Source organism: Adiantum capillus-veneris, chromosome 25 (assembly GCF_014529385.1).
Source record: "Adiantum capillus-veneris isolate H3 chromosome 25, ASM1452938v2, whole genome shotgun sequence".
In the NCBI taxonomy this organism is placed as follows: Eukaryota; Viridiplantae; Streptophyta; class Polypodiopsida; order Polypodiales; family Pteridaceae; genus Adiantum; species Adiantum capillus-veneris.
The window spans coordinates 115,782,892-115,927,070 of record NC_140955.1 but is presented as its reverse complement, the minus strand read 5'-3'; positions in this window follow the sequence as shown (position 1 = coordinate 115,927,070).

Genomic DNA, 144,179 nt, shown 5'->3' with positions numbered 1-144,179 from the left:
ACAAACTGAATACCCAAGTAATAATGTAGCAAACCAAGATCATACATTTCAAAGGTTTTTCTCAAAGCATCTTTAAACGCTTCAATTTCATCTACAGTATTGCCTGTAAGAAGCATATCATCCACATAAAGTGTTAGCATAATGAGAACTCCATCTCCCTTTTTGACATACAAAGTACTTTCTCTTGGACTATTCTGAAATCCCTGGCCAATCAAATAAGTATGTATCTTCTCATACCATGCTCTTGGAGCCTGTTTGAGACCATACAAAGCTTTACGCAATCTACATACCTTTTTCTCTTGACCTTTTACAACAAAACCACTTGGTTGACTTACATAAACTTCTTCCTGCAAATCACCATTCAAAAAAGCAGTTTTGATATCCAACTGATGCACTTTCCAACCATGATGAGCAGCAATTGCAACTAGTGATCTAACTATGGACACACGAGAAGTAGGAACAAAGGTTTCATCATAATCTATGCCTTTCTGTTGCGCATAGCTTTTTGCCACAAGCCTTGCTTTGTACCTGTCAACAGTACCATCTTGTTTCCTTTTTACCTTAAAAACCCACTTTGTACCAATAGGCTTTTTACCTGTAGGCAAGTCCACTAGATCCCATGTATGATTCTTATGAATAGAATCAATTTCTTGCTGCATAGCATCTTTCCACTGAATACACTCTAAAGCTTGTTCAAATGAATCAAGCTCATCTGCATCACAAAGAGTGCTAAAGCAAGCCAAATCTACTTGCTCTCTGCCAAAAGTAGTACCAGCACGTGTTTTTCGTGGCAACGGTGCATCCAACTTGCTATCCTGCAAAGTTTTCTGAACCCATTTAGGCAAGGTTCTTTCTTCCCTGAGAACTTCTTGCTCTTCACGCACAATTTCCTCTACATCATGAGGTGTCACATGTTGATCAAAAGATTGATCAAGATTATCAACCTGTTGTGATTCTTGATTCTCCACAAAAGAAGGAAGCAAACCTTCAAATACATCATGTGTCTGCATATGAGGTACATCAAAAGCAACCATAGATTGAGCAGTAGTTTTTGCAAAAATTACATCACGACTTTCAAAAATCTTGTTTGTAGCAGGATTGTAAAGTCTATAACCTTTACTTCCACTACTGTACCCCACAAATATACATTTGATTGCCTTATCATCAAGCTTCCCACGTAACTGCTGAGGGATGTGAGCATAAGCAAGACAACCAAAAACACGAAGATAACTGACTGAAGGTTTTTTGTCATACCAAGCTTCATATGCAGTAATGGTCTTCAAGGCACGAGTAGGACACCTGTTCAAAACATGTGCTGCACAAGCAACTGCCTCCATCCATAGCTTATGAGGCAAACTCTTAGCCTTGAGCATACATCTAGCCGTCTCCATTAAAGACCTGTTCTTCCTTTCTGCAACACCATTCTGTTGTGGTGTGTATGGCATAGTGCATTGTTGTTTAATGCCTTTCTTTCCCAAAAAATCCTTAAATGCACCTGACATGTATTCACCTCCTCGATCGGTACGAAGAGTCTGTACTTTGCAACCAATTTCATTTTCAACCATGGCGACATAATGTTGAAAAACTGCAAACACATCTGACTTTGCTTTGAGTGGATACACCCAACAAAACCTAGAAAAGTCATCAATGAAGGTCACAAAATAAAGGCTGTTTCCTATAGATGGCGTCCTCATAGGACCACATACATCACTGTGTACAAGCTGCAACTTTCGTGTCGCTCTAACTGAACCATCCTGCGAAAATGCAAATCTGTGCATCTTTCCAAGAACGCAACCTTCACATACATGTCTTGGTGGCATCTCCAATAAAGAAAAATCATGCACCATATTATGACGTTGTAAAGTCATCAAACTGCCATAACCAACATGCCCAAATCTAGCATGCCACAACTCAGCATCCTGCATGGCCTGAGTCTTTGTTTCTGCAATACACACCTGAATCTGCTTTTCATAACGATCTAGCAAAAATAGTCCATTGTCCAGCATACCTATAGTGATAAGAGAATAACCATTCTCTTGATCTTGTACAACACATCTGTCATCCTCAAAAATGACCCGAAGACCATTCTTTGCAAGAGAGGATACAGACAACAAATTCTTCTTGATCCCTGGAACATATAAGACATCTGGCAAGCATAAATCTGAACCATCTGAAATGGTAATCAAAATCTTACCAACTCCTTTGATTGGATAAGAAGCATTATTTGCACATGTCACCTTCTTTCCTGCTGGAGCTGCATCCAATGAACAAAACAAATCCTTCCTTGAAGTAATATGCCTGGATGCACCACTATCAAAGTACCAAATCATTTGTGTCTTGTCAACACTGTAAGCAGAAAAATCTGAACATACTACAAAAGCATAAGAATCCTGCACAAAGTTTGCAGACTCTTCTTTAGCTGTAGAAGAATCACCAGAAGCTGAAACAACCAAACTTGACTCTTTCTTCTTTTCTTTAGCAATTCACTTTTTACACTCACTAATGTAGTGGCCAGGTTTCTTGCAGTAGTGACATTTACCTTTCTTCTTGGACTTGTCGGAATCACCTTTAGACTTCTCTGAAGACTGTCCTGCACTAGACTTGGAGTAATGAGCACTCTCTTTACCCTTGTTTTTGTTATGTACAACAAGAGCATGATCCATACCATCCACCTGTAAAGACTTGTTCTTACGTGATTGATCCTCCTGCAATAGCAAAGCCACTAACTCTTCAAAATGAAGAGGCTCAGGATTAGCTCGCAAAGACAGAGTCAAAGAAGTCTGAAAAGTCAAATAAGATGGTGGTAGTGAATTGAGTGTATTGGAAACCAAATCCTTCTCTGGAATCACTTCATCAATGCTAAGCAATTGCTCTTTAAGATCCCTGATTTTTGTAAGATGCTCGACAATATCATCACCTTCGTCCATCTGTATTTTGTCAAGTGGTTTCTTCAAAAACTCTATTCTGGCAGCGTTTCTTCCTCCAAACATAGATTGCAGAGTGTTCCAAGCATCCTCAGAAGTTCTGCAAGATCTGATATGTGGTGTGATTGTCCTCTTTATGGTTAAGGCAATCACAGCCATAGCCTGTGCATCTTTAGTATCCCATCTCTTTTGCTCTGGAGTGACTTGTGAGGGTCCTGCACCAACAGTTGCACCACGACCAGGCGTGGTAGGTGCAATGCTACCTGGACGAGCTTCATCTCCAGATACATAATCCCACAATCCTTTACCAACCAAAACATTTTTGGCCATAAAAGACCAAAGAGAATAGTTGGTACCATCCAATTTGTCTTCGGATGTAAACGCACCAAAAATCTCCTTCTCCGTAGATTGAGCCATACTGTAGATGCACACAAGAGAGCAAAAGAACCTCCAAGAGATTCACAAATCTCCTCTCCAATCCAAGCAAAACTCTACACAAAATCTCAGCACAAAGCTAAGACAAGCTGCTTCCCAAAAGAACTGTTTACCTGAAGAAAATCTGTCAAAAAGCACACCCTCTTGATCTAAACGCCTCCGAAAAGTAACTTCTGCTACGCTGCTCAGAACAAAATTCTGAGGGCTCGAACGGCTTCGAAAGGGGGGTAAAACCACAGGTCACCTACTCAGTATACTCCTGGAACGTCGAGGATGCTCCCACGAGCAAATTTTCCGAAAACTGCCTGAAAACTGCGATTGCGAGGGCGAACGCGAAAACGCAAGTAGAGGCTCTGGAAATCACCTCGCTCTGATACCAATTGTTGAAGATGATGAAACAGGAAACAGAAGGAAGACAACAACTCAGAGTAGGAAGAAGATGGAGAAGGAGAAGACACAGAGCTTGTGTACGAGATCTCTGTAGTCTGTCTCTCTGTATTAGAATAATAGAGTATACAAACTCAGAGCTACAAAGCTTATATGAAACCCTAAGAGATAAGGTGTCCTTTCACACCGGATGTCCAAGGGGAAAAACCCAGTGGGAGAAAAGTGCCCCTGGTGAAGCGCGTATACACACTAACACTACTACATGTCTACAGCTCTATCATGTTTATTTATGTCAAGTTGTAAGTTGCAATGTGTTGCTTCAAGCGAAGAGGCGTATATATTAAACGGTTCTTTGATCAAAGATTTTATTCAATTTTACCTTTTACAACGTATTATTCAAAACAAACAATGTATATTACGTCTAATTTTCATTATATGAATGTATAAATGCATCCAAATGTGTCACATTTTGCACCTCTACTATGGAAATCCCCTCTATCTGTATGCATGACTAGATAAGCTTACATTAAGTGGTATCTAAAATCTCATTGTGATGTCGTTGATTGTGCAAACACAAGCTCTCTATAGCTCTATATAAGAGCATCCATTGTTCATGACCGCTCATTCTCTTTCTACCTTGTGCTTAAACTCTAGTTAACTACATACATCAATCATAAATTGGTCTTCTAACCTAAAATCAGGATAATTTTGAGCAATAGTAATATGGTTATAAGGAGATTGGATACCCATAGTCCTCAATATGGATGCAGTAAAATAGAAGGAAGATTTTTATTTAGCACATCAACAACCTTTTCATGTTTAGCATATCCAAAAGAGAAAAGTGAAAGACATGAAGGACGTTGAGGGAATTTGTAATTAAAAAGAAAGGGAAGTAGTAATCCCCCCTCCTTACTAAGAATATATATGATTCACTTGGTCATCATCCACTACAATTCCATAAAAGCACAACAAGGGCACTTTGTAAGTAGCGAGGCCTACAAAATTTATAGGCACCATTGTGCATCGCTTAAGCGACACCTAATAATTTGCCCCAAAAAATAATAAGAGTGTCGCTAAGTGCATTGCATGTTGCAATGCTCTTAGCGACACTTAAAAATTGGAAGGCATTGTATAAGCGACATCGTCACTCACATGACGCTATAAACTTTCGAAAAAATCCCCAAACTTATCACCTGAGCCGTTTTCACTCCTGTGGAAACTGAGCAAAGACCCCTCATGCCATCGCTCTTTGGCTCTTCAGTGGCAACATAGCCCCCCATGCTATCGCTCTTTGGCTCTTCATCGGTAGTAGAGATCCCCACGCCATCACTCTTTGGCTTTTCAACAGCCCCCACCCCATCTCTCCTTTGCCAAGTACACACACACACACACACACACACACAGAGAGAAATGTCATATAAAATATATTTTGAGAGAGAGAGAGAGAGAGAGAGAGAGAGAGAGAGAGAGAGAGAGAGAAATGAAATGAAACAAACTGATATATTAACGTCTTCAAAAGGGCCAAATGACCTATGAGACTAGTCTGTTACATAGTGGTGAATCTAATACCATGTCTTAGTACAAAAAAAAGAGATGCTAAATTGAATCTAGAAGTGTTACTAGCTGGAACTCTATGGGGTTTGTGTGATCACTCATACACTGGGTGCCCAATACAAAAGAGGAATACCCATGAGAGAGATACAATGGGTGATGAATCCATCCTCATTTGTAATTTGGATGTCAAGATAGTATGGCTCAAATCCTTTGTTGTGGTCTCTGTCAATGTTGTGAAGCTCCTCTCCTCAATCGTGGGCGTCTCAATCTCCCTAGCTCCAATGCTCGGTCAATGAAAGTATCGTGGATGTGAGTTTGAGCTGAGCTTTACAATGGTGGTTGCTCCTCTAAATGTCCAGTGTCTAGTGTGAAGAAATCGGTAATTTGTCTCTGGGATTGTATTTCTCCGTATCTCCTTAGTAAACTATCTCTGTGTCTGTGTAACTCAAGTAGATGTAGTCCAAGACATCTCTAGTCCTGATAGCTCATGAATTTGGAGAAGGGTCCAAAGCCTTCTTTGAATAGATAGTGGAAGCGACCCTATATGTTGTAATACATTGTGCATTGACATATATAATGCATCTCCATCTTTGGCCCTGTATGGCATAGGTGTCATATCTTGTTAACTACTGGTATCCCTCTAAATCTACTAGTCTCAATATCAAGCTAGCGTGAATATGTCTGTATTTGACAATGGCACATTGTAACCCATGAGAAACATGTGTATCCATATAGTTGGATCGAATCACAAACCCATCCTCTGCTCATCTTCGTGTGCCCAGCTCCTGTGTGGGCTCTATCCATGTCCTCTGGTGTCCAACTAGGTCAGATCCTTGCAAATGAGTTTAGTAATCTCCACCTGTGTAAGAGACAATCATGGTGCATTAAGAGAGAAATGGAAGGGAGGCAAGTTGTCCATGCTGAAGCTATGTATCTAAAGCCATGATGACATTTGTGCATACCAACATGATGTGTCCCCCTATAAAGCTAATTGTCTGGAGGACTCAAAGGCCAATATGGCATATCTATATCTGGTAGTATCCCATAAGCTGTGTATAGAGACTAATCTGGTAAGCACCTCTATCTCCATTAGGGGGGCTACTAACTCCGCTCTATTGATCTCGTGTGGCATGGAGGCCTTAGCTTTTATCAACAGCAGCTGAGAGATCATAGATACCAAGGGCCTCTCAATACCTCTCCACACATCCTAACCCACAAAGGGTCCCCAAACCTGAACCCCATACAACAGAGGCTAAAGCTTCCAAGGTATCAAAGAGACAAAGCTTTGTTCTAGGTTCTAGGAAATGAACCTGTGAACACATCATCTCCAATTCTCCCAAGGCCACGTACGCTCTGGTCACCTATCTAGTCTTTGCTTCTCTATTGAAAGAAAACTTTGGCGAAGTGAAGACTACCCCAAGATAAGTGTATGCATTTGTGTACTCCACAGTCTCCTAATCAGAAGTGAATGTAGGTGTTGATCTCTTGATCCACTATGGTGTGGTGTTTAATAATCTCCCTCTATGAATGTCTCCCATTGTCTGATCTCCTGTAGAGACTCTCCATGTGTCTATGTAGCTCCAACAAAAACAACCGAGGCATCTCTCATCCTAATATGTCATGACTCTAGCCAATGGACCTCTCTGAATAAACAATGAAAGTGGCAGACAATGATAGATGTGATGTAACTTTGTCTCTGGCTCTATATGACATAGCTAGCATATCTTGGGTTTTCCTGGTCACTCTCCTAAATCTGCCACAAAAACATTTCTGTTGAGGCTTGTTTCGACTATTCAAGAGCTTATGAGTCATGCTGCGGTTGGCTACAAATTTATGGCAGAAATGGAGCCCTAATTTTGGTACAGGTTTCAAGACAGAAGCCCTGTCAACTTTTGAGCTCAACTAATGTTGAGAATGCTTTTTCAGCTTAAATTAGCAGTTTTTTGAATTTTGTTTGAGAACTTGTTTGGTGATATTGTTTGGAATTTGTTTAAAATGGATGATATATGTTTTAAACTTGTTTAGTGCCAATTTGAATTGTTTGACTCTGGTTTAATATTGGCTTCAATGCTTGGCGATTTACTCCTAGGTGGAGTAGTGAGAAACATTGTTTGATATTGTCTATACCTCAGAACAATGCATACGGGATGTCTCAGGATCAATCTATTGTATGCTTGAAAACCTTGAAACAATGCAGAGGGATGTTTGAGGAGCATTTTGTTGTATGCTAGAAAACCTCCAAATGACGCAAACTATCGGTCCACTGAAGACTACCCCAAGATAGATGTATGCATTTGTATACTCTACCATCTCCTCGTCATATCTAAAAGTGTTGTTGACCTCCTTAGCCACTATGGTGTGGTGTTAAATAACATAAGTGTCATGTGTGCACTTCACTTGAGATAAGTGGACATGCTTTTGCTACAATCTAGCATGAGTCATTAGCTTAAGACTATAGGCGCTTGTAGAGGCAGAAGACCTTGGGGATTGGCAGGAGCACCAAGCCACAGTAACCATCAGTTTCCTTGCATTTGCTCAGCATGAAGGTCAGTGTTTTGCTTTGGGCAACCAACATTTTCAGTCAAAGATAGGCAGAATTTTCATCTTTGAGTGCTAGTAGATTTCAATCGTTGTCATCCTCCATGATAGCTTGTCGTGGTTGCAATTTCTAGACATTGACATTGCTAGCAATATCGACACTCAACCATAGTATCATCATCATTTCTTATACAATGCTTTAATAGTTTGTAAGCATCACTATGAGCATTGCAATGTGCGATGCATTTAGCTACACTATTAGAAACGTACATAGCAACACACCTATCATTTTTGGGGAAAATTATTAGGCATAACACTTAAGTGACACCCATAAATTTTGCAGGCGTCTCTACTTACAAATAGCCATGGTTTTGGCATCCACTTAAGAATATGATTATGATTTGGGAACTTGGTTATGGTTATTCTTTTGGTATCCGCTTAAGATTATGGTTATGATTTTTCCATTTGGTTATGGCTATGGTTAAGGTTATGGTTATGAATTGAGGTTATGGTTATGGTTATGGTTACACTTAAGGTTATGGCTATGGTTTTTGTTTCAAAATTTGGTTATGGTTATGTTTTGCAATTTACATGATGGTTATGTTTGCGAGTATTGTTATGGTTGTGTTTTGTGAATCTCATTATGGTCCATATGTACTCACACATCTGTGGAGTCTTCGTGCAAAATGAAGGTGGAGTGCGGTTGCTTTTGCACTCTCTCTTTTGAGCAGAGAGGGCTGCTTTTGGTATTGCAGTACATGTAGCACTTGATGCCGGTCCTCTTTGCTCAAAATGTTTTGCAAGTTTTGGCATTGATATGAGCATCCATATAGGCATAGGTATGCTCGTTGATATGTGTGTCGATATGCACGTATTATATTTCAGTGGGTATATTGATGCTTGATATATCGATGAGCATACCGACATGATGATACTGACATGTATACCGATGGGTGAGATTTTTATAACAATTTTATTTTTGCCAGTACGGTCGTCGGTATCCGCACGACATGTTGGATTGAAAGTCTTGTGTAACTTCATACCTCAAAATAGGATGCCCTTTGTTGATGATGTGCCGATCAAAGGATGTGATGTAAGTGATATAGATGTGGGTCTAGACTTGAGGGGGTGCGGTGCCGCAAGTATGGGGAAGATCATATCAATGATTGTGATAAAATCTTGTCAAGGTTGGAAGAATTGAACCTTACCTTGTTTGGACAAAAATCGGTGTTTGGAGTAAATGAAGTTCTTATCATGGGACATATGTGCGGTCAATGTGGTAGAAAACCTTGTTTGGCGAAGATTGATGTAATTGAAAGAATGAAAGAGGAATGTATAAATGTGATTGAGGTGGTTCAAAGGTTCTTGGGTGCATATGTGTTTTATGTTATCTAAATTCCACATTATGCACATGTAGCAAAACCTTTGTATCAAATTTTGCAAAAGAACCAAAAATTTCAATGGGAGGAAATGCATACACATACCATGAGGGAATTAAAAAGTTGTTTCTTATGTCTCCAACTTTGAGGAAAGCAAACTTATATTGTGGAAGGCATGTGATTGTGACAATGGATACACAAGAATTGGATGGGCAATTGGGCAAGATGATGAAGATGGAAAGGAATATGTGGTAAGATTTGGAGCAAATGTCCTAAGTGCTCCTCAATGCAATTATCCACATGTGAAAAGAGAATTATGGGGAGTATTCAAAATGTTGAAGTATGATAAAGAGTATTTGATAGGAGAAAATACAATAATGGAGATTGATTGTCTACCCCTTCTTGGAAGTTGGAATGCTCACAAGTTGTTCAACTTTTGATATTGCTATATTGAAATGGATTGCCTACATAAAGTCCTTGAATTCAAAATTTAAGCATATTTCAAGGAAAGATAATTCAATTTCGGATATGCTTTCTAGAGAAAGATATGAAAATGAAGAATAATGGTTTTTGAGGGTGATGATGTAGGCACAAGGTTTTCTAGTAGCTCTCATGATAAGGGTGATCATTTTTGCCTATTAGATACACTTGATTCATTTACCAAGGACCTATATCAATTTGATTGGCTTCTCATTGGACACTATCTAAGCACTTTGATAAGGCAAGATGGGTGGTCTAATCAAGAGTTCAAAAGAATACATAGAAAAGCCTATGGGTACTTTTTGAAAGATAGGTACTTGTGGAAGCATCCAAAACAAAGAAATGGGATGCCATTGAGCCTATTTTGAATGATAAGGAAGCTCAAAAGGACCTCATTTCATGAGAGTCTTTATGCTAGGCACAAGGGTGTATGGGCCACATGTATTAAAATCAAAGAGAGGTATTGGTAAAAAGGTATGTATAAAGATGTATCTCACTTTGTGGAATCTTGTGAAAAGTGTCAGATGTATTTAAATGTGCATCAAAGTGATGGGTTTCACCCTACTTACCTATTGACCATGCATTATAAATGGGGTAGTAGATCTAGATATAATATAGTTCTTACATGTGAAGGCTTGACTAACCAGGTTGAAGGTCGTGTGCTAAGAAAAAAAAGCACGGAAAGGATATGTAAGTTACTCTTGGAATATGTTATTAGTTGTTATGGCTATGTTGGAAATAATAGAAGACAAGGGTGAGCTAGATGCTGACAAAGCCAAGGAATTTTTCTCTAAGCTGGGCATTAATCTTTCTCTCACTACTGCATACAACTCTAAAGGGAATGGTAAATTAGAATGTGGGCATCCTCCTATCATTAAAACTTTGGCTAAGGCTTGCAAAGATAAAGTGAGAGTGTCCTAGGTTATTTCCTTATGCTTTATGGGATGATTGTACAACTCATAGCTAAATTTCTGGCTATATGCTTTTTGAGTTGTTGTATGGTCAAGAACCTATAATGCCAATTGAGGATGTTATTCCCACATGGAATGTATTACCTTGGGAAGATGGAATGAATAGGATAGGCCTTCTTACTTTGTGTATACAACAATTATAAAGAAGGCCTCAAGATATTGAGATTGCAATAGCATGATTAAAAGATGCAAGATTAAAGAATAAGGATAGATTCGATAAGAGGCATAGGCTCAGACCTAAAGCTATTGAGGAGGTGATTGGGTGTTGGTAAATGATATGAGTCTTGAAAACCAACATGGGAATGCAACTTGACCTTGCATGAGTTTGATGGGATGGAAATGAAGATTCCCATTGCAGGGAAAAGAATCAAACTATTCAAAAGAAGAGGCGATCTTTGTTTCATAAGAAAGTCAAAATGATGGCTCTCATGAAAATGTTGTGGATGAGGATGAAGAAGGAGAGGATGATGCGTTAGACTTTCCTGAAAGTGATGATGAAATTGACATGTACATTGACATAAATAAAGAGTAAACCTACAAAGAGATATGTGCGGATGTTGTGCAAGTTTAGAGGGGGTGGATGTCATGTTGTGGCACGTTTAAAATGTCAAATCAAAATGTTCACCTCAAATTTTACGCCTTTTGCTACATAGGACTGAATGCTACAATGTACATAATGTTATATGTGTTAAAATAGTTGCCACAATTGCAATTGTGTATATTATACCTTACCGTGACAACGAGGCCTAGGACGTGGCACTATTGCATGTTTTATCTCATAAAAAACATTCAATCTAGTTTAGAAATGTACATATGTCAAGTGCATGGAGATGACACACTCGTTCACTAAGAAAGTTTAGTGTGGATGGTGTCGGCCAAAATTAACAGGTTTCATGCTCAACCATAAAGAATGTTGGGTTCAAGCCCTGTACGATTATCTATCCGTGGGAAATGCCTCTTACAGGCATGCAGATACACTTTGAATTATGCATGAAAATCTTACTCTATATGTAGTAGAGATTTTCAATCAATCAAATAGCGTTATTTTTTCAAGCAATGTCGACTTTTGCTCTCTCCCTTGTTCTCAGCACAAATAAGCTATCAAGCTTATCACTGGTATCACATCTTTTCCAAGGGCCTAAAGCTTGAAGCACTTCGCGAGAGCTGCCGCTTGTAGAGGGGAAAGCCATCGTGTCGCCGTGCAGCAATCCGCGCATAATCGGCATCAAACGAGTCACCTGGGCATGCATGTGAAAAGTCAACATATTGTTGCCTGCTACTACGCACTCCTCAGTCCGCAGTGAGCAAATCTCGTTCAGTGTCACTGGCCTGCATCGCCTGTATTTGTTGCCACAGCGAGCTTGTTTGTTTTTTGTTTGTGTTCACACTTTCTTTACTTAAAGATTTCCAACCTAATTTAACCTTTCAAGCAACACGATTTTCACACCCTATAATCCGATGCTCGTTGACTAGCAAGTGATCTTGGAAGCTGTCTGTAAAGCTCAACTAATTGTGAATTTCTAGATTGGCAGCATATTGGCAAGCTGCTGCTCAGAATTTACAAGCTACAATCCAAACAAAATTAAAATAAAACGATATCTTAAAACAACTCGCAATTTTGAAAAGTGAAGAGTGTGACAAACTTCTACCGGTTCATGAACATCTTGAGATGCTTCAATCAGCTTGGCAATGCTGATTGTACCCAACAAAAGGCGTTTCAATATGGCATCGAAGGTCAATAATTTTAATGGATCTGGCTTCCACACATGGAAAATCAAAGTGAAGGGATATTTGATGTGAAAGAATCTTTGAAGCGTGGTCAAACCTCTGTCAATTGATGAAGGTGTAACATTGATTGCAGTTACTAGAGTGTTATTTGCCAAGTAACAATGCAAGGACGATCAAGCATTAGGTATTATTCTGACATCTCTCAAAGATTATTTTATTCATTATGTGGATGACATGCAATTTGTAAACGCTGCCTGTATGCAGCAAGAGAAGGTTTTTGGTGCTAAAGCTAAGTATTCAATGATGAGTATAAAGATGGAATTGTACTCTCTTGCTATGCGTTCTAATGAAAATATTACATCTTTAGTTAACCGACTGAAGAGTATTAAAACTCAACTTGTTTATGTCGAAGCCCCAGTACCAGAATAAGATCTCATAGCTGTTTTGTTAAAAAGTTTGTCTGATAAATTCCATCAGATTGTTACCGTTTTCAAGGAAAAAAGATATGCTACCCTCCTTGGATCGTATCATTAATTCATTATATAAAGAAGAAAGAAGGATATCTCGTACCAATTCTCCTATTATCCCTAGTGCATATACAGTCTCCAATGCAGTATCTCCCATCAATCCTTCTGATACCTCCAGTGCCTATGCAGTCACTAACTATGCTTCTACCTTAGCTTCATCTTGACCATCCATTGGTACTAGATCTTGTGCCATTTGTGGGCACAACAATCATCAAACAAAGATTGTTTCAAGAAGAATCATTGTGTTCACTGTGGTAAAACAAATCATCCTTCAAATAGATGCTTTCAAAAGGGTAAAAGTCAAATTCATGTGATTGAGGGAGACACCAAATCTCCAATATATTCTGTTGACAATGAAGCTTTTTAGATCGACTCCTTTCATGTTTTTTCTAGTCAAAATAATTTTTACGGCCTATAGACACTGCCACACATGAGTGGTAAGACCTCCCAAATTATCAAATCTTTTTGTTCTCAGTCCTATTTTGTTCTGCTTCTCATGAGGTTACTGGGTACACTTAAACTCAAGGTTTGGTAGTGAACCAAAAACTCCATTTATTGGTAGAGTTTATTTTTTGACCTACACCCTATCTGTTTAAGGGGGGGTTTTATCATAGCACCAGGTTATGGATACACCAAAAATCCTTGCTTGTGAGAGAACCTAAAACTGACGGTTCACGAGTACACCAAAAAACTCAAGGTATCATGAGTGGTCTGTCTAGTTTGGGCTTGAGGGGGGGATTCTTGGGTTCAAGCCATGTACAATTATCTATTCGTGGGAAATGCCTCTTACAGGCATGCAAATACACTTTGAGTTTTGCATGAAAAGCTTACTCTATATGTAGTAGAGATTTTCAATCAATCAAATAGCATTATTTTTGCAAGCCGTGTTGACTCCTGCTCTCTGCCTCGTTCTCTGCACGTCTCCTCGCCATGGTTGCACGCTAAAAATAGCAGGTTTCATGCTCAAACACCATATTAAAGAGTTTGAGACTTTAGAGCCAATTTGGGAATCACCAATGTCTTGAATATTTGGCCATATGGACAAATCTCAAACTATTTCTTAAGACCAAAGCCTTCCAAAAGGTACTACTTGAAAATGTCTTCCAAGCCATGCTCTCAAAACTTAGGCTAAGATTTGACTCAAATCTTAAGCTCTCGTTGAAAGTGAGAACTGAGAAATTCCCATATTCACTAATATGGTGTTCTCAACCATAAACAATGCATCTAAAGTGATTTCCAAGTGAAAAAAATGAGTTTCAGCATGTAATTTGAGCCCAATGGGATCCTTTTCACCAATTTAGGGATCTTTACTTACCTCATTTGGGATTTTTACGGGCATTTTTGTGCTAAAAATGAAAAAAAAAGTTAAAAATGACCCCCAAATTGTAAAAAATGACTCGGAATTCCACAACACTCATGGTGCCGTGACTATAAGGAAAGTGAGGAACCATTTTGAAGAAGATGTCAGCAGCTTGATCCTCTCTATGAAGAGATATGAAGAGATACACAATAGGCTTCTTCCATGGTGTGCTAGTGTAGTCCCCCGTTGTTCCTACCCCATATTCGAGTGTGTGAGGGATCCAATTAGGGTTTTATCTCTTTGAAAAAGGTGTGTGTTCTTGTCTGAGGAAGTGTTAAAGCTTCCATGAAATGGCCTTGAGGAAGATTTAAAGAAGGAAGAAAGGGTTTTTGATAGGGCAAACAAGCATTGTACGTGTGCAATTGGGAGCATGGCTACAGCAAATCATCACAAACACAAGATTTTTGAGTTAATCTTGGTTTGTTTTTAGAGTGAAGCTTTTTTTATTGGAGTCTTGTTCATTTTATGTGTGTCTTTTGCTTCAAATATTCTACAACGTGCTTGATTTTATTGCAAATTCTCACATTCACAGGCTCAACACTTTCGTAGCCGCATTGCAAACTTCATGACAAAGCAGTGACATTTAAACCCCCTTTAAAAGGTGTTTGTGCCCTCAATAATGCGTTTTGAGCTATTTAGAGAAAAGTACTCTACGGATGCCTCAAGGTCTACCAGGTGTATCTTTCCTTGTTTTTGCTTATCATAAGAGATTCTTTCATGGATATACACATCCAATATCATTTGTAGATTTCATATGGTGTGTGTTCCTCTGTGCTGAATTTTGTACTCTTGCTTATAAGTTGTGAATTCAATAACTTTTGTGTTGAGACTTTTTATTATGCATGTACGTTTTCTTTGCACTCTTGTGATTTGTTAGTTTGTAAGCATAAGAATTCTTTATTGTTTTCATGAGACTATATGTGCTTGAATATTCTTCTTTCGCGGAGAGTTTTTGTAAAGCTAGACGCTCATGCATCGCATGCACACAGTTTGCTTACGATTTCCTAAGTTTCATGGAAACTTGGAAGAGACTGAGCATAAATTTGTGTGTCAAAGTACGTAAGTTTTGATTTGTACCATTTTATGTATGCATGGCATGCTCTTTGTGTGCATAGAAACAATGCTTTTTACATATCTCAATCTGTATGATGCATCCATGCAAAGTTGAAGCAATAAAGTACTCTCAGCATTGTCCAATCTTCAGGATATGTCTTCAAGGTTATGTAGTGAATATCCTATGTATCTACTCTTAGCATTGTCCAATCATAGATATAGTGCTAAGGCATTTACAATATAAGAATTTTTCTATTTTGATTGAGATGGTATGGTCAATGTCAAACCTTTATTTCTGACACTAGCACAAAAATTTAGCATCCTCAATCACGCACTCCTCTCTACTTTAAGCTAGGAACATAACTTTAAGTTAATGTTTTTATGGCCTTGGAGTAGCTACAAAACTGTGCTATATAGACTTTGCCCGAGTTGCATGTTTTTGAATGGAAAGTTTGTTGAAACATGCAACACCTATCCCTTGAACATGGGTGAGAGAATTCACAAAGGGATTTCTAGGCAGGGTAGAATGCTTTCCAATGATTTGCCAATGATTTGCTAGATACCAAATGTGTTTTCTCACAAAAACATGAAATGTCTTGAATGGAGCCCTCTTTAAAATGTCATCATTCAGAAAGCATAGAGTGTTGACCAACATAATTATGGCCATGAAGCTCAAGTTTACCTCACCTATCATGGGTTTCCTAATGTGGCCAACACACATGATGTAGATTCACTCTTTTACAACCATGAATTACCATCTCGATCTAGCTCTTGATTGCTTCTTGACTCCTACATGCCCTGTCAATCTTACTCTCCTTATCTCATACATTCCTTGAGCTAACCTAACCTATAAACAATCATTGGGCATGCTCATTGAAAGTGCGAGAAATCGTGTAATCCAAAAAAGATAATAGCAAAATTCACAAGAAAGAATGGTTTTGCAAGCCATTTCATGTAGGTCAAAGATGGCAGAGGCATACAAGGAGATATGGCACAATTGAACCATAGTTGCCATCTGGATTAGTGTCATTAATTTGGACCATTCATTTTGGCATGCACTTTGCCTCCAAGCACGAACAAGATCCACAAGCTCAACCTAGATGCTTGGGGGGTTCACTATGTGTAAAACTACCATATCATGTGCGTTCAAAACATGTTTGTAAAACCCCTTATCTGTGAATTTTGTTAGGAATATAATGTACCCTTTTCTTTTAAAATATATAAGTTTTTTTCAAATTTTAAAAAATAATGCCCTCTGTAAAGTTTCAAGAATTTTAAATACCCTTTTGTTGAACTCGCGTCATAGGTTACATTTTGACTAGGTGACCTCCCTGGGCCTAGATGTCTAATCCTTGTCTCCTTCATACTGGTGTACTGCTATAAACTCTTTTCATTTCAAACTAGTGTACCTTGTTATTTCCATCCAAGCTTTTGTTCTCTCTGCCAGTCAAGGCTAGTCATGACAGTCTTTTCTATGTAATCAAAGTGCAATTTTTCATTTCACAATTTCATACGACTGATGTATAGGCCCTATCTAAAAAAATATGTTTCTCCCTTTTAATTATTTGAGTCACTAAACAATTGAAGCTTGGTTCTTGAGTTTTTCATTTGTGGTTCTAGTTGTTTTTGTGTGTTAAGTCAGAATTGATATGTTTTTACTCACGTTAAGTATGCTCATAGTTAAGTTCCTATAGGGTTAGGGATGCTTCTTGTTTGTGAGAGCACGCAATTTTCTTTATTAATTTTTTTGTTCTATTCAAGTGTCATAATTGCACATTGGTCCTAATGACAATATTTTGTTAGGATTTGTATCATTCGTTACTTGAGTCTAAGCCTTACTACTAGCACACTTTGTCACTAGGGAAGATTTTTTGCATCACATAAGCGACAAAAATTAGTGTTGCTATAGAACCGTCGCATAAGTGACGCTTATAGCAATGCAAGAGCATCATATAAGCATAAAAAAATGGCATCACATGACCATTGCTTATTTGATGCAAATAATAACCATTTTTTGGCGTTGTTTAAGCGACATACTATTAAATGCGTCGCTTAAGCTATGCTTTTTTGTTTTTTTAGCACATATTTGTCAGGCTCTTGGGAGCCCAACCATATGTGTGCTTAATTACCAAGGCTCTCTCTCTCTCTCTCTCTCTCTCTCTCTCTCTCTCTCTCTCACACACACACACACACTCACACACACACACACACACACACACACACACACACACACACAAGGATTTTGTTGGGATCCCCGACCATATATATTCTTAATTACCAAGGCTCGCTCTCTCTCTCTCTCTCTCTCTCTCTCTCTCTCTCTCTCTCTCTCTCTCTCACACACACACACACACACACACACACACACACAAGGCTTTCATTGTATAGATATTTAAGGTCTCTTGGGTTAGTTTCCTACGATATTAAAATTATATTCTTATTCTTATTCTTCTCTCTCTCTCTCTCTCTCTCTCTCTCTCTCTCTCTCTCTCTCTCTCTCTCTCTCTCTCTCTCTCACACACACACACACACACACACACACAGCCGTTTTTTGACCTAGTAGGCAGCAGTTCACTCTTTTGACCATAACTTGCTCATCCGAACTCCGATTTAGGTTATCTATAGCCTCAATCGAAGAGCACGAAGCCCTCTACGCATTGATGTAAAGACAGAATTTTTCTGTGTAATGAAAGGCTTTGCTGTAACAGCATCTCAGAACTAAAAAAACTGTCAAAACTTTGCGTTTTTGTTGCCGACTTGAAGGCAATGTCAGACAAAACTCGCAAGGGTGGAAAAGCCACACTCGCCATGGAGAATGATGCAAAATCTCCAAGGAATTTGGATGCTAATCCAACCACATCGTCTACAACAACGGAAGCAATGATCATGGCTTACTTGATCTCGTTACAAGAAACCGTCAACAAGCAAGGTGAAGAGTTGCGCGCACTTGCAATGGAGAATGGTACTTTAAGAGTTCTCGTTGTGGAGAATGAGCACCTCAAGAAGGTTCTTGAAATGCAAACAACACGCTTGATGCATCTTGAGAATGAAGTTCAAGAATGTAAACGCTCTCTTGTGGACATGAATGTAGTGAAAGAGCGCTTGAGCAAAGTTGAGAGTGATCATGTATTGAAAGAGGAAACGATAGATACAATACGACATGATGTATGTGAGATGAGAAATGCATCCAAATCATGGACTGATATATGTAAGGATAATGTGGTTTCTACATCTCCTATCACGCAAGCCGTTGTCCAAGCAAAGAATGTAGAGAATGTGGACACTCAAGAATTGCAAGAACGACAAAAACGCTCAAAGAACATCGTCATTCGTGGAATCAAGGAGGAAAGCATGGAAACACCCCAATCTCTTGCGGTTGCTATTGAAGAGTTTTTTGCTACACACTTTGGCATGTCAGGAATCATGGCTTATGGTGCACATCGAGTTGGAAAACAAGGAGTCCCTCGCTCGGGAGAAAGACCTATTGTATGTACCATGGCTGATGAGGTAAAGAGAAAGATCATCCTTGACAATGGTTGGATCTACCTCAAAGGAACGGGTTGTAATGTATATGAGGATCGCACTCTTATGCAACAAAATGTACGTCGCAAAGCATACGAGGAAAGAAGCAAGAAGGTTAAGGTATCATCTCAAGAAGAAAAGTCACTTGAGGAGGATGCAAGTCCACCCAACAAATAGGGACACATGATCTATGAGACCAACTCACGCTTGCGAATAAGCTTTTGGAATTGTAACGGGTATCCATGGAATGCGGGAATTGGCATTGATGAGCTTACCAATGACTCCGATGTGATACTTCTTGTCGAAACATGGGAGCATGATGCGCAACGAATTCTTGGATTTGACAAATACGATGTACATTCTTTGATGTGGGCCAAAAATGCAAAGCAACGAAGAGGCCAAGGAGGCGTAGCATGTATGACCAAAAAGGGTTTGAAAGATGTTTCCATTGTCAAAGAAGATAAGTATAAACGCTACTTATGGCTGAAAATCAGCCCACCAAATGGTCAAGTCATGTTTGTGGCCGGCTGCTACATTCCTCACTATGACTCCAACTTTTATGCTCGCTTGAATATGGATAGAGATCAGCCCGTTGTTGAACTAGAGGAAGACATTGCTCATTACAAGGATCAAGGTGAAGTCATTGTTTTTGGAGACATGAATGCTCGCACAAATATGTTACAACACGACACACAACAAGTCGACATGCCGCATGTATCAAGAAGAGTGGATGACTCATACATGTATAATCGAAGTTCTAATGATGCAAAAGAAGTGGATCACTATGGAAAGTCACTTCTACATATGTGCAATAGTACCGGAATGCTCATTGCAAATGGTGTATCTCTATGGCAAGGCACCAATGACTTTACATGTAGAAAGCACAATGGTGCTAGCGTGATTGACTATATGTTGTTCTCAGAAGCCACTCTAGAATGCATACAAAGCTTTACACTTGGTGAATGGAATCCGGAATCGGATCATAGGATGTTATGTATTGACCTCAAGTGTGGTAAACGGCCCGAGCATGTAGCCTCCAATCATGATGTGAATCATTTGTACCTACGTCTAGACTTCAAACGAGCACTTATATATGCTGATATGGTGGACCAAATGTTAAGCATGATAGAGCATCAAGGGAGCCCAACATTAGAATGCAAGTGGAAAGTTTTCAAAGAAGTAATTTTCTCTTATGCGAAGGAATGCTTTTCGGTGAAACACATGTCTTGCAAAAGGTCTAAGAAGGGTAGCACCAAGAAGAAATGGTTTGACATGGAATGTAGTCAAGCCCGAAAACACTTGCTAAGATTGGATGCAATCAAAGACAAGGAAATTTACTTGGAATGTTCACACACATACAAAGCACTTGTTCAAAAGAAGAGGAGAAGGTGGGAAGTCGAAAAACAACTTCTTTTAGCACAAGAGAAAGCACATGCATGTGGCAAGTTTTGGCAAAATCTAAAAGGCAAGCGCGTTGAGAGCTTTGGTGACTTGACTCTTGAGGATATGTATATGCATTGTAAGAACCTCTATGAGCAACCCAATGTTGATAAGATGGAGGGTTGTAGCTCCCTTCCATTTATGTCTCCCTTCTTTACCATTGAAGATGTATGCCGTGCGCTTGAGAAACTTGCTACTCGCAAGGCAGGTGACCTTCAAGGTGTCAAGGCTGAAATGATTAAATGGACAAGCAAGAAAACACGATATTGGATATGCGATATGTTTAACCTTGCACTTCAGTATGGCATGCCTCATGATTGGAGTGCAAATTGGATCAAACCTTTGCACAAAGGAGGAGATGTAAACAATGTGAACAACTATCGCACTATAATGGTTGGTTCTTTGATGGCAAAGTTATTTGGATGTATCATGGAGATGAAGATAAGTGAATGGGCTGAAAAGAATGGCAAACGTGCGCTTGGCCAAGCAGGTTTTCGAAAGCATCATAGCACTATTGATCACCTTGTCACTCTTCGAGTTCTTATGGAAGCGTCTCGATTGAAAGGAAAAAAGTTGTATTGTTGCTTTGTGGATTTCAAGAAAGCTTTTGACATGGTACCGCGAGGAAATCTTTGGAGACGTATGCAAAGCCTTCAAGTGCCGAGAGAATTTATGCATGCAGTCTTTCGCATCTACCAAAAAGTGATATGTCGATTACGTATGGGAGATGGAATTTCAGAATTTTTTGCAAGCACTATTGGTGTCAAACAAGGATGCCCACTTTCCCCAACCCTCTTTGGGCTACTCATTGATGAATTGGAATACATGGTTCTTGATTTTATGGAGCAAGAAGGCATAGAAGAGGTTAAGATTGGAAATGCGGTGATCATGCTTTTGCTTTATGCCGATGATGTAGTGCTCTTGGCACATACCTTAGAAGATGCACAAAAGCTTATGAGTGTCTTGGAACGCTTTTGCCTACATAGCGGGCTGATCATGAATGGATCCAAAACCAAGGTTATGCTTGTAAAGACCCTCAATGACGAAAATCCATGCATTGTATACAACAATGAGAAACTTGAAGTGGTAGATCACTTCAAGTACCTTGGCCTTGAGGTTCCATCCAATCATAAATGGAAGGATTGTGCAATGCGTCGCTTGGAAGCCGGAAAGAGGGCTTATTATGCATTTGAGAACATGTGCAATGCAGGAGAGATCAAGTGTTGGGCTCTCAAAAAGTACCTCTTTGAAACATTGGTGACACCGGTGCTTCTTTATGGAGTGGAGGTGTGGGGTGGAAGCATCGGGAAGTCTACTTGGAAAGAGTTTGAGAATGTCCAAAAGCGTTTTCTCACCAACTTTCTCCAAGTCAAGACACAAACACCCTACATGCTCTTACTTCTTGAGTCCGGATCGCTTCCCATTGAGGTCTTGGGCATGGAAAGGGTTGTGGAGTACATGCGTAAGACACAACGTAGCCCTTTGCATCGACTTCCTAGAATCGCATATGAAGCAAGTCAAAAGGTTCAAAAGACATGCAAGAGCAAAATACTAAGTTCGGGGTGGATGCTTGATATCAAGAAATGGTTTGGAAGATGGGATGCATGTCACTTGGTCAAGGATGCGTCGATCGACTCCCAAGTTAATGAGGCCTTCTTACAACGCCAATGTATCATGGCTTGGGAGAAATCCGGAGGTTCTCGCTTCAGCCATTACACCACACACGTTGCCCCAAACTACAAATCTCTCTTCTTCTCGGAACGAGGTAACCGAACCCATTCCTACATCCTTGAGCCCATCCCGTTGAGTGCGATCCGCACCATTGCCTCCATTCGTCTTAGCTCCCATTCTCTACGCTGCGAGACAGGACGTTGGGTCACTGGCGAGGAGTGTCATCGACTTTGCACCTTATGCCCTCGTCAAGTGCGAGAGAGTGAGTACCACACACTACTTGAGTGCTCAGCTTTTAACCACATTAGGTCCTCTTTTCCCCATATATTCAGCCATGAGCTCTCCCTACATACCTTCCTCTCCCAACCACGATGTGGACTCTCTATTGCGACGCTCATTTCAGCCATTTTTGAGCATCGAGAGTCACTTATGAACTCCACTCACACCACGTGACATGTTCATTTGGTCCCATAGGTCATATTTGACCTCCCAGGACGATAATAGAACTATCTATCTATCTATCTCTCTCTCTCTCTCTCTCCAATAAGATTTGAAGTGGAAGGCACACACTTGGGAGTGTTTTACATACACTACAACACAAATACAGCCGGTGAATTTATACGAACACAAAATTGAAAGTATGAATGATGACGGTATGGTCTTAACTTCCTTGATACTATGCGATTACACAAACACAATTGAAATAAACTTAAAATGAATGAAAAACCTTAATAATATAAACAAAAACGATTGAAACAAATTGAATGTTAATGAAAAAACTTAGCAGTACTATACTGCAAATAGATAGAATTGACTAAAGTAGATTGAATATATAGATCATCAATGTATGTATATACACAATGTATATATATCTATGTGTGTGTGTGTGTGTGTGTGTGTGTGTGTGTGTGTGTGTGTGTGTGTGTGTGTGTGTGTGTGTGTGTGTGTGTGTGTGTATTTATATACACACACACACACATATATATATGTATGTACATAATATGTATGCATGTATATATGTTTGTAAAAATATTCTTGTAAATGCCATTAGATCATTACGTGTCAATGATGAATTATTAGTGAATTACGGATTTCGTATGTCAAAAAGAGCACCTACAATTCTAGATTGAATATGTAAATTTGTATATAGGAAATGTGTACTTGTGGATTATGTATCAATTTTTTAAAATTTACACGTCTATATTTGATACTAGTTGGTTTTTTCTTAATCAATTTGTTTCTTCCATAAATGCTAAGTATGTCTATAAAATATGAAGTTTGATTTTTGTATGTAGAATTCTTACAATTGTAGGTATGTGATAGGTTCTTTCTAGAGTATGATGTTCAAAATGATATGCATCTACCTTCTCATGTCATTTCAAGAAAGTCAATTGAGTGCATAAAACTCCTTTGTAAGAGTGATCCAAACATCTATGAGAGATTAAAAAAACTATATGGTTCGCATTTTGACAAAGACAATGATGTTTTCAATGACAATGATGGCATGGATGATTTTATTCACGATTGGTACGAAGATGCTGAAGCGTGTAATAACCAAAGTTTTCTTAGAGCGGAAGCACTTTGGTAAAATGTACGAAGGCACAAATTTGTCATGATTAAGTGCGAGGTTGCTTATTCTCAACCTCCAAAATTGTTATTCTTGGAGTAATGCATCTGTTTTGGCACTATTGAAGTAAATGTCTTCTCCATTGTCAATGTTTATTGTATTATTTTTGAATATTTTAATACTTAATTTGTAAGTTGTATTTGCTCAAAATGTTGTAGGCTACTATTTCGAAAGTTCTTACTCTCAAATAACATCCTTCATACATCAAGAGATGAAGTGAAAAAGATGTTGAGCCAGCTTAGACTCGATTACAACACCATATACGCATGTCCCAATGATTTATTTTGTATAGAGACAAATACAAAAATGAAAGGCATGTCCAGAATATAGAATATCTTGTTATAAAGATACAAGCAAACGAATCCCTTGTAATGTGCTTCAACAATTTCCATTGGCACCCCGTATACAATACATATTTCAAACCCCAGATTTAGCAAGACATATGGATTAGGGAGCAAAGAATCCAATTACAAAAGGGATTATGAGAATTCCCTCAAATTACCCTGCTTTTAAACATATCAATACAAAATGGCTTGAGTTTGAAGCAAAGTGACGACACATTAAGATGGGTGTTGGCTTGGATGGTGTGAATCCACTCTCCATGTGCTCAAGTAAATAGCCTACTTGACCAGTAGTTCTAGCTAACTACAATCTGCCACCCTTTATTTGCTTTAAAAAAGAGCATTTACTTTTGTCTCTCATAATTACAATAAATAATCAAGTTAAAAACATTAACGTATACTTGACACCTCTAATTCACGACCTCCAAGAATTGTGGAGAGGCATAGACATGCTTGATATGTCAAAACTGAAAAATGGAAGGAGATTCAAAGTTCAAGGAGTTTTGAATTTTGGCATAGTCTATACATGCCTTTCTCGGCTACAAATTCTGTGGGTACTAGTTTGTGTTTAAGAATATATGCATACACTTTTCATTTCATTATTATTTTTATCATCATACTAAATATTTTATTATGGATGTAGGGTGCTCAATCAAAGGTTATATGGTTGTCCCTCATGCGGTGATTGGTTAAAAGCTACGTATAGTAGGCACTAAGTAGGCATCTGAATATAAATATATACCTTTGACACAAACGATTCTTACCCAAAGATCATTTGCTACACCAAAGAACACAAACTAAAAATTTCAATGGAAAGCTCAAGAGCAGACAATGTCCAAAATGGACGGCACCTACAGATATATACCTAAAGTGGGCCGAAGGTCCCATAATCAATCCAGAGTACCCCATAATCAATCCAAAGTCAAAGCTTACAAGCGATGGAGATGATGACCAATCTGGAGGACAACCCTCTCTAACTCCCTCTATCTCCGTACGGTTTTCTTTGGAGTATTGGAACAATTTTAAGATCACTCGTCTTCTTAATCCTATGCACATATCAAAAATATAGGCCACTCTTTGTGGAAACACGTTGTTGGTTTGAAAGACACGGAAGCAGCTCCAAATGACTTAAAAGATCAAAATTGCAAACACAACTTGTGGCCCCATGTTGATGAAGAGACGGGTCAAAAAACATATGCACCTGCACCATGGGTTCTTACCTCCAAAGAGATTAACACGATTAATCAAATAATACGATCTATCCACATACCCACGGGATATGGTGCCTCATTGAAGGATATATTCACTACGGATGAGACTCGTGTCACATGATTGGCATAATTCATCAAGGTAACCTAATATTTTTTAAATTATAACAACTCTATCCTCCAACCAAGAGATACTAATTTGACTGTAACTTAATACCTGTAGCATGTTCTCCCCCTTGTTATTGATGGTTGCTTAATGAGTGGTATCCAAGATGTTATCTATTGTTTAGGGAAGCTAGCAAGGTATGTGTATAGCTTGCGGATTTTTGTATATGTACTTTCAATAATCAACTTTTTCTTCTATTTTTTTTATAGGTGGACCACATCTAATGAGATTGATACAAGGTCAATACCACAAGAGAGAAGGGAATGCATTGAACTCCTTTGTTTGGTAGAGAAAGAGTTACCGACATCCTTTTTTGATATCCAAGTCCATGTACTCATTCATATTGTGGATGAGTCGATAGATATTGCAAGCATTGTTAGCACTCATTGGGTGTTTTGGGTCGAAAGATTTATGGGAGTTCTAATGGGGCTTGTTCACCAAAGAGCACGACCAGAGGGTTCAATGGCCGAGGGATGGGTTCTTGGAGAATGCATGTATTATCTTTTAGAGTACCATGAGCATGTTGACATAGATGCTCCTTGGCGATGGACAATGGAAGAGTATCTTACATTGTCAGATGAGGTGTTATGTGGCAAGGGCATGCCTTGCAATCTCGCACCAGTGATAGAACGCTTGAACACATCCACGCTTGTTATTTACAACTCACAATGTATGGAAAGATTTGTCAAGGAGTATGAGGAATCTTGCAACCCACAAAGAAGGCAAAGAGCTAGAAAATCTACCAAGACTGAACCTCGATCCATTCTTTCATGGTTATCAAAATATATCAGAGATGGAATTCTGGAGGGAGAAGACATCACTGATGAGCTGAGAGAGATTGAATTTGGCTCTATAGAGAAGTAGTAATTCTTCTATGAATGTATATTTACGAAGTTATTTGAATTTCTCTATGAATGTATATTATGAAGCTGTTTAAATTTCTAATATTCTTACTTGGAGTTTATGTACTTGACCCGCTACTTTTAAGTATCCATGTATAGCAATATGTGGGCCTATGGACAACACCTTTGAGGTGACAAAATTGATCAACGATGCATTACTCAAGACTCTTGAATCGTTTCATCTTTTAGGCAAAAATCACCTACAAGTGCAAGAGACACAAACCCTATCGATGAGGAGCTTGGCTATGTGGGAACCGTAGTTCTATTTATGAACTCAAATTCTATGTTTTCAAGCAGGTAATAAGATGTTTTAGACATACACAAATATGGATGCTATTAACTTTGAAGTTTTTTCTAAAGCCACATCTTGAATATCTTAAGTTTCAAAAAATTGTATTAGAGACTGATTGGTTACGTGCTAAGTATAAAGGGGCTAGAGCCACAATGAGACAAAATCCATCTGGTTTTTGGGCAATTGAATCTCCAAAACCATTACGGACAACACAAGAACCATATATTTTGCTAGCACTTTGTGAGCAGGCCTTCTTCTATGGTTCTAAGATTCTCTTAGTCCATGGAGGCAAGTTGTGTGTCTATCAATCCTTGAGGACATGGGATATTTGACACCACAAACGCAGATGGAATGTCAGATGATGTAACTTAAGAGAGCAACATGAATTCTACACATTCTTATCTCCTAACAACATTACCACATGACAACTACTCTAATGAAGAAGAGAGTGACAATGATGCAATGGATGATGAAATGGAAGATCTGGCCTTAGAGTTAGACATTGAGCCTTCATGCGAGCCTAATCCATCCTTGATTGGTTTTCCAGACACTATCTCTCTTGATGCAACTTGACAACTAAAAGCTTCTCAAAGCAATGAAGGACAATGAAAAGGCCCAATTGATCATTGACCTCTTCTTGAGTTTACCACAGAAGTGAATGAGCACTCTAATCCATTCAAAACAATAAGTACTTGAACCAAAAATCGGTAAGAAGAAACACCCCTAATTTACTTTTTTAATTGAATAAAATTTGGTACTACATATTTTTATTTTACTGCAAGCCCTCAGGCTCGAGGGTGAGCCCATATTGGCTCTATGGTTGGGAGGTGAGCATGATGTCCGCCCGTTACATGTCTAGGAGTGCGTCTCATTTGCGATCGCCTTGTGTGATCACCACACTTGGACTCTACACTAATGGAAACTCTTCTCGCACACCCGTGCTTGTGTGGGCTCATTGGTATGGTACACCGGCTCTTGGGATAGATCCTAGCCCACTGGCTATAGGCCCTCAGGCTTTGGGGTGAGTCCATATTGGTTCTATGGTTGGGAGTTGAGCTTGATGTCCGTCCATTATATGTCTAGTACTTTACACTAACAACGACTCTGTCCACACACTCGTACTGGTGTGGGCTCGTTGATATGGGACATGGGCTCTTGCGATAGAACCTAGCCCACTGGCTGCAAGCCCTCATGTTGGGGGGTGAGCCGATATTGGATCTATGGTTGGGAGGTGAGCTTGATGTCTTCCCATTATGTATCTAGGAGTGAATTTGACTTGCAGCATGCCATGTGTGCATATTTATTAGTGTTTGGGGAATTTCTCTCTCTCTAGCATTTTTAGTTGTGCTAGCATTTTGCATGCTCTAGCATTTTTCCTCTCTATTGACCTTGATGACAAGGGGATCCATCACAAATTTTCACAATGAAAAGAGGTGATTTGATTGTTTTTTTACATTTTTCACTCGTGGATAGATTTGTAGTCGGAGGGATACCGACTCCATGGAATGGTGATGACAATGATGCTATGCACTGGCAGAAAAGGAACCGGCCTTTCATGGGCACAACGTGCCCGTCCACATTAATGTTGCAGGTGACACCCTATGAGTCGATAGACGTCCAAAACCATCCGTGGTGGTCAGAATTAGGTCTTGGTGAGGGCGTGGTAGATGAATGAGACCCTAACCAAGAGGGTCTCGACTACGTCAGCATCGGGATCGGAGAAGGTCCTGAGACCATAGAGGTACACCATCAGACTCATTGAGAAGGGACACTATGTGCATACATTAACAAAATGATAATTTGATCAATGTTTATGGAAATATGATACTTATATGGTTAAACACCAAACTAATATCATGTGTCATGGTCAAGTTGTGTGACCTCGCGGTCCGGTGGCCGCTGAGTAGTTTGATCGGCGGCTTAGCAATGGTAGCTTCTTTGGAAGAGGGGTCCTGCTATTATCAAGATGTATCAAGTTTGGTGAGACAAAATGTGTATATATATGCACACTATATATATGTATATATATATATATATATATATATATCTATACACACACACAGACATACATACACACATACATACATACTTTATATAAATTAAAGAGATTCAACCTATGTGCTACTCTTGCTAGAGGGTCTCGAGAAGAGCCCTCGTCTGGGCATACAGACCTCCTGTAGTTGGCATATGGTCGCCTCCAACTCCTCGTCGGGGAGTTTCTTGTACTCCAAAAACTTCAAAAAAAAACCCCAAATTTATCACGGGAGCCATTTTAGCTCCCACAGTCCAACTGAGTAGAGTTCTCCATCATGTTTGCGGTGGAGCGACCCCACATCATCACTCTTCAACGAGACCCATCTCTCCTTGGTCCCCACCCCGTCTCTCCTTTGCCAGTTAACACGCGCACGCACACACACACACACACATATGAAATTAAATGGTATATTAACATCTTCAAAAGGCCAAAATGACCTATCAGACCAAGAGACTACAACCATGTCTGACTATGTTCTTCCAACCACTCACCTTCAATGGGTGCATGTATTTGGTCCACGTAGCCCATGATCTTCAAGCAAAAATTATCCATGCTCCTCATAAACTATTTTGCCCAAATAATCATATCAATGGAAACCAAGTCAAGGACCACATAGTGGAAATCCATGGTTTCCCAAGTAGCTCAAACCTTTAGACCAAAAAGAAAGAACAAAAAAAGATCAAGCATTGAGCTAGCACCACCTATAAAATGCAAATAGATATGGGTTTCAAGGTACTAACCTGAATACTCGTCAAAGCCAGGCCAATCATGCATGGTCCACATGAGAATGCCTTGCACATGGGCATGTCATTGACCAAATGATTGGGACATGTCAACTACATAAATCCATGTCCACAAGATTTGAAGCTCTTAAATATAAGTGGTGCCAAATAAATATCCATATTCTTTACCTTGTACTTCCCTGGAACAATCAGTGACAATGGCAGAAGGCCCTTCTTGATGACCAACCATGGGGAAGATTATAGCTCACCAAGAAAATAGACCATGTGCTCCATGAGGAACTCCAAACTCCAAATGGGTTCACTCCATCCATTGCCAAACCAAAATAGACACAACAAGATTCTTCTCTAAATGTAGGCCATAGTTTCTCTATGTGATTCCATGCAAGAGAATCAACATGCAACATGCATCACATCATCTGTAGATCTAGTGTTTTGATTCCATGTCATCAAAGCTGCTATAAACTTGCACTTGAACATACTCTTTATCCTTGGAATGATTAACAAGTGTCATAGAATCTTTGCAGGGACAAATTTCCCTTGTGTGTCCTCTCTATACCTATTTGATCCACATTTGGGACATTGTTCCAAATACTTGTACTGATTCTGAAAGATAACAATCATTAATAGGACATACATGGATTTTATTATAATCCATCGCTTAGTTCATAAGGAGCTGTTTGGCACCAAGTCAAGTAGGGGGTATGTGATTGCCTTTAGGAAAATTTTCTCATTGAGGAATCTGTCAAAACCATTTGAACAATTTAAACAAGAACTTTATCTTTTTAGGTAAATTAGTATGACATATGTATATATACCCAAAAATATTTGTAACACTCGTGTCGGACCATTCATAAATACATTGTAGTTTAAACATTGCCAAAGTTGTACGAAGAAAAAAACATTTGCATTGTTGTAAAGCAACATGCAGGCAAGTATTTTCATCATCTCCCCTTCCTCTTCATCTTCTCATGTCATTGTTGTGGATGGGATGATTGAGGTTGAGAGGTAGTGTTGCCTTGACTGCTAGTGCTTTCTCCACCTTGTCTTTCAATGATGGGGTCCATGTCGAAGAATACATCCAACATTCATTCCATCTCAACTTCTTGAAAAGTAGCAGTGATGGTTGATGGGGTAGACTCCACCAGTAGTGCTTCATTTGATATTCTCCTCCTCTGTTGAGTCTATGTTGGGATTTGGCAATATCAATATCCAAGGTTTAACATATTCTCTCTTGACCATGAGATTGATAATGCAGATCTTGTAGATGCATTATGGGAAAAAGGCCGTTGTTGAGAATATGCCGATCATAGATCTTTTGTTTTCAAAAGGCTTGATGCTTACATAGCATACCATCATATTGTCCATAATTAAGATTGTAAAAAAAAATAACAAGTAATACTGAGTGCATATAGCTTGATTGTTATTAGAGCGTATAACATGAGCTAACAGATAAATTTGAGCAAATGGATAGCTAGCCCTAAGAGGATTAACAACCAACCATAAACGTATTGGCATAGCTAACCATAATGGCCAAACCAAAAGTCGCTAGCCCTACTCAGCCACACCATAAGAATCTTCATACAGCTAACCCTAATAGGCCAAACCATTTGTTGCTAGCCCTAATCAACCAAACGAACAACATGTTTGCATGACGAGCCCTAATTAGCCAATCCAAAAGAAGATAACAAATGTAACTTAATTACTTCATATTCTCTAGCCATGTCCGATCCCTATACACCTTGCTCTAGAGGTGCACGGAGATGAGGACCATCGAGTAATAATTTTTCCTTTATTAGTCAATGCCTATGTTCATGGGTGCGACATAAGGACACACCCATATCTACATGACAGTGCATTAGATCGAGGACAAACCCTAATGCATAATAGTCTATCCTAAAACTTCTATTGGTCAAACTAAGACTCTAACCCTTAACTAAAACCTAAGCAGGTTAAATGTCCAAATGGTGCCCTAATTCAATTTGGAGTGGCTTAGCCTAAGCGGCTTTACACAGTGTACCCTAACCGTCTGAACATGGCCACCTATTAGCGTCCAAACCAAAAGTTGCTAGCCTTAATCAGCTAAACCATAAGCATCTTTAGCAGATTGAAATGGCCAAATGCTACACTAATCCAATTTATAGTGATCAAACCTAAGCGGCTTTACATGACCTACCCTAACGCTCCAAATACGGCCATCTATTAGCGGCCAAACCAAAGCAGCTTTACATGGCATACCCTAACCATCCAAACGTTGCCATCTATTAGCGACCAAACCAAAAGCCGCTATCCCTAAGCCACTAACCCTAAGTGGCTAGCCCTAAGTAGATTGAAATGGTCAAACGCTACTCTAATCCAATTTGGAGCAGCCAACAAACCTAAGCAGCTTTACAGGGCCTACCCTAACCGATTAAACACGGCCTTCTATTAGAGGCCAAACCAAAAGCTGTTAACCCTAAGTAGCTATCCCTAAGCAGATTGAAATAGTTAAATGTTGCCTTTATTGGATTTGGAGCGACCTAACCTAAGTGCCAATACACAACCTACCTTAATTGTCTAAATGTTTTCATCTAGTTAGTGGCCAAACAGTAAGCCACTAACCCTAAGCAACTAGCCCTAAGCATACTAAAATGGCCAAATGCTACCCTAACCCAATTTGGAGCGGCCAAACCTACGTAGCTTTACACAGCCTACACTACCGTTCAAACACAGTCATCTATTAGCGGTCAAACCAGAAGCCGCTAACCTCAAGCCATCAACCCTAAGCGGCTACCCCAACACCGCTCTAAATGGCCAAACATTGCCCTAATCCGATTTAGAACGGCCTAACCTAAGCGGATTTACACAATCCACCCTAACCGTTCGCACACTACCATATTCTAGTAATCAAATCCTAAGTAGCTTACCTTAAGCGACTGGCCCTAAGCAGATTGGAATGACTAAATTCTACCCTAATCCAATTTGGAGCGGCCAAACTTAAGCGGCTTTACTCGGCCTACCCTAACCGTCCAAACACGGTCATCTATTAACGACCAAACCAAAATCCACTAACCCTAAGCCGCTAGCCCTAAGAGAATTCAAATGGCTAGACATTCTCTTAGTGCAATTTAGAGCAGTCTAACCTGAGTGGATTTACAAAGCCTACCCTAATCGTCCAAACACGCCCATCTATTAGCAACCAAACCAAAAGCCGTGAACCCTAAGCAGCTAGCCTTAAGCAGACTGAAATGGCCAAATGCTACCATAACCCGATTTAAGGTGGCCAAATCTAAGCGGCTTTATGTGACGTATTCTAACAATCCAAACACGACGATCTATTAGCGGCCAAACTAAAAGTTGATAACCATAAGCGGCTAGCTCTAAGCGGAGTGAATGGTCCTAAATGGATTGAAACAGTCAAATGTTAAGTTTAAGCCGACTAAAATATATAGCTAGCCAATCCTAAGCGGTAAGTTATAAATTAATTAAAATGGACAAACCCTAACACTTTAACCTAAGTGCTAGGTCTAAACAGACTAGAATGATCAAACGTACTAATCCAACTAAGTTTTACTTTAAACATAAATAAATTAGCAAGTGTTTTGGTTTAAGTATAAATAGATCTAAACCAAATCAAAATAACTCGATGATTTTTTTCAAAGTTATTTTATTACCAAATTTTACTATGTTTATTTTTGAATGATAATATTTAATCAAAATTTGAAAATAACAAATTTAATATAATTTTGTGTGTGCATGCATAGTGTGTTAAATTATGTGTAAATTTATGCGCATCTTTATTTATTTATGTGTTTATGTGCAAGTGTGTGTGTTCCAATAACAATATAACATATACACCAAAGAATCCTTTCAAATTACAAAAGACACGAGAAACTATGTCAATGAAAAGGTATAATTCCCATTCATAGTACAAAACATTCTTTATACACAAGTACTAAAATCAAGACACAAGTACAGTGCTGAAGATGAAAGTCCGCCATCTTCAAGCCAAGGAACTTTGAAAACCATAGTTCAGAAGGTAAACCTCACCTGCACCCATGGAAACAACACAACATATAGTTAGCATTGGCACCGTATGTAGGTGATGCATGGTTAGCCCACTTGTTATAGATGTCACCCAACTAGATTGCTTTCAAAGACAAATAGTAAAACACCATAACATATATCTAGATATGGTTTCATTTAAAAGGGGTTGCAGGGAAACCAAATGGAGCCCCTTTTGCTTTGCAAGTTCTCATGAGATAAGGTCGGAGACGAGTTTTATGAGGTTTTTTAGCCCCAAAGTGGGCCACATATGCATGTTTCTTAACTTTAGAAAGTTTGTCCTTAATTGCCACTATTGTTTTTGGGATAGTATTAGTGCTCATACATGCATTCAATAAATACTTTGGATTTTCCTGTAACACAAAGAAATGTTAGTAAGTGTGTACTATTCCTACCTAGATGGAGTCAAAAAAACCATATGAAAGATAGTAAGTATGAATGCTCAATTCCCTCTAACCATAAACCCATAACGGTGAGACATTCTCGAGTCCCTTATTTGTTCCATAAGCCAAGGGAGTGTATCATCAATGCCCATTACATAATATTAAAATGATGCAATAAGCAACCATATTGGGCCATATGAGCAACCATAAGGTACCATGCACAACCATACTTGGCAACGATATTCGCAACCATATTCGGCCACAACCCTTCTTAACCATATTCACAACCACTTAGCCATATGAGCAGCCATATCCAGATGTAGCAACCATTCAGCCACATGGGCAGCCATAATGTACCATGCATAACCATATTCAGCCACATTTCACACCCTTCACAACCATAATTATAACCATATTCGGCCACAACCATTTTTAACCATATTCTCAACCAATCATTCACAACTATATTTAGCCACATGAGTAGCTTTGCCAATGATCTACATAGAACGATCAACAAGTATAGACAGTACCTGAGTAAGATAGGTAAGCTTAATACCAAACCCTAGAGGCACCACATCAGAGAAGTATAATTGCACTAGCTACCCCCAAAAAAACATTAGGAGGCCACTTGACTTAAACCCCCAAGGTAAGCCAATACCTACCATAAAATAGGGTCATCTACCTATTTGTAAGAGAAACCATCAGTCATTACTTTTTTAGTTTAAACAAAACACAAGGCAACCATTAACTTGCATTGAGAAAGACCTTTCAATGTATTTCATTACTCATATACATCCCTATGACAGTTTAGTAGACAAATATTGAAACTTTTAATTGAACTCAAAAGAGTTAAAAAAAAAACAATGCCGCGGTTACCCAAGGGTTAGAAGAAGTAGCCAACTATTCCCATAACAATCATACATTGACTTAGTATAGTCAAGAACATGTATGCATTCTACTACTATATCAAAGATGAATCACAACACAACCAAGCAGCTTGGACAGTAGTCCATATTGGAGACAAATTCACATGAGATTGAGTCAGAGCAGCTAGCTCACCTATAGATTTCTTGTCTTTGCCTTTTGCCATAGAGCCAACAACACACACCCTTGCGAGTTAAATCCTCACAATCTCAAGGTATAGACAACATTTCACTAGTACCTCCCCCCCCCCCAGATGCACACATGTACCAATGCTAAGTGAGCATGGAAGCTCACCTTTTATAGGCTTTGGTGCCAGTAGCCACATTCCATTCATAGCAGCAAGGCATGTCCGTCTTCAAGAGGGGGAAGAACCAACAACGCCGCCTCGTACACACACACACATAGAGAGAGAGAGAGAGAGAGAGAGAGAGAGAGAGAGAGAGAGAGCAAGAGAGAGAGAGAGAGAGAGAGAGAGAGAGAGAGATGCATTGTAGAGCAGATGCCACCAAGAGGAAGCCAATGCTTCATCAAGCATATGAGGACACATCATACAGAGTCAGGTCAGGTTGTCTAAAACCCATTATGTTCCTTAACTCACTAGGTGTTAAGCACAATATATTTAACAACCACCCACAAATTTTCTATTAAGAATTTCACCTCATAAATACAAACCCCTTTTTTTTACAAGAGATTTCCTAGGTCAATACAAGATATTGAGGCTAATCCCTAGTTAACTACACCAAAGGCCATGGCAACAAGCCACTCCTATATCCAGAAGGAGTTTAATCCTTGTACTAACAACATCATGTGTGTGTGTGTGTGTGTGTGTGTGTGTGTGTGTGTGTGTGTGTGTGTGTGTGTGTGTGTGTGTGTGTGTGTGTGTGTGTGTGTGTGTGTGTGTGTGTGTGTGCACGCGTGCATGTGCAAGAAAAGAAAGGGATAGTTCACTCTGAGGATGCCACCAAATCTGCAGAAACACACACACACACACACACAAACCAAAAAATCCACCATAAATCTACAAAACAATCTCACCTTCTTGTTGTTGACGAGTGTATGAGTGGCGATTTTAGCCCGGTAAGTTCCACAACAACACATTTTGAAGGAAGGGAGAGGAGGAGAGCAAGAGAGATCTTCAAAAAATGGAGCAAAATAGTAGAAGAGAACCTGCGGTTCCATTTTTTCAATTGGGGTCGATACATGTGTTGATATACGCATTGATATGTGCATCGATATACATGTCGATAATTCAAAACTTATTTTTTAAAAAAATTGGATCTCCTTGCAGGTTTAGCAATGCATATGCCGACGCCCTCCAATGACAACGGTAATTTGGCATCGATAATAAATTCATCTCTTATAGTGTTTGTTCATACCATTCATCATATGCACAACTAAATTAGTTTCTCTCTAAGGTAAGGTGCACATCCTTCCCAAACCCAAATTTGTCCTCATGGTAGTCAGGTCCCAGCTTTCTATAGCTAGTTGGAGTTGATCATACCCTGAGTACAAATTCCCCATAAATTATATCACCCTATTTACAAATGCCTCTACAAACTCATCTACAATTGGCCCTATACTCACATCTCTAATTGTAACCTTATTCAAAGGTTGCCTATCCTAGATAAAGCATTAAGAACTATTTTTCTTGGAACTATTAATCATCTAGTTGAACATGGAGTACAAGAAGACTCTAAATATCCATCTTGATCTTTTCATTAAGCAACTTGTTAATGGGTCGCTATGATGGATGTATGTAGCATAGCTATCTCGCACTAACACAATGTCAATACTTAGGGAAGAGACTCAGATGGGGCATAGAGACTCTTTGAGGGTGTCAACCTCAAGAAGTGAACCTACGAAACGAAGCCATCTAACACACTAGCAATCTATCACTCTCAAACCTGGCAAACTGCCTATGTAAATGCAGTAGGTCGTCACTCCATTTCAGCACTCAAACAAAGTCGGAATGCTACAAAACTTTAGGAGGAGGGCTAAGACACCTAAGGGTGAAATCCTATCAAGTTTGGTTGCAATTTGATGAGGTGCCAAAATCATGATTCATCATTATTAAGGTTGTGAAAAATCCAACAAAACATACCAAAAAGGTTGCCCTATGGTCTAGGAACACTCTACTATGGTCAAAACGTCAAAAAACGACCATTAACATGCTCAAAATAGCAGATTTATCTTGTTAATGCATAGTCGCAAACCACATTAGAATTGACAATGATTATACTTAAATGAAAGAACAATAGACGAGGAATACAATGCAAGTTTTGAAATCAAAATCAAATTATCAAAGCTCAAGAAAGATTGATTACAAAGCATGTGAGAGTAGTTGCTCTCATTCATACGCTCCAAAATTCAAAGCCTCTTAATAATACTAAGTGTCCTTTAAATGAGCTTTATACCTAGGGCTTTTTGGCCAATGGTCGGCTTTATAAGGCTCGGACTCATTTATAGAGTTTACAATTCAAAGTTGGCTCAAACTGGCTTAGAAGTTATCTGATTAAATCAAAGGGTCTCTTATAATTACAAGGCTTTTCAAAACAATAATGAGACATCAAAATTAATTTAGGACTGTTGAAGAAGGGGTTCAACTAGGAGGACACACATCTGGTCCAACTTCCAACATTCCCCCCTTCCTAGGCTTTGCACATCCTTGTGCAAACTTGGTTCTTTGCCTTTTGCTTTGGCTCTGGTAGCAACTGATCTTCTCTTGATTTGTGGTCTTCAGTAATCAAATGCGTGTCCCTCCAATATCTTGGTGAGGTGATTGAACTTCTTTGCTCTTGCTTCAATCTCTGACTTTTTTTCCAATTCTCTAAAGGGATTGTTCATCAATGTGCTTTGGTAGGTGACACGGTGGGCAAGTAGATATTTGGTCATGGAGTTGAAGATAGTGGAGTCGATAGTGGAGTCCACTTCAAAGAACCTAGTCATGAACGCCTCCTCAAATGTCTGCATATACTGGGAGGACAAAAACATGATGCAAGCATACAACCCCACGATCATGTTTTGGCTTGGAATTTTTGTTTTCGATTCTAGCATAAGCCTTTGGTACCCTCCAAAAACACCTGCCACCACGGGTGTTCTGCTTCCTTGATGTCCTCAAAATCTATGATGCAGGTTATAAGCATTTTTGCAATTTTAATCAGCATCATGCAAGTGAAGTTCGGGACATCTCTCATCTGTGTGATTACCCCTTGTAACGAATTCACCATATGCCTCTTTGATGGTGGGAAGTTGTTGGCCGGTTTGGATAAGATAGGGTAGTTTAGCAATATCGTCCTTCGACTTTCCCAATTGTAGAATCTATCCCAAGATCGCCTTCTACTGAGATAAGATAGGATGTAGGGTCGAACCTAAGATGTTGTGGTGAATTTTTGTAGAATTTCTCATCCTATGGGTGCTTTTCAAACTATTTCTTCCACAAAAGGGGTTGAATTTCTAGTATTGTCAATACTTGGTCCACTTTCACAGGTTCATCTTTGTAGTCTCCCTTGTGATTTGTCTCAAGAGTAGGTAGTAACTTCTTTTCCATAGGACGGCTTCTTGCTTCATGAAGGGAAGTGGAATCATTTTATGGCCAAATTTCTTAACTACCTCATTTGGCGTGATCATCAAAAGGGGCACTGAGTCTAGAACCTTAAGTTCATATTGCATGTACACACAGTAAGAGGGATCATGCACCTCTAAAATCCATCTCTTGATCTTGTCCTGAGCACCTATAATGTCCTCTATTGCTTCAAAATCATGTAAACCTTCCTTAGTAGAGGTGCTTGGCACCTCTACTGATAGGTCCACCATTGTGTGCTCACTTTTTGTTGCAAGTGGTGGTTGATCTGGCACGGCTGCTTTGGATTTGATGGCACTAAGTGCCATGTCTTTCTTTTGTAGTTCCAAGGCATGTTCAGCTTTTTGGGCAGCTAAATTAGCATGTGCTTTGGCCAACTTCTCCTTGAGCTGCCTGATCTCTTTATCTTTTTTAGCTTGGATAGCTCTATGCCCTATTGTGAGGATTTGCATGTCATACTTCTCTTGAGCTAAGTCTTCTATAACATTCTTCAACTCTTCTAAAATAGCCATTGTTGGAGTGGATGATGTTGAAGCCAGGGTGATTGTGTCTTGTGTTTCTAGTATTTTGTGAGAGTGTATTCTTCACCACACCATAAGACTCCCCAAGCTTCACATTCTTTTGTTGTTCTTTTTCTAGATCCTCTTCTAGCTTTTACGGATCCACTTGCAATAAATTGTTCACCTGATTGTAAGCTTTGGCTTCCTTATAGTATTAAGTGGCATCTATCTTTTCTTTTGTCATCTCTTCCTTAGGTTGTGCTCATCTATCTTGGAGCTCTTCCACTTGTTGTTGGAGCTTCTATCTTCAGCTTGTTGTTGGAGCTTCTAATTGTCTTATTTTAATGTCAGCACTATAGCTCGGGCATCTTTCAAATCAAGCTCTCTCAGGTTGGTGACAGCTCTTTGGCACTTCATCTGTAACTTGATGTATTCAAAGTGCTCATCAATGTTGAAATCTTGGAAGAGCCAGGCTCCATCTTTGATGATAGCTCTTCACCACGTAGATATTGGCCCTCTTTTTTATGTAATTTATTGTTGAGAGATGCCAATCTCCGGCTCTTCCACTTTTGTTGTCTCTTTCTTCTCTTGCTTTTGATCAGCAGGGGAAGCCTTCTCCCCCTTTCATGTTCCTTCATCTTGTGAGCTTCTTGATACTTTTCAAAATCTTGCCATAATGGAGTATGTTGCAGTTGTCTACTCTTTCTCTTTGTCTTTAAGATTCTATTTCTCTAGAGATTGTTGCTTGTGAGTTGGGTCTTGTTTTTTAGCTTCATCCATTGTCTCTTGAGCATAAGGAGAGGTGGCGGACTTTTGAGAGAGAGGTGAAATAGATTTTGTGTGGATCTCTATTGGCTCCACACCCATCTCCTCCCTTGGCGGTTCCTTGACGTCCTTATCAATTCCTTTTGAGTTCTTTTCCAAAGATTCAAGGGCATCTGTCTTTTGCTTCTTGGACTCCTTTTGAGCTCTCTACTCTGCTTTGCACTTGGGGACCTTGTGAATGTGTTGCCGCATGGTGCCGACAAGATAAACTTTGTCAGATGATTTCCTCCTCATGTACTGCTTTATCTTTTCCAATATTTTTAGTTCATTTGTTCTAAGGTTTTTTCATGGTCCTCTCCCTCTTCATCATTTGCATCATCTACCTCAGTTTCCACCCTTTTCTTTTCCTTAGCAATCTTTTGCCTTCTTTCCTCCCTCATTTTTGGTGCTTCTTCCATAGATTTATGAGCCTGGGAGAATTGAATTTTTGTCCTTTGGCTCAGTTGATTGCCATTTGATCCTCACAAGTGGAATTGTAGAATCTTCTTCTTCATATTCATCTTCTTCATCCATCGTGGTATGGAATTCCAATGGTGTGTCTCTATTTCTAGGTTTGATCTTGTCGTTGAGCTCAATGTCAGTTTTCGTTTTTTCACCTTTGAAGGCCTTCCTTTTGGAACTCTATCCTCTTGTTTGCTTTGTACTAGGTGTCAATGATGGCCCACCTACCATTTGGATAGCATGTTTTGACTTGTGTAAAATATCCATTTGGAAACTGGCCGATGGTAGTTGGTCGATCATCACAAGTGCCTGGTATACTATCCTGATAAGCATCAATCCTCCATTCATGTAAGTCTTATTTCTCTCACTGCTCTTGAGGTTGTCCTTGACAACCAAATTTTCCAAGGTATAGTTTCCCAAGTCGCAGCCACCACTCTTTGCTTAGAAATCCCCAATGCCATAACTACTGTGATGTGTAGATTTGGCTCTATGTACCTTTGCGGCTTCTATACCTTGATGTGTTGGGAGATCAACCAGAAAGGAAATTTTTTTTTCTTAATAGGCCAAGTCTTTTCTAAGTGAATTTGTACCCTTGGTGCTTGACAAATGCTTTTTCATTGTCTATTATCTTTGTCTTGAGCAGCAAGTTGTGGCTCTCAAGAGGTAGATGTAATGCTTGGGTGATAAGATCGGTTGTATCTCCATCTTTGTTTGTCAATGTGGCCTGGCCATTGTATTGAATCAAGCTCATCAGCTCATGGGATCTTTGAAAATCATCTCCCCATGGTGGTAGTCTAAAGAAGGTGTGCATTTATAGACATCTAGACCCTTCTATGACTTCTTGTTGTTGGTGCAATGTCTAGAGTTCTTTTGAGAATATGTTAGTCTTTACTTTAGTACCATCTGCTGCATGAAATCTCCCAATAAAGATATTCCTCCTAACTTTTCCAGCTCATCCTCCAAGATGTGAGCCCCTTATCATTTGATAAGATCTCCACCACTTGGTAGGGTGGATCTTCCCACTACTTCCTTGGTCATCTGTGAGGCATTTGTCATCAAAAAATCATGTAATTAGCTCCAAAATTGGTTGAAAGGTTGCTGATAAAGTTAGAAAAACTCAAACTTGACCATAAAATAAAAACGAGCATAACTTGATCAAAACAAGTCCAAACTTAACCCAACTACAGGCACTAGGTCATGTGGCTACAGGTCAATTTTGGTTGAGGGGGTCATGGATCGCGATCCATGTTGAAACACATATTGAACTTTGTGATACCATCTGGTAAATCATGCTTTGGGGCTCGGGGCTGTTTTGGGTACCAAAACAAGAAAGGCTTGTTTTTGCTCAGCTCAAACATGGAAAAAACAAATGAAGCTTCTTGTTCTTCATGTAGTTCATATACAAAAATAGAAGCTTCAACACAACCTCCACCTACCATTGTAAATATCCATACAAACAGCAAAGAATTTTCACCTCCCATTGTAAGTTCACCACCTACAACAACGTTGCAAGTAAAATCATAGGAGATTACCTTACCACCCTTGCAACTATATTAAATACCTAGGGTGATGAAAAACTATTGGTCAAAGTCTTCACCCATGACAACTTGGAGCAATTGGTTTCAAAAGGTGACGACATCATTCCAAAAGGTCTGATCTATCCAAGGTATGATGGTCCAAAAAATGGGTAGATCATACCTTTTGGAATGATGTCGTCACCTTTTGAAACCAATTGTTCCAAGTTGTCACGGGTGAAGACTTTGAACAAGGTATGATGGTCCAAAAAATGAAAAATGAATAGACTTTGAAGAACCTAGAAAGGACGCAAGACCGGTCAACATAGCAACGGATTTGAGCACAGAAGAAGAGGAGCTCCTCATCCAACTCCTCAAGGAGTATAGAGATGTTTTTGCATGGTCATATAAAGACCTCAAGGGAGTGTAACCATTGATATGTCAACACACGATTCCCTTGAAGCTTGATGCTAAACCCTGCATACAACATCCCTATACCTGTAATAACACATTTGCCAAATTGATTAAAGAGGAGAGTGATAAGGTCAAGGAGGTGGAATTCATTTATGAGATTGAACACACTGATTGGTGTCACCCATTGTGGTTGTCCCCAAGAAAAATGGAAAATTGCGCGTTTGTGTAAACCTAAAAAGTGAATGTTGCAACAATAAGGGATAATTATTTTCTACCAACATTTCTAGACGAATTCTTAGGGTACAACCAATTGTATATCACATTAGAAGACCAATACAAAATGGCATTCACCACGGAATGGAGAATATATGCTTATAGGGCAATGCCTTTCGGCTTAACCAATGCACCTGCCACATTTCAAAGGTTAATGACACGCGCCTTAAAGAGTACTTGTGGATGTTCTTAGAAATTTACATGGATGACCTTTGTGTTCACTCTATCCTTAGGGCTGAACACATCTTTGAAGGTATTCAAGAAGTGTAGGACTTATAGAATCTGCTTAAATCATGAAAAATGTGTCTTCATTGGTAAGACAAGGCAGAATCTTGGGGCATATTTTCTATGAGAATGGTATGTCTATGGATCTTGACAAGATCAAGGTAATTGGGAAAATGCCAATGCCAAGTATGTACAATCCTTCATGGGACATTGTGGATATTATTGATGGTTCATATACATGTATGTAGTCATTGCACAGATTGATACTTGTCTTTGATTGGATGAAAGAGTGTGAGGAGTCATTTGCAAAACTTAAGGATGTGCTTATAGTAGCATCGGTACTCAAAGCACCAAATTGGGATAGAATATTTTAACATTGATGCCTTGACATTTGCAATAGGTTGTATCTTGGCTCAACTAGGAGAAGGAACAATGGATTTCCCAGTCTGCTATGCTAGTCGATAATTAAACAATGTGGAAACAAATTACACAACCATGGAATGAGAAAGGTTAGGTATGATATATGTCGTGAAGAAATTTAGGCATTATCTTTTGTCTAACAAAATCGTCTTCTTCACAGACCACGAAGATCTCTTGTATCTGGTAATTGAGACCTTGCAATACAGGAAAATTTGTTCTATGGTTCATCATATTGCTCGAGTTTGATTTTATGGTAGTGGTAAAGAAAGGCAAAACACACCTCACAATAGATCATTTCTCTAGGTTACCCAACAGAGAAGCACCCAAAGGAGTGGATGATGATATACCAGATGATTACCTCTTCAACATCGAGATTGTTCCTAAACAGTCTCAAGAAATAGTCACTCTTTTGACCTACCGGTGACAAGTTCGATAAGATTGAACAAACCCATAAGCAACAAACCATTAGATAAGCGAAGACCTTTTAGCTTATAGGAGGATGCATGTACCATCTAGGCTCCAAAGGAATACTGCGACTATGCGTTAGTCCAGGAGAATATGAATTCTATCTCATCAAAGCCCATGTACATGACATCACCTTCCATTGTTCCCAAAAGAAGACACACCAGTGCCTAAAGAATCTTGGAATGTATTGGCATGATATGCATGCGGATGTACATAGACATGTTTTAAATTTTGCTACGTGCAAGAACAATCCACTGGTAGAATATGCCACATTGTTCCAGATAACAATAACACCTCAATGGAGTGAATATATGGTTGATTACCTAACAACGAAGACATTCCTTGAAAATGTAACATGAGCTAGACAAAGAGCCATCGAATTGGAATCTAGAGACTTAAAGTTAATTTGAAAATCAACTTTACAAGAGAAGGAAGGATAACCAACTCAGAATATATGCAACAAAAAATGAATATCTAGCTATCTTAGAGCAAGCACATGAAGGAATTAGCGGGGGTGATTTTTGAGGAGATTAAACAACTAAGATTTTCTTAATGCGGGAATATGGTGGCCTCCAGTGTGCCTAGGTACCTATACAGAGAGATGAGATGCCATTACGGCCGATGATACGAGTAAGGGCATTTTCTAAGTGGGGCTTTGATTTTGTGAGATTGAGGGAATTTTCGTGAAGTTTCATCCGCCTTGCCACCCTTTATATAGGCCCTTGGCCATCCATATTTAGAAACCCCTGTCTACACCTAGGAGTCGGCCCTTGGGCTAGGTCTAGGACCCCCCTGGGTTTTCCCTTGTCCTTACATTACTCCCCCCTTGGAGATGCGTTTTTGTCCTCAAAAACAAAATTGGTTGTATCTTCATAAGAACACTAATGTTTTCCATAGTGGCATCCCTTAGGGATCCAACTATTTGTTTGTCCAGAACATGGTTCAGAAGGAGGTTCAATGAAACCAAGACTAATGTATGATTTTCCACATTGTTGTCTCTTTTGCAACCATCTTGTGTAACTGGCCCGTAACCAACATAGTGTGTAAACTCCATTTAGAACCCACATGAACCTGCTAAATGAGTTATCACAACAAAGATGTACCACAAAAAGTACCTCTTTTCACTTTTCATGAAACTAACTAGCTGACGTAACTCATCAGTAAACTTAAGTCCTTGACTTCTTATCTTATCACCTCAGTAAACTATCCCACCATAACTAGTGTTCTAGGTTGAGAACCTAGCTTAAACATAAAGAGACTAAACCTAGTCGCAAACATGCTTTACCTTATGGTTAGCGAAGTCCAACTAGAGTGATACATGGTTTCTAATTGGGTTTCTTGGTGCTAACATACGCGCTTTGCATATCCTTTAGCACACGATTACTCTTGTAATCTTCCTATCCTCTTTGGATATATGACAGGTGCAAGGTGTGTTTCCCCACTGTTTACAGACATCCATCCAAAATGACTGATAAACAAGGATTATAATGCCTTACAACATGGCTAAGGAATCAACAATTTTATGAATAACCATCTTGGTTAACTTGAAAGATCCACAAGCACTCAAACCAAGCCATGACCTCTATTGGTGATTGTTAGATCTATGTCATGAATGTGCATGTCACTCCAAATCAACCTTTGCTATACACTAGGGCCATAGCACCTAGTGTGCATGCATTTAGCAAAAAAAGATCCAAATCTGCATATCCATAAAGATCAAAAGTCTACCAACCGGTCTCAAATCTTCATAGACAGAGTAATTGATGGTATTGCAAAAGTGTATACAATAATGGGATGGCTATACTACCATGGTATTCATATGCCATGCATGCATATTAGAAAATTGGATTGGTAAGCCCATGGCTTCAATAATAGTCTCAACCTTGTGAGTTACTATTATACGTGCCTTGCACAATTACGTTGGAATGGATACATCATAGTGCGTTGTTGCCAGACTCAAATAGTGAGCTTGTATCCACTTAATGCCAAATATATGTGCCATTATCCTTGATCTAAAGTCAAGTGATAGTTCCTCGGCACATAAGAGAAGCTTTGCTTCGCATGAAGTCTGGCAAAGCACTTTGCATTGCACAATAGAGAAATCTTTTCGAAATGGAAGGTTAAATTGCAAAAAAAACAAGCATAACTTGAAATTTACTAACTTGTTGCCCCTTTAAAAGGAGCGGCTGTCGCTTGAATCTGGCTCATAGCCCTACATATCGAAAAATTTAGAGCTACCGGAGGTACCCTACATGCCATCGTGGCTTGGGTCGTACCAACCTCCAAAAATTATATAGACATGGAACCAAGTTCCCCAAAGTCGGTATGCTAATAGCATATTCCAAACTTTGGAAACTTCTATGCAGGATGCCCTGAAGTGAAACCTTGCTTTGCATAAGTTCATCAAAAAGACGAGACAAAATGGAACCGGAGTGTTCAAAGCTAACAGGTACTTTTGTTGACACACATATGTCAAAGCAAAAAAGAATTGACCTTGTCAAAATTTCATAGAGAATCGGCCTTGCCAAATCATGCAGCTTATTGAGAATCATGAGATTGCACAATATTGATAGAGGTAGCATCAACAACTTAGCTATCAAGTGTCAGTTGTTGCCAAACAATGCTTGATTGAAGCAACATTTGCTTAACAAGTTGGCATTGTAGAAATTCTTGCAGAAGTGAATAAGTTCAAAAGTGAAACTTAAAGTTAACATACTTACCGACTGCCCTTGGCATTGAAAGTTTTAGCATCCTGTATGTGTAGTGGTTGACATTGGATTCATGTCATAGTTATGGACGTCAATGTGATTTCCAATGTGCTTCGTGTACGTATGTTGCCTGCTCCCTGGCAAGCTACAATGGCTTTGAAGTGATTATGCATCCAATGCATGGAGCCATGCTCCTAAAAGCCTTGTTTTTTCCCTTCAAAAGAAATATTGTCCAACAAAATCTATGGCCGCCAAAAATACAAGACTTGCTCCTTAATCGGGACATAATGACATGCCTTGCATGTATCATAACCTAATTCATATAGTGTTTTTGCAAAATGAACTCTAGATCAAATTGACATATAAATAAACCAAAACATTCCTGACCTTGTTCTAGCCTCTTGGTCTACACGAGAGGTCTACACAAGCCTTGCTCATGTCTAGGAGCCATACCCTAGCATGCATGATCAAAACTAGCAAAAACCTTGCCTTTGTATCAAAGTTTTAACTTGCCCATTTTCTTCTAGAGGTTCCTGGCCAATCACCTTTCAAAGTTCTGTGGTCAATGTGTATCATGGGTAGAAGTCGCGCTTCATATCAAGATCAAATCAATCCTTGCTTGACGATTTTTTGCTCACCATTCTTTGGTGTCTGCTAGTACTTAAACAATAACAAAAAAACTGGTATGGTAGCGCACATGTCCGTTGCATGCCATAGCTATAAGTACATGCTCAATATTAAAGAAAAAATCAATTGCATACCTCATTAAGTTTGCGTGCCGACTGGCCTTGCCATTGTAATAATTTAGTGAAACGGCCTCCTAGAAGAAGACCAAACAATTCTGCTATTTGCATGCCTTGCACATGAGTGCCGATGGCCTTGATTCAAGTCTCCTTCAATTGATTAGCCCCTCCCAGAGAAGCCAAGGCAGCCTGTGTTCAATGAACTATGAATATGTTGTCCCTCGTAGCAGCCCATGGTTATTTCAAATCATGTTGCATGCATGCAGTTCTAAGGGTTTGCACCGTCCTTGCATGGTCGTACTTGAAATCCTTGATCTGGAAGATCGTTCCTAGCTGAACCTGGCACACCTATGGAGCTTCGCCTTGAATATATTCCTGTTGGAGTTGAACCCACAACCCGTTGACTGCTATGGGGCCATCTCCATAGGATAACCACCTTGGGTGGAAAAATCTGATTTAAAAAAAAGAATAAAGTATGGCTTATTTAGCCATGGCAGGAGCTGAGGTGCACAACAAATGAGTGCATGCCCTAGCAATGGTGTTGTTTCTCTATATGAGCAGTTGTAGTGACAAATTTTTCCACCCTTGATATGGCAATCATGTGTATTTGGGAAGGTGCTTCTCCTGCGTCCCTATCCTCTGTCAAGTCCCCAAAACTCCATCTCCCGTGCTACTTCACGACTCCTTCTTTGTCATGAGATCCCTCAAAGGGAGAGCAAGCAAGAGAGACTTCATGAACCGAGAAATCCATAGCACACCCAGAGATCATGCAGCTTTGCATGAGCCTTGCAATGCCTTCTTCCCCTCCTCCATAGCTCTCCCCTCCCTTGAGTTTTGATACCAGTGTGAGACTGAGGGAACTTTTGTGAGGTTTCATCCACCCTACCACCCTTTATATAGGCCCCTGGGCATCCATATTTAGAAACATATGTCCACACCTTGCAGTCAGCCCTTGGCCTGGGTCTATGACTCCCCTGAGTTTTCCCTTGACCTTACAGATTTTGTGGGACCTATCTCACCATTCGTTTACAAATCCCATGCCAATATATCATAATTATAGTTGCCACAGACTATCTCTCAAAATGGTGTGAACCAAAAGCCACACAAAAAGCTAATGTTAAAACCACCGCACAATTTTTATTCAAAAATATATTTGTAAGATATGTATCACCAATAGAAATTGTCAGTGCTAGACTAATTTTTCCAAAAGAATTGTTTTGTTCTTTCTCAATTTATAAAGGTAAATTATGAATTGTAATTTGAATAATTCTTTTATAATTTTCAAAGGTTTTGTGTAGGTAAAAAATAAAGATTCTCATTTGGGCCACCCAATTTGTTACAATATACATGTGGTAGTGATGTATGTGATCACACTTAGGACCGCCGTGGCATTTTTTCCCTCACTAGGAGGTTTCCCCCCCGTGTATTTTATATACGCCCATCACTCTAGGGCTATCTTATCTTTCTATTGCACACTAAGTAATATACTCTCAGTCAAGCTGTGTGCATTTCCCTACAACCCTATTTCCAACAATTAGTATCAAAGCACGTTGCATCCTCCCGAGCTTAGTCGTCAATGTTGCAAGCACATGCCTTCTCACTTTCTTAGATTTTTATGAGCTTTGGTGAGCACAAGGAGGTCGATTCAAGCTCATTTCAGCCTTTGTTTCCGCTACAAGCAGTGCTGCGCAAGCAATTTTACCATTTTGTGCAGAATTTTAATCAGTGCCGTTTTTTTGTAAAACATGTCCCTTACAATCTTCTACAAGTTGTGCTATATAGGAGTTGTTGGTATCACTTTATTTCTCCTCATTTTGAGTAGTTTTCACATTAGGTGTATACATTTGACATGGTGACAACAACACATATGTGTTCAAGATGTTCTGCTACCGAGGACATATTAGATGGGGACAATTACCCTTTTTGGACTTACATGATGCAACATGTTCTTGTGTCAAGGGAGTTTGCAAAATTGTGATGGGCATTGATGTACATCCTGGTTCTGTGGATACATGCGATGTTGAGGATGCTGTAGGTTTTTTTGGCAAGATTGCTGTTGTTAGAACTATTTTGTCTATGACCGAGCAAGCTCGTTGGAATGTAAGAAATGCGCAAACTCATGCATTGATTGCATTGTCTGTGAAGTTCACTATAACACCTCACATTTGTTTAATTAAATATGCAAAACAGGCTTGGGATATTTTGGCAGGTCTTTATGCAAGTCGCCATGAGGCTCAAATTGCATTTCTATGTAAAGACCTGGAGTCAAATATTATGCATGAGGAAGATGAAATGGACACTTTCCTTGTTGGAGTCAAGGATATAAATGAGCAACTTATTTCTGTAGGTGCTCATTTATGATAGTTTTCTTGTGCAGATTGTTTTTGATGCTTTGCCAGATTCTTACCAGACTTTTACTAGTACTTGGAGACTTATGACCCAAGGAAATCTTGAAGTTGTCAAGTTTGATGCATTATACACGTTGCTTTTGCAAGAGTCACGTTTTTAAAAAAAACAAGTCTAAATAGCGTGCACTTGATCATGCCTTTATTGTTGGTCAAAGAAAAAGTGGTAACAATTACGCAACCACTGTTGATGGTTCTTCTATGAGTGGAAAGGCACAAGCTCCTAATGCTTCTGTGAACAACACTCTGTCTAGAAATTCTAGTGAAAAGGGCAAAAAAGAAGATGTGTTACCATTATTGTAAAACTAATGATCACTTGATAAAACAATGTCCAAAATTTAAGGCAAAAAAGACTAAGAAGAAAGAGAATACCATATTAGTGAATTTGGGAGTCTCCCAATTCTCACTTTCAAAAAGAGCTTAAGATTAGACCACATGGTCAAATCTTAGTCAAAGTTTTGAGTGCATGGCTCAAAAGACCTTTTCAAGTACTACCTTGTGAAAGGCTTTGGTCTTGAAAAACAATTTGAGATTTTTCAATATGGCCAAATCTTCAAGACATTGGTGATTCCCAAATTGGCACTAAAGTCTCAAACTCACCAATTTGGTGTTAGAGGCTGGTTCCACTACAAGTGCATCTATTGCTGAGTTTTACGTGAAAGGATATTTTGATGTTGATGTTGATGCAGAATGGGCTTTTAGTGCAAAGTGTACTTATGATCCTTCTATCCATGATGCATGTATGTCAGTTGCTACAAATGCTCATGTGTGATACTTTGACACTGGTGCTACAAAGCACATTACTTCTCATCGTGACTTGTTTACCTCTCTCTCAAATGTCCCTCCATGGGAATATAGTACCTTGTGCCAACAATGTCTCCTATCTGATTAAGGGAGTTGGAAAGATTGTGTTGACTGCTGCAAATGGCAGTTCTTTTACAGTTGCTGATGAATTGTATGTACCTGGGACCTAGAAGAATCTTTTGTCTGTATCTGCACTTGCTAGACTTGGTCTTGTAGTCAAATTTATGGATGACAAATGTGTAGTACATGATCTCAATTTTGTTGATGAAATTGTTGTATCTGGAATTTTATGCCATGGGTTGATAAGCTCACTTTGTATGACAAGTGTGAGAAGAATTTTGCAAATGTTTTTGTGGATTCAAAGGACATTTTAGATGCAAAACTTTGGAATGCATTTTTTGGGCATCTGAATTTTACCAGTTTGTTGCGTTTGTAAAAGTTTGATATGGTTACTTCTCTGCCACCTCTTGAAGGACCTATCAAACAGGCTGTATTTTGGGTAAGATGCAACATTGAAGTTTCCAAAGGATGGTTCAATTAGGGCCACATGCGAGTTGCAACTTGTTCATAGCAGTGTTTGTGGGCCCATGCAAACTCCGTCCTTGGGCAATTATCTTTACTTTGTGACTTTATTAATGATTACTCTAGGGTGTATCCGCTTAAAGCAAAATCCAAAGCATTTATGTGCTTTAAACAGTTTTTGGCTATGGCTACATATGTCTCAAGATGTACTTTGGTGGGAATACATGACTCATGAATTTAATGCATTTTTGGCTAGCCATGGGATAAAACACCAATGTATAGTGCCATATAGACCTCAACAAAATGGCCTTACTGAGAGGAAAATTAGGTCTCTCACAAAAATGGTACGATGTATGGTCAAAAGTCAAGCTTTGCGGCATTTGTTTTGGCTTGAGACTACCATGTGTGCCACTTATGTACTAAAAAGGTGTCCTATGAAAGCTTTGCAGTCTATGACTTATTATGAAGCATGACATGATAGAAAGCCTTCTATTGAGCACATGCTCGTTTTCGGCTATTTGGCTTATGCTTGTGTGCCACAAATGCAACACAAAAAATTGAATGATAAGGCTTTCAAATGCATTTTTGTTGGTTATAGTGATGAAAGAAAAGGTTATAGGTTGTACCATCTACAAACAAAGTGTTTCTTGGTTTCTTAGGATGTTGTGTTTGCGGAAGATTCTATTTAGCCTTTGTTGTCATGTACTAGAGATAGTAATGTAAGATCATATGACATTTATGATAGTTTTGTTGCCTTTTTTCAGCTGTGGAATTTTGAATGTAAATTCAAATGAGGCAAATGTACAACCTATGGGGACTTTTGAAAATGTTATTGATCAGTCTATTATTGATGCACATGTACATGATGTACTTGATGAGGAAAGGACTGAGAATGAGCAGGCTAGAGGTATGCCAAAATTGTTGATGCATACTTTGCATGAAATTAAATTGGATGCACCTTTGTCTAGTCATACTTGTTTAGGTTCTTGCCATGAATATTATGCATCAAGTTGTCATGGGTTGACTGTGTCTATTGTATGTGATTTTGAGGAACCTTTGTCTTTTGTTGAAGCATAGAATTCAAAAAAGGAAAGGCTGCCGTGCAATATGAATATGATGCACTAATAGAAAATGACACATGGACTTTATGTGATTTGCCTCCTAGCAAAAAGGCTGTTGGTACAAAGTGGGTTTACAAATTAAACGCAAGACAGATGGTGAGATTGATTGATATAAGGCTTGACTTGTTGCAAAGGGTTATGCACAACAAAAAGGCATAGATTATGAACAGACTTTTGCTCCCACTTTTTGTATGACTACTGTGCATTTTCTAGGTGCATTGGCAGCTCATTTTGGTTGGAATGTTGGAAGTTGGGATGTACATCAGTCAGACATTGTTACTGCTTTCTTGAATGGTGATATATTTGAGGAAGTTTTAGTTTGCAGTCTCACAGGTCAACAAATTTATGCATAGCCAAGAGTCTAAGAATTAGTAGGCTGTCAAGAGGATTTTTTGCTCCTTGAGTGGCACTTTACATCTTGGCTTGTTTTATCCCAAGGCGGATCATTGCCACCAAGTTTACATGCTTTTTCAGACTCAAATTGGGTTGATTGTTTTGTCACACTAAGGCAGTTTGGAGCAAGCAACAAGAGAAGTGGCCTCTAGACACCGCTCAAGGCTCCCGTGTTGTTTGAAGGTCTAACACAAACACAACACACAAAACCCAAACACAACAACACATCCAAATACACACAAAAAATTTGGAAAATATAGGGGCACCACCTAGTTTTCTGTATCACAAACTAGGATGTGTGTGTGTGTGTGTGTGTGTGTGTGTGTGTGTGTGTGTGTGTGTGTGTGTGTGTGTGTGTGTGTGTGTGAGAGAGAGAGAGAGAGAGAGCATGTTTCTTAGCCAAGACCATGAAAACCTTCAAGCATACATACTCAAAGATTCAAGAAAACGGATAAGTGATATGAACACCTAAGCTAAAACCAAAATGCAACACATAGGCTAAACAAAACTGAGACCACAACGGTTAGAATTTCAAGTCCCATTCAACACAAACACACAATTAAAACCTAACAACCCCATGCATTGTCTTAAGGCCAAGGGAGCCCTCCCCACCTTGCAACCCTCTTACAATGGCTTACTTGAGGCAAGGGTTACATACACAAAACATCAACAGACAACCAACAAAACAATAGGACACTTGAAACACTTACACTTGTGTAGATTTCATGATGTTTAGCAAACACAAGACAAAGCAAAATAATCAAGACGCCAAGCCCAAAACTACCTCTTATTTGATGATACCACCAAAATGAGCATACAATTGTAGAGGCAACCTCCAATTCCTCTCCTCTCTTCTCTTTGGCATACACTATGTAAAGCACTTTGCATTTGCGGATTTAGCAGGCATAGACAAGGTTAAGGCTATTTGCACTCACAAAGTTAGCATATCATAATGCAACACTTCTTGCACAAATCTTGAAGCCTCTCTCACACTTACTCTCTCACTCTTCTTCTCTACACTTCTCACTTCTTCTTCTCATGTATTTTTCAGTACAAAGAGAGGCCCTCCTTTTATATGTTTTTGGAAGGATTAGAATTTTCATGATCACTTTTAATTACACATAATAAAGCTTTTCTTAGGAGTAATCTGATGTAGTTGAGGAAATAGGTGGTAGGGCTAGATTTGAGGTTTGTAGGTTAGAACTTTAGTTACTATTTATATGTAGGTGAGGAGATAGGTGGTAGGGTGAGAATTGAGGTTAGTAAGTTAGAGCTTTACTTAGTATTTTTACATAATAGAAAATGGAAATGTACAATGGTAGGTTGTATAAAATGAGATATTAGTGAGAAATCGGTTAGGATTACACTCTCTCTTGTCCATCGATATCGAAGAAATGACAATCATCTTTCACATCCGGTGCTTAAAATCTAGTTGAATCGGTTGCTGTCCCGCTTATTGCAGCCTTTTGTAACTTTATCGTAGGTGGAATAACTTAGAAGATTTTGGAGCATTTGAGACGTGTGCATGAGAAGGAGAAAAGGAAAAAAGATGACTAAAGGTAGAAAGTTGCAAAATATGAAGGTATATACAATGGTAGCCATGGATAATTCTAACGATCTTCCTTATGCTAGATTTTTTCCCATGCTACTAATGGTGGTGTGTGTGTGTGTGTGTGTGTGTGTGTGTGTGTGTGTGTGTGTACAGAGAGTGTGTAAGAAAAGGAACATACATAAAAAAGAATGGGCTATTTGGAAGTGCATAAATGTATTTTAGGGCCCTAGAGTGGCCCGAATAAGCCCCTGTGGTCATGGTCATTGGTCCTTGGGTCCTTTTTTGATGTGCAAGAGGTGTGAGAGATAAAAATATGGCTCAAAAATGAGGAGAGATGTAAGTTCTTTGCCACCCTTGGAGAAGGGATTCCCATGCAAAGGACTATATGTCAAGCCATTCTAGTCATAAACAAAAAGTTACTAGTTTTAACAGTTTTTCTACCTCTGATGAGCCAATGATAAATATATTGTTGTACGATTTTTCAAAAATAAAATTTTTACTTTTTTATTGTTTTTGTCCAAAATAGAAAGTTTTGAGGTGCTTACACCCACCTAAACATGATGGTCTCATCAAAATCTACCCCGTCTTGAATTTCCATAAAAATAGTTGCCTGCTCTAAAAACTGTTAAATATAGCAAGTGTGTGCATCCGACAACTTAGATTGTCATCCTCAAGCTTGTCTTTTAATAGCAACTTTTAGAATTAAATTCTGATAAGCCAAGGTCACTCTAGACAATTAATTTTTATCTTAGTGTTTAATAAATTAATTCCTAAGTCTAAGGTATGCATACGTATGCATGTGCATGGGCATGTATGTGCATGTGTATGTATGTCCATCTATGCCCGTAAATGACCCATATCCATGGACCCATCTCTTATAGAATAATTGACTATGAGCATGGGGACACTACATGAGGTGTATCACCCAAAAGGGTAAAGAGGGACACTGCTAATGGCTAAGTAGGAGCTTGTGACACCTCTACTCATTCTTTTAGCAAGAGGGGGAAAGCTCGGGAGGTATGGGGATGATTTGGGCAACAAGGAACCTCCAAACTCTATATAAAGGGCATTCACACTCAATTTTAGACACACTTGAACACACATTATAGATAGGGAGACACTGCTGGTGTGCCTACTCTACTCTATTATCGAATGCTATTCTCTTGTTTACCTATCATCAATTGGAATCAACAATCATTATACCTATTTTATGGTAATTTCTCTACATTACAAAGTAATGAAGGTCTCACTACTCCATTGCCTAAACAATTGTGGTGACTGCATTTACAATTCTTCATCAATGTAACCTAAATGCTTGCATGAATTAGCTAATCATATTCAAGAATTTTGTCTGACTAAAATGATGGATTGTTCTTGCAAGTAGATATAAGTGATCAATCATGTGATTAGTGTATGTGTTATAACGCATGTTTATCTAAAGATTATGGCAAGATTAAGCAGGCATGTGTTTTTGGTTTGATGTGTGGAATACCCTATGGGTGAAAGCATGTTAACCTGTCATGCTTTTTCATGTCCCGGACAATGCTAACTAGCACAATTTTGGCATATGCTAACTAGTACAATAATTTGAGCTACATCTCCAAGATCTATGACATATGATATATCAATAAAAAGCACTTGAAACAAGGAATCCAAATGTACAACCTCCGACAAATTTTGATATTATTTGTAAAAGAATTTCCGGACGCCCAACTTTTTGAAGATGTGCTAACTTGAAACTGCTAACTAGCACAAAAAGCACGACAGGTTAACATGCTTTCACCCCTATATGTTTTGGAATGAAAACACTTATAACCATTTATCCTACTTCCATTGGATCATTATACTTTAGTTTATAACTTCTCAAGTTAAGTATCTAGTAGTGGGAATGGCACCCAAGAGAAATCGCTATGGTGGATCACACGATCACGAAGCCAAAACCAGTGATGGTAAAGGTAAAGGAAATGCCCCAATGAATGAGGATGCGCCACTTATCCCACAAAGTGATGTTATTGCTCAAGAACAGGTAGGAAATTTCTTTTTGTTCCTTGCATCACGAGTAAATAATAAGGGAAAAACTACATAAACATTGGGTCATTCCCAATTCAAAACCGCATCAATTGAACTTGTTAATTCTTTAAGTTGTATTAATATGGAAGGATTGTTTGAGGATATACTATCTGAAGAAGGAAAGAATGTTTGCCTAGTAGGGAAACTCTTGAACCTTCTTTATTAAAAATTATATATTGATAACGTCAAAACTCCCTTTGATATCCAAGGAGGAGGGCTTAATGGAGTGAACGCTAAAGCAGTGCATATGGTTGCACATATATTGTGGGTTTGTGCCCAGATTGTAAGATATTACTTGTGGGTTTGTGCCCAGGTTGCAAGTTAGTCACTGCAAGTTTGTGCCCAGATTGTAGGACAATCTAGTTGTATGGCAACCAAAGACACCGGGAGCAATAAACTCTCACCAAGGGGAGTGAACTCTTGGGGTTGGGATATTTTAATGAAGAAAGGTTGTATGTTGTTTTTCTTCTAGAAAAAATTGTTTTGGTAATGCCTTTATCAGGCTTGAAGGTCTGTCTTAATGAACTTGTGATGGAAACCATAAAAAAGAACCTTGTGTATGAACAATCATGTTGTAGTAATTAGAAAACAAGCAAGAAAGTGTGAGTGTGGGGACCGAATCAGGTTTCCAGTCAAGGATGGGTGGTCTTGATTAGTCAAGAAACTCTCCGCTTCCCATTGATTGAAGAAGCGAAACTACAGACTCATTGTGCCAAGAGTCAAGAAATCCCAATTATACGTGCCTCTGAAAATTATGGGGAAAAAGACATTTGGGGTTTCTCTCTTTTGAAAGGTGAGAATTAGGAACATTAGATTATTGTGTTAAGTTCATGCTTTCCCCATGAGACAAGGCTAAGAAACCCTTTCAATGGCTCAGATTCTAGTTACTTGGTAACTAGAGTCTATCCATTAGAAATCTTGTCTATCTGACTATGATTTTCTCAATCGTTTAGGGCCTAGCAACCTGTCAGGTACCCTCCTATTGCCAATTGGATATGGTAACGGCGGGGAGGAAACCTCACAAGAGAGAGTGAATTCGAGCTAGATTTTTGTGAAAAAGTGTAGAAGCTGCACACATGTCACCAAGCTCTTGAAAGTTCTTATATGTCCAATTTTTTATGTGTGCCTTTGTCCACATGTAGACCATGACTTTGCTTTAACCTAAAGCACCAAAAAAATATCATTTTGTATAGGCTTGTAGGTCTTTGAAATGTATAACTCCTCCTTTTAAATCAAATGTGGAGCCAATCACCTCATGTCCTTTGCATTCAAGTCTCCTTACTTCCTAGAAATGTACATGTCCTCTTGGAAAAAGTCCTCTCAAAGCGATTTTCCCATGTGAAGATATTACCAACCTCACTTATTACTCTATGGATATATACAAGGAGTAACATAGAAAGCTATATTGGTAAGCTTGAAGTAAAAAAGTATAGGTGAATATATTTTTATTTATTTATAAAAACATTTTATTTATTTATAAAGATATTACCAACCTTCTATATTACTCTATAGGTATATACAAGGAGTAGCATAGAAAGCTATATGGGTAAGCTTAAAGTAAAAAAGTAAAGGTGAAGATATTTTTATTTATTTAAAAAAACCCTCAACTACAATATACATATGCAAACTTACACTTATTAATAACGCACACTAAAAGTTAATATAAAGCAAAAGGTGGGGTTCCCTTGAGAAAGATTGATGATGGATATTTATACCACCATTTTATCTATGCATAGATAGCTTATAGAATTATGTACATACATACATATTCGATTTATTCTGGCTATGATTGTTATTTTTGCTATTTCTTTACATATGATAGCTGGAGCAAAAAACAACTATCAACAGGAGTGTCCATGAGTGGTTTTTGTTTCATGCTCGAACCTTCATGCATATCATGGTTGAGCAAGAAGCAACCAATTGTGGCCACTTCCAGTTGTGAGGCTGAGTACAAGGCAACCTTCACAGCTATGACTGAGTGTCTATGGCCTAGATGCCATTAGAAAAAATATGAACCCCAAAAGGGCCCTTTAGCTTAAGGGGTGATAAAGCATGGACCAATAGGAAGAGGGTGGTGGCCACAGCTATAGCCTCAAAAAAGTAGGGTGGGAGGGGACTATTTGTTCCCCTCATTATAGCTTTGTTCCCTAGAAAGAGAGAGAAAAGGGGGGATGGGGGGGTGGTTTTCCCACCATTTTCATGGGCATCCATAAAGTAACCCTAAAATTTCAAAAATTTCAAAAATCTCTAAATCTCACTTTTCACTCCGTAAAAGCTCCTGTAACCAAATACATAGTCAAAAATCTATTTTCTTTCACCAAAATCTGCATTTCTTAGCATTACCCTCCATTCTACCTTCTTCTCCTCCTCTCTCTCTCTCTCTCTCTCTCTCTCTCTCTCTCTCTCTCTCTCTCTCTCTCTCTCTCTCCAAGCTTTCCATAGCTACAATACGCATGGAAGCTTTCCGTAGCTGCAACACATATGGAAGCTTTTCAAAGCTACTCACAATCTAAAAACACACATTCTCTCTACATGCTTTCCCATTTTCATCTACACCTCCACCGTCCTCTCTCCCCAAGATCTCCATGGCACCAACACTTGTGGAGACTTTACCAAGCACCTCTTCTACCATTTCTTCTACCACTTCATAGCCCATCATCTACAAGCTATCCATGGATATGGCTACATCACATATAGAATCTTTCCATAACTGCAACACATATGGAAGCTTTCCACAGCTACTCATGATCTAAACACACACTCTCTCTCTACGTGCTTTCCCATTTTCATCTACACCTCCATTGTCTAGAGAGAGTGTGTGTTTAGAGAGAGTGTGTGTGTTTAGATCGTGGCAACTTGGATCAACATTGGAAAGGGAGGCTTCTTGGATTGAAAGACCATAGGATCAATGGGACGGTGGTTTTTGTTCAGCATGTGTATTCAATGCCTAATATGCATTTGGGGCACACCAATCCAAGACTTATTCCACGTAACTGTAAGTTGATTCTCTTTGTTGTTGTTGCAATATACATATGCATTGAGTTGACCTATGTGTTCAAGTATGCTAGTAAGTAGCTTGTGGGCCATTTGATGTCTATGTAGACATATTTCCATCAAACTTGGTGAGCAACAACAATTAAGAAGTCTATCTGCAACCTTTCAAGATTTTCATGTTGACATTGGTGCCATGATCCTTCCCAGTGTGCAACCATCGATGCTACTGCAAAGAAGAATCTTCTTCTACACACACACAATAGTTCCCACCTCTGAGCATTGTTATGGTAAGATCAACAAAATTGACATGTGATCACTTCTTAGCATGGAGTGGCTGCAGCCTGATGTTTGTCATCCATATTATCCATATATAAGAAGATGGTTTCTGACAGTTGACAGCCTTCAAGACCGAAAAATTTCCATCAAGGGAGAAGTCCTTGTGGATAATGCAGATGTCGCCCATGGGTAGTTGGCCAATGAAGTTTGCAAGTGTTGCTTTTGGGCCAAAAACATTGCTCTCTCCCACCTTGCGAGCTGCCCACACCTCCATGTCCAAAAGATCCTGCAAAATTTCATGTTAGAAAAATACATTGGGATGGCCAATTACACAAGGAAGACAATTACCACATGCTTCCTATTGTCGTCGTCCATAGTGGGTGTGAGGTAAAGGTTGAGGGGACGATATCCTCTCATCAACAATGTTTGGGGCATCAAAGTCAAGTGACTCAACAGGAAGAGTTTGTTGATTTTCCACAAGCTTGGCTTAGGTTGCCAAGAACTCCTCCTCCATGACGTTCATCTCTCTGCAAACTACAATATTTGAAGTGACCAAGGCAACTGTGTCAACAATTGCAATCACTTACTTGCATAGTTTTAGAGACGTCATTTGGAATTGTAATATGAATGTCAAATGCCACAAGATTCTCTTCAAGGCTTCGTAGAGGTATCCATTTCCTAGTCTTACACATCCACCACTCATAGTGGAAGCGTATATACAAAGTTGTCAAAACTAAGTACCATATCCAAAGCCCCTAGCTTGTGCAATCACTATCTTGCACGCTTTTAGAGACATCATTTGGCATTGTAATATGAATGTCAAATGTCACAAGATTCTCTTCAGGCTTTGTAGAGGTATCCATTTCCGAGTCTTACACATCCACAGCTCTAGGTGGAAGCGTATATACAAAGTTGTGCAAACTTTTTAAGTACTATATCCCAATACTTGAAGCCCCTAGCTTGCATTGATATCTATTTCCCTTATGCATACCCTCTATAAATCCCCAATTCTCTCTTAACAAGGTTATAATGCTTCAAAAGACATATTCTTGCATATAAACATAGTGTGTGTGACGTTGAATGGCAGGGCCTTGTGCTTGTCTACTATACCTCAGACTGAGCAAGCAATTTTTCTTGTAAACAAATCCTTTGCAATGGCCACTTTTGGCATAGGTTTTAGTGACGAGGTCTTAGACCTTGTAGCTATCAATCAAGACTTAGGAGTGGAAGACCCACAAGCCATAGTGGCCTCAGTCCTAACTTCCATCCTACCTAATACCGAAGCAAGACGCAAGGAAGTTGCACAGTGCCTCCTAGTAGAAAACCTGCAATGAGCCCCTTTTGTAATTTCATATATCAGTATAATATCAGTTCCACATGTACTTTCCTATCTTGACTTACAATTTGGTGTAAATACATGGATTTTAGTAAAATTTAATTTTCTAATTCTGAATGGGCAAGTTTATTGTGAGTTTTATTAGCTGCCTTGAATCTTTATTTGGTATAGAGACACGGTGTTCATTAGATCAATTTAAAAGTTATGATTGTGCAAGTGCTATGTGGGTCAGTCTCTATCTACTGTGATGATGTCGGGGCCCCTAACTTGCCAGAAGGAGGGGTCAGTGTACAAGTAAGTAATTGTCACAGGATGTGTCATTAGCTTTCAAATGGTATTCTTTATGCAATGTTGTGCTGAATTTGTCCCAGAAACTGCAAAAAAACCCTATTCACAAGGCACCAATTTTGGGAAAACCAAGTGCACTTCTTTTGCCCAAATTGATGTCTTGTGGACAGGGGTTTTTAATAGTGTTTGGGCCAAAACAAGCATATATGGTGCCTTGCAGATGTCAATCAAAGGCATTTTGGTTGTCTCTCAGTCTTCCACAGGTACAGAAGGTTGGGAAGGCACTGGTAGCAAAATGTTTTGTCAATGATTACTTTGTTGGGTCTTATTTTTTAGTTGAAATGCACACATCATATCCGTTTTGGCTCTGGTGGTGCAGAAGGCCCCTATCCACAAGGCAGCAAATTTGGGCCAGATAGGGCTCCTGTCTGGCCCAAATTCGCTACCTTGTGGACAGGGGCCTTCTGCACCACCAAGGCCAAAAAGGATTTTCAACTAATGGCACTTGAATCTTGTTGTGAAGGTTTTCTAGCACTAGCCAACAAAATACTCATCCATAACTCCCCGTCTCCCTCTCCGTGTTCAATGGCATGGTGTGCAAGAACCACCCAATAATGTACAAAAGACTTATAAAAAATTACTGAACGCAAATTAAATACAAAGAGCTTAAATGACATAAGAAGCAACACATTCCGAAATGAGTAAGCATCATTTCATTTCCAAATTTGAAGTCATTACATATCCATTGCAAAAAGGTGTTGTGGTACATATTACTAGCTACAAGTTTGCTCATATTTGACAGGCTAGTGCCAAATCTTTTTGCATTATAGTTACATTCTTGGCATGGATGGCACACAAGTTGGTATTCTCAAACAAACCCACCAAGTATGCCTCTACCGCTTCTTGAGTCCTTCGAGATCGATGGGCCGCATGCGTAACTCAGTGTTGTAGCTCTACACAATTTTGCCGCATATCCGTGTGCAAAAGGAACCCTTCAAATGAGAAGTTCCACACTTTTAATAATGTCAAATATCAGCAAAGGCTCTGCTAAAATGGAGCACTCTACGAGGTTGCCTATGTAGTGCCAGTTGCCCATCTTACTATAAAACTTTATTTTGTGGCATCACTTGGGGGGTGGGGCTGCATTCTCTAGGACAAATTTTTTGTTGCTAGACTCGTCTTCTTTAGGTCTTAACAATAAAAATAGGACACTCATCCTCTCTAGCCTTCATTGATTCACAATTTGGCACTTGTCAAGCTTGAAAACAAACACCAACTTAGTTCCAAATAGTGCAATAAAAGAAAGGCAATAAGTGAAGGTCATACAACAACAAATGAGGGGAAATGTCACATGATTCTTTCCTCACCATTAGAAAAAGACAACCATTGCTTGTTGAAGCCTCTTCAAATCGGCAAAAATATTATTTGACATAGAGTAAGGAAACCCCTTGTCATATTATCAGCACGATTCCTTGTAGTGGTAGCTTTCTTAGCACTTTGTGGAGATTGTACAAAGATAGATGAGGGCATTGTCTCCTTGATGTAGAAATAGTGACCTAGACGTGAGAAAACATCTTCATTGGAGGTCCCTCTAGCAAGTTTCACCTTGCGTGGCACTGGGAATACATTCTCAATAACTCCTCGTTCCCTCAAAGCGTTCTTGAAGAGGCCATGTAGTGTAGTGTAACCCTTTGTACTAATGCTAGCTTCATCACATTCCTTCTACACATCAACATCACTCATGAGATTAGAAACTTACACATCACCTCCTTGGTTACAACATTATTGATATGTTTTCCTTTTGGTGTTTTAGGAGCGCTATGACATCTGCCTTCTTAAGGAAACTAGTAAGCAAATGAATGGGACCTCTTGGCTTTGGCTACCACATGTCTCTTGGATGAAATTCCTACAATAAGAATAAAAAACAAAACAATTATCACAAAAACGACTTCATACATGTAGGAAATATGATAGGGTATTACAAAATGCACCTTGTAGTTGTAACTCTTCTTTTTTCGAGCACCACCTTTGGGAGCAATGGTCTCTTTGGATGAGAAGCTCCTCTTATGCTCCCTTGCACCTAAAGGTGTCTCTTTCAAACTCAATATGATACCCTCAAGCTTTGCAATCTTACTATCATTCTCTTCCACATGTTGTTGAAGATTTTTTGCTTCTTTCTCCATATGAATGGTCCTCTGTTGTAGACTAGCAGTGTTATGAATGATAACTTGGTGTTGATGCATCCACCATTGCACTCTGATAGTGGACAACCGCTTGTAGTATCCAAGCAGACCTGGATCCCCTCTACCTACATATTGCAAGAAGGTAGGGAGACTATTGAATGTTGGATACACATTAACCAAAGGGTCATTGGGGTAGAGGCAACCAATCACCCAAAGGTCCACATCTGTGTGACCTACACTGCGGCATTGTTGTGTTGTATGTAAGTCATAACGCTCGGAGGGTGCAAGCTCTTTTGACAACCAGATATGTACGCATTTTGATTTTTACCGTGACAATCGTGTTGTGGATGGGAGATTTGGATTTTCATTTGTATCATGGAGAGACGGACTTGTATAGCATAGAATGAAGGAGATAGAGAGGGGCCAAGGCAGAGATTATAGGCTATATATTATGGGCTGTAAAAACCATTGTATGGTATCAGCTCCAATAATCATTTGCAATATCCAAGAAGACTGTGTTGCCCTCTATCTACATATTGTAAGAATGAAGCAAGGCTATTGAATGTTGGATACACATTGATGTATAGATCATTAGGGTAGAGGCAACCATGCATCCAAAGGTCCACATTGGTGTGACTTGCACCACGACGTTGTTGTGAAGTTTGCAAGTAATAATGCTTTGAGGGTGCAAAGTCCTTTGGCAGCCAAACATGTAGAGGAATCATTTTGAACTTGACGATCTTATTGTGGATGGGAAGCTTGTAATTTCATCTAGCTCCATGGAAAGGGGAATAAAGATGGCCTTGAGCAAGAGTGGAGAGCTGCAACAGAGCGACGAAGGGGAGATGTGAGCTATGGAGTGAAGAGCTATGGGATGGAGAGCTGCAAGAGAGCTACAGAGTGGAGAGGAAAGCTATGGATTGGAGAGCTATGGGATGGAAAGTTGCAGGAGAGCTAGGAGTGGAGATCTATGGGATGGAGAGTTGCAGGAGAACTATGGAGTGAAGAAGAGGGCTATGGAGTGGAGATCTATGGGGGGGAGAGTTGCAACAAAGCTATGGAGTGGACCGGCAACAAGGAGAGGGAAGGAGGAAGAGTGTGTGCTAAAAAGTAGGAGAGAGAAGAGAGAGGGACAGGAGTGAGAGAGAGGGGAGTGATTTTGGAGGGAAATAAAGAAAGGTGGAAAGTTTGATATTTTGTAGGTCTAGCAGTGAGATTTGAGAGAGAAAATTGATTTTTGGGTATACATATAGGTTGGGGAGAAGTTTTGAGAGTAAAAGTTAGATTTTTCTTGATTTTTTTGAAAAAAGTGCTTTTTTGGGCTAAGGCTATGGATGCCCTTGATGATGTGGCAAAAAAAGAGGTGGAGGGTAGTTATTGTCATAAGGACCACCACTCTTTTGGATAGAGAGAGAATGTACCTATCCTCTCTCCCTAGCCTCTATTTCAACCTACAAAAAGCCTATGACAGCCTAAAAAAAAAGCCTATGAGAATACCCTCATTCAATGGCCTTGTCTCCTAAAATCACACATTTTTTCAGTCTTAATCACTTAAAATTAGGGATCCTTACAAGGTCCTTTTGGGGTTCATATTTTTCCTAATGGCCTTATGGGGCTGATCTAGATATTGGATAGGACACTGTCAACACTATCTACATTAACAGTCAGAGTACATTCGTAGTTGCTGGGAACCCAATTTTACATGCTCGCACAAAGCCCATTGAGGTGTATTACGACTATGTCAGGGAGAGGCTCTCAATAGGAGAGATCAGCTTGGCTTATGTACCAACATAGGACAACTTGCAGATCTTTTCATAAAAGCATTGTCTCATGAGAAGCTTGAAGCTTTTCACAAAGCTTTGGGCTTACTCCCCTTTGTGGAATGATCATGTCCTCAAGGAATGGCACTTTCCTATACTCTATGTGCCAGCTCTCGCTCATCGCATGACTCCCAGAGCGGACTTGTTACCATATACATGTAGTAGTGATGTGTGTGAACACACTTAGGATGATCGTGGCATTTTTTTCCTCACTAGGAGGTTTTTTCCTTTGTGCATTGTATATACGTCCATGACCCTATGGCTATCTTATCTTTCCATTGCACACTAAGTAATATACTCTGTGTTGTGTGCCTTGAGCTTCCTTCATATTCTCCAAGCTGTGTGCATTTCCCTGCAACCCTATTTCCAACACAATTTTGGGTCACCCAAATGAGCATCTTTGTTAGCGGGTCACCGCGACGGACGTCTACAGCATAGCTTTTTGTACTAATATAATGTCAATATGCAAGGAAGCAACTTAAAATGGGGAACGAAGACTTAATGAGAGTGTCAATCTCACCAAAGTGAACTCAGAGGGATCTTCATACTACAACAAAAGCAAATCAACCACTTCCTAGTTAGAAAATCAGCTTATGTCTGATCTCACCGCTCTATGTCATCACACCTTTTCGGCATCCAAACAAATTCAAAATGCAATGAAACTTAAGGAGAGATATTACAACACCTAAGGGTACAATGCTACCAAGTTTTGTAGTCATCTGGGAAGGTACATAAATCACATTCATCACAAATAATGCACAAAAAACCAAAAAAGAACTACACGGAAAGCTCCCCCTTAAGCATAGAAACACTTATCCAAGGTCAAACCTTAAAAAAACAACCATTTAAGACCTCAAATCAATGCATTTAGCTCGCAAGCAAGACATCGCGAACCACAACAGAATCGAGAATGATTACACTTAGATTGTAGAGCAAGAGACAAGGTACACAATGTGCTATTCGGAATTGAATTTTGATTACCAGACAGGGAGAAAAGTGGATTAGAAATTGTAGCAGCAAGAATCTCTCACAATACTTCTTCAAGATAATGATAATGTGTTAGTCCAAACTAAGGGTTTTGGGTTAAGAGCTGAGGGGACTTTCCCATGGCCATTTGGTCACTTACAAGGGTGTAGACTCAGAGAGGCTAAGAGGGCATGACAAAAATATATTACAATTGGGAATCCTTATTAGCAAAATTACACCGCTTCTTTTGAAAAAATGAGCGAGTACAACAAGGTTTGGTGTACATACGCCTTTTATGTGTCAGTCCACTGTGTCCACCAGACATTCCCCCCTTCCTATTCATTGCACGTCCTCGTGCAATCTATCTTTGACTGTCTTCTAGTAATTGACCAGTCTCTTTTCTAGCATCCCAGTGAGGTGGCTGAACTTTTGTGCCCTTGCCTCGATCTCCACTTTTGTCGCCGGCTCTCTAAAAGAATTATTGTTGAGAGTGCTTTGCTAGGCTATATGTCGGGCTGGCAAATCTTTGGTCATGGGATTAAATATGGAGGACTCTACCTCAAAGAATCCAGTCATGAATGCCTCCTCGAAGGTTTGCATGTAGTGGGAGGGTAGAACATGACTCGAGAATGAAATCCCATGATGACATTTTTGCTTGGGATTTCTATCTCCATATTCCAACAAAGCCCTCTTGTGCCTTCCACAAAAACCTGCCAGGGATGCTCCACTGCTTCTATACCATTGAATGCCGTTATGCAGGTGATTAGCATCTTGGCAATTTTCATAAGAATCTAGCACGCGAGATTTGGTATCTCCTTCATCATGTTGATGACCCCTCTGAGCATCTGAACCATATACTTTTCTGACAGGGGGTTGTTACTACTTGGCTTTGTTATGACGGGGTAGTTCAACATTGTTGGTCTTTTTCTTTGCCACGAGTAAAAGTTCTCCCAAAATTGTCATCTGTTGATGGAGCAGTAATTTGGGTCAATCCTGAGATGATGCGGAACATTCCTATAGTATGTTTCATCTGTTGGTCGCTGCTCAAACCATTTCTTTTGCCAGAGGGGTTGATTGTCAATGATAGTCTGAATTTGTAGCGCAATGACAGGAACATCCTTGTAATCCCCTTTGTTGTTTGGCAGGTGGCACTTTTTGTTTCCATAATCTGGCCTCTTGTTGCATCAGTGGCAAGGCAATCATCTCATGCCCAAGGCTTTTCACTACTTCATCTAGAGTGATCATGAGCATGGCAGCTCACTCCAACACTTTTAGCTCATACTATAGGTACTCCTTGTATGAGGGGTCTTTGACTTTTGAGATCCAGCACTAAATTTCTTCTTTTGCCGAATCCGAGATGGATGTTGTGGCTGGATCTTCAGATTCTTGCATTGCTTTTCGTGTGCTTGTACTTGGTAAATCTGTTTGGTGAGCTTCAAAGGTGAAATGCTCAATTCGTCCTGTCTGTTCAAATTCCAATGAGGCTGTTTGTTTGGGCTTTGCTTGTGTTGCCCTTAAAGCCTCCAAATCTCTGTGTGCCTCTGCCAACTACTTTCTGAAATCTTCAATCTCTTCGTCTTTGGCTTTTTGCAGTGCTCTATGCCCCCCTGTCATGATTTGTCTGTCGTGTTTTTCTTGAGCAAGGGCCTTGTTTAGATCTTGGACCTCTTTGTTCAACAAGCTTGATCTAGCTCGGCATCTCCTGCAAGGCTAAAAGCTGGGTCAAAGTCTTGCTCACCATCGCGTACGACTCTTGCAACCTTTCACTCTGCTCTCTTTCTCTGACCAGCTCTTCCTCTAGTTGTTGTTGCTCAACTTGCAGAGTCATGTTGGCCTCATTAACTGCTAGAACTCTTGTAGTAATAGGACACGTTCTCTTGTTCCCTTTGCAACTCTGATTGGAGTTGCAGCTGGACCTTTTGAAACTCCTCTTTTTTGTTTTGTAGTTGCAGTGTGTTTTCAGCTACTCTAGTTGCCTCTTTCCTAGTGTCTTCCAGCTGTAGCTAGTGCAAGTTGTAGAGAGCTCTTTGACATTGAAATTGGAGCTTGATTTGGTCTAAATGTGCATCAATGTTGAATGACATTATCATTTTAGTTCCTCCCCCTATGACCGCAATCTTGGCTTTCTTTGACTTGTTTGGCCCTGATTCAATGATTCAAGGTTCCAGCCTCATCCGTCGTTCCTTCCTTTGTTTTCAGTACTTCAAGAGTAGCTGGAACTGTAGTAGTTTTGGTGGTGCTCTCTCTTTTGCTTGATCAGCCTTCTTTTGTGACAACACTTTATCCGCCACTTGCTCTGGAAGATCTACATATTCTTCTCTTTTTTCTGTTTGAACATCTGAAGGTAACTCTTTGTCTTTTGGTGATTCAAAATCATATTCTTGCTGGTCCTGTGTGCCTTGCTCACCCTTCTTTTCTTGGCTTTCATCTTCTCTCTTGGCCTTGGTAGATTCGATGGATGATTCAAGATCATTGATGCATGGCGGCTTTGCATCCTCTCTTTCTCTTTGCTCCATCTTTCATTTGAGGTCATTCTAAATCCATTGCCGCATTTCACTGGCAATGTTCAAATCCTCCTCCGCTTCCTGTCTTTTGCATTGTTTCATCTGTTCTAGAGCTGTTGATTGCCTGCATAGTAAAGGGACGTCTTCTTCTTCTTCTTCTTCTTCTTCTTCTTCTTCTTCTTCTTCTTTTTCATCGTCCGCTTTTGTCCCCTTACTTCTTTTCTCCTCGTGCTTCTATTGGCGGAGTCTTTCCCTTTGTGCCTGCGCTTCTTCCATTGTTCTTCTGGCTTGGGTAACTAAGATGGCCTCTGTTGCCCGGGCTGTTCTTTTCTTCAATCTTGTATATCTCATGGAAAACTCACTTGCATGCTCGTCATTTGAAGACTGGTATTCAGAAGGGTATCTCTTTCTTTAGACCCATCTTTCTTGCTATTCGGTGCATCCGACTCCGTCTTCTCACTGTCAATGTCAGTTCTCGTTGCGCTCTGCCTTGTTTTTTTGACTTCTCGTTTTGGCCTTGTGAATGGTCCTGCTACTAATTTTACTGCTCTTTTGGATTTGTTGATCAAATCTATTTGTGCTTCTGCAGGTGGTAGATCAGCAATTATTCCCAACGCTTGGTAGGCAATTCAAGTCAGCACTAGTCCATCGTTCATGTAGGTCTTGCTCTTTTGGCTACCCTTAAGATTTGCTTCCACTATGTTGTCGAGGAATGTAGGTCTTGCTCTTTTGGCTACCCTTAAGATTTGCTTCCACTATGTTGTCGAGGAGGTAGTTGCCAAAGTCACAGCTGACCACTCTTCGTTCTTCTAACCCCATTGCTATTACCACTACCATGTGCAAAAACAACTCAATGTACTCGGTGGCTTCTGTACTTTGAAGTGTTGCAATATGAGGCGCAAGGCAATTTTGTTTTTGAGTAGATCAAATCTTGATATGTCAGTTTGTGTCCTCTTTGTTTTAGAAAGGCTTTGTCATTATCTATTGCTTTCATTTTTTGAAATAGGTTGTGTGTTCCTTGCTGTAGATAGATAGCTTCATCGATTATTTTTGCAATGATTTTAACTTTGGCTGTCGCTCCATCTTTGTCAGTCAGGGTAGCTTCCCCAATGTATTGAATTGAGCTTATGGTGGAGGTAATGCCACTATTATTACTTTCTTTGCCGCATACTTTGTCTCCACTTGTACTTCAACATCTTCAGCATTTTGAGAATCCTCAATTACTTTGTACATTATAGAGCATACCTTCACAACCTCATTGAAGGGAGTGGAGGCTCCTACAAACAAGAACTTGAAGCCTACACACTCACACACAGACATTGAGCAAGGAGAGAGGAGATGAAGAGAGATCAAGAGAGAGAGAGAGAGAGAGAGTTTGTTGTTGTAAACAAAAAAGAGAGATTTTATTAATATGTGCAATGTATTATAAATATGGACTTACAAAGAAGATATTTATGGGATTTGGTCGACTTAGGAATATATATTTTCCTTTGGCTTGCATTATATATTACATAGAGGAGCATATTTTATCAAAGAGGGATTCATACCAAGAGGGAAAGTTGGGCTTACCCAGCAAACACCCCATAAGCCTGACTTGGGGCATTTCATGCCAATCACTCAATATTGCAAATCTATATTTTAGTTGATGGAATCTCTTGGATGCATCGTGGTGGTTCTTCTAGTTTAACACATCACAATTCCATAGGATACATCGTGGAGATTCTCAAAGCACACACATGGTTCTCTTGGATTCATCCATCACACTAGTAGGCCAATGAAGAGCATTGGGGGAAGGTCTTATCGTTGATGTTATCATGCTCGTCGAGGTAGTGTCTAATCCCATACATCATGAAATTGGCAAATCACGTGCCCAATCATCATCACACTCTGATCATATCATACCGTAGAAACACTTTTACATGTCATGAAGGTCAAGTTTGAAGCCTCGACTCTTGTTCCCAACTCACTTAATATATCACTCCACATTCTTTTGGGAACTGTGTGAACGAGTTCTTAATAGGCTAAATGACAATATAATTATAATAATAAAATCATTTCCAATTAAAAAACTCACCACTCTTGATGCGGGGATATGGTGATCAACGTCATGCATGACGTGCCCATGAGCTGCATGATGGTGCTCTAGATTGTTGCCCCCATTTTCTTTGTCTTGCTCATTACAGTTGATACCTAGAATGCCTTGCTATCGTAGGTGTTGGTTGTGAATAGGAGCTATGCAATGCCAAGAGTTTGCACCACATACATGGGTGCCCGTTGCCTCCAACTTTTAAAGTCAAGCCTTCGTTGATGTATGATGTTACTGATGTTGAGGTTGAACCACCATTGCCGCCCTTAGGGGCTATTTGTGTTGTTGCTTACCCCTCTTGTGGTCACCACAGACTACCTAGCCAGTCTATTACCTCCTAAGCCACTTCTTGACAAGTGTGTGCACCCTCAATTGCCTAATCTCTCTTGGTACTTCTAAATTTCCACCCAAGTCATTACCATGGTGCTTTGATACCACTTGAAGGGAGCGGAGGCTCCTAGAGACAAGGACTTGAAGCCCACATGCTCACGCAAAGACACTGAACAAGGAGAAAGGAGATGGAGAGAGAGAGAGAGAGAGAGAGAGAGAGTGATGTTGTACATGATCAAGAGAGATTTTATTGATATGTGCAATGCATTATAGATATGCACTTACAAACAAGATATTTATGGGATCTGACCGACTTAGACATAGATATTTTCCTTTGGCTTGCATTATAGATTACATAGAGGAGGATATTTTATCAAAGAGGGATTCACACCAAGATGGAAAGTCGCACTTACCCAACACTCATTTCCCATACACAAATCACAATCCCTTAAAGGCTTCACGTCTTGCAAGTTATTCACAAATGAGCACTCATTAAACACAAATATAATGTATTCATCATTTGCAAACAAACCATTGTTTCACAAACCTTTCTGCACACTATTTATATGCTATCTTTCACCCCGCTTAAAGTCCCCACACTTTAAAAAAGGTGATAGATCCATAGTCTGTTATCCTTTAAAAAACCTATAGAAAACATCTCCTTTGCATATACACCATGCGATAACTTTTTTTTTCTTGTACCACTGCAATCCCACTCTATAATGTACATGACCAAAACCCCTCATATCCATGTAGTCCTTGAGTTCTTTGTTTTTTTTGGAAAGGGTTGCTCTCTTAGAGTGTCACGATTCCTTTCATGATCCACACATATAGTAAGGAATTGAACCACACACCTCCCATCTACTCCTTATGGCTACCCAAGTCAATAGATTTATGCATAGCCCACGGTCTAAGCATTGGCAGGCTATCAAGAGTATTTTTTGATACCTTAGTGGCACTTTACATCTTAGCTTGTTTTATCCCAAGGGGGGATCATTGCCGCCAGACTTACATCCTTTTTCGGACTCAAATTGGGCTCGCTGTTTGAACACGCGAGTGTCCACAAGTGGTTTTTGTTTCATGCTTAGCAGTTCATGTATATCATGGTTGAGCAAGAAGCAACCTATTGTGGCCAATTTGAGTTGTGAGGCTAAGTACAGGGCAGTCTTCACAGCTACGGTTGAGTGTGTATGGCTTAGACGCCTTATGGCTGATTTGGGTGTTGAACAAGACACTTCCAACACTATCTACACTGACAGTTAGAGCACATTGGTAGTTGCAAGGAACCCAGTTTTTCATGCTCGCACAAAGCACATTGAGGTGCATTACCATTATGTCAGGGAGAGGCTCTCAGCAGGAGAGATCAGCTTGGCTTATGTGCCAACATAAGACAACCTTGCAGATCTTTTCACAAAGGCATTGTCTTGTGAGAATCTTGAAGCTTTCCGCAAAGCTTTGGGCTTCCTCCCCTTTGTGGATTGATCATGTCCTCAGGGCATGGCACTTCCCTTTACTCATGTGCCAACTCTCGTTCACCGCATCCCCGGAGACTCATTAGGGGAATTTTGAGGTCATTTTTCTGCCCTCTAAGGAAGTTTGACCAAAAGATTCTCTCAAAAGTTGGGCGTCCGGTAAATTTTTTGCAAATGAGCTCCAAATTTGGCGGACCTTGCATATTTAGATTCTACTCGTCGAGCTCTTTCCGGTGATATATGGGTTGATAGGGTTTGGAGGTCGGACGGTAACGGAACCTTTTGCTAGGCTAAAAGGTATCTTTTGCATAACTTCCTCGTCCGACCTCCAAACCCTATCAACCCATATATCACCGGAAAGAGCTCGACGAGTAGAATCTAAATATGCAAGGTTACGGAACCTTTTGCTAGGCTAAAAGGTATCTTTTGCATAACTTCCTCGTCCGACCTCCAAACCCTATCAACCCATATATCACCGGAAAGAGCTCGACGAGTAGAATCTAAATATGCAAGGTCCGCCAGATTTGGAGCTCATTTGCAAAAAATTTATCGGACGCCCAACTTTTGAGAGAATCTTTTGGTCAAACTTCCTTAGAGGGCAGAAAAATGACCTCAAAATTCCCCTAATGGGTCACCTAATAAAAATGTAACCTATCACGTGAGTTCAACAAAAGGGTATTTAAAGTTCTTGAAACCTACAAAAATATATATACAGAAGGGCATTATTTTTTCAAATTTGAAAAAACTTACAGATTTTAAAAGAAAAGGGTACATTATATTCTTAACAAAATTCACGGAAAAGGGGTTTTACAAACATGTCTTGAACGCACGTGATATGGTAGTTTTATACATAGTGAACCCCCCGAGACCGCATCACTCCAGGGGGGATTGGTTACCATATACCACTGGGGCATTTTTTCCCTCTTTAGGAGGTTTTTTCCCCCATGCACTGTATATACGCCCATCACTCTAGGGCTATCTATCTTTCACCCATTGCACACTAAGTAACACACTCTCTATTGTGTGTGAAGTAGATTCTCCTTTCAGGGAACTTCATGTTGGAAGCCATGCGGTTAAACCATGGTGCCCCAACGATAACAACCTCAGGTTTGAGAGGGGAGATGAAGAAATCCTCTTTGCCCACATAGCTTTGGACATGAAGCCTCAATTTTCTAGTTAAGGGAGTAACTAAGATATCTTGTCCCTTGATAGCTCCATCGACTTTCAATGTATCTCCTATCTCGTGGGCTTGTATGCCTAGCTTGGTGGTCAACTCCGTGGATATGATGTGAGTTGGTCCAAACAAAATAAAGGCATCATGCTCTTGCATCTTCCCCAAGCATAGGAAAGGAGAAATCCCTGGCAATGAACATCCTCTTTTGTTTGATGATGAAATTGTTGCATTTGGCCTTTTGTGTCGTGGGCTATATGAGCTCACTTTGTATGACATGTGTGTAAATTTTTTTGCAAATGCAGCTGCAGATTCAAGGGTTGTTTCAGATGCAAAACTGCGGGATGCACGTTTTAGGCATCTAAATTTTTTCAGATTGCTGTGTTTGCAAAAATCTCATATGGTTGCTTCTTCACCGCCTCTTGAAGCACCTATCAAATATTTTTTGAAGGTTGTATTTTGGGTAAAATGCAGTGTTTTAAGTTTCCAAAGGATGGTTCAGTTAGGGCCACTGGCACGTTGCAGCTTGTGCATAATGATGTTTGTGGGCCCATGCAAACTCCGTCGTTGGGAAAAACCTTTACTTCTCGTGACTTTCATTGATGATTACTCCAGGCATGCACGGGTGTTTCCACTTAAAGCAGTGTCCAAAGTTTTTATGTGCTTCAAACAATTTGTGGCTATGGCTGAAAATGTCTCGAAATGTACTATGGGCACCCTCCATTCTGATCGAGGGGGGGAGTATATGTCTCATGAATTTAATGCATTTCTATCTAGTTGTGGGATAAAACACCAATGTATAGTGCTTTATACGCCTCAGCAAAATGGTGTTGCTTAGAGGAAAAACAGATCACTTACAAAAATGGAACGACGTATGATCAAAAGTCAAGATGTGCCGCATTCTTTTTGGCTTGAGGACATCATGTGTGCCACTTATGTACTAAATAGGTGTCCTACAAAAGCTTTGAAATCTATTACTCCATATGAAGCATGGCATGATAGAAGGCCTTCTATTGAGCACATGCATGTTTTTGGTTGTTTGGCATATGCTTTGGTGCCACAAACATAGTGCAGAAAATTGGATGATAAGGGTGTCAAACGTATTTTTGTTGGTTATAGTGCTGAAATAAAAGGTTCATCCACAAACAAAGCGTATTCTAGTTTCACAAGATGTTGTGTTTGTGGAAGATTTTGTTCAGCCCTTGCTGTCATCAACTAGAGACAACAATGTAAGCTCACATGACATTTATGACACTTTGTTGCCTCTTTTCAGTGGTAGAAATGCGAATGTAAATTCCAATGAGGCAAATGTACAACCTATGGGGGTTTTTAAAAATGATATAGATCAGCCTATTACTAATATGTACATGATGTACTTGATGAGGAAAAGGTTGAAAATGAGCAGGCTAGAGGTATGTCAAAATGGTTGGTGCATACATTGTGTGATAGTAAAGGATGCACCTTTGTCTAGTCGTACTCGTTCAATCTCTTGCCATGCATCTTATGCATCAAATTGTTATGCTTTGGTTGTGTCTAGCTTACATGATGTTGAGGAACCTGTATCTTTTGATGAAGCACAGAATTCAAAAAATTGGATGGCTACCATGCAATCTGAATATGATGCACTTATAGAAAATGACACATGGACTTTATGTGATTTGCCTCCTAGAAAAAGGGTCATTGGTACAAAGTGGGTTTACAAGTTGAAACGCAAGCCGTATGGTGAGGTTGATCTCCATAAGGCTCGACTTGTTGCAAAAGTCTATGCGCACTAAAAAAGGCATAGATTAATCCAATGTTGTTATATTGCTTTCTGGTGATATTTTTTAGGAAGTCTATGTAACATAGCCTCACGGTTTTGTCAAGAAAGGACAAGAGGACAAAGTGTGCAGATGTAAGAAGGCTTTGTATGGGTTGAAGCAATCTCCTCATGCTTGGTATGAGAAATCTGACCCTCATTTGGTCAAACAAGGCTTTTGTATAACAGTCAAACAGAAAGCACATTATATGTGAAGCATGAGGGTGATGTACTTCTCATTGTTGTTCTTTATGTGGATGATTTGCTAATCACTGGTCCCAAAATGAGGCACACATTTTGGGACCAGTGATGATTTGAATTTAAGGCTGATTTGAATGCTACTTTCAAGATGAAAGATTTGCGGCTGTTGCATCATTACTTGGGTATACAGTTTAAGCAGTGTGATGGTGGTATTTCCTTGTGTCAGAAAAGTTACATAGAGACATTGCTATGTAAGTTTGGACTTGAGGATTGCAAACCATTGCCACTCCCATGGAAACCGGCTTGAAGTTGAGTCTACATGATGTTGGTGATCTTTCTGATGTCACTCTTTACCAAATGCTATTGGCTGCCTCAATTATATATGCAACACAAGGCCATATATTTAGTTTTAAATCTCACAAGTCAGCAGATTTATGCATAGCCCAGGGTCTAAGCATTGGCAGGCTGTCAAGAGGATTTTCCGCTACTTGAGTGGCACTTTATATCTTGGCTTGTTTTATCCCAAGGGGGGATCATTGCCGCCATACATGCTTTTTCAGATTCAGATTGGGCTGGTTGTTTTGACACGCGAGTGTCCACACGTGGTTTTTGTTTCATGCTTGGCAGTTCATGTATATCATTGTTGAGCAAGATGAAATCTATTGTGGCTAATTCGAGTTGTGAGGCTAAGTACATGGTAGTCTTCACAGCTACGTTTGAGTGTGTATGGCTCAGACGCCTTATGGCTAATTTGGGTGTTGGACAGGACACTTAGAGCACATTGGCAGTTGTGAGGAACCCAGTTTTTCATGCTCGCACAAAGCACATTGAGGTGCATTACCACTATGTCAGGGAGAGGCTCTCTGCAAGAGAGATCAGCTTGGCTTATGTGCCAACATAGGATAGCCTTGCAGATCTTTTCACAAAGGCATTTTCTCGTGAGAAGTTTGAAGCTTTTTGCAAATCTTTGGGCTTACTATCCTTTGTGAATTGATCATGTCCTCAGGGCATGGCACTTCCCTTTACTCATGTGCTAGCTCTCGTTCACTGCATCACTCCAGGGGGGGGATTTGTTACCATACACATGTGGTAGTGATGTGTGTGGACACCTAGGACCACCGGGGCATTTCTTTCCTCTTTAAGAGGCTTTTTCCCTCGTGCATTGTATATATGCCCATCAGTCTAGGGCTACCTATCTTTCCATTGCACACTAAGTAATACACTCTCTGTTGTGTGCCTTGAGCTTCCTTTGTCTTCTCCAAGCTGTGTGTGTTTTCCTGCAACCCTAATTCCAACAGACTTTATGTGATTTGCCTCTTGGAAAAAATTCTATTGGTACGAAGTTTAAGTTGGAAAATGCAAGCTGGATGGTCAGATTGATCGCTATAAGGATTGACCTGCAAAGGGTTATGCACAACAAAAAGGCATAGATTATGAAGAGACCTTTGCTCTCGCTTGTCGTAAGATTACTGTGCATTTTCTATGTGCATTGGTGGCTCATTTTTTGTTGCGACGTACATTAGTGATACATTGTTATTGCTTTCTTGAATGGTGACATATTTGAGGAAGTTTATGTAATGCAGCCTCGCGGTTTTGTCAAGAAAGAACAAGAGGATAAAGTGAGGAACTGTAAGAAAGCTTTGTATGGGATAAATAAATCTCCTTGTGCTTGGTATGAGAGGCTGACACTCATTTGGTCAAAGGAGGATTTTGTAACAGCCCAACAAAAAGCACATTGTATGTAAAGCGTGAGGGTAATGTACTTCTCATTGTCGTTCTCTATGTAGATGATTTGTTGATCACTGGCCCAAATGAGAAACATATTGCTGAATTTAAAGCTAATTTGAATGCTAATTTCAAGATGAAATATTTGGGGATGTTGCATCATTACTTGGGCATACAGTTTAAGCAGTGTGATGGTAGTATTGCCTTGTGTCAAACAAGCTACATAGAGACATTGTTATGTAAGTTTGGACTTGAGGATTGAAAACCTATTGCCACTCCCATGGAAACAGTTTAGAAATTGAATCTTCATGATGTTGGTGATCTTGTCAATTTCACTCTTGGCTTCATTATTTATGTATGCAACACAATATCGATTATTTATTTTGCAGTCTCACATGTTAGCGGATTCATGCATAGCCCAGGATCTAAGCATTGGCAGACTGTCAAGGGGATTTTTGCTACTTGATTGGCACTTTACATCTTGGCTTGTTTTATCCCAAGGGGGATCATTGCCACCAGACTTACATGATTTTTTGGACTCATATTGGGCTCATTGTTTTGACACGCGAGTGTCCACAAGTGGTTTTATTTCAGGCTTGTCAATTCATGTATCTCATGGTTGACCAAGAAGCAACCTACTATGGCCGCTTCTAGTTGTGGGGCTGAGTACAAGGCAATCTTCAACTACGGTTGAGTGTGTATGACTCAGATGACTTATGGTTGATTTGGGTGTTGGGTAGGACACTGCCAACATTATCTACACTAATAGTCAGCATGCATTGGAAGTTGCAAGGAACCCAATTTTTCATGCTTGTAGAAATCACATTGAGATGCATTACCACCATGTCAGGGGAGGCTCTTAGCAGGAGAGATTATCTTGTCTTATGTGGCAACCCAGGACAACCTTACAGATCTTTTCACAAAGGCATTGTCTCGTGAGAAGTTTGAAGCTTTCCACAAAGCTTTGGGGTTACTCCCCTTTGTGGACTTATCATGTACTCATAGCATGGCACTTTGCTATAACCTATGTGCCAACTCTCATTCACCGCATCACTCCCGGGGGGGTTGGTTACCATATACATGTGGTAGTGATGTGTGTAAACACACTTAGGACCGTCACGGCATTTTTCCCTCACTAGGAGTTTTTTTTCCCGTGCGTTGTATATACGCCCATCACTCTAGGGCTATCTATCTTTCCATTGCAACACTAATTAATATGCTCTCTATTGTGTGCCTTGAGCTTCCTTCATCTTCTCCAAGCTATGTGTGTTTTCTTGCAACCCTAATTCCAACAATGGCTTTTCCCAAACTAAACATTGTTCCTTTGTTAGTTTCTTTTAGTCCAATCGTGGTCAGTTCAATCATGGAGCTTGATAGTTTGAGGTATGTCAAATATATACTAGCATTAACATGTGCCCCAGTATCTACAAGTGCTCTTTCTATCGCTCTATTGGCTAGTTGGACATTGATTCATACATCCATTCCTCCAAACCAATTTTTCTTGATTTGGACTACTACAATAGGAGGAGAAGGTGCTTTAGCTTGCAATAGTGGAGCCGGATTTTCATTCCTTGCTCTTTAAGATCCACAGTTGAGCTTCCTCCTGTGCTTGTTCTTCAATTTCTTGAGCCTTTTGCTTATTTTCCTTAGCTTTGTGTATCTTGTCCAACATTTTTGTAGTGAGAGGTTGGTGATACTTCTTCAATTTGCATCCATTGATCCAACTAGACATTACCTCTCCCTCCATTGTTGCAAGTTGGATGGCACTACTTGGTTTTATGTCATTGATCATAAATGGACCGTTACCTTGATTTTTTAGTTTCTTAGAGTGTTGTTTCAAGGTGTAGACTAATACATAGTCACCCTTTTGAAACTCCTTATTTATGACATGTTGGTCATGAAATGCCTTTGTCTGTGGTTTTTTTGTGTAGATGGCTAGCTGCAACGACTTTGAGTCTCAACTCATCTAGTTGGGTTAATTGTTCTAGTCGAGTCAAAAACTTGTGTCCCACCCATCCTAATTCTTGTGCAACGGGTAGTGTAGGAATCAAGGATTCAAACACCAAATTGAAAGGTGTTGTATTTTGTGGCATTTTGTATGCTATCAGATATGCCAATAAAGAGGAATGTAGTTTTTTATCCTGATTTGCTCTTGATTTGTTTATATTTTTTTGTGAGCACTGTGCATAGAATTTTGTTTGTGCTTTCAGCTTACCCGTTTGCTTGTGAGTGATATAGTTCTGATCTAGAATGAAGCACCATACACTCTTGCAATAGATACTCAACCATATCATTGAGAAAATGAGTCTCTCGATCAGTCACTATTTCAATCAAAATCCCATATCTCATAAAAAATATTCTCATACAAGAACTACACTATTGTTTTGGCATCTGCTTTTGTGTTGCCTTGTCTTCCACCCATTTGGTTAAATAGTATGTGGCCACTATGATGTGTTGAGCATGCGTTCAATATATCGGTGTTGAGATATGTCCAACAAAGTCTATCCCCCATTTGGTAAAAGCCATTGCCCCCATCATTGGTCTCAGTGTCATTTCATCTTGTCGCATAGGTACTTTTGTTCATGGGCAATCATCACATCATGTGATGTAATGAACTACATCCATGTATAAAGTAGGCCACCAGATACCTACAAGGAGTATTGCTTTTGTGGTTTTGTCTGCTGAGAAGTGACCTCCTGTCGGTTCATCATGTGCTTGCTCAAGAATCGGTAAGTACTCGTGTTCTGCCACACAAATTCTCAAATTTTCATCCGATGAAGGTTATTCTCAATGATAACATAGTTTTGTGCTTCTATCTAGATCGAGCGTAGTCTATCTCTGCTCAAGTTTGTTGGAAAAAGTCCTTGTTCAATATAATTCACAATCTATTTTTTGCACTTCGGTGCTTCTGCTATCCTGAATAGTGTAGCATGTTTGATTGGCTTTTGAATGGCACAAGTATCACATGAACTAGCATAGTCATGGATGCTTTCTGTATATGAAGCCAATAAACCCCAAGTCTTTGGTATGTTTGCATTTTTGCATTGTGAAACCATATCATTTGTACGTGAGCTTGTCTCAAGTACAATTATTTCTCTGATGGCTCTATGCATAGCCTAAGTATCCTATCAATTCCTTGCTTATATAGTCATCCAGCTATTAGTATTAGTGAGCATGATTGCTCAATGACTGATGGTTTCCTTTCAATTTGAAGAGAACCAATAGTGAGAAATGGTATCACATGTTCGCTCCACCTTGGTACCATCTGGATGTTGAAAAGATAAGAATCTGGCAAGTCGTCATCAACCCCTAGAAGTACTTCCCTGTGTATCAATCACAATATATGGTCTGTGCTTCAATGGGTACTCCCTTTCTTGACCATTGTAGTGAAATCAAACTCTAGCAATATTATGAACCATTGAACAATACATCTAGTATTGCATGTGATATACACTATAAGTACAATAGTGCATGGTGATCTGCAAAGAATATGAGTTCGTTTGCAAAAAGGTAATGTCTAAACTTTTTGACTGTAGAGATCATTCCCAAACCTTCTCTTTCTGTGGTGCACTAATTTTATTCCACACTATTGAGATGTCTACTTTTTGATATGCTGCCACAAATCCTATGGCCATTGTTCTTCCACCTCAGGAATTGGTAGAGGTGCTTGCAAATACATTCCATTTGTCATATTGGTTGCTATCCTCGTATCCAATGGCATTTCCTTTACAAAAAAAAATTGGTCTCTATCTCTAATTTCATGTTCCGTTAACTGTTGAATTTTTTCGCGGATTAACACCTCGATTTTTGGAGCAGTCAAAACTGGTGGCTCCATAAGCGCTTGAGTGGCTTGGATGAGCTCCTTGCACATCTTTAACCTCTCTTTTTTATACCATGGGTGAGGGTATGTTAGCCACCTATCCTCCTAGGTTTGGTTAGGCTTTAACCGAGCATATAACCTTTTAAGATCGCGTCCAAGGGTTCGAAGACCTTGTCCACCAAGATAGATCCTCCCAACGGTATTGTTGATGGCTTTGCTATATTGCCTTTTTCCTTAAGGTGTCTTTCCATCCTCAATTGTTCCTCTGTTTGTAGTAATTTTCCAAAGCCGTTTTTTCTTTCTCTCTTTTGGATTTTATCTTGTCTCGTTTTGCCTTCGAGGATTTCCTAGGGGTTCAAACATACAAAGTGTCTATCTCTGTTTGGTTGGCTGGGGTGTTCCTTGCAGTCTCATGTGCTTGGGCTCTTGTTACCATGTTTATTGAAATGGTTGGTTCTATTTTTTAATCCACTTGAGCTTGGCACGATTCCGATTTTGTTCATGGTTGCTTTCCCTTTGTTATCAAGGTTTTTTGGACAATGTGGAATGAGATGGTCATTCGTACACCCCTCATAGAACCCAAAATTTTTGATATGTTCCCCTTTGTGTGGACAAATCCTTGCCCAATGATCACCACCGCATTCATAGCATGGTCCTACAGGTGGTGGAGAAGCTTGTGGAGCCCCCATTGGTTGTCCTGTTCTAGGAGGATATCCCCTAGGTTTGTAATTCTGGTTTGCCATGAACAATAGCATATTTTCATTGACCAAGTAATGGTTTTTTGTTGGTTGTGCTATGTATGAGGTCTCTAACATCTCTTTAGGAACCATCCATTGAATTTTTCCCTCCGAAGCATATGCATTCCCTTCAAACCCCCTCTCATAGTATTGTCTAAATCTTCTCGGCGTGAAACTACCTGGACCATACTCTGATTAGAAGGTGCTTCTATAGGTTGAGGAATCCTTAACATGGCCCTATTTTCCTGGGGTAAAGGAGGTTGATGCCCCAACACATAGGTTTTTCTTCCACTTGGATTGTGTTATCTGGCCCTACTTGGTATCTTGGAGGGGGTGGAATCTGTTGCCCTCCATGTGGCCCGTATTATCCCTCTCTAACATAGTTTCTATTATAGAAACATTTGGGGGTTTCATGGTTTGTCCATTTTTGTTCAGTAGCACACCACTTTGGTACATGTGGTATGTTTACTCCTAACCTCTATTGAAGGTTGCATGACTGAGGTGGATGATCTCCTCCACAAGTATCACATTTTTGGGTGGGCGGTTGTTGTGTGTTTGGGTTTGTCCTATTTCCTTGGTTCATCCTTGTAATCACTTCCTCGATCATTTGATCAATGTCCGGCACAGTTGGGTTTTGCCCACCCAGTTTCATTGTGGACTCACTAGTGGTTGAAGATGTGCTAATCATCCCTTGGTAGTGTCTTTTGTCCCCTCTCCATATGCCTTGCAATTGTCTACCAGATACAACGTCTCTTTCGTGACTTGCTCAAAAGTAACACATGCCTTTAACTGCAAGTATTTTTTGAGAGTGTCATTTTAGAATCCTTCTATGAAAAGGACTGGCAGTCTCTCATCCTGAGGTGGTTCTCTAGCAGGGCATCTTTCTATGTATTGCTTGAAACAAAGCGAGGCTTCCTTCACCTTTTCCTTCTCCTTTTATCTAAATGCATAGATCTGGGAGACAATATTATGCTTAATTCCTCTCTTTGAGAATTCCTCAGCGAATTCTCAGAGAAGTTGCTCAATACTTGGGAATTCTAGGCTGTTTAAAGGTTGAAACTAGGTCAAAGCAGTTCCTTCTAAAGTCAACCCAAAACCTTCATATTGAGTATGGAAATCAATTACCTGTTTCACCCTCAACACTTGTTTGAAGATCAAAATATGGGCATACGGATCTCCTGATCCACTATACTTTTTGGGTACACATTTTTCCACTTGAGATGGTCACATTCATCTAGACTCCGCTACCATCCTCACCACCCCTGGTCCTCCTGGTGTGGTCCCTATAGGTTCATAATCTCCCTTTGGCACTATAATTGGTATCCTATCCGCTATACGTTTATCAAGTCAATCTCGTGCAATAGTCGAAGGGATTCTAGTTGTGTAAGTTACATTAGGTGCCGCACTACCCCTATGTGTGTATATAGAAGCCCTAGACCCCGTTGATCTCATAATCCTTATGTTTGGAAATCATTCATGTTCAAAAGAATCTTCCACTCTGGTTTTGATCACTGGACTTACATGCCCAGTTTCTGGTCTCGTGTGAGTAGTCGTGGTTTTCACTTCTTCAGGATTTACATAGTATTTGTGGAGTGGTCCCCCAAAATATATATATCATTCTAACTCCTTATGATCCATAGGAGAGTATTTTCGGCCATACTTGTCCATTATGACCACCTGAGTACTTCTCCCCTCTGTGTAAGTAAGAAAGTACAGTGTTTGTTGCGGTAAGTCAATTCCTTGATGTAGGGTTCATCACATCTATAATAGAGTTTTTGTTCTCCATTATTGAATTTATATAGCCCCACATAAGTGTCGTCTGTATTAAGCCACCCTGTCTCATTGGTTCATCTGAGCACCACGTTTTGCTTATCCATTTTGGGTGGTTCATCTGCTAGTTCTTCATCTATGTTGTCCTTGGTGCCAGTCATCCCCCATTTGTCCACAATAAAGGGGTTGTAAACCACTAAGTACATCATTCCCTCTCTGTCTAAATATTTATCCCTGTCATAATCCATATCTACAAGGTCTCTGGACTCGCTTGGCTTATTTTCCAACTTAACACAGTAGCGGTCCATCCCATCCTTATAGAGTTTGGCCTTAAGCACATTTTCAAATTGAAACTTCAAGTACGACAGTTTTTCGTCAGATGTAGGTTGAGAAGGACCCGCCCCCATGGAAGTTGTTTCCTTAGGGTTCAACTTGTTGGAGTCCTCAATCATTAGGCTGTATGATCTTTCTAACGAGGTGTCAAAAAATCTTTCTCCTACAATGGGTTCTAAAGGATGCAGCGGTCTTTGATTCATGCTACCTTCAATTGAGTGATTTCTTGCTTGGTCTATGATGCTGAGATTCCTATTCTAGTACAATCTTCCTGATCACAAATTCATGCAGAATTGATATTGCCAAATCTGAACCGGGTTACCTCATTAGCTAGCCTGAATTCCCTGTCTTGATCTTACTTGTTGGGTAGTATTCTCTAGTATCTGCAATTTGTCAAAAAATGCTTGATAGCTGTGAGGTTACAACTATTTCTGTTAGTTCTAGATTTCAATCGACAAAATTTAACGAGGTTTTTCAATAGCACACAATTTTACTCACAATATCAACAATTCAGGTCCAATTTCAATTTTGAAAAAGCCTCTCTATGTGGTTAAATTTTGTTTTTATTCTGCCTCAAAGGAACATGGATCACAATCCATGTTGGAAAGCCAAATTGACTTTTCTTGGTACCATCAGATTCAACATGATTAGTAGGTACTATGGCATCAAATATTTTGGAAATGGACCTCTGGATTGAAAATTAGGTCAATTTTGATACTTTGCCAGACTTCTTGGTATTTTTGGGCTCTAGGTCTGGTTTTTTATATCCAAATTCAATTTTGAAAAGGCCGCTAGACTCCTTGTGATGTCCTTTAGCTATGGTGCAAATTTTGTATCAAATTGTGTCAGAGGAACATGGATCACGATCCATGTAGTGATAACCGTCTTTTCTCTATTTGAAATTGCCATAATGAGCTACCTCATCCTACCCAAGACCACTTAAACACTGTGGCTATCCCTACCTTTTCATTGTACATAGGCGTGTGTGAGTTAGGAGACTTTTCCTATATCTCCTTAAAACTCTCAGCTAGCTAGTCATTGAGTTAGTTGAGCCAAAAAGGTAAATAAAATCCAAAATAAAATATATTATGACTCATTTTTATGTAAATATTTCATTGTATATAGGGTCTAAATATAAGAAATTTTCATAATTATTTTGGTATTTATTTAAATATGTATACCTAGGTGTGCGTTATTTGCATATGTATGCTATGTACATTGACTCACCATTACCACAAATTTTCTTACCATTTTCCATACTCTTTATTCCATATAGAAATATTTTCGTGCAAGTTTCTTTTATTTTTGGTGTGAATCCACTCCTAAGAAAAAACCCTCAAAAATACCTTTCACCACCAGTCATTTCCTTTCAACAAATTCCTATTTCCTACAGGCATTATTTCTTACCATTTGTAAGTAAATATACATCAATAAAAACAAATGAGGAATCTCCTCATTTGATTCTCTATATTTTCATATATTTATTTATATATATATAGCTCACAATATTCTAGATTCCATAAATTGTTTATATATACTAGCCAGTCTTTTTCCATCATATCCATATATTATATTTATGCATAATCCACATCCATGCATATTTTCAAACCTCTAAGAATCAATAAGTTCATGCTCTCATGTAAGGAGGGGCTCACCTTTGTAGCCATATGCAAATTCAACAAAAGGGGGGTCACTAAAGACTTTTTTGTGAAGAAAAATAGGTATTTTTATGGGATTTTTTATATCCATTTGCACTCTGAATTTGAAATAGGAGTTAAAAGACATAATATGGACCAAGAGCTGAATAATCACCTCAAAAATTTTGATAATTTTTAGAGCTACCATTGGTGAGGTATGATTTTTTGAGTGGACCCCAGTCTCCCCACTTTTCTCACAAGTAGCCCATTGTCTTCTCTCACCTCTTCCACACTTCTACACACACACACTCATTCTTCTCAATCCCTCACTCAAACCTGCACCTTCCATGGTTTCTCTACGCCATTAACCTCCCCTCTTACTTCCATAGCTCTCATATGAGCTCTACATGTACATACACCATCTTTATGCCTCTCTCTATTACTTCCAAAGTACAATTCCATATTACCCCTTCTCTATATACATAAAATTTAGCATGTAAACCATGCTTAACCTCTGCAAATTGAGAGATCTCATCAACCAAATTTCCATTTTCATCACGATAATCAACCTTGGTAGAGGTGGCATAAAGAAGAGAAGAAGAAGAAAAGGATCGATTGTCATTTTGAGAACCTAGACAAGTCCAAAACTTCTTCAAGCTTCACCATCACAAGGATTTCCTCACTTCATTCAACCATCCACCTCATTCTACCAATTGTAAATATATCATTAACTTTCTAGTGATTACTAACACTAACCACTAACATACTAACACAAAATAGCCATTGACCTAACCATAAAAGACACCTCACCTCAAGACATGTGCATAGTAACTCTCTCTCTCTCTCTCTCTCTCTCTCTCTCTCTCTCTCTCTCTCCCCTTCCTTAAAACTCTACTTTCACCTCATCTACCATCAATAATGCTCTCCTTTGAGCCCACATCCATGACTCAAGTAGCCAAAGAAGGCCCACAATGTTTTGACATTTTAAAAAACACATCATCCTAATTTGTTAACTTGAAAAGTAGGATGTTTATTAATCTTAATGAGATGGCCTCCAAACTATAAATAGCCCCCTCTCCTTCTTGTAAATAACCGCAATATCTCAAATAGCACCCCAACACTCTATGCTTGAGGAGAGACTTAGGCATATCAATCACTTTGTAAGCTTCACTTTTGGTGTGAGAGAAGCTTTCAAGCTACACATTGCAAGTGAGAGAGCGCGAGTTCAAAATCTCAAAACTATTATTGTATATGTTCCTCCATCATCAATAAATTGAGGTTTGGTGCATCAAAAGCGTGATTTGATGTTCAAATATTCGTCCTTCCACTTGTGCAATATGGTTTGGTGAATTTAAGGTGAATTGTGTATTTTAAGTTTTTATCATTTGATCTTGTTTCAGAAAGTGTATTAGTGTGTTTTCATTGCCAATTTTGTTTCCATTGTAAGAGGTATTGTGGTGAGAGGTTTCCCACACCCTAAGACAGTGTGTGTGTGTTGGAAATGTTTAGCATTCACTAAGCATTGAGTTAGCTTTGTACAAGCTCTACGATAGCATCTTAACGAACCATCTCCATTTGCAAGTCACAAACAAGATATTACACAAGCTCCATTCATCTCCTTCTTCCCTTTGCTTTGACTCTCTCTTGCTCCATTGTGTGTGTGTGTTGGTGTGAGATTGCTTGTGTGTGTTTTGTGGCACATCTTCTTGGTTGTAATAAAATCTCTCTGGCATCCTAGTTCACCTACCATAACTAGGTGGTGCCCCTTCACTTGTTTGGTTGTGGGTTTGTTGTTGTTTCTTGCTTGTGGTTGCCCTAGCCCCAATTGAGTAGCACAGGAGATTTGAGGGGGATTTAAAGGTTACCTCTCTTGTTGCCCGCCACGGACCGCCTCAATTTTGGTGCCCCACTGAGGAGGACTTATGTATGTTTCTGTGGGTTCAACCTTTAGAATAGTCAAGTAGTATGCATGAATCACGAGAATTTGTATGATCCTTTCATTCCCATTGCAAGGCAAAAGGTACAAATAATTGCTAGTACTAAGTTTCAATTTCAACGACTAATTTGTAGAATTTTGGGCCCTCTTAGGTTGGCCGAGATAAACGCTTCAGTAAATCCTTTTATTTTTTCTTTCATTAGGTACGACCTTAGTTCGGACGTTTATATTTTTCTTTTGTTTTAAGAATTAGGTCATGCATAGACCATGGATAATGGCCCAGGAATAGAGGTTTTTCCCTTCCATTTCAGTCCACACATTAGAATAAATGTTGCAATTAGTAGAAAAATCCATTTTTAGCAACGTATGGTGTTCATGTTCTGTGCTCAAAGAGTAGGAGAAATTCTCGCATCACCAAACCCTGTCATCCTGCCTCTTGTTGACTATCATAGATCATTTGATGTGCATATTTTTATTTTGTTGTGGTATAGATTGCAATTTATAAAAAAATTAGTGTAAATCTTTTCAAGAAAGAAAAAAAGAAACAATTTTTCACCTAGAAACTGTTTCAATGGAGGCCCAACGCCAAATGTCAGGATATTCTCTCTTTTTTGGAGAGCCTAGCGAGGATACCAAGCTATTTCTAGCAAATTTCAAAATGGCTTGCCGCATAAAAAGAGTGATAGAAGATGAGGAATGCTTAGAAATATTTAAGGTAGTCCTGAGGAAGGATTCTAGCACTTGGTTTGACTCTCTATCTCAGGAGGTTAAGGGAAACTATAACAAAGTCGTTGATCATTTCAAAAGATACGTCTTTAACCCCCGAAACACTCAAAATCTATGGCAAGACATTGTTTCTCACAAGCAAAAAGACTTAGATGACTACTACATGTATACACAAGAGTTTCTACGTCTTTGGGCTGTATGGGTGAGAAATATTGCTAACCTTGGTGATGGTGCAGAGTTCCTAAAGAAGAAGAGGTTCATAGCCGGTCTCTTTCCCACACTCAAGATAAAATTTGAGGCTGGTGCACCTGCTACCATTGATGCAGCTCAAACTAGGGATGTTGAGAAGTATAGAAAACTCAAGTGCCTAAGGGGAGAGGTTCCAATAGAGGGTCCTAGACCAAAAGGGAAATTACAAGCATCAACATCCAGAGACATTCCTAAAGTAAGAGCTGAAGTGATTGAGAAGCTAAATGAATCCTTAACCTTGCATAAGATGTAGGTCCCAAGGGACAAACAAAGAAAACCCAGGAGCAAGAGCCACGACCTAGGAGAGTCTTGCAATGTTGGAATTGTGGAGAGTCTGGACATGGGATGTATAATTGTCCTTGGCCCCGTGGGGAGCCAAGGAGACCTAACTTGAATTACCCAGTGATGAATGCAGGTGAAGGAGCTAGTCAACAACCACAGCTTCTAGAAAGGCCAAATGGAGCAATACCACCTCCACGAGGAGTGGAAGGAGTTCCACCTTTTCCAAATCCAAATGTGCATGTGGTAGAGGTGAAAAATTCAAATGAGATTGACATGGAAGAAAATGGCATCAAGCTTGGCTATGGAAAAGGTAAGGAGAAAGAAGGGGTCACGTCACAAAGTGACCATGGATGAGAAAAGAAGGCAAAGGAGACCAAGGAAGCCAAGCGGACTCGACATCGTATCAAACTCCAAGACTTCTCTCTTAGACATGGTAAGGATTCATACAACTTGTTGGAAGACATGAGAGGTAAGGGTCTTGATATCTCATGGCCTCAATTTCTTGCATTATGTCCACAAGTTAGGAGGGATTTAACAAGGGAAGTTAGCACTAGGAGAAATGTAAAAGAGAGTGTGCCTGTTGTAAATATTACACAAGCTGAAATGAACGAGGACATTACACCGATGCTAGACTGTTACATCCAAGGAAGGTTAGTTAGGAAAGGTCTAGTGGATGGGGGTGCACAAATTTGCATCATGACAGAGGGATTCATGCAAAGACTAGGTATGCACATCCATGAGACACCTGAAATCAAAGTTAAGATGGCAAACAATAGCAAGGCTAGGTGTGTAGGCATTTGTAAAAATGTTTTCGTGGAGGCCTTTGGCATTAAGAAGGCCGTGGATTTTTATGCTATGTCAACCAAGGGAAGTGGCTATCCATTTATCCTAGGAAGACCGTGGCTAATGAAAATGTGAGCTTTGCAGGATTGGGAAAGTGGAAAGTTGATCTGTAGGAATGACAATCATAAGAAGGTTATCTTTAACATGAAGGAGCAACATCAAGAGGTGCTCCATGAAGAATTATCTCAAAGTGAGACGGAGGAAGATTGGACTGATAGCACTTCAAAAGAAGAAGGTAGCGGTAGCACTACGGAAGAGGAGTCTTCCATTAAAGTCATGGGGGTAAGGTTTAATCCAAGCAACCAAGATACCTCTTGCACAGGCTTGGAGGAGGTAGGTCCTCAAGAGAACCGAAATGTGGAAGATGAAGGAATGTTAGAAGGTATGTGGTCTACCACACTTACAAAGGATGAAAGAGAGGAGTTCAAATGTGTGCTAAGGAAGTTTCCTAAGCTTTTTGCTAATGACTACACCAACGTGCGAGGAGTAGATGATGTTCAACACAAGATCGAGCTAAAGCCAGAGGCCACATCTAAAGCTCAAAAGCTACAAATCCTAAGAGTCATCAAGGAGTAGGCTTTACTTAAGGAGGTAAGAAAGCTTCTAGCAGTAGGTTTCATTTATCCAGTGGACAATTCAAAGTGGGTCTCTCCCATTGTTGTCACTCCTAAGAAAAATGGCAAGTGGACGGTGTGTGTGGATTACCGTCCACTAAATAAGGCAACAAGACGAGATCACTTTTCCCTCCCATTTCTGGATGAGATACTAAATGAGGTACTGGTCATGAGAAGTACATTGTGTGTGTGATGTCTACTCAGGTTACTTTCAAATAGGTATCACATTGGAGGATTCTACAACCTTCATCACTCCTTGGGGTTGTTATGCTTTTAGAGTCATGCCATTTGGCCTGACAAATGCTCCTGCAACTATCCAACACTTCATGAACATTGTGTTTCAAGCATTCTTTGGAAATCCATTAGGGTTTTTATTGATGATTTTTGCATTTATAGTTCAAAATCATTGCATGTACAAAAGGTAGAAGAGTGTTTGAAAAAACTCTACGACATGGGAGGTCAACTCAACCCCGACAAGTGCCACATAGGTGAGGATGAAGTGATCTTGCTTGGTCACAAAGTTTCTTACAAAGGCATCGAAGTGGATCCTTCAAAGGCAAAGGATCTTATTGAGTTACCGTCCCCCAAGAGTCTTAAGGAGGTCATCTCATTCATTCAAAAGGTGAAGTATATGTCCCGCTTCATTCACTTAGCCTCGAAGTTACTTTACCCCTTGGAAAAATTGACACAACAAGTTGAGTTTGTTTGGCGTGATGAGCTTGAAGAATATTTTCATAACATCAAAGTCATTTCATCAGAACTACCAACATTTATGCCTCCTTGTTGGGAGTACACATTCTTTGTTAGCTCTAGTGTGGGGAAAGAAACAATTGGTGTTGTTTTGCTACAACAAGATCCCCACAGTGGTGCGACCCATCTAATTTTCTAGTAGGTTCATGAATCCCTTGGAGAGAGGCTACACAGAGGTAGAACTCATGATGCTTTCTCTCATGTTTGCGGTGAGAAAGTTCAGATCCTACTTGCTACCAAAACCTTTTGTAATTCTCACTGTAGAAAATTCTCTCCCTTGGGTGTCATCTCAAATGAATCTTAGTACTAGGATCTCTAAGTGGATTATGGAGTTGCAAGAGTTCCAATACTCTTTCAAGGTATAAGATAGTGTGCGTGCACAATTGGTAGCGATTCTCACTTATAGGGTACATGAGAAGGAGATTAAGGTGACTGAAGTAAAAACCCTACCATTGCTACCACCTAAAAGTATTCCTAATGCTTTTACCTTGTTCTTTGATGGAGCTTTTTGATGAACCACAGGAAAATCAGGGGGAAGGATAGTGTTGCTCAACCCAAGTGGAGAGATGGTCATGAAAGAGAAGGTCAATCTACCAGGTTCAACTAGCAACAATGAAGCAAAATACGACACACTACTCAATGGTTTGAAGATGTGCATCAGCCAAGGTATACAACATCTCATGGTAAAGGGAGATGCACTTCTCGTTATGAAGCAAATCCTAGGCATTTGGGCATGCAAGAATGAAAGATTAAGGACAAAAGTTAATTCCATTCGTAGGTTGTTTAATCAGTTTGAAGAAGTGCAACTATATCATATCCTAGGAAACAAAATGAAGATGTCGGTTTACTTGCACAACAAGCAATTACATGTGTTGAGAAAGAAGTGTAAGTCATCATGGTGGCAGCAGTCAAGCAACCAAGATACTAGGGATTGGAGTCATTCCCCATTATTGGCTACATTTTGGAGGGCGAGTTTCCACAAGACTTCACAAAAGCTCAGAAGAGGAGACTCCTGAAGAAGGCAAGTTTCTATCTCTTCCTAGAAGGATCCCTCTTAGATCAAAGAGGGAAGGATCAAGTGTGCAGAAGAGTACCAACTATCGAGGAAATTCTAGCCATTCTAAAAGGCTTGCATGAAGAGGCATGTGGTGGTCATTTTGCCCAAGAATTAACTGTGAAGAAGATTTTTCTTGCGAGGTATGTTTGGCCAAGCTTGCATGTGGATGCATTGTTGGTAGAAGTGACTGAATTCCCATGAGGAACAGACTCAAGAGAGGTGAACAATTCACGATGTGAGGTAATATGCTTTGTAGCACCAATGTTGAAATACCACACATGTGAATATGCAGCAACTGACATGCATGCACCATGGACAATAGGATTGTAAGTGCACTCTGCACTAAAGCCCATTTTGCATCAACATCAGCATCACAATCTCTTGTCATAGAAGGCTCAACAATGGCTACATTTGTGTGGAACCAGCATTTGTAGTGGAACCACCGTCTTTCTTCTTAGCCTCTTTGGCCTTCAACTTAGGACACTACTTGATCAAGTGATCATTAGCTTTACGATAATGGCAACGCACCTTCTTTTTTCCCTTATCACCATAATTTCCAGATAATTTGTTGCCGACAAAAGCATTAGGAACACGTGATTTTCCACTCACAGAAGAACCATAACAAGTGGTTGCATTGCTATTACCACCCTTTCTTTGACCAGTAATAAAAGCCTGTTCAACTACATGATGTCTAGTCTTGTTTTTTATGGAAAGTGACTCTTGCAATAGTAATGTGCATAATGCATCAAAATTGACAACTTCAAGATTTCCTTGGGTCATAAGTCTCCAAGTACTAGCAAAAGTATGATAAGAATCTCGTAAGGCATCCAGAACAGTCTCCACAAGGGAATTGTTTGAAATGACTTCACCTACAAAAATAAGTTTCTCATTGATATCCTTGACATAGAAAGGAAAGTGTCCATATCATCTTCCTCATGCATAATCTTCGACTCCAACTCTTTATGCAGCAATGCAATTTTTGCCTCATTGCAGCTTGCATAAAGACCAACCAAAATATTCCAAGTCTGTTTGGTAGATTTCATTGAACAAATGTGAGGAGTAATGGTGCGCTTCTCTGACAATGCAATTAATGCATGAACCTACGCATCCTTTACATCCCAACACGCTTGTTCTGCCGTAGGCAAAACAACTCTAACAGCAGCAATCCTTGCATCAAGACCTGCAACATGCTCAACATCGCCTACATCCTTAGAACCGGGACATACATCAATGCTCTGCACAATATTCCAGATGCCCTTTGACACAACAACATGTTGCATCATGTAAGCCCACATAGGGTAATTCTCCATCCAATCCATCCTCAACAACAAACATCTTGAACACATTTTTGTTGTTGTCAGCCATAGAAAATGCTTGCATCTGATGTGAAAACTGCCTGATATGAGGAGAAATTGAGTGAGACTAGCATGTGCTATATAGCACAACCCGCAGTAAGTGTATACATACCTAGCTATAAGTATAAACGAAGGTCAAAATGAGCTCGAATCAAAAATCTGAGAAGCTGCTAAATTTTTGTCGACCTGCAAATGCTCACCAAAGCTCACTGAAATTGGAGGAAGTGAGTAGGCATGTGTTGGAGTGGCTAGTGACTAAGTCTAGGAGGATGCAACCTACTCTAATACCAATTGTTGGAATTAGGGTTGCAAGAAAACACATACAGCTTGGAGAAGAAAAAGGAAGCTCAAGGCACACAACAAAGAGTGTATACTTAGTGTGCAATGGAAAGATAGATAGCCCTAGAGTGATGGATGTATATACAATGCACGGGGGACAAAACCTCCTAAAGAGGGAAAAAATGCCACGACGGTCCTAGTGTAATCACACACATCACTAGCACATGTATATGGTAACAAAGCCCAAGTGCCATTTTTATAAGTGCATCATATTCAAATTGCATGGCAGCCATCCAATTTTTTGAATTTTGTGCTTGATCAAAAGACAGAGGTTCCTCAACATCACATAAGGTAGACACATCCAATTTATTGTCATGTAAAGTATGTACGAGCCATTTTGGCATACCTCTAGCTTGCTCATTCTTAGCCCTTTTCTCATCAAGTACATCAGGTAAATCTGCATCAATAATAGACCGATCTATAACATTTTCAGAAACCCCCATAGGCTGAACATTTGCCTCATTGGAATTTACATTTGAACTTCCACCACTGAAAAGAGACAACAAAGTGTCACAAATGTCCTATGAGCTTACATTACTAGTACATGACAACAAGGGTTGAATTGAATCTTCCACAAACACAACATCTCGTGAGACCAAGATACACTTTGTTTGTGGTTGATACAACCTGTAACCTTTGCTTTCAACACTATAACCAACAAAAATACATTTGACAGTCTTCTCATACAATTTTCTACGCTGCATTTGTGGCACCAAAGCATTTGCCAAACAACCAATAATACGCATGTGCTCAGTAGAAGGCTTTCTATCATGCCACACTTCATATGGAGTCATAGATTGCAAAGATTTTGTAGGATACCTGTTTAGTACATAAGTAGCACATATAATAGCCTCAAGCCAAAAAGAATGTGGCAAAGCTTGACTTTTGACCATACATCGTATCATTTTTGTAAGAGACCTATTTTTCCTCTCCACAACACCATTTTGTTGAGGTGTATACAGAGTTGTAAATTGGTGTTTTATTCCACGACTAACCAGGAATTCCTTAAATTCATGAGATATATATTCCCCATCTCGATCTGAATGAAGGGTGCCCATATTACATTTCGAGACATTTTCAACCATAGCTAGAAATTGTTTGAAGCATATAAACACTTCAAACTTTGCTTTAAGAGGATACCCCCATGCATGTCTGGAGTAATCATTAATGAAATTCATGAAGTAAACGTAATTTTCCAAGGATGGAGTTTGCATGGGCCCACAAACATCACGATGCACAAGCTACAACCTGCATGTGGCCCTAACTGGACCATCCTTTGGAAACTTCGAACGTTGCATCTTACCCAAAATATAGCCTTTAGAAAAATGTTTGACAAGTGCTTCAAGAGGCAACAAAGAAGCAACCATATCATATTTTTGCAAATTCAGGAAACTAGAAAAATTTAGATTTCCAAAACGTGCATGCCAAAGTTTTGCATCTATAACAGCCTTTGAACATACTTGTCATACAAAGTGAGCTTATACAACCCACATCATAAAATGCCAGATGCAACAATTTCATCATGAAAACTGAGATCATGTACTATACATTTGTCATCCATAATTTAACTACAAGACCAAGTCTAGCAAGTGCAAATACATGCACAAGATTCTTCTTGAACCCAGATACATACAGTGCATCAACAAGTGTGAAAGAACTGCCATTTGCAGTAATAAGCACAATCTTTCCAACTCCCTTGATCGGATAACATTCATTGTTGGTAGAAGCAAGGCAAAAGGGCAGGAGTGATTGAATTCCCATGAGGGACATCCTCAAGAGAGGTAAACAAGTTACGATGAGAGGTAATGTGCTTTGTAGCACCACTGGCCAAGTACCGCACATGCACATCTGCAACAAATGACAAACATGCATCATGCATAAATGGATCATAAGTGCACTCTGCACTAAAATCCCATTCTGCATCAACATCAAATCATAGCCTTGTTTCACAAAAGACTCAATAATAGCTACATTTGTAGTGGAACCATCATTTGTAGTGAAACTAGCCTCTTTCTTCTTAGCCTCTTTGGCCTTCAACTTAGGACACTACTTGATTAAGTGATTCATTAGATTTACAATAATGGTAACACATATTCTTTAAGCCCTTTTCATGAGAATTTCCATAAAAATTGGTGCAAGAAAAAGCATTAGGAACAGGAGATTTACCACTTGTAGAAGACCCATGAGAAGTGGCTACATTGTTGTTACCACCTTTTCTTAGAGTAGCAATACAGGCCTATTCAACTGCATGCTGTCTAGTCCTGTTTTTTTGGAAAGTGATTCTTGCAACAACAATGTGCATAATGCATCAGGTTTGACAACTTTTGGATTTCCTTGGCTCATAACTCTCCAAGTACTAGCAAAAGTTTGGTAAGAATCTGGCAAAGCATCAAGAACAATCTACACAAGGGAACTGTTCAAAAATCACTTCACCTGCAAAAATAAGTTGCTCATTGATATCCTTGACACCAATAAGGAAAGTGTCCATATCATCTTCCTTATGTATAATCTTTGACTCCAACTCTTTACACAACAATGCAATTTTTGCCTCATTGCAACTTGCATAAAGACCAGTTAGAATATGCCAAGCCTGTTTTATAGATTTTGTTGAACGATTTTGAGGAGTAATAGTGGGCTTCACAGATAATATGATCAACACATGAGATTGTGCATATTTTACATCCCAACAAGCTTGCTGAGTTGTAGGCGAAACAACTTTGGCAGCAGCAACCCTGCCACCAAAACCTGCAACATCTTCAACATCCCCTAGATCCTCAGACCCAAGACGTACATCAATGCCTTGCACAATGTTCTAGACACCCTTTGACACAAGGACATGGTGTATCATATAAGCTCAAATAGGGTAATTGTCCCCATCCAATCTATCCTCAATAGCAAACATCTTGAACACATCTATGTTGTTGTCATCCATGGAAAATGCTATACCTAATGTGAAAACTACAAAAAGAGGAGAAACAAAGCAAAAACAGCATGTGCTATATAGCACAAACCATAAAAGTCTGAAGGGACCTATTATGCAAAAAATAGCACTGACAAATTTTTTACACAGAATGAAGAAATAGCCTGCACTGTACTGCTTGTAGTGGAAGCGAAGATCAAAATGAGCCTAAATGAGGAAAAAAAGTTTACTCAAATTATAATTCAACCTATTGATGCTTGCAAAGCTCACAAAAATTAGAGAAAGTGAGCAGGCATGTGCTGGAGCTACTAGCAACTAAGCTTGGGAGGATGCAACCTGTTCTGATACCAATTGTTGAAATTAGGGTTGCAGGAAACCATTCACAGCTTGGAGAATACAAAGGAAGCTCAAGGCACACAACAGAGAGTATATTACTTAGTGTGCAATGGAAAGATAGATATCCCTAGAGTGATGGGCGTATACACAATGCACGGGGGGAAAAACGTCCTAGTGAGGGAAAAAATGCCCCGATGGTCCTAAGTGTGTTCACATACATCACTACCACATGTATATGGTAACAAATGTCTCAATTAACATTGATGATAACCACTACCCACATCAATTACATATCATGGCTGATATGGACCTAAATGAAAATAATTTTGGGTGTTTCATGGATGCACACTTACAAAGCAATTGCTGAGTGGCAAGATGATACTCTGAAGTACAATCGAAAGGGCATAGCTTATGTTATGCCCTTGGCACAAACATACCACATTTGGGATGTACTACCTCAGCTAGGATAATCGATGATTGGAAAATCACGATTTGATCTTCAACACCAACAATCTACACTCACTCGTGGAAAAAAAGTTAAGCACGTTTGGGTCAAAAAATCAATTATGGCAACCAAACCGCAACAAATCTGGATACCAAAAGTTAAACCTGTTTGGACCATAACTTGGAAAATTGGGCAAATTTGAGAGGAACTTGTCCAAATTTGAAGATAATTACACCAATGTGCTAGGGTAGGCTATAGGAACATGTTCCCCAAGTTTCAACTCAAATTGTTGCTGAACATGGATCACGATCCATGACCCTCTGCAAGCTTTCAAGGCCAAAATCATACCATCATGTCCCAAATGCCAAAGATGGCCCAACCCTAAAATTTCAATTCATTTGAACGTCAAAAGCATTGCCAAAATGCCAAAATTCTCTAAGTCTGCAAAATCTCCAAAAAGTGGCATAAATTTCCAACCAGTGATCCAAATCCAAAAAGAAGTGAACCATAGCATCCCCAAAGCTCGAGGGGTGCATTATGTAATCATGTTAATGTATAATGTGAGTTCAATAGGAGGGGTTTTAAAATGCCAAAATTTCAGGCAATTTAATAGAGATACATTAAAATAAAGGGTTTTTATATTCATTTTTGGTAAAAGTTCCTAAAATAAGGGGTCCTTTTTACTCATTTAGACATGTTAAAAGAGGGTTTTTTGAATACCGACCCACGAACGCACATTATATAGGGGTATTGAACGGTGAACCGTATAGTGTTCTGTGATCTTTCCCTTCCCACGATCTTCAATCGCCTTCATTGTTACAAGATTTGACTCACATGGGTCAGGTGACAGGTAAGAACACAATTTACATTTTGGCACCCAGATTTGATCATTTCCTTCATAGTAGCCATGGGCTTCCAATAGTCGTTTAAGAATCCAACGCAACATTTTCTTACATTTTTGGGAGCAAGTGGGGCGTCTCTTACAAGGCTCCCATTTTTTAGCATCAGCAATGGTCACTAAAGAGGCTTTAGGGACCCATTCGTATGTTTTCTTAGTTATATTGCGATGGGTCTTGTGTGTCTCATTTTTTTGTTTCAACTACAGAAATTGAAGCCCTAGAAAGTTGGGCTATACGGACATACGGTTCAACCTCCTACACATGCAATGTTTTGGGTTGTATCTCCTCAAGAGGTAATATCTCAGGGACTATGGCTTGAGTGGTAGGGCTAAGAGTTTGTTTCTATGTTGTGACATGCCCAGTCCCCCAATCAATAGTGCATTTGGTCTCTATCATCGACGTGCGTCTCATATTTATATTGCCTTTCATAGTTCGAGCAGGCATGACCAAAAGTTCTTTGTCATAACTGAGACAAAAGTGTGCTAGGTTTCAAAAATCATAGTTTTTTTTTTGTTGATACCCTTGACTTGGATGGTACTCTAAGATAGAGATGGCTTTCCTAACTGACACCACACTCCATATGACAGCAGATTATATCTAGCACCTGTGTCCAATAAGGCGTTATATAGAACTTTCCCATAGGCGCTATTTAGCTCAATAGAGTATCGTAGAGGCGTGCAGAGTCCAACCAATCATCCTCTGTTTCAACTTGAAACGCATGTGTAACTCCAAGGTTGGCCTCTCGTTGGTTTCTAATACATTGTTGTCACTCCTTAGCCTCAGCTTGAGCTTGTATCTTTTTCAATCCTGCTTGTGCCTTGGCTGCCATTTTTTTATGAATGGCACGTAGCTCCTCTTGGCTTAAAGGATCATAGTATATTTTAAATTTACTCCCATTGAGGAATCCAATGGGTTCACCTCCATCAAGAGTTTCCACATGAATCGTACCTTGTGGGATGATTTTGCAAACTCTCTATGGTCCTTTTCCTGCATATTTCAACTTTTTCTTTTTGTTACATACTCCATACATAAGGACTTTATCCCCAACCTTGATAGCCTTGTTCTTTAAATGATGGTCAAACCGTTTTTTCCTCCTATCCTTCTCCACAAGTGCATTTTGCACATCCAATTTCCTTTCTTTGTCCAACCTCTCAAGGATATATAAGCGCTCACTAAAGGGTTGCCATCCCAACCTTCTTGAGAAGCTACTTGTAGACTAGGAATTACAAACTCCCATGGCATAACTACTTCTTGGCCATATACCATTTTGAATGGTGCACAATTAATAGCCACTTTGTAAGAAGTACAATAGGCCCATAGAGCTGATGTCACCTTCAAATCCCAATCTGTGCAATGAGCTTCCAGTGTTTTGGTCAAGATAGAAATTAAGGTCTTGTTAGTGCTCTCAACTTGGCCATTTGCGAGTGGATAATAAGGTGTAGACTTATGGTGCATGAAGTTGATAGTGAGTTCCTTTATCCCTCCATTTATAAAATGATTACGACTCACAATTTCAAAGGGACAACCAAATCTTATAATAATGTTCTCAAAGAGAAACTTGGTGGTTGACCTTGCATCAGCCATGCATGTCGCCCTGGCGTCTGTCCACTTTGTCACATAGTCAGTGGCAACAATAATATATCAAGAATGAGTGTTACGAGCTGCTTGACTAATTGGGCCAACAAAGGTTAAACCCCACTTTTCAAATGGTTGAGTCACTTTAATAGGATGTAAGGACATCTTAACCTTTCATTGTGTGATCTTGTAACGTTGGCATTCATCACATCCTTTTGCAAAAATTCATGCATCCTTGAATAAGATAGGCCACCAATAGCCTGATTGTAATGCCTTTCTAGCAATTAGTTCCCCTGATAAATTTCCTCCGGCTATACCCATGTGGGCTTCTTGCAATATGTATAAATACTCATCCTCATGAGCACAACATCTAAGAATATCATCCTTCCCTAGCTTGTAGAGAGTTCCTGCAATTAGAGAATAAGGTTCACATTCCTTTAACAGTTTTTGAGCTATATCGTTACGAAGCTCTTTGGGTGGAAAACCGTTAGCTAAAAAGTACACAATCTTCTCACTCCATTCAGGCATGGTCACGACTAGAAACAGGGCAATTCATCATCGACTCTAGTGGGGGCTTCACCAGGGTATGCGAGACAAATGATCCGCCATGACATGTCCTTTGCCGGGTCTCACCACAATGGTAAAATCAAACTCAAGAAGAATTAACAACCATCATGTAATTCTTCTAGTGGAACAAGGTTTATTTACTAGATACAACAATGCTTAATGATCCACATAGAAAACAAGCTTGTTGGTAAGAAGGTAGTAGAAAAATTTCTTCACTACGTAAATCATACCTAAACCTTCCCGCTTTGTAGTGGTGTAGTTCCTCTCAGCATCATTTAATTGATGACTTGCAAAGATAATGGGGTAGTCCAATTTATGTTCTCTTGGTTGAGCTAGAACACACCCAATATCAAAGTTCGATGCATCAATATGCACATGGAAAATTACATTCCAATCGCACACTAGTATAATGGGAGCGCTTGTTAAGGTCTTTTCCAATGACTCATAAGCATGGTCACAGTCTGCGGTCCAATGAAACTCAATAAGAAGCTTGTACAATGGGCGAACTATCTCGGCAAGGTTTAAAATAAAGCACCGGTAATAACCAACATGGCCCATGAACATTTGAACTCCTTCATAGTTTGTAGGTGGTGGCAAATTAGCAATGGCTTTAACTTTTCTCTCATCTGTGAAAATCCCATTTTTGGACACTATATGCCCTAAAATGACTCCATGTTTAACCCAAAATTGGCATTTGAAAGGATTTGATGAGATGCAATACAATCTTCACTTTTCAAACACTTTTTGTAAACATGATAGATGTTCTTTCCAAGAGAAATAAACACAAAGGTCATCTAAACACAAAATGCAACCACTCCAAATTCGGTTATAAATTCCATTTTAGCTTGGTCCTCTAGTGCAGTTGTGGTTTGATTGTAGCCAGAGTACCCATCTAGACATCTATAAGCTTCCTTCCCTGCAACTCTTTCAAGCACATGTTCAAAATATGGCAAGGGATAATGGTCTCTCCTAGTGTTGGCCTTGACCTTCTTTAGATCCACGCACACTGAGTTTTCCATTCTTTTTTTGCACAATAACTATTGGAGACACCCATTCTAAGTTCTCAATAGGATATACGAATCCTCATATGACAAGCTTTTCAATCTCTTCTTGTACTTATGATTCATTGGGTAGGGTCGTTGATGGACCGATTTAGCCATGCTATTCATGGGGATTGTGTGTTGTACCACGGAAGGTGGAACACCTTTCATATCATGATATTTCCAAGCAAATATTTCCTTGAATTCCTTGAGAAGCTCTTTGAGTACATATTCCTCAGTCTCCGTCAGATCTTGAGCAATGAAGACAGGTTTGGATTCCTCACCTGGATCTGCTTACTCTATTTCCTTAACTATCACTGGACCATCATAGACTCCATTACTTCCATTCATAGGTGTTCTCTGGGCCTTTGTATACACCACCTTATGCTCCTCCATGGTGTAGGATTTGAAATGATCCGATGTAGAGTGTAAGTCTGTGGGGTCTTGTTGTTCTGAGGACTATGATTTGTCTTTCACTTCCTTTTGTTGTTGAGCCAGCTCTCAATTTTGTTGTCTCCTTATAGTACGGATCAACTTTGGCTTCTCTGTAGCCTCTAGCTGTGCAATGTCAATGGGATGTGGATTGCACCACATGACGCTTTGAAGGTATTCGCCCCAATTATCTACCAACTTTCGATGAGCATCACATGCCCCTATATAATTAAGCCATTCTGCGGGTAGATTTCTTTTCGTTTATTCTAGGATGCACATTGGCTTGATATCGTCGCCTCTTATATGTCTTACTCTTCTTGTCTAATTTTTTATTATGGCCAATCTCTAGTGAAGAGTCACTAGATGAATTGCTACTCTTGTCTTCTCCTCTCCCGGATAGATTGTCCTCTAGGGTACCACTGGGGCCTGAATGGTTTGTCCCTACATTTGCATCAAGATTGAACTCAAATTCTTTATCCTCAGAGTCAATTTCAATTGATGATTCTGACTCCAAATCATGTGGGCTATAGTCTTTGAGATGATACTGGCTCCAATGTCAGTCAAACCTTCATTTGGTAGGCCATCAGAAGCTATATGCATTGCTCCTATCATATTTAAAGGTACAAGTGGTGGCATTTCATCCCCCTCATGTGTTACCCAAGTCATCCCCCTATTACCCCAAGTGCCTATGGTTGTTGCTAGGTGGACCCAACCCACATTGTCAGACTTAGTCATCCCATGTAGAACATTCATATAAGGAGAATCTTTCCCAACATCAGTGTCCTTTTTACACGTGTAACAATACTGTAATGGGGCCGAGTGAATTGTGGTTTCAGATCTATGATCAATTATAAATATGTTCCCTAGAGGATGTGCCCGAGTAGTTACAAGATCAACTCAAATGACAGAGTCTTGAAACTGAAAGTAGACATGGTTTTTAGACCAGTCATGTACCATTTTTGCTTCCCTCATGAAAGGACGTCCTAAGATCATCTCAGATGACATAGTTTGCTTGAAGAAATCCATAACAATGAAGGTATGTCTTATTTTGTGTCCAAAAACCTTGATATTGAGATCTTCTAGCATCCCAATAGGCTTAACAATAGTCCCATTGGCCATCTTTGCCACTATGTTTGTAGTCCCAAGGTGATGTCTTTCCATAGTTTCCCAGCAATTTTTAGTTACAATGCTAACCCCAGTGCCACCATCAAGGATTCCCTTCAAAATTAATCCCTTGGTAGTAATTGGTATGCTTGCATTGGATTCATCTCCTTCAAAATATTATCCCAACTTGCTAACATATATTTCAACAATAGAGTTTTCATCTATGTTGGGTGGTGGATCTAAATGTTCCTCCTCTATTGGCACCTCCCTAGCTCCATCCATCTGTGCAAATTGAGGTAGCCCGACTTTTAGTTCTCCATTGACGAAAGCTTGAAGAGCTAAGAATAGCTCGGGGTCTCTATAAAGTTTGGAATTGATGATGGTTCTAACTTCTGAAGCCATGAAATCCATCAATTTGGAAATTTAACGGCACCTTTTGGGCTTCAATCCCTTAACATGGGGAAGATGGGATCTCTATTTCTTCGATAGGGTCAGGTAATCCCTCTGTAAACATTCTCTCCAACAAGAAGGGAGTACGCCCACTTTCCCATGACTTAAAGTCACATTCTTCTTGGATGACACTAGGTATGGCTAGTGGTCTATTTTCTTTGTGAGGTTGAATTTGCATAGGAAACATTGTGTCTGTAATCTGGATCTGCCTAGGTGTTGGCTCTAGATCCCTTTGGGTCTCTTCTACCAAACTCATTAATTGCCTGACTCACTCGATCTCCTCGGTAGGGTATGGGTAAGTTCCTATCTTATTTTTGGGTCCTGGCCATTGTGGCTCATGACAAACTTCTTTGTTTTTTTCTTTCCTAGTGGTTGTTTTAGTCTCCATGGTTTCACCTAAATCAGAATCCTCTTCAGTGTTGTTCATATATATGGGGTCATCACAAGTCCCTATGTTGGTCTTTGGACTGGGGTCTGACTTCGTTGCTTTTTGCGATCTCTTTCTTCATGTTTTCTTCTTCTTCTAAGATTGGGAAATTAATGTTGTGTCTCTTTCTTCAAGGATATAAATTTTTTTTCGGAGCATCGATCATGTGAGTACATTTACTGGTACCATAGGTGTACTTTGTGATGGCTCCTCGGTAACCTCAATCAAATTCAATGGCGTGATCTTCAGCGCATTTGGATTATTAGGGCATTGGGAAATCAAATAATCTATGCCACATCAATTACACATAGTATCGACATTGTAGACGTGCTCGCTTGATTGGTTTGCATTAGTGTCAAATTCTTTTGTATTGTAATAGGACACTCGGTTACACGATGTGGACCCCCACACTCGTAGCATTGAAGAGGTGGTCTTTTGGCAGTGAAATTGATATTTTGGCCTCTTGCCGTAAGAGTAGCTACTTGATAGATAGGTTTGACTTGTCTCCAATAGTCCTCCATGTAGTATTGTGGACTTTCTTCAAGTGCGTAAATCCCTTAGGCAATATTAGGGCCTATATCTTCCTCACAGTCTTCCAAACAAGCAATAGATGACTCACAACCCACTTGATTCACAGAAGTGATTCTCGTATGTGGCGGTTGCAGTCCTAATACAGGAGGTGGTAAGGGTGTTGTTTGAACAACATTTTGGGCCCTACGGACCATGTGTTGTGACGGTTGTTCAAGAGGTGGGGCCGGCATCAATGCTGGCACTCGAGGTGTGTGCATCCATGGTAAAGTTCTATTGGCCATTCCGCATTTCAATACTATGCAATCCTTAGCTTGATGACCATACCTCCCACAGGCATTGCAATTCCCGTTAAATTTCACTAAAGGTAGGGCATTCATAAAGACACTCTTTCTTCTTGAATCATTAAATTGTCCTCCAATTGGATTGCATTGGTGGTGACTACTTCCCAAATGGTGATACCTCTAATAACTAGGCCGTTGTACATATCCTCATGTCGTAGTCCCCTAATGAATTTATCAAGCAACTGGCTATTATTGAAGCGCTTATTTGGATTACAACGCAAATTCAAATGCTTCAAGCCACTAATAAAGTCTCTTACGGAGTCTCCTTGCTCTCGTTGTGGGCTTTTTGGAGCTGAGATGCTACACCCCAAAGTACTCCCTCTCGTATGTAATCTTTCAAGAACAGCCTCCTAAGAGTAGAATAAATTGTTTTCTGTTCCACCCTTAGGGTTCTCCAACTCAATAACCCTATGGATGACATCACAAACTCTTTGTTGATGATCCTCTATGCTAGTAGCACCCGTTGTAGATTGTAGGACATCTAACCAACCCACGTGATAGGTGTGATCTGTGTATAGGTCGGGTAAAGTCTTCATTTGTAGTTCATACTCCCAATTCTCATTTAGAAATGCTCCATCTAGGATCAAGGTGCTAGGGGTGTTCTTTGAACTAGATGCAATGTGGCTCTCTATGGGTTGACCCTTAGTGGTTGCTAATTCAAGAGCACTTGATTGCTCGACTAGCATGGATGTTGACATAGGGGCCTTCACCTTTAGCTCCCTCTATTGCTCTACCTTGCATAAACTTTTGATTTCCTTTTCCCTCATTGCAAGGATATATCACTCAACCTCTTGCACTTCAGCAAGGCTTCTACCATCAGGTAATATAACCTAGAGGGGAATATCTCTGAAGAGTCAGGGGGTGCAGTGAATGGAGTATTCACAGGCACATTCTCCAGGAGCATGGGGTCTATGTTGGTCATGACTGGTGAATTTACTTCCCCACCCCCTTCATTTATATCGTTAGCTCCATGTTCGTAGTAAGTGGCTCTACTAAAAGTCTCCTTCAAGCGGCTAAGCATGCTCGGCCCGGACCGTGGGCCCATGGCATGCATGTCTTGGCTTGAACTATCAGGATTAGGTATCGGGTAAACTTCCATGACATCGTAGTCAGAGGAAGAGTCACTAGATGAAATATGTGGGTCATGAGTGGTACTACCTTGGGTTTTCATTGAGGGCCTAGAGCCTAATGTGGAGGAATAATGAGTGCCCGCGTAAATGGGTTATACAAATTGGCGAGTGAGTAATTTCGAGCAATAAAATAATTGAGCAAGTCCCTTTAGACATTCTTTATTACTTAGAGAAAATTGCAAAAGTGTAAGTGGACTTTCCCACCACAAAGTTGTCATCAAAGTCCTCAGTGATGACTGACACAGAGCACACTAGATCATTGCATAGAGGATCATGAGACCAAGACCCTCTTACTTTTCTTTCAGAGACTCTCCTAATTGCAGGACTACCCCCAAGTTTTGAAAAGAATAAACAACCCTTAAATCACTACACAATCACTACTAACAATCGTATTTTACACAATGTCATTTATCATGTAATCAATACACTCATGTAATCAACACACTCATCCTATGTTGAAAGCCAAGCATGAGGTAAAGTCTAGCTATGAGCAAGCAGTGATAACAAAATAATGGCATATCTTGATTCTTATGAGGAGATACCAAAGATGAAGTTGCATTATTATAGCATCAAAAACATTTGAGATTAGGACACCTTTATATCACAAAGAAAATAATCTTAATCACACAATGCAACTACATGACATTGTTTGAGCTAGTGGTTTTGTAATCATGAAGAAAGAATCACTTTCAAAACTCCTCTAAATATTGAAGAATCTATATCTACAAGATCATTATAAAAGAAAATTGAAGCAATGGCCTTGTTCAATGTGATTACCAATTGTTAGCTATTTGGGAGCTTTGAATTTTTTTAAAACGAGATTGTCAATCTACTTATCAACAAAATCATCAAGAAAGAAGGCATGCATGACATCAAAACATTCATAACATTAAAGAGAGCTATCTATTAAATGGAGCCAAAAAAAAAAAATCAATCCCTTCAATCATGAAGCAAAATAAATAGCCCCCGGCTTGTCGGTTGATCAACGGATGATTGTCGGGACCATTTTTCATTGGTGTGGGAGTGTTAGAGAGCACTATCGGTGCTTTTCACTTGTATTATCCACTTGGAATACATTTCCATATAGAGGCTGATCAGCATGTTCTTTTTTACTAGGACACACAAACCAAGTGCTTTTTTCTTGCGGGCTGGGAATAGCAGTTGACATCGAGGGAGCTTGGACGAGTAGCCAGCTTCCTTCAACTCTTTTAGGGATTGCAAATTGTAACTTTAGTGTACATGTTGTACATGCAAATGCACCAAGTCTTCCATGTCCTTTTCAATATGCTAACTAGCAATGATTATGTTATGCATGTCCCTGATTATAGTTTGAGTGCAAAATTTTGCCTACTTTTCATGGGTGCCCTACGTTGTGGCATCATTGTAGCATGTACAGCAAGTCACTTGTCTTATTAATGTTAAGACTGGTTTTGACAAAACATGCCCTTTAATTGTATCTTCAAAGTAGCTTTGACTCATGTGCATATGACACCAGACCCTTTGTTTTTGCAATCAGCCCCTTGCCTTGCCTCTGCAATTTTTCTAATTGAACACATTCATTCAAATATCGTTCATGCAACTTATTATCACATTGACATGGATCTTGCTTCTATCTGAGTAGTTGTTCTCAGGTCCATTTCCTTCTAGGTGTTTTGGATTTTTTTAGTTTTTTGGTCATGCACACATTTCCCCATTGGGAGGACTGCAGGTGCCCTAGCTGGCGTTGTTCTCACAATTGTGTTTAAAGTGGAGACAACAACATAAGCATATGCGGCCATTGAAGACCTTGCCGTATTGGGCCTCCTCTTTGGCACCGTGATGGTGAGTGTATATTTAGAAAAAGCACCTTCTATGTAGAGTGTGCATATTTAACTCCATCTTGAGTGCCCTTTTCACAAAGGACGCATGCTATTTAGTGTTGAAAGATTTTGTGTTGAAGCTTTGCATGCAAAAAAACTTACCATCAAAGCTTCTTTTATTGGCAACCATTGCAAAATAGGTTATGTTGTTGAAGCCCTTTCTGCTCACATTGGTGATCGATGCAATAGGACTATGTCGCCCAAGCCTTCTCTGCTCGCATTTGCAACCAATGCAATAAGGTTATGTTGCCAAAGCCTTTTTTTTCTCGATGGCCTCTCACATTGTCCCTGCTCTTGTGAAACCTGCCGAAACTAGTCCACGCCGGTGCGAAACGGTTCCAGCAGGTTCACCATATGTATAAAATCATCACGCAGGTTTATGTATTTTTATAAAATCATCTCAAGTAGGATTTAAAGTAGGACGTTCCACAGCTGCACAAGCAGGCAGGTCGTAGGCTCTATTTCATTGGCACGTCAAATACAGCATGCTGTCCAAGCATGCTACTCTGCATAGAAGTAGGGTGACACGGTACAAATCAAGAGCAATAAGCCTTGGAGATACCTTGCCAAGCTCTTGGTTGTGTGCTAGACAGGACGAGAAGAGGGACAACTTTCGGAGCAAGCAGAAACAAACGCATTCTCTATCGACCAGCATTGGGTAAGTCAAGGCCGGTGGAGGTATAATTCTCTCAAAAACTGGCGTCGCCACCGCCATGAAGACTAGTAATAAAAAAAATTTAATAAAAAGCCACCCTAACCTCATGATCCTTCCCCTCCCTGGTCTGTTGCCGCAACCAATCTGCACCGGCGTTGACTGGTTGCAGCAAAATACCAGGAAGGGGAAGGGTCATGAGGTAAGGGAGAAGACTAGGGAGGGGTATGGTCATGCTCTTGTTTTTCCCTCAATGCACACAGGTGACACAACCTTCTCTTATGGTGTGATGTTGTGAAGTCATATAGGCCTAGGAGAAAAGAAAGGACGGGTGTATTGAGAAGAGAGAGAGAAAGAGAGAGAGAGAGAGAGAGAGAGAGAGAGAGAGAGAGAGAGAAAGATCAGAGAGGGCATCTTGAGAGGTGGGCAGCACCGCCACCGGCTGAAGCTATGCTTTCAAAGGCCAAATGAAGAAGGAGGGCCAGCTCATTTCCTTAAAACAAAAATGGTTGTAAGAAGACTAGGGAGGGTTTGGTCATGCAAGTAGGGAGAAGACTAGGGAGGTGGGTAGAGTCATTTCTTTAAAAAAAAACATCAAGCAAACTAGGGATGTGTTGGTGCCACTAGCAAAGAAAGTGGATCATCAGGCAAAGAAAGGGGTCACAGGCAGGTAGATAATTCAATTGTGTGGCTCTTGGGAGAACGACGGCGAGACGGCATGATGTTGAGTTGTTGAAATGGATGACAGTACAATGACACGTGCAATGTGATGGTGAGCAATGCAAGGGTTTTTTTTCCATTATTAAAGGGACTGGGGCATTGGATTGCGTCCATACATGTGAGTGTATAGAAGAAACAACTATGCACTTGTGTTGGTTGATCTTGTTTACGTGTTTCTACAAAGGATCCTGGAAAAGGATTTGGAAGCTTTAAATTGCCATTATGTGAGTGAGGCAAGTTTGGATATCCTAGCGAGAGCACTCACAGGATAGGAGCTTTTAAGAAATTGTTGCTTCATGACTTTACCTATGCATCCTGCAGGCAAATGCACTTGAGACTTGGGCCTTTTTTGTGCAAAAGAACTTGTATTTGGCTCTGGGTCAAATCGCTTATGTTTAATGATCCTGATAGACTCGTTTCATTAGGCAAGAAATTATCCTCACAAAAAGTGGTTCTAGAAGCAAAATGATCAATTCAAGCATACTTCTGGAGGTCCCTGCAAGGCACCTTTTCAAGCTTTTTTTTATTCTTAAATTTGCAATTAGAGATTCTCAAAGAATTAAGAGGTAGCTTAGAAACCAGTGTTGCACAAGTTGCCTGGGAATAAGGGGGACGACAACTTTTGGTAACCAGTATATTGGAGCTTGCCACAACTCTTTTATTGCCTCCTCTTATCAAAATACCTTTACAAGACAACAATCAGATCCATGATAGCTAGACATGTTAACCTCTCAATCAATTTAACTTGCATGTACAATCACCTGCTAAATTTGAAATAAACTCTATCTTACTCAAATTTTCCACTATAACTATGATTGTATCAATTTCTCTCTCAAGCATAGATGTCTAGCTTCCTTCACAAGTATTAACTTCCAAAGGAACACTCTCAATGTGATGCAACCATTTTGAAAAGAGCTAACAACCTTCTATGCTTCCTTGGTTGATTTCTCCCCTTTCATGGTCTTGTCTATACATACAAGCCCCAATTTGCACTTGCAAGCTTCATTTAAAGAGTTTCATTGTCTATAAATCTGTTTGAGTAAAAGAGACTTTAGAAATCGGCTATTTTCAACTAAGCAAAGAAGCAACTAAACATCTTCGTATTTCACATGAGCCTCATGGAATGGGCCCTTCTCTTGTGTTCCTAGTAGACCTGAACATGGATTAATTGTTAGTCAAGTCTGGTAAAAAGCAATAGAATAATCATACCTCAAGAATCTCGTTGAGATGGTCATGAGGTAGTTGGGTATGCTTGAGCTCATCATGAATTCATTGGGCACATCACTTCATCATTGCCATTACATATGCCATCGATATAGTTGCAGCGGGTGCATCCACACCTTATTGCTCTCATTTCCTCTATCATTTTAGTGTCAATCTGGCAAGAGGAAAGGGAGGGCCGCTCAAGGGTGCTGCACTCTGAAGTAGAGAGAGAGAGAGAGAGAGAGAGCTTGTTCTTGCTTGCTTTAGGCACTTGTTTTTTCTTGCTTACAAAAGTGGAGTTGTTTATGCTTTAGGAGGTTCTCAGATAGTATTGTAGGCTTACGAGGTTACTTTTTTGCAAATCTAGGTGCAAACTTTTTGGTGGGCTATTTTTGAGACGAGGTATGCCACATGGAATTGAATTATATATGTTTTATGAAGAGATTGCTTGTGTCTTGAGTATTCAATTTTTATAATGGTTGTAAAATCTCATTTTTTGTCAATTAAGTGTCAAATTTGTGGTAGTGAAAGTAATGTGCATGGCATAATTTTTATCTTTCACCATTGTTGATCTTGTATCAATTTGCTCGGATTTATCTTTGCTCAGTGATTAGAAACACCTCTGTAAACGAAGACACTCTCTATGTGATCATCCCTAGAAGTGTTGGTGAGTGCCCGTGAAGGCCGATCACCTAGTTTTTTGGGCATTTGCAACCCCAATTTGCCGTCAAATCTATTTTTTTATGGTCCTTTTTTTATCCAAGCCAGGGAATATGGCATGTGATATCCCAAAATGAACATCTTGGCTAGAGGGACGTGCCGTGCTTTATAGCCCAAAATTCAGTTACATAAATCCCTCAAAATCCTAAAAAGAGTCTTTTTACCTTGATTATGTAGTATCAATTTTAAGCTTTAAGCATAGTTAGCTATGCCATGTGGTGAGAAGACATTGGGCTGTGAGAGAGAGAGAGAGAGAGAGAGAGAGAGAGAGAGAGAGAGAGAGAGAGGGGGGGGGGGGGGGGGGGGGGGGGGGAAGGGATAGCCTAGAAGAAAGCAATGGCTTTAAAAAAAAAAGATGAAACCGATGGCTCTAAAAAAAAGAGAGATGAAAGGGATGGCCCAAAATTTACAGCACCCTAGCATATAATTAATGCTTGAAGTAGGCTTGGTGCGCGCAGAGAGAGAGAGAGAGAGAGAGAGAGAGAGAGAGAGAGAGAGAGAGAGAGAGAGAGAGAGAGAGAGAGAGAGAGGAGCACTTCTTTCCTGCATAGGTAATTGTAATTTACCTTGCTTGGTTTTCCTAACCACCTCTGATTAATTGATGAGACGATGTTGTTAGTAATACATGTTTTACCTCTCTCTTTGTGTGTTTACCTTTCTTGCTTTTCTTTAACCACCAAGCGATGATAATGTATGATTTGAGATCAATCATGTATCAATAACGAGACTACAACTCACAAAGCTCTGCGTCCTTGATTGTGTCGGCTCACTGCAGGTCGAGCGCGCACCTGCGCGCACACATACACACAGATTACAACCTCAGAAAGGTCTGTGCAAAACACTAGGTGTAATGCAAAGGCCTGAGAGAGAGAGAGAGAGAGAGAGAGAGAGAGAGAGAGAGAGAGAGAGAGAGAGAGAGAGAGAGAGAGAGAGAGAGAGAGAGAGAGATTGTGTGGGCTCAGTGCAGGCCTGAGAGAGACAGCTCTGCGTTGTTTTTAGCAGTGCTAAATGAAGGTCTTAGAGAGAGAGAGAGAGAGAGAGAGAGAGAGAGATTTTGTGCAGGTTCACTGCAGACCGAACACACACACACACACACACACAAAGAGAGAGAGAGAGAGAGAGAGAGAGAGAGATTGTGCGGGCTCACTGCAGGCCTGAGAGAGAGAGCTCTGCGCTGTTTTCAGCAGGTGCTAAACGAAGGTCTCAGAGAGAGGAATGGAATGAAATGAAGTGTAATATTAATGTCTTCAAAAGGCCAAAATGACCTATGAGACCAAAAGGTTACATGTCGTGAATCTAATACCACGTCTGGGTACAAAAAGTACAAAGAGCTAGAAAGAAAATAGTGGGTAGGGGTCGGATGAAAGCTGATACAAGCGAAATACAAACGGGTGAGCTGATACAATGGAGCTCTCTGACAGTCGAGGCATCATTCAATGTTCTCCAAGGTAGGCACGGGATGGCTCCTATGTCGCGCCAGTATGGTATGGATCCTTTGTTGCAATCTGTGTCGATGTCAAGAGGGCCCCCTCATCCGTGGGCGACCGGACCGCCCCAACTTTATCGCCCAATCAAGCAGTATGCCTCTTGGTGCCTCTGGTGTTGTTATGTTGTTGGGACTGCTCGGACTCCTCTGTCTGTCATGACTGAAAGAAATCTGTAATCTTTCGTTGTTGTTGGATCTCTCTCATCGTGCCCCTCTTCAAGAGGTTCTCTCTGTGTTTGTGAATTTCCAGTAGTATAATCCAAGGCATCTCTAATCTTGGTATCTCATGACTCTAGAAAGTGGCCCAAAACCCTCTTTGAATAGACAGTGAAAGCGGCCTCGTATCTCATAGTATACTGGGCAGTGATATAAGTAATGTAGCTCTGTCTCTAGCTCTATCTAGCACACCTGACAAATCTTGGACTCAACTGGTTTAGTGCAGACCGAACACACACACACACACACACACACACACAGAGCTCTGCGCTCCACACTGCAAACTTTGGCCAATAAGTTAAAATCATTTACAGTGTGCTATAGTTTGTTCATCTTTCATAAATCAAGATTACCTTTTCTTGGTTAGAACATAAATTAAAAACTATGTTAGCCTATGAATATTTAAGCGTGAACAAATTGAGCAACGTAAGCTTTTCGAGAAAAGTCCCGATTTTTAGGTTGACATTTGAAGTGTTTGACGGTAAGTACAGTAAAACTTGTGTAATAATTTGGTTTTCTACTTGAAATACTCTCGATTTTACAGTCAAAGTTTGAAGTTTTTGCCGGTAACTACACTAAAACTTGTGTTGGTTTTCAGGTTTTCTTAAATGCAAGCTCCAAATATTCTAGTGATTTCACAGTCTCAATCGGTCGACATACTTTGGGCATGTCCACAATAACCCACATGTACCTGTTTGGTGTGTGAGGGATCTGAACGTTTGACTTGGGGAATTCCCATCTCCATGGATCAGATGAACAAAGTAAAGGTAACAAATTCTTCTCATTACCTTCATTCCAAAAAAGAAACCTTGTCTCTTTAACACTAGAGGAAAAGCATAAACCCCCCTTCAACACTGAAGGGGATAAAAGTGGCGGGGGGAAGGCACATTCCCTACGGTATTATAAACAATGTGGAGAACCATGCCAACTCCACACCATACTTATGTATGGTTTTTGTTTTTTTTAATGGGCACAAGCATCCCAATGCACAAAATACATCTTCTTCCATCTTTAAAATTTAATGTTAGCAAATTTTATCATCCACATATCCGTTAATGCCAAATTTTGTTTGTCATGCGAGGCCATGAAGCTTTTGGTAAAAGCTTCGAGGAAGATGCTTCGAAGCCTCCAAAATAAGAGATGATAGGAGGTGAAAGGTACAACAATGGTCCTTTTCTTTGATTCACCCCATTTCCACAGTAAATCAGTCAAGGAAAACTAGTTCTAGGTGGAAAGGGGGCTAGAATTAGTAAGTCCAAAGGGTGAGTGTGAAGGGAATGGTAGAGGACTTGAGGAACTTGTCCCACATGCCCTCCTTTCACTTGAGGTCCTAGTCTTTATATATATAGTAGTGTGTATACTATATCATAAGACTAAGGACTGAGGCTCGGGCTCGGGCTCGGGGCTTGGGCTCGAGCTTGGGAGAATGATCCTGATCCTTCCTTTTAAAATAAGATTTTTTAAATTTTCTTTTTGTTTTTGAATTTTCTTTTTTGTCTCAGTTTTTTGAGTGTTTTTTTAATATATTAGTTTATTATTTTTACAAAAAACTTTTAAAAAAATATATATGTGAGTAATGTTACGCGTGGGTGTCGAGCTCACCTGCACACACAGCTACCCCTGGCAGCTCTGTCTAACCAGTTTGTAGCTAACACAACTAATTAACACTAATTACCTATGTTCACACACTGTCTAACACAGTAAACTACACACTGTCTACACTAACGAATGCACATTGTCTACACTCCCTAACACAGCAAACTGCTCACTCACAGACTACTCAATCTACTCACCGTCATCCAGTACCAAAAGCAGTACCAGTATACCAATACCGATTCCAGTCCCGGTACTAGTACCAGTATACTAGTATACCGGTACCCATAAACCCAACAACAACAAAAAAGGTAAATTCAGGTTGCAACCGCCCAACAACCTAGGTGAGCTTCCTTCATGGGCATTCACCAACACTTCTAGAGTGTTGAGGTCACATGCACCTATGCTCTCGTCATGTGCTAGAGGATGATCACATAGAGAGTACCTCCGTCTATGCGGGCACTCATTATTCCTCCACATTAGACTCAAGGCCCTCAGCAGGAACCCAAGGTAGTACCACTTAGGACCCGCATATTGTATCTAGTGATTCTTCCTTTGACTACAACGTCATGGAGGGTTACCTGATGCCTAATGCTGATAGTTCAAGCCAAGACTTGCCTACCATGGGTCCACGGTCTGGGTGGAGCGTGCTTAGCCACTTGAAGGAAAATTTTAGTAGAGCCAGTCGCTCCGAACATGGAGCTAACGAAGTAAATGAAGAGGGTGGGGAAGTAAATTCTCCATTCATGACCAATGTAGACCCCATGCTCCTAGAGAGTGTGCACATGAATACTCACTCCATTCATTGCATCCCTTGACTCTTTAGAGCTATTCCCCTCCACCAAGGTTATACTACCTGATGGGAGAAGCCTTGCCGAAGTGCAAGAGGTTGAGAAGTATATCATTGCGGTTAGGGAAAACGAAATTGAGAGCTTACGTAGGGTAGAGCAAAGGAGCGAGTTAAAAGCGAAAGCCCCTATGTCAACATCCATGCCAGGCGAGCAATCCTGTGATCCTGAATTAGTGACCACTAAGGGTCAACCCGTAAAGAGCCACATTGCATCTAGTTCAAAGGACACCCCTAGCACCTCAATCCTAGATGGAGCGTTCCTAAATGAGAACTGGGAGTATGAACTACAAATGGAAACTCTAATTGACCTATACACAAGTCATACCTATAATGTGGGTTGGTTAGATGTCCTACAATCCACAACGGGTGCTACTAGTGTAGAGAATCAACAACAAAGAGTTTGTGAGGTCATCCATAGGAATATTGAGCTAGAGAGACAGAACAAGGGGATCCAAATGCCTTCAACGAGTTTCATGAGATTCTTGGATACAGGGAAGGCTCAACAACCAGCCTTATTGCAAATGGAGACTCCCTCGGTAAGTCCGGTGGATCCTCCATATGTTGTTTCGCCATGGGTCTCAATGCAATCTGAGCCCACAAGTGATAGCTTTACCTTTCCAAGTCTAACTCATATTTCCCTTAATGACACCATGGCTACCATGCCTAGCCCACAGTGATGGGCATGCCAAGGAACATGACATGGACCTCATTTGTTAGTAAAGCACCGCTACATGTTAGCTCAATGCCTGCAATAGTACCTACAAGTGTGTACCAATCATATACACCTATGGGTCCTCATACTTATGTAGCTCCTACCCCTCCCATTGTTTCAACAACCTATGCTCCACAACCATAACATCCAAGCTCTTATTTCAATAGAACAACACCGCCTAGCATTAGCATGTCACATCCGATGTCTGTTATGCCTAGGGCCACACATATGAACTTTGGGCCACCATATGGCACAACACCATACCAAACTTGGAACCCAAGGGCTTCCTATGCCAAGCCCAATGCCAATACCTACTCCACATGTGGTCTTTGGAGCACCTTCACCCACGGTGCCTGCTCACTTAGGTGACTTGGTAACATTTGCTCAAGCTATTGGTCGATCTATTGCTGAGAATATACGTAACACACCTGATATAGAGCCTAGAAGTAATGCAGTACAAATAGCCAAGCCCAAACAAAAATTTAGTGCAGACAAGGATGTGAGAAAGCATATCGAAGTGTTTGAACAAATATGCAATTCTCTAGGAGAACACAATGACCTGCATAAAAGTAATGATTTGAGCCTAACCTTAAGTGGGAAGGCTAGGGACTGGTATAGAACTCTTAAGGCTGGAAGAAAAAATGATTTACCCTACTCTTAGGAGACTATTCTTGAAAGAGTACATACGAGAGGCAGTGCTTTGGGGTGTAGCATCTCAGCTCCAGAAATCTCAACAAGAGGAAGGAGAGAGACTTTATTAGTCGCTTGAAGCATTTGAATTCTCGATGGAATCCAAATGAGCGCTTTAATAATAACCAATTGCTTGATAGATTCATTAGAGGATTACGACATGAGGATATCTACAATGGCCTGGTCATTAGAGGTATCACCACTTGGGAAGCAATCACCACCAATGCGATCCAATTGGAGGATAACTTAATGATTCAAGGAGAAAGGGTGTCTATTGAGCCTAAATCTACTAGCTCGCAAGCATCTGGGGCAAGAGCCAATGACCATAAAGCCTATTCCTATAGAGACAAAGATACCTGAGATGACTTAAAGTAGATTCACCAAGTCCATTCAAGAGAGTATTAGAGACAATCGCGCTCCAAGAAACAACCATATGTATCCAAGAAGGGAGCAACAATGGTGCTCAGTTTGCTATGGTCCGCATAGTACCAGTGAATGCCCTACTTTTAGAGTACAATTTAATGGGAAGTGCAATGCCTATGGGAGTTATGGTCATCAAGCTAAGGATTGCATAATATTTAAGCGTGTGATGGCCAATAGACCAACCTTAGCATGGACTGCCACACCTCAAGTGCCTGCATTGATACCGGCCCCACCTCTTGAAAAAATGTCACAACACATGGTACTTAGGGCCCATAATATTGTTCAAACAACACCCTTACCACCTCCAGTGCTAGGACCGCAACCACCACATCCGAGAATCACTTCTGTGAATCAAGTGGGTTGTGAGTCATCTATTGCTTGTCTGGAAGGCTGTGAGGAAGATATAGACCCTAATATTTCCTATGGGATTAATGCACTTGAAGAAAATCCAAAATACTACATGGAGGACTATTGGGGACAAATCAAACCTGTCTATCAAGTAGCTGCTCTTGCTGCAAGAGGCCAAAATATCAATACACTGCCAAGAGACCACCTCTTTAATGCTACGAGTGTGGGGGTCCACATTCTGTAGCCGAGTGTCCTATTAGGCTACAAAAGAATGCTACACTAATGCAAACCAATCAAGCGAGCATGTCTACAATGCCAATACTCATGTGTAATCGATGTGGAATAGATCATTTGATTGCCCAATGTCCGAATAATCCAAATGCACCAAAGATCACGCCATTAAACTTGATTGAGGTTACCGGCGTACACCTGTGCTACCAATAAATGTACTCACATGATCAATGCTCCAAATATATATATATATTCTTGAGGAAAGAGACACGGCATCAATTGCTCAATCTTAGAAGAATAAGAAAACATGAAGGAAGAGATCACAAAAAGCAACGAAGTTAGAAGCCGGTTCAAAGACCAACATAGGGACTGGTGATGACCCCTTATATATGAACGACGCTGAAGAGGATTATGATTCAAGTGAAACCATGGAGACCAAAATGACCACTAGGAAAGAAACCAACAAGGAAGATCGCCATGAGCCACATTGGCCAGGACCAAAGAAGAAGATAGGAACTTACCCAAACCCTACAGAGGAGATCGAGCGAGTCAAGAAATTAAGGAGTTTGATAGAAGAGACCCAAAGGGATCAAGAGCTAGCACCTAGGCAGATCCAAATTACAGACACAGTGTTCCCTATGCAACAGTAACCTCACAAAGTCCATAGACCCCTAGCCATACCTAGTGTCATCCAAGAAGAAAGTGACAAAGTCATGGGAAAGTGGGTGTACTCACTTCTTGTTTGAGAGAATGTTTACAGAGGGACATAGCTCTTAGCTATTTGAGCTTTCCTCAATGGAGAACTGAAAGTCTGGCTACCACAATTTTGCAGATGGATGGAGCTAGGGAGGTGCCAATAGCGGAGGAACACTTAGATCCACAACCCAACCTAGATGAGGACTCTGTTGTTGAAATACCTATTAACAAGTTGATACAATATTTTGAGGGTGATGAATCCAATGTGACCATACCAATCACTACCAAGGGATTAACTATGAAGGGAATCCTTGATGATGGTGTTGGGATTAGCATTGTGACTAAACATTGCTGGGAAACTATGGGAAGACCTCACCTTGGGACCTCAAATATAGTAATAAAGATGGCCAATGGGACTATTGTTAAACCTATTGGAATGCTAGAAGATCTCAAGATCAAGGTCTTTGGACACAAAATAAGGAGTACCTTTATTGTTATGGATTTATCCAAGCACACTATGTCATCTGAGATGATCTTAGGACATTCTTTCATGAAGAAGGAAAAAATAATGCATGGCTGGTCTAAAAACCATGTCTACTTGCAATTTCAAGATTCTGTCATTTGAGTGGATCTTGTAACTGTTCGAGCACATCCTCTAGGAAACAGATTTATAATTGATCATAGATCTGACACCATAGTTCACTCGGTGCCATTGCAATATTGTTACACATGTAAAATGGACACTGATGGCGGGGGAAGATTCTCCTTATATGGATGTTCTACCTGGGATGACTAAGTCTAACAATATGGATTGGGTCCACCTAGCAGTAACCATAGACACTTGGGACAATAGAGGAACGACCTGGGTAACACTTTGAGGGGGATGAAATGCCAGCACTCGTACCTTTAAACATGATAGGAGCAATACATATAGCTTTTGACAACCTACCATATAAAGGCTTAACTGACATTGAAACCAGTAGTGTCTCACAAGACTATAGCCTACACGATTTGGAGTCAAAATCATCAATTGATTGGCTCTGAGGATGGAGAATCTGAGTTAAATCTTAGTGCAAATGTGGGGACAAACCATTCAAGGCCCAATGTGGTACCCTAGATGACAATCTATCCGGGAGAGCAGAAGACACAAGTAGCGATTCATCTACTGACCCTTCACTAGAGATCGGCTGTAATCAAAAAGTAGACAAGAAGAGTAAGAGATATAAGAGGCAATGATATCGAGCACATGTTGGTGCTAGAATAAACAAAAAGAAATCTACCACGGAATGGCTTGATTATATAGGGGCATGTGATACTCATCGGAAGTTGGTAGATAACTGGGGTGAATACCTCAAATCGTTATGTGGTGTAGTCCACAACCCATTGACATCACACGACTAGAGGCTACAGAGAACCCAAAGTTGAGCCGTACCTTAAGGAGATGACAAAATCGAGAGATATCTCATCAACAAAAGGAAGCAGAAGTGAAATCAGAGTCCATAGAACAATAAGACCCCATAGACGTACACCCTGCACCTGATCATTTCAATCCTACACCACGCGTAAGGTTGTGTATACAAAGGCTCAAAGAAAACCTATCAATGGAAGCAATGGAGTCTATGACGGTCCAATGATAGTTAAGGAGATAGAGTTAGCAGACCTAGGAGAAGAGTCCAAACCTGTTTTCATTGCCCAAGATCTGACGGAGACTGAGGATTATGTACTTAAAGAACTTCTCAAACAATTCAAGGACATATTTTCCTGGACTTATCAGATATGCAAGGTGTTCCACCTTCTGTGGTGCAACACACGATTCCCATGATTAGCATGCAAAACCAGTCCATCAACGGCCCTACCCAATGAATCCTAAGTATGGAAAGATTGTTCAAGAAGAGATTGAAAATCTTGTCAAATGCGGATTCATATACCCTATTGAGCACTCAGAATGGGTGTCTCCAATAGTGATTGTGCCAAAAAAGAATGGGAAACTCAGAGTGTGTGTGGATGTCAAGAAGGTCAATGCCACCACTAGGAGGGACCATTACCCCTTGCAATATTCAGAACATGTACTTGAAAGAGTTGCAGGGAAGGAAGCTTATAGCTTTTTAGATGGGTACTTTGGTTACAATCAAATCACAATTGCACTAGAGGACCAAGCTAAAATCGCTTTTATAACTAAATTTGGAGTGTTCGCATTTCGTGTTATGGCTTTTGGCTTAACCAATGCTCTTGCTACCTTCCAAAGATTAATAAACACGGCTTTTAGAGAATATTTGAGGGAGTTTTGCGAAGCTTTCTTAGATGACCTTTGTGTTTATTCCTCTTGGAAAAAACATCTATCATGTTTACAGAAAGTGTTTGAGAAGTGTAGATTGTATCGCATCTCCTTAAATCCTTTTAAATGCCAATTTTGGGTTAAACATGCAGTCATTTTAGGGCATACAGTGTCCAAAAATGGGATTTCCATAGACGAGAGCAAAATTAAAGCCATTATTGATCTACCACCACCTACAAACTATAAAGGAGTTCAAAGGTTCATGGCCCATGTTGGTTATTACCGGCGGTTTATTTTAAACTTTTCCGAGATTGCTCGTCCTTTGTGCAAGGTTCTTATTGAGTTCCACTGGATCACGGAGTGTGACCATGCTTATGAGTCATTGAAAAAGACCTTGACAAGCGCTCCCATTCTACGAGTTCCCGATTGGAATGTAATTTTCCATGCGCACATTGATGCATCAAACTTTGCTATGGGTGTGTTCTAGCTCAACTAGGAGAACATAAACTGGACTACGCCATTAGCTTTGCAAGTCGCCAATTAAATGATGCTGAGAGAAACTACACCACTATAGAGAGGGAAGGTTTAGCCATGATTTATGCAATGAAGAAATTTTGCTACTACCTTCTAGCCAACAAGTTTTTTTTCTATGTTGATCATCAAGCCTTGTTGTATCTAGTAAATAAACCTTGTTCCACGGGAAGAATTACACGATGGTTGTTAATTCTTCTTGAGTTTGATATTACCGTTGTGGTAAGACCTGGTAAAAGACATGTCATGGTGGATCATTTATCTCGCATACCCAATGGTGAAGTCCCTACTAAAGTCGATGATGAATTGCCCGATACTTCCCTATTTCTAGTCAAGACCATGCCTGAATGGAGTGAGAAGATTATAAACTTTCTAATTAATGGTTTTCCACCCAATGAGCTTCGTAAGGATATAGATCAAAAACTAATAAAAGAATGTGAAGCTTATTCTCTCATTGCAAGAACTTTCTACAAGCTAGGGAAGGACGATATTCTTAGACATTGTGCTCGTGAGGATGAGTATATTACATATTACAAGAATCCCACATGGATATAGCAGGGGGACATTTCTTAGGGGAACTAATTGTTAGAAAGGTGTTGCAATTAGGCTATTGGTGGCCTACCTTGTTCAAGGATGCATAACTTTTTGCAAAAGGATGTGATGAATACCAATGTTACAAGATCACACAACAAAAGGATAAGATTTCCTTACATCCTGTTAAAGTGACTCAACCATTTGAAAAACGGGATTTAGACTTTGTAGGCCTAATTAGTCTGGCAGCTTGTAACACTCAATCTCGATATATTATTGTTGCCACTCACTATGTAACAAAGTGGGTGGAAGCCAGGGTGACATATAAGGCTGATGCAAGGTCAATTGCCAAGTTTCTCTTTGAGAAAATTATTACAAGATTTGGTTGTCCCTTTGAAATTGTGAGTGACAATGGTACTCATTTTATAAATGGAGTGATAAAGGAACTCACGAAAAACTTCATGATAGCCCACCATAAGTCCACGCCTTATTATCCACAAGAAAATGGCCAAGCTGAGAGCACTAACAAGACCTTAATTTCTATCTTGACCAAAACAGTGGAAGCTCATCGCACAAACTGGCATTTGAAGTTGACATCAGCTCTATGGGCTTACCGTACTTCTTACAAAGTGGCTATTAAGTGTACACCATTCAAAATGGTATATGGCCAAGAAGTAGTTATGCCATGGGACTTTGTAATTCCTAGTATGCACATAGCCTCACAAGAGGGTTGGGATGGTAACCCTTTAGTTGAGCGTTTATATATCCTTGAAAGGTTAGACGAAGAAAGGCAATTGGTTGTCCAAAACGCACTTGTGGAGAAAGATAGGAGGAAGAAATGGTTTGACCGTCATCTAAAGAACAAAGATATCAATGTTAGTGATAAAGTCCTTGTGTATGGAGTGCAAAATGAGAAAAAAAAGTTGAATATGTGGAAAAAGGACCATATAGAGTATGTGAAATCACCCCACAAGGTACCATTCATGTGGAGACTCTTGATGGAGTTGAAACCATTGGATACCTCAATGGGAGCAAATTTAAAAGATATTGTGATCCTTTAAGCCAAGAGGAGCTACATGCCATCCATCAAAAAAAGGCAGCCAAGGCACAAACAGAATTGAAGAAGAAACAAGCTCAAGTTGAAACTAAGGAGCGACAACAATGCATAAGATGCCAACAAGAGGCCAACCTTGGAGTTACACATGCATTCCACGTTGAAATAGAGAATGTTTGGTTGGACTCTGACACACCTCTACGGTACCCTATTGAACTAAATAGCACCTATGGAAAAGTGCTATATAATGCATTGTTAAACATGGGTGCTAAATATAATTTGTTGTCATATGGAGTGTGGTGTCAGTTGGGAAAGCCATCCCTATTTGAGAGTACTATCCAAGTCAAGGGTGTCAACAAAAAATGCAATTTTTGGAATCTAGCACACTTTTGTCAGTTATGACAACGGGATTGTGGCTCAAGACTTTTTGGTCATGCATGCTAGAACTATGGAAGGCAATATAAACCTAGGACGTGTGTGGATGATAGCCAACAAATGCACTATTGATTGGGGGATTGGGAGTGCTACAACGCAAAAACCAACTCTTAGCCCTACCACCCAAGCCATAGTCCCTAAGATATTACCTCCTGAGGAAATAAAACCAAAACCAATGCATGTCTAGGAAGTTGAACTATATGTCCCTATAGCCCAACTCTCTAGAGCTTCAACTCCTGTAGTTGAAACAAAGCTTGAGACACACAAAACGCATCCTAATATAGCAAAGAAAACATACAAGTGGGTCCCTAAATCTTCTTTAGTGACCATGGATGATGCTAAAAAACAAGAGCCTTTTAAGAAACGCCCCACTTGCTCCAAGAAATGTAAGAAAACGTTGCGTTGGATTACTAAATGACTATTGGAAGCCCAAGACTACTATGAAGGAAATGATCAAATTTGGGTGCCAAAATGTGAATTGTGTTCTTACTTGTCACCTAACCCATGTGACACAAACTATGTAACAATAAAGCTAATTAAAGATCGTGGGAAAGGAAAGATCACAGAACACTATACACCTAATCCGGAGCTAGTTTTGGTTCCCAAGCGAGAAAGGCTTGTTTTGCTCAGCTCAAACATAGAAAAAATAAATGAAGCTTCTTGCTCTTCATATAGTTTATATACAAAAATAGAAGCTTCGACACAACCTCCACCTACAATAATATTGCAAATAAAATCATGGGAGAGTACCTTACCACCCTTGCTAGATGAAATGCATAGGGTGATCGAAAACTATTGGTAAAAGTCTTCATCCATGACAACTTAGAACAATTGGTTTCAAAAGGTAACGACACCATTCCAAAAGGTATGAGCTACCCAAGGAAGGGGGGAGCGTTTGCTGACATTCATCATTCACTTAGTCCCCTCTTAACCTCACTCCCTGACCTCTCAATCTCCCAATCTTAGGGAATGTATATATAAAACCTTATACTCACAAGAACAAGATAAAAAAGTAAAAGAGCAAGAGCCACCAAACAAAAATCTGGAAACCTACAAGTTCTATATATGAACAAAATCATAAAAACACATTATGCACAAGGACATGGCCCTTATAATATTTTAACTCTAACCATCATCTATCTGTGTGTACAGATATGGCTAGATCGCTAGAGTCATCCGCTCCTACCTTGGGTGAGAGATACCCTCTTTACTTTTTACAAGTATTTCACATAGTCTTTCCGGTGCTTGCCTGTGAATGGGATTTGGTAGGTATGCTAGCATGTGAGAGGAATTTTGAGGAGTTAGAATGGCTGATATGTCTCTTGACCACCAAGACTGATCCATACTTAGTAGAGAGCGTCTCTCCCATTGCACCAGCCTACCCTTTTGACCAAGATGACTATAGACTTCTAATGACATTCTTAGTACACATTGGTGCCTCTAATGATGAAGAAGATTTACATGATTATATGGATGGCACGTATGGTTTCACGAAAGACAACTTTGTTTTTCTCGATGATGATGAGGATAGGGGTTTATCCTTAGGGTTACCTCCCCATCTCTACACATGTTCCCTTGACTCTCTAGGGGGAGTGCAAATAATTAGGTTAGGGTTCCTTATGTTGTTTGATGTGGGCTTAGTCCCTATTGACCTTTAGCTTAAGTATTATAAAGGGAATTTGCTAGTGTGATGAGCCTGGGGAGGGTAACAGTGTTATATGACCCCCCAAAGTTACAAAATTAACATGTTGAAAATGAACAAACAAAAACAAACAAAAAAAAATTCAAAAGTACCACAATGTAAAATCTTACGCTGGAAGAGAAATCCCAGCTTGTTGATTTGGTACTTTACTCACATATCGCCTATGGTACTAGAGCCCTAGAGGTTCCCAGTGTGTGCGCTTTTCCTTGAAAAGCAAAAAACCCAAGGCATACAAAATAGGCACACGCATCAAAATTGAATCAATATGAAAAGACTTTGGGAGGTCAAAGAAAAGGAAATAAGTCAGGTGATGATTTCATGAGAAATTCCTTTTATCGTAGCTTAACTACAAGGTCTTCTAGGTATAGCCTCTAGTCAGCCCTCGTACATGAAATAATTGGCTCTCATGCAATTAAACAGCTTAATTAACCAGAGAAAATTGAGAAGCTTGCCCATGGTATTAATAGTTGACCTCTCCATACTTGTTTAGTTTTTTTACCTTTACAACTCTTTATGCGTTTGATTATCTTACAGTTTAATGTTTATTGGTGACAAATTGTTTAATATTCTGTTACCAATCAATTTGTTTATCTACAACTGCATACGCTTTTAATTGTATATGAGAATGCAGTTATTGTGCCAATTTTCGGTTGATTTTGCAGTGATTAAAGAAGGCTAAGGACATTCAATCTCAAATGCTCTTCCACCTCGACGAACGAGCTTCATCTCAATAGCTTCCGAGGATGGAAGCTACATCAGGAAGGGGGCATGCTAACCCTCACGGACACCCTATCACCTTTGACAGACGCATATTATTTATTTGATTGAGTCATGGACCGGGTTTGTCGGTCCAATAGGTTTCTAGGTGATTGCCGATGAGAGGCACACCACTTATCTTATTTTACAGTAGTTTTGCAACGATCGGCCATTGTGGGTGTCCATGTGTGAATGGGCCAATCTCTTATAAAAGGTCCATTTGACCTAAAAATCCTCATTCTTGGAGGTGTAAGCTAAGAAGTTCACTTGCTACATCTCTATCTCCTCCTCCTTCATGTGCTCATAGATGTGTGTGTGTGTGTGTGTGTGTGTGTGTGTGTGTGTGTGTGTGTGCATGTGCGCGCTTGAGAGAGTGAGATAGAGAGAGAGAGTGTGTGTGTGATCGAGCATTGTGGCAACATCGGTGGCGGTTGAGCACGCCATCGATGGCGGCTCCTTCTTCTTTGCAGCACAAGATCCTTCACGACGGAAGCATTGAGCGATGAGTAACACACCCCTTCCCCTTTGAGCTTGCTAGGTTCTTCTAGTTGTGTGTTTGCAGCCTTTCGAGGCTTGCACACAGTGCATAGGTAAGCTCCCAGTTTTGACATGTACGGCAAAGCGTACACAGAAGTGAATAGCTTCAAGAGGTAGCATTGAGTGCTCCTCAAGCTTAGTACAAGGCAGTCCCCGGCACCGGTGCCAAAAATGTGCGCTTTGCCGCATGTGTCGGAGGCTGAGAACTTTCCAAAACACCCTGTGCGAGCAACGAACGGCTGCAAACACACAACTAGAAGATCCTAGCAAGCTCAAAGGGGCAGGGGTGTGTCACTGACCGCTTAATGCTTTCGTCATGAAGGATCCTGTGCCACAAAGAAGAAGGAGCCATCGCCGTCGATGTCGTCGCAATGCTCGATCACACACGCTCTCTCTCTCTCTCTCTCTCTCTCTCTCTCTCTCTCTCTCTCTCTCTCTCTCTCTCTCTCTCAAGCATACACAAACACACACATACACACACACGCGCGTGCGCATGAGCGCACGAAGGAGAAGGAGACAGAGATGGAGCAAGAGCACTTCATAGCTTGTACCTCAAAAAATAAGGTTAAGAGTTTGACCCATTTACACATGGGCGCGGCGCCCACAGTGGCCAGTCGTTGCAAAATATTGTAATAATAAAATAAGTGGTGCACCTCTCATCGGCGATCACCTACACACTTATTGGACCGACAAGCCCGATCCATGACTCAATCAAATAAAAAATAAGGCGTATGTCGAAGGTGATAAGGTGTCTCTAAGGGTTAACATCGGTTGCCTAATAGTAGATCAAGCTTCGTACCCAAAGATTTCAAATAGCTATTGAGTTACTTTGCAAAAATGGATTAACGGCCTTATCATCTGTTGTCAGTGTCCATTCAGGAACTCTATCTAGCATTTGAATACTGTTGGGATGAGGGGGTAATTGACAAACTTCTTGATCATGGAACTTGGTTGATTTCCAGTTCCATACCATCTGCCTAGCCCCAACATAGAGCATCTGGAAGCGATCTAAATCAGAGAAAATAGTATTATCTTCCAAAAACCTCCTTGTGATGGGTGTTGCTTGATGCCTTAATCTTTTGTTGACTTTAATCAGCTATAGAGAATGTTGATCAGTGGTTTCAGACTCAGAAGAATAGATTATAGCTTTACCTTTATCTTTGCTGGTTAGTGTTGTTTAATGTTGTAGTTCCTACTGGTCCTCAAGTGTAGTGTTTTGTTGGGTTCCATTAGTCTGTTGCTGGTCAGCAGGCTGATTCTGGTCTTCATAAGCATCAGTATTGCCTTTATCAGTGCCAGTGCCATTGCCCCCAACCGGGGAAAAAGAACTAGATACAATTTAGAGTGTTTAGTTAATTGGAAAGATTGTATTGAAGAGAGAGGAGCGAGTAACCACTCTTCGAAAAAGCTTCCCCACCTTCCCAATGAGACATTCAAGGAAAATTTCTTTTAAGGGGTAATGAGTGTGACGTATCCTATACGAGGGAGCATGCACACTCTAGAGTTGGGAGTGATGACGGGGTGAACCATCGCTTGCATATTAAGAGTTAATAATTTAAAGTACAAGAAGGGCTAGTTGTTAGGCAACTTGTGCCTTGCCCATGCAAGAGGCAGCTTTGGGTCAATGGGGGGGGGGATGGAACTTGAGTATATGTGTGTGTGTGTTCCCTTGACTCAAGAGTTGGCTTTGAACGCTTCACTTTGTCTTTGCACGCTTCACGGTGGTCTCACAATAGAACTTTGAAGATATTTTTGGCCTCATTTAGAAGATGTTGTTCTTCATATACTTAACTCTCTTTTTGTGGATAGTGTTATAAAGATCTTTATTGCTCAAGGACATATCATATTAATTCCTAAGCAACATGTCTGTCTGACGAGGAAGGAATGGAGACCTATCTATATGCTTGTAATGTTATATAAGGTTTTGGCAAAAAGCATTGCTATGAGTGTGTCCCTACGATCTTTTCTTCATTTCTTTTCATGGGAATCAGCGAAGATGCTGCCAACCCTTTGAGGAGAAAATGCAAGGACTTGGCACGTGCAGGAGAGAGAGGGAACATGTTTTTTGATGTCGGAAGGTAGGGTGCCAAATGGAGGAGAGGGAGAAAAGGACGAGCATCGCTGCGCGTCGCGACAGGGGCAGGAGGTGATGCAAGAGAGGACACTGGTCTTGAGCCATCGCTTATTTTGTTGGCCTGCATCCTGCATGCGTTTTGTGACCTGCAAGTGCGGTTCAGCAGGCCTGCGCCAGAGAGGGACGGTCAGTGGGAGCTAGGCAAAGCGTGCTGTGTGATAGCAGAGGGTGGTATGATGCCGTTGGTGGTGCCGGTAGCAGTACAGAGTGTCTCTTTGCCGATCAAGGAGTGTGTGAGTGTGTGTGTGTGTGTTCGTCCTTGCCTGCGACTATATCCGAGAATTGGGGGAGGTGGCAAGGAGGCTTGCTTGCATTTGAGGGCGATTGCTAGCAGCTACAAGAGGGGGGGACAGAGATGGGCTAGCGAGCGCAAGGGGCAAACGTTATAGGAGCTGTAGGGAGAGAGGAGGGGGTGAGGGAGAGAGAGGGGGAGGGGGGGGGGGGGGGGGGGGGGTGGATTGGATCCAATTGAGAGTGTAGGTTTAATAGTTAAGGTTAGGGAATCTACTTAACTAATTAATTAATGAGGTGCACAAAGAGCCAATATGTACCAGTAGTAAATAAGGAATGAAGACACCAAAAGCTGGTATGCTTAATATGTTGCCATTGAGTATGTTGATACAATTTTGGAGCCATTTGTTTAAGCGGAATCTTAAAGAGATTTCTTTCTCGAGTTAAGGGAAATAAACAAAAGGGAAACTGGGAGCTAGGTTTAGGCAACACATGGCTAGTCTCGGGGGGAAACGAAAAAGGAGGCCGGCGCACAGGTGTGCGGGCATGAGGACCCTGAGACAGTGCAAAGAGAAAAGGAAGCACAGTGTTTTGTGCATTTGCTTCTTGGATGGGCAGGTGGTGAGCAAGCACAGATCTCTCTCTCTCTCTCTCTCTCTCTCTCTCTCTCTCTCTCTCTCTCATCAAGCACAGATTGTCTTAAGTAATGAGTTTTGGATGAAGTGATATCACCTCACCAACATGGTGTTATTAAGGAAAGATTGATTAAGGATCACATTTTGACAATTTTGTTGGGTTTTGATATAATTCATGCTTCATCTCAAAAATGTATTGCTTTGCAAATGGATTTGGAAAAAGCCTTTGATAGATTCTCTTGACCCTTCACCTGTCCTTCTTTCATGCAATTATGTTGGCTTTAGGTTTTACTCTACGTGTGTCCAATGTGATTTAGTCTTTCACAAAAAGCTAAATCTGCACTTCTTTCCAATAGTATGATTTTTCTCAATTTTGGTTAGTGAGACAAGGTTTTCCATTGGCTCCTTTGTGGTTTGCTAGTTCTACAAATCCTTTGATTGCAACAATTTTAAAAGAAATTATTCAGGAGTGGATATTCATGGGTATCCTCCTCTTTTAATCAAATTGTTTGATGATGACTCCATGATGTTTCTTGAATCGGATTCAACTTTGATGCAGGCTCTTGATCTTCTCTCTCTCTCTCTCTCTCTCTCTCTCTCTCTCTCTCTCTCTCTCTCTCTCTCTCTCTCTCTCACACACACACACACACACACACACACACACACACTCACTCACTCACTCACACACACGCACACATACACTTCCTGTAAGCGTCACAGCATGGTGACAATTCCACTAACAAATTAAGGGGAAAACTAATATCCGAATTTTGTTGTGGCGCTAGATGTGAAGGGAAGCACCTTCTGCAAATGCCTACACTAGTCTCACCTTGAAGGTGGAAAGAGCACCTCGAAGCTTGGAAGTGAGAGAGTTTAGGCTGGCTATTATGAGTAATTTTGTGTGTGTGTGTGTGTGTGTGTGTGTGTGTGTGTGTGTGTGTGTGTGTGTGTGTGTGTGTGTGTGTGTGTGTGTGTGAGAGAGAGAGAGAGAGAGAGAGAGAGAGAGAGACCTTGAGCCTCCATCAGGGGATGGAGATGCTGAGAATGAAGTAGAAGCAGGAGGCGGCGACATGGCCCTCTAATTCTCTTGTACGCTTCCATGTCAAGATAAAACCAGAGAAGAGCTCTAATGGTCCACCCCAATGGAGGGGTTTTTCTATTATGTGGAAGGATGGGATGTCGTTTGCTGTAGTTCCTCTATCCAACATTGATGGAGAGAGGAATTTGTTCATGCCGAAGAAGCTGCCACCTCTATACGCTCCAAAGCATATGCAAAAATATGCAGTTTCTTACGTAGATCGGCCTCTTCTGTCTGGGAATCCTTAGCCTATTCTGCGGAAACAATCATCCAATCCTGCAACAACCAATGAGGATGGCAAGATTAAGCCCAGTGCCAAGGACTTCTCAACTGATGAAGCCTCTCCCAGAGAGGCATTGCCGAATGTTTGGGATGGAAGATCACCTCTTGTTCTAATGCCGATTGGGAGCAATGTTGAAGTGACATCAGGGGCCAAAGAGGCCAAGCATGAGTCATTCCAACTCCCTCATTATACTCTTGTACCCTTTGACAAGGAGAGGGAACAAGCTTTGAGCAAGTTAGCCACCAGAAACACTCTGGTGACAGTGGCACGTGGAGAGAAAGAATCAAGGAAACTTGAGGATTCCACACACAATGCAAAAGGCACTATCAAGGTCATACCTGTGGTGTAACTTCCATCCATTGATACCCCAATCCACAAAGAAGTTTCAGACGGTAAAGAGTTAGCCAATGAAAATGAATCTACAAAAGTGGTTGTTGTCATAAATAACATTGATCAAGCAAAAATAGGTGTTGTGGTTACAAATGACAAGCCACATGTGGTGCAACAGGCTGACAAAGCATTGCCTAATACCCAACTTGTTCTTAAACAAGACCACAAGATGCATATTATTTATTTGATTGAGTCATGGACCGGGCTTGTCAGTCCAATAGGTGTGTAGGTGATCACCGATAAGAGGCACACTACTTATCTTATTTTTACAGTAGTTTTGTAACAACCGGCCACTGTGGGTGCCCATGTGTGAATGGGCCAAACTCTTATAAAAGGTCCATTTGATCTAAAAATCCTCATTCTCGGAGGTGTAAGCTAAGAAGTGCTCTTGCTCCATCTCTATCTCCTTCTCCTTCGTGTGCTCACAGGTGTGTGTGTGTGTGTGTGTGTGTGTGTGTGTGTGTGTGTGTGTGTGTGTGTGTGTGTGTGTGTGTGTGTGTGCACGCGTGCGCTTGAGAGAGTGAGAGAGAGAGTGTGTATGTGATAGAGCATTGTGGTGACATCGGTGGCGGTTGAGTGCCGCATTGATGGCGGCTCCTTCTTCTTTGCAGCACAGGATCCTTCACGACGGAAGCATTGAGTGGTGAGTGACACAGCCCGCCCCTTCTAGTTGTGTGTTTGTAGCCTTTTGAGGGTTGCACACGTGCATAGGCAAGTTCCCAGCTTCGACACATACGGCAAAGCGTACACAGAAGTAAATAGCTTCAAGAGATAGCATTGAGTGCTCCTCAAGCTTAGTGCAAGGCAGTCCCCGGTAGCGGTGCCAAAAATGTGCGTTTGCCGCATGTGTCGGAGGCTAAGAACTTGCCAAAACACCGTGTGCAAGCAACGAATGGCTACAAGCACACAACTAGAAGATCCTAGCAAGCTCAAAGGGGCAGGGGTGTGTCACTCACCACTCAATGCTTTCATCATGAAGGATCTTATTCCGTGAAGAAGAAGGAGCCGCTGTTGTCGATGCCGTCGCAATGCTCGATTACTCTCTCTCTCTCTCTCTCTCTCTCTCTCTCTCTCTCTCTCTCTCTCTCTCTCTCTCTCTCTCTCTCTCTCTCTCATATACACACACACGCGTTGTCAGGAGTTTTTTGGAGCAAGGGATTGCGCATATGTACATACACATGCATGGTGCATCGAATAAAGGATTGCCCATTTTCCAGAGCCAGGTGGTTATGTGGGGCCCATGTGTGTACAGGTAGGACAGGGTGTACATAGTGCAGCGATTTTCACTATTATCAGTACTAGTGTGTTTTTCCTACAATAAGGAGGAGTTGGTAGCACGGAAAACTTCTCGAGGAAGCTATCCGCGGGCCGACGACATGAGGTCAGCAGGTGCGTCAGATGGCATCTAGTGGCGTCAGGAGGGCGAACGAGGTCAATATTTGCACGCGGATGAGGACGGACACAACGTGGGTGTTTTCTGGTGAGAGTTATGCAGAAAGGTCATCATTAGGACCAATTTTTGGGGCCACTTCACGTGGTGGCGAGATGCATTATTGGAAAAAAGCTGAGTGCCAGGTGTGCGAATGATGCAAAAAGGTGACAACTATGCACTGCGAGGTCAGTTTTTGGCCTGTTCGGGGTCCGTTTGAGGTCATCTAAAAGGCCAAGGGTGCCCAACTAATAAAGCTAAGTGTGGGAACTGAAAAAACAGAGAGAAGACCAGAAAAAATGTGGAGAAGAGAGGAGGAACAGCCGCAGGTGTGTTTTTTTGGGTTTTTGGAGCCTGTTTTGGCCGTAAACTGCTCATCCGATGTCGGATTTGAGCACTTTGACATTGTAGACTGGGGTTTTGGGTCGTTCCGGACGCGATGGCGCTGTCCATTTTGCCAAATTACTCACTCTTTTTCTGCTGTTTTTCTATGTAATCTTCTCCGGTGAGTGAAGCTTCTTCTCCAATTTGTGATTGTATCTGGTATCTTTTACCCATATTGTGTGAGCTTTTTGCCCCATTGGTGTTGGCCCAAGCTCATTTGTATCTAAACATCAGAAGTTCTCCTCTTTTGAGCTGAGTTTTTTTTGTGTGTGTGTGTGTGTGTGTGTGTGTGTGTGTGTGTGTGTGTGTGTGTGTGTGTGTGTGTGTGTGTGTGTGTGTGTCTCTGTGTGGAGTGGGCAAGTGGATAGTCTCTCTCCTCTCACTCCAGAGGTGTGTTCCCTGTCTCGGCCAGGTGTGTTGTGTAAGCCGAGTGGTGCCCCATAGTGTGTGTGTGTGTATCTTCCCAAGAGTGTGTGTCAGGTCGTTATAGAGGCGCTGTGTGTGTTTTCATCCCGCTCACCTTCTTTTGGCGCCCCCACGGAGGATCTTCTTCGAGTACCTTCTGCTTCGAGCTTCAAGCTTCGAGATTCGGGATTACAGGTTGCAGGTTGCAGATTACAGGTTACAAGGACAGGTACAGGTACAGGTGATTCACACAGGTACAGGTAGCTGGAGTACAGTGATATACTAGCAGTGATGTCACTTGTAGTTGTTGTGGGAATGCATCACTTGGCGCCTATTTGAGCGCATTGTCTGTTGGATTGTACGTTACTTGTGGAAACTGCCATTGTACGCATTTGTGGAGCCATACTTGGTTGTATTTGGCAATCCCAGCCATTTCTGAGACTTGACTATATGCGATTTGCATTAGCCTTCGTGTGAGGGTCGATAGCGTGAGGTTTTATTGAGCTAGGGGATTCTCAAATGTGGAGATCCTTTCGGTGATACAGGTAGCTGGAGCACCCTTTTTGTGACCTCGCCATAGGCTATGTACTAGTGAGTCCTACTTGATGCTCGGGTTCTATTGTTGACAGTTTATGCATACATAGACAGTCTATATTTTGGGTTCCTACTGCTCTACTTCTGGGGAAACTCTGTCGAAATTTTCCCAAGTTATGATGGCTGGTTTTTTGGTATTTTGAGCCATTTATGCTGTTATGCTACTGAAATTTTGGCAAAATCAGAGGTTGAGTCAGGTGTGCTTTCTTGGGAGCTTCATGGTTGGCTTTAATGGATGATCAAAATGGACCTCAATTCAATCCTTTTCATTTAACTCAGAGAATCCAGATAAATGTTCATGTGTCCAGGAAGATTTTTTTCTAGCAACGCATAGTCTTTATGTTCGGGCCAAGAAGATTACGAGAGATCCTGGAATGTCCTTTGCCTGTTGTAATTCCAATGATCAACTATGAAAACTCATTTGATGTGCATGTGTTTGTCCTTATCTAAAGTTGAGCTCCATCGAGGTTTCTGGGGATTGAGTCAGTCAAAAGTTGTGGGTTCTTGCATGTGTGTTTGAAGGGGTTCTCAAAGCATCGTAACTTGGGTAGTCATGGCTTTCTCTTATCCGGAAGTTCATGAAAGAAGTGGTGAAGATGCGGAAGACTTTCTGGAGCAAGTCGAGGTGGCATGCATAAGCAACAATATGTGTGATGAGGACAAGATTTTGAGGCTATTTGGATTGCTTTTGAAAGATGAGGCCCGTGTTTGGTTCATGGATTTGGAAGCTAAAGAAGCAGTGACTTCTTCTTATGGTTTGAGTCTTGACGAGTTTATAGAAGCTTTTTTAGAGCGTTTCTAGGTTTTTGAAGATGCAAATGCAGTATGGAATGAGCTCAATGCTCTTAAGCAAGGTTCTTGTCAAGGTGTTGATACCTATGTACAAGGTTTTACAGATTTATGGACTCGTTGGTGTGTTGCTCTTAAGGATGAGACCCCCCCCTTGTTCATTGAAGAAAAGTTCTTTTGTTGATGGTTTGTCAAATTGGTTGCGGTTCGAGGTTGAGTTGAAGAGGCCCGAGTCTTTTGAAGATGCGGTATGCATTGCAAAGCACAAGGAATGGAAGTTTAAGCGTCTTGAGGAACATGGTATCAGTACAGGTATGCATGTGCAAGATGGATTTGACATAGAAGATGAAGTTAAGCATAAGCAGGTGAAAAGTAGCCTATCCTATGATGTTTCTCGTTTCTTCCCAAGGTCTATTGTGAAGCATAAAGAGGTCTTGCAGGTTGACAGGTTTATGGAAGAGCCTAAAGAGGTGAGTAATGCTTTGGATACAGGATTGAAAAGTCTTGAAGAGGATGCATTGGCTACTTGTGTACCTTGTGATTCTGGGTGTGAGTGTGAGGTTGAGGTTATTGATGATGAGCACGTATCTTTGGATACTAGTTCCTTGGAAATTAGGGAAGAGGGCAAGGTTGAGAGCCATTTTGTGGATTTGTTGGATGTGGAGCCTGTTTTGAAGCCATATTTTGATGTATGTGCAGTGATTGAACCGATTTGTGAGCATGATTGTGGTTTAGAGCAGGGATCTGTATTCTTGGAGACTGATGAACCCATGCTAGAAGCTATGGATAGTGGTGCTAGCCATGATTATGATGTGGATGAAGTTATGTGTGATGATGAGTATGCTTATGATGATGAGAAGGGGTTTGGCATATATGAGTCCAATCTCAGCTATGTGGATGCCTATGCTAGGGATATGTGTGCTGCGGGGATACTTTTGTGCTTTGGATATCAACAACTTTACCTTCACACAATGCTTTTAGCTACTTGGGTGCATGATTTGCAGGATGTTGCTATGGCTGGTGAAGCCAAGATGCCAGGTGATGAGTCAGTTGAGTTGTCTCTATCGGTTGGGTTGAATGTGGCATGCAATATTTATTCTTTTGGAACTCTAGACAGGGCGGATGTGTTAGTTGGATATGCATATGGTGCATTTTGGTTGATTGTTGACAAATGTAGGTGTGGTGTTATGATGCTTCTTGTGAATCAGGCAATATGCCTTTGGCCTTTTGATCCAGGTGGAATGAGCATCTACTAGTGCTGCTGCTGAGCATGAATGCTCTAGCAGGCTAGGGGGTGGGCAAATTATGTCAGGAGTTTTTTGGAGCAAGGGATTGCGCATATGTACATACACATGCATGGTGCATCGAATAAAGGATTGCCCATTTTCCAGAGCCAGGTGGTTATGTGGGGCCCACGTGTGTACAGGTAGGACATGGTGTACATAGTGCAGCGATTTTCACTATTATCAGTACTAGTGTGTTTTTCCTACAATAAGGAGGAGTTGGTAGCGTGGAAAACTTCTCGAGGAAGCTATCCGCGGGCCGACGACATGAGGTCAGCAGGTGCGTCAGATGGCATCTAGTGGCGTCAGGAGGGCGAACGAGGTCAATATTTGCACGCGGATGAGGACGGACACAACGTGGGTGTTTTCTGGTGAGAGTTATGCAGAAAGGTCATCAATAGGACCACTTTTTGGGGCCACTTCACGTGGTGGCGAGATGCATTATTGGAAAAAAGCTGAGTGCCAGGTGTGCGAATGATGCAAAAAGGTGACAACTATGCACTGCGAGGTCAGTTTTTGGCCTGTTCGGGGTCCGTTTGAGGTCATCTAAAAGGCCAAGGGTGCCCAACTAATAAAGCTAAGTGTGGGAACTGAAAAAATAGAGAGAAGACCAGAAAAAATGTGGAGAAGAGAGGAGGAACAGCCGCAGGTGTGTTTTTTTGGGTTTTTGGAGCCTGTTTTGGCCGTAAACTGCTCATCCGATGTCGGATTTGAGCACTTTGACATTGTAGACTGGGGTTTTGGGTCGTTCCGGACGCGATGGCACTGTTCATTTTGCCAAATTACTCACTCTTTTTCTGCTGTTTTTCTGTGTAATCTTCTCCGGTGAGTGAAGCTTCTTCTCCAATTTGTGATTGTATCTGGTATCTTTTACCCATATTGTGTGAGCTGTTTGCCCCATTGGTGTTGGCCCAAGCTCATTTGTATCTAAACATCAGAAGTTCTCCTCTTTTGAGCTGAGTTTTGTGTGTGTGTGTGTGTGTGTGTGTGTGTGTGTGTGTGTGTGTGTGTGTCTGTGTGGAGTGGGCAAGTGGATAGTCTCTCTCCTCTCACTCCAGAGGTGTGTTCCCTGTCTCGGCCAGGTGTGTTGTGTAAGCCGAGTGGTGCCCCATAGTGTGTGTGTGTGTGTATCTTCCCAAGAGTGTGTGTCAGGTCGTTATAGAGGCGCTGTGTGTGTTTTCATCCCGCTCACAGCGTGAGCGCATGAAGGAGAAGGAGACAGAGATGGAGCAAGAGCACTTCATAGCCTGTACCTCAAAAAATATGGTTTTTAGGTCAAATAGACCTTTTATAAGAGTTTGGCCCATTTACACATGGGCGCCCACAATGGACGGTCGTTGCAAAATATTGTAAAAATAAGATAAGTGGTGCACCTCTCATCGGCGATTACCTACACACTTATTGGACCGACAAGCCCGATCCATGACTCAATCAAATAAAATTTTAGGGCGTATGTCGAAGGTGATATGGTGTTCGTGAGGGTTAACATCGGTTGTCTAATAGCAGATCAAGCTTCGGACCCAAAGATTTCAGATTAGCTATTGAGTTCCTTTGCAAAAATGGATTAACAGCCTTATCATCTGTTGTTGGTGTCTATTGAGGAACTCTATCTAGAAGTTGAATACTGTTGGGATGAGGGGGTAACTGACAAACTTCTTGATCATGGAAACTGAATGATTTCGAGTTCTATACCATTTGCCTAGCCCCAACATAGAGCATCTGGAAGCATTCTTGTCATTAAATCTAATATCTAACCAACCCAAATGATTTTCTCATATTAAATTGATCATTTAATGTGGGATAATAAATGGGAACAAGGGTTAGAATATAGACATGTACTTACGGATCTATCTCAACATGGGGCCAACGATAAAGGGGACCAAATGAGAGATGGTCTGTCAAAGAGCAACATTAACTAATGGAGCTTGAAAGACCTTAGGGTTAGCTTCATTAAAGACCTCCAATGGTTAGTGTTAGAAGTCCTTTGACCTTAGGCAAGCTAGGGCTGAAGAGCTTGAGGTGGAAACTCGACCTAAACTTGCCTTTGACCTTAGGCAAGACCTTAGGCAAGCTAGGGCTGAGCTTGAGGTGGGAACTCCACCTAAAGTGCTTGTCATTTTTGATGACTAAGGTACTTGAGGTACTTCTCATACTTAATGAGGAAGGTGCTTGAGAAGCTTCCCATTCATGGGGGGTAAGGTGCTTGAGTCAAAAAGAGACCCTACAAACTTAATGAGGAAGATGCTTGAGAAGCCTTCTATGCATAAAAGTCCCAAAGTTAGGGGAATCTTTGACCTAACCTTCCACTCACCCAAAGGGCACATGGGACACATGTCAAACTCTCCCTAAGTTTAACCACATGGTGTCCTTGAATGCTATTGGTTGGGCTAAAGAGGGGTCCAATGAGCTTCTAGTTCTATCCAACAAATATCTAGATATTTTCAAGCTCTCTCTCTCTCTCTCTCTCTCTCTCTCTCTCTCTCTCTCTCTCTCTCTCTCTCTCTCTAAGGGGTAAGGAGGACACTTGTCAAAATACTACCCATGTATTTGACTGCATGCTGCATGTGATTGGCTAGGGGGAGAGGGGTCCAATGAGCTTGAAGCATGTGGAAAAGCCACAACTCACCCCAAGCAAGCAAGGGGGGTGCTAGGGGGATATACACCACACACACACTCATTTTGTGGATCATTCTCACTTGGTGAAAGTTGAGGAACTCCACCTCCTTCTCCAAGCTTGTGAGAAGTGAGAGCCTACACCAACACTCTTGGCTATGGAATGCAAATCCAACCAAGAATCATGCTTCAATGCTTAAGCTTTCCATCTTCTCAATCTTCATTACTATGCTATTATTTATGCTAGCAAGAAGAGTAATGATAAGTGAGGAACCATTTCTTTCTCCTATGGAATGTTTCTTCTTCCTCTTCCCTATCCCCATTCCCCGCTAGCTCTCTCCACCTTTGAAGGTGTTTGAGGCCTTGGGACTGAGGCTTGGGATAGTCAATGCTTTATATAAAGTTTATGTTATGCTTGTGATGCATGAAGCTTTCCATCTTCATTGGATCACTTAGGTCACAAGGAACACAAAGATTGTATTGTACCAAGTCTCTCTTGATGGGAGAAACTATAATACAAATGCCCATTGGAGGGGGGACCGGCTCCGTATGAATCCGGTCCTCAACTATTTTCATGTTCTCTAAACTCTCTCTCTCTCTCTCTTGCAAAAGTATTTTTCATGCCAAGTTAACTAAGTATCATTTTTATGTTGCTACCATCAATTAAGTTCACCCGCTATGTTCACAAAGTAACCTCACAAAAGTGTTTCACCTAATTTCCTAATTCCGCTACTCGCAAAGTTCATAGGCCATTTCCATTACATTGGTATCAAAGCATTTGGTTTTTATTTTCTTGCTTAAGAAGAGAGGTCCTTAAGTAGCCTATTAATGGTTGTTTTTGTTAATTATATTAGGGTAAGTGGGACTGGAATCTATTATCGATTTTGTTGAACCCACTATGTGGTATATCGTGCACACCTTGGGAACTTTGGTCTTAATAATGGAGTCTTTTTAGACTTGCCTACGGCTTTACCATTATTGAGCCATAAGAAGTCCAAAAGGAGCTATCCCTCGGCAACTTCGCTATGTTAGACTCACTCCACTACTCTATATAATTAACGAATTCGAGTCGTGGGTGTAGATACTTAAGTGCCTATTTTCAAAGGCTAAGAGGAGTAGCAACTAAGGTTTTGAATTGCCAAAGCATACACTAAGTAAACACATAAGTTTAATAAACATGCCTGACAATAACCAAGAGAGTAGGATGAACATTGATAACTTTGATTTTGCACAAGAAGGTGCCAATGATGATGCCCCCATGTTTGTTAATTATCTTGTCACTAGGTTGCAACAAGCTATGGGCAACTCGGCTTTGCAAGCCGAAGTTACTCAACTACTTCGTGCTTATGGGATTTCCTTTCCTCTCCAAGAGGAGAGAGAGCTTACGAGGCCTCTTGATGAGACCCCCAAAAGAAGACTCTCTCCCATACAAGAGGAGGAATCCAAAGGTCAAGAAAGCAATGAATCCCTAAATTCCTCCGAATATGTGTTCCTCCGAATATGTGGCTCCACGAAGAAGGCGGACTAAAGATCGCCAACTCCTCCCAAGAGGAAATGGTTAACCCATAGTCCTTCTCCTCGTCACTCCAAAAGGGAAGAGAGAAAGCCAAGGAAGAAAAGGGCAAGAAAAAGGTCACCCTCTTCTCCTTCTTCTTCACCTTCCTCCTCTACCGATGAAAGCTATGGCTATTCTCCTAGAGAATATAAGAGGGGAGGACATCGCAAATCTTACCCTGCATGGCGAAGGTCACAAAAGCTCAAGAAGTTCAAAGAGGGAGGAAAGAGTATCTCTTTTCTCACCTATGATGGAACCTTTGGTGCTACCGACAACAATTTGATGCGTCCTTTGGAGACGAGGGCTTCATGGAGTCCTCCAAGCTACGCCATGTAGCTATGCACTTCCAAAAATCGGCTCGTCAATGGTGGGCTAGCCTTTGTGGCAATGGCGAAGCCCCAAAGACATGGAAAACACTATACGAGTTTCCATCATGAAGCAATTACTTGCAAGCGATACAAAGGACAAAGTGCTCACGGAATGGTGGAGTTTGAGGCTTAATGCCACCTCACACATGGCCGCCGACCATGTGTGACACGACCTATTATAAAATAAATTCTAGTTGACCAAACGAAGAAAACACTGATCAATCATCAGAGGTGTTTTTCTCCAGAACGTCCACGGAGTTGCGAGTATGTCCCGCTAATTTTTGCGAGAACATGCTCACGCAGAAGCTGCGATGGAGACTAAGATTATGTCTGCGCAGCGCTCTCTTGCGTTCATTGCTCGTTTCTTCCTAGGTCAGCTCGTGTTCATACATATATTCAGGGAATGCCACCAGTTGCCTACAACAATCCTCACCCTGCCCACAGCAGCGCAGGGAGTGAGGTGAATCATTTTCACCCCGCGCCTCCTGTGCTAGCCGATGGAGTCTATTGCTATCCATCCTCCCCCTACCCCTTTGTATATCCTCCCTACTTTCCTCCTCCTGTTTCCCCTTACTGCTTCTCTTATGCGGATCCTTGTCTGCATCACTATGGTGGTCCTCAAACGGGAAGTCATGCCCCGTCTTGCGCCCATTTGCACTAGTGCCCGGGGGCTCCCTATTGCTCGTTGACAGCTGATGGAGTGCCTCCATTTTCAACACAGAAGGGTGGGCATGATGGGTACGGTGCATCTAGTAAGCCCACTTATATCTCCGATCTCTCAACAAACCATAGGTCGCATGTGCATTACCCTCATTAGATGCTTGCCATGCCTTCTTGGAGCTCCCTTGAGCCTCCATCAGGGGATGGAGATGCTGAGAATGAAGTAGAAGCAGGAGGCGACGGACATGGCCCTCTAATTCTCTTGTACCCTTCCATGTCAAGATTTAACCAGAGAAGAGCTCTAATGGTCCACCACTATAAGAGGAGTTGTCTATAACCGCTAACATTGCCGCGGAAAAACAAAGAAAAAAGGAGAGAGAAAACTTTGCGGGGGCGACAATAATCGCAGCTATGAAAGCAATAGTAGTTTCTCAGCAATAAGCGCGGTAATAGTCACGGCAATATACCCGCTGCTATTACCGCGACCTTTGCCGCTGTTATTGCCGCGCTTATTATCACTACACGCCAATTCAAAAATAAAGGTGCTCATTAATTTGGGTGGCCCAAATGAGCACCTTTATTTTTGACCTGCATAAAACAACAAAACATCAATTGTTTTTTGGAAGAGTATAAAAAATACCAAAGAACTGAAATTGAATTTACTTTACTTTGACAATTAAAAATGTAGAAGATCAACTATTTTAAAAAGTTACAATAAAAAGTAAATAGTTGTATATACATTGTGCCACATTGGGACTTTACGAAAGTTTTGACAAAACATTTTTTATCTAATCCTCGTCGTCTTCTAGAGACACGTATGTTGGATCACTTTGACTCTACATAAAGGCATACAAAATTAAACAATTATCCACAGCTCAAAACAATTGATACAAAATTACTTGTTTAAACTTACCGCTTGTAGTGGTCCAACCGCCCCGTCGAATTGCTCGTGAGAGATGTGGTTGTTTTTGAACAACCATTGCCAAGTATCAAATTCTGTATGTTGCTCCCGATACTTGACCATCTCTCTGGTTGGTCGAGAGAGAGTGACATTTTTCTAAGTTAGCAATAACAATACCAAATTATCAACTACAATCTTTATAATCACCGATCGACGTTATAATTCAAATAATCTTACATATTTATCCTTCCAAGCTCCCTTGCCTTCTGAGCCATAGTGCCTGGGAGTTTGTCTTGCGCGGGCCTTGCGTTGCTGTCTATATGATGAGCCCGTCGCAGCTTGATTGCTCTTCTCTTGAATTGCCCACTCCCACTCCACGTCTGCCATGTTGCCACTGCGGTAACTTCTGTCTGGATCTCTGACCTAGTTGGATGTTGCGCGCCGCACACTGGACTGCTTGTTTTTTTAGAAATGTTTTTATGTAGCCCTCCAACCATTGTTGTGAAAAACGTTGATCGGGGGTGTTTGGAAATCTAGCTAACAGAGCGTCCTCAATGTACCGTGCATGATCAGGCATTTGGTCTCTAAACTTTATAAAACAATTCTTATACGTTGAATGTATAAGAATTTGTAGATGGCGTTGAAATGCCATGCCCTGTGCTGTGCCAAAATCAACATCCCCGCCATATTTAACCCTGTAGTAGCACCCATGTGTGTCTGGCATGGGTGTGTCAGTATCCTTGTCTTCTGCGTCAAGGGCGGCACGCTCTGAAAGTGGGGACTCCGTTCCCTCGCCACTACCAACACATGCGAAACCACAAGATCCGTTGTCGCTTCGTCCTCACGGCGCTCGCTGCCCTGAGACGAGCGTCGACGCGTGCTGCCAGAGGAAGTCCGTCGACGATGTTCTGGTGAAGCCGGAGTGGAATGGAGTGGCGTAGGACCCTGTGATGCAAGGGGAGTAGGACCCTGCGATGGAATAGGAGTAGGATGGTAGAGTAGAGCGAGGTGTCGTCGGTGCGAGGCTCTGTAGGTAAGGAGTCCCTCCTTGACTCCCCCATGGTGTAGTCTGTGGAGAAATGCCGTAGGTCGCAAGCTGCTTCTGCAGAGTGTAGTAGCCAAACAAATCCTCCGTCAAACGGAGGTACTGCTCTCGTAAAGAGATAGCCCGCTATAAGTCAAGATCTACGACCGGTGGAGGAATTTGAGAAGGGTAGGTGTAGGATGGACATGCCTGCAAATAACAAAAAAAAAAACTATAACACGTAGAAACATTCTTTATTTCTTTGCTTGTTCTCATCTACTCAAGACTCGGGTCCACTGGAGGCGATGTCCACCCCGGGTGGGAGCCCACCTGAGATGTGAACCAACCAAAAGAAGAGCCAGCTGCTGCTCCTCACCCGTTGATCTGTCGTCTGACACCTACATTACAAAGAGCAATATAAGATTAAGCTTTCCACCCTAGTCACTCATCTATAAATATGTACATAAGTATATTAGCACACAAACACGTAGATACATATACATACTAGTAGACCTAAGTAGAGACTAGTAGTGCCAAAGGTCAACTGCACCTCTTTAGATATCATCGCAGTCTCAGCCGTGGTAAAACAAAAGGTACGTTGCAATAATCCATGCATGAGTGGATCAATGACCGCAACGCCACGATTAAAAAAGGACTATACCCAAGAGGAAGCGTCTAACCTTCGGATGCTATGCTCCCGTACTTAGTGCTTACATACATGCATAAACAGATATAGATGTACACACATATATATGTTAAGGTTGTAAATGTAGCCATCGTTTTGTGTTGGCTATATCTAAATTCAACGTCTGTGATCAATTGATCGTAACATTACAATTCTCTCCCAGAGGATATATATATTAGCACACAAACACGTAGATACATACACATACTAGTAGACCTAAGTAGAGGCTAGTAGTGCCAAAGGTCAATTGCACCTCTTTAGATATTATCACAGTCTCAATCGTTGTAAAACCAAAGGTACATTGTGGTAATCCATGCATGAGTGGATCAGTGACCGCAACGCCACGATTAAAAAAGTACTATACCCAAGAGGAAGCGTCTAACCTTCGGATGCTATGCTCCCGTACTTAGTGCCTACATACATACATAAACAGATATATATGTACACACATATATATGTTAAGGTTGTAAATGTAGCCATCGTTTTGTGTTGGCTGCACCTAAATTCAACATCTAAGTGATCAATTGATCGTAACATTACAATTCGAATGTAATGCAATAAGTAATTCTATTTCCCTATCCCTATTTTCCTCTATCTCTTTCCCTCTATCTACACTCTCTCTCTCTCTCTCTCTCTCTCTCTCTCTCTCTCTTTCCCTCTATCTACACACTCTCTCCCTCTCTCTCCCTCTCTCTCTCTCTCTCTCTTTCTTTCCCTCTATCTACACACTCTCTCTCTATCTCTCCCTCTCTTTCTCTCCCTATGTAGAGGCTAGTAGTGCCAAAGGTCAATTGCACCTCTTTAGATATCATCGCAGTCTCAATCGTGGTAAAACCAAAGGTACATTGTGGTAATCCATGCATGAGTGGATCAGTGACCGCAACGCCACGATTAAAAAAGTACTATACCCAAGAGGAAGCGTCTAACCTTCGGATGCTATGCTCCCGTACTTAGTGCCTACATACATACATAAACAGATATATATGTACACACATATATATGTTAAGGTTGTAAATGTAGCCATCGTTTTGTGTTGGCTGCACCTAAATTCAACATCTAAGTGATCAATTGATCGTAACATTACAATTCGAATGTAATGCAATAAGTAATTCTATTT